Genomic DNA, 144,179 nt, shown 5'->3' with positions numbered 1-144,179 from the left:
CCCCCCAGTCTCATGTCCCCCCCATCTCTGCCCCCCAGTCTCATGTCCCCCATCTCTGCCCCCAGGCTCATGTCCCCCCATCTCTGCCCCCAGTCTCATGTCCCCCCAATCTCATGTCCCTCCCATCTCTGCCCCCCAGTCTCATGTCCACCAATTTCTGCCCCCAGATTCTCCCCTCATCTCTGCCCCCAGTCTCATGTCCCCCTATCTCTGCCACCAGTTTCTCCCCTCATCTCTGCCCCCAGGTTCTCCCCCCATCTCTGCCCCCCAGTCTCATGCCCCCCATCTTTGCCCCCTGTTTCTCCCCCCATCTCTGCCCCCAGTTTCTTCCCCCCATCTCTGCCTTCCTGTCTAATGTCCCTCCATCTCTGCCCCCAGTTTCTCCCCCCCCATCTCTGCCTCCCAGGCTCATGTCCCCCCATCGCTGCCCCCAGTTTCTTCCCCCCCAAATCTGCCCCCCAGTCTCATGTCCCCTCATCTCTGCCCCCCAGTCTCATGTCCCCCTCTATCTCTGCCCCCAGATTCTCCCCCCAGTCTCATGTCCCCCTCCATCTCCGCCCCCAGTTTCTCCGCCACATCTCTGCCCCAACACTCATGTCCCCCCATCTCTGCCCCCAGGTTCTCCCCCATCTCTGCCCCCCAGTCTCATGTCCCCCCATCTCTGCCCCCCAGTCTCATGTCCCCCATCTCTGCCCCCCCAGTCTCATGTCCCCCCATCTCTGCCCCTCCATCTCATGTCCCCCATCTCTGCCCCCCAGTCTCATGTCCCCCCATCTTTGCCCCCCAGTATCATGTCCCCCATCTCTGCCCCCTTGTCTCATGTCCCCCCATCTCTTCCCCCCAGTCTCATGTCCCCCCATCTCTGCCCCCCAGTCTCATATCCACCCATCTCTGCCCCCAGTTTCTCCCCCCCATCTCTGACCCCAGTTTCTCCCCCCATCTCTGCCCCCCAGTCTCATGTCCACCCATCTCTGCCCCTAGTTCCCCCCCCCTTTCTGCCCCCCAGTCTCATTTTCCTCCATCTCTGCCCCCCAGTCTCATGTCCCCCTCCATCTCTGCCTCCAGTTTCTCTCCCCCAGTCTCATGTCCTCCTCCATCTCTGCCCACAGTTTCTCCCCCCCCATCTCTGCCTCCAGTCTCATGTCCCCCCATCTCTGCCCCCAGTTTCTCCCCCCATCTCTGCCCCCCAGTCTCACGTCCCCCCATCTCTGCCCCCCAGTCTCCTGTCCCCCATCTATTCCCCCAGTTTCTCCCCCCATCTCTGCCCCCAGTTTCTCCCCCCATCTCTGCCCCTCAGTCTCATTCCCGCCCATCTTTGCCCCTAGTTTCTCCCCCCGATCTCTGCCCCCAGTTTCATCCCCCCATCTCTTCCCCCAGTTTCTTCCCCCATCTCTGCTCCCCCAGTCTCATGTCCCTCCATCTCTGCCCCCAGTTTCTCCGCCCCATCTCTGCCCCCAGTTTCTTCCCCCATCTCTGCCTTCCAGTCTAATATCCCCCCATCTCTGCCCCCAGTTTCATCCCCCATCTCTTCCCCCAGGTTTTCCCCCCCATCTCTGCCCCCCAGTCTCATGCCCCCCATCTTTGCCCCCAGTTTCTCCCCCCATCTCTGCCCCCAGTTTATTCCCCCCATCTTGCCTTCCAGTCTAATATCCCCCCATCTCTGCCCCCAGTTTCTCCCCCCATCTCTGCCTCCCAGTCTCATGTCCCCCCATCTCTGCCCCCAGTTTCTTCCCCCCCAAATCTGCCCCCCAGTCTCATGTCCCCATCTCTGCCCCCCAGTCTCTTGTCCCCCTTTATCTCTACCCCCAGATTCTCCCCCCATTCTCATGACCCCCTCCATCTCTGCCCCCAGTTTCTCCGCCACATCTCTCCCCCAAGTGTCATGTCCCCCCATCTCTGCCCCCAGTTTCTCCCCCATCTCTTCCCCCCAGTCTCATGTCCAACCATCTCTGCCCCCCAGTCTCATGTCCCCCATCTCTGCCCCCCCAGTCTCATGTCCCCCCATCTCTGCCCCCCCATCTCATGTCCCCCATCTCTGCCCCCCAGTCTCATGTCCCCCCATCTCTGCCCCCCAGTCTCATGTCTCCCATCTCTGCCCCCTTGTGTCATGTTCCCCCATCTCTGCCCTCCAGTCTCATGTCCCCCCATCTCTGCCCCCAGTCTCCTGTCCACCCATCTGTGCCCCCAGTTTCTCCCCCCATCTCTGCCCCCCAGTCTCATGTCCACCCATCTCTGCCCCTAGTTTCTCCCCCCCATCTCTGCCCCCAGTCTCAATTTCCCCCATCTCTTCCCCCCAGTCTCATGTCCCTCTCCATCTCTGCCTCCAGTTTCTCTCCCCCAGTCTCATGTCCTCCTCCATCTCTGCCCACAGTTTCTCCCCCCATCTCTGCCTCCAGTCTCATGTCCCCCCATCTCTGCCCCAGTTTCTCCCCCCATCTCTGCCCCCCAGTCTCATGTCCCCCCATCTCTGCCGCCCAGTCTCCTGTCCCCCATCTCTTCCCCCAGTTTCTCCCCCCATCTCTGCCCCCAGTTTCTCCCCCCATCTCTGCCCCTCAGTCTCATGCCCCCCCATCTTTGCCCCAGTTTCTCCCTCCGATCTCTGCCCCCAGTTTCATCCCCGCATCTCTGCCCCCAGTTTCTCCGCCCCATCTCTGCCTCACAGTCTCATGTCCCCCCATCTCTGCCCCAATTTCTCCCCCCCAACTCTGCCCCCGAGTCTCTTGTCCCCCTCCATCTCTGCCCCCCAGTTTCTTCCCCCAGTCTCATGTCCCCCTCCATCTCTGCCCCAGTTTCTCCCCCCATCTCTTCCCCCAGGCTCATGTCTCCCCATCTCTTCCCCCAGTTTCTCCCCCATCCCTTCCCCCCATTCTCATGTCCCCCCCATCTCTGTCCCCCAGTCTCATTTCCCCCCATCTCTGCCCCCCAGTCTCATGTCCCCCCCATCTCTGCCCCTCAGTCTCATGTCCACCCATCTCTGCCCACAGTTTCTCCCCCCCATATCTTTGCTCCCAGTCTCATGTCCCCCCATCTCTGCCCCCCAGTTTCATGTACCCCCTTCTCTGCCCCCCAGTCTCATGCCCCGCATCTTTGCCCCCAGTTTTTTTCCCCATCTCTGCCTCCAGTTTTTTCCCCTTATCTCTGCCTCCAGTTTCTCTCTCCCCCTCCTCCCCCGTGGGGATCTCTGCCCCCAGTTTCTCCCCCCATCTCTGCCCCCCAGTCTTATGTCCCCCCATCTCTGCCCCCAAGTCTCATGTCCCCCCATCTTTGCCCCCCCAGTCTCATGTCCCCCCCATCTCTGCCCCCCAGTCTCATGTCCACCCATCTCTGCCCCCAGTTTCCCCCCCCCTCTCTGCCCCCCAGTCTCATGTCCCCCCATCTTTGCCCCCAATTTCTCCCCCCCAACTCTGCCCCCGAGTCTCATGTCCCCCTCCATCTCTGCCCCCCAGTTTCTTCCCCCAGTCTCATGTCCCCCTCCATCTCTGCCCCAGTTTCTCCCCCCATCTCTTTCCCCAGGCTCATGTCTCCCCATCTCTGCCCCCAGTTTCTCCCCCATCCCTGCCCCCCAGACTCATGTCCCCCGTCTCTGCCCCCCAGTCTCATGTCTTCCCATCTCTGTCCCACAGTCTCATTTCCCACCCATCTCTGCCCCCCAGTCTCATGTCCCCCCCATCTTTGCCCCCCCAGTCTCATGTCCCCCCCATGTCTGCCCCCCAGTCTCATGTCCACCCATCTCTGCCCCCAGTTTCCCCCCCCTCTCTGCCCCCCAGTCTCATGTCCAACCATCTCTGCCCCAAATTTCTCCCCCTTCTCTGCCCCCCAGTCTCATGTCCCCCTCCATCTCTTCCCCCAGTTTCTCCCCCCAGTCTCATGTCCCCCTCCATCTCTGCCCCCAGTTTCTCCCCCCCCATCTCTGCCCCCAGTCTCATGTCCCCTCCATCTCTTCCCCCAGTTTCTCCCCCCAGTCTCATGTCCGCCTCCATCTCTGCCCCCTTTTTCTCCCCCCATCTCTGCCCCCAGTCTCATGTCCCCCCATATCTGCCCCCCAGTCTCATGTCCCCCTCCATCTCTGCCCCCAGTTTCTCCCCCCCCAGTTCCCCCCCATCACTGACACCCAGGCTCATGTCCCACATCTCTGCCCCCCAGTCTCATGTCCCCCCATATCTGCCCCCTAAGTCTCATGTCCCCCCCACCTCTGCCCCCCAGTCTCATGTCCCCCCATCTCTGCCCCCCAGTCAAATGTCCCCCCCATCTCTGCCCCCCAGTCTCATGTCCCCCTCCATCTCTGCCCCCAGACTCATGTACCCCCATATCTTCCCCCAGTTTCTCCCCCCCATCACTGCCCCCAGTCTCATGTCCCCCCATCTCTGCTCCCAGTGTCATGTCCCCCATCTCTGCCCCCCAGTCTCATGTTCCCCCCATCTCTGCCCCCCAGTCTCATGTCCCCCCATCTCTGCCCCCCAGTCTCATGTCCCCTACATCTCTACCCCCCAGTCTCATGTCCCCCCATCTCTGCCCCCAGTCTCATGTCCCCCATCTCTGCTGCCCAGTCTCATGTCCCCCCATTTCTGCCCCTAGTCTCATGTCCCCCCATCTCTGCCCCCCAGTCTCATGTCCCCCCAGTCTCATGTCCTCCCATGTCTGCCCCCAGTTTCTCCCCCCATCTCTGCCCCCAGTTTCTCCCCACCATCTCTGACCCCAGTCTCATGTCCACCCATCTCTGCCCCTACATTCTCCCCCATCTCTGCCCCCAACTTTCATGTCCCCCCATCTCTGCCCTCCAGTCTCATGTCCCCCCCATCTCTGCCCCCCAGTTTCATGTCCCCCATCTCTGCCCCCCAGTCTCATGTCCCCCCATCTCTGCCCCCAGTCTCATGTCCCCCCAATCTCATGTTCCTCCCATCTCTGCCCCCCAGTCTCATGTCCACCAATTTCTGCCCCCAGATTCTCCCCTCATCTCTGCCCCCAGTCTCATGTCCCCCTATCTCTGCCCCCAGTTTCTCCCCTCATCTCTGCCCCCAGTCTCATGTCCCCCCATCTCTGCCCCCCAGTCTCATGCCCCCCCATCTTTGCCCCCTGTTTCTCCCCCAATCTCTGCCCCCAGTTTCTTCCCCCCTTCTCTGCCTTCCTGTCTAATGTCCCCCCATCTCTGCCCCCAGTTTCTCCCCCCCCATCTCTGCCTCCCAGTCTTATGTCCCCCCATCGCTGCCCCCAGTTTCTTCCCCCCCAAATCTGCCCCCCAGTCTCATGTCCCCTCATCTCTGCCCCCCAGTCTCATGTCCCCCATCTCTGCCCCCCAGTCTCATGTCCCCCCATCTCTGCCCCCAGTCTCATGTCCCCCCAATCTCATGTTCCTCCCATCTCTGCCCCCCAGTCTCATGTCCACCAATTTCTGCCCCCAGATTCTCCCCTCATCTCTGCCCCCAGTCTCATGTCCCCCTATCTCTGCCCCCAGTTTCTCCCCTCATCTCTGCCCCCAGTCTCATGTCCCCCCATCTCTGCCCCCCAGTCTCATGCCCCCCCATCTTTGCCCCCTGTTTCTCCCCCAATCTCTGCCCCCAGTTTCTTCCCCCCTTCTCTGCCTTCCTGTCTAATGTCCCCCCATCTCTGCCCCCAGTTTCTCCCCCCCATCTCTGCCCCCCAGTCTCATGTCCCCCCATCGCTGCCCCCAGTTTCTTCCCCCCCAAATCTGCCCCCCAGTCTCATGTCCCCTCATCTCTGCCCCCCAGTCTCATGTCCCCCTCTATCTCTGCCCCCAGATTCTCCCCCCAGTCTCATGTCCCCCTCCATCTCCGCCCCCAGTTTCTCCGCCACATCTCTGCCCCAACACTCGTGTCCCCCCATCTCTGCCCCCAGGTTCTCCCCCATCTCTGCCCCCCAGTCTCATGTTCCCCCATCTCTGCCCCCCAGTCTCATGTCCCCCATCTCTGCCCCCCCAGTCTCATGTCCCCCCATCTCTGCCCCCCCATCTCATGTCCCCCATCTCTGCCCCCCAGTCTCATGTTCCCCCATCTTTGCCCCCCAGTATCATGTCCCCCATCTCTGCCCCCTTGTCTCATGTCCCCCCATCTCTGCCCCCCAGTCTCATGTCCCCCCATCTCTGCCCCCCAGTCTCATATCCACCCATCTCTGCCCCCAGTTTCTCCCCCCCATCTCTGACCCCAGTTTCTTCCCCCATCTCTGCCCCCCAGTCTCATGTCCACCCATCTCTGCCCCTAGTTCCCCCCCCTTTCTGCCCCCCAGTCTCATTTTCCTCCATCTCTGCCCCCCAGTCTCATGTCCCCCCTCCATCTCTGCCTCCAGTTTCTCTCCCCCAGTCTCATGTCCTCCTCCATCTCTGCCCACAGTTTCTCCCCCCCATCTCTGCCTCCAGTCTCATGTCCCCCCATCTCTGCCCCCAGTTTCTCCCCCCAGTCTCATGTCCCCCCATCTCTGCCCCCCAGTCTCCTGTCCCCCATCTATTCCCCCAGTTTCTCCCCCCATCTCTGCCCCCAGTTTCTCCCCCCATCTCTGCCCCTCAGTCTCATTCCCCCCTATCTTTGCCCCCAGTTTCTCCCCCCGATCTCTGCCCCCAGTTTCATCCCCCCATCTCTGCCCCCAGTTTCTTCCCCCATCTCTGCTCCCCCAGTCTCATGTCCCTCCGTCTCTGCCCCCAGTTTCTCCGCCCCATCTCTGCCCCCAGTTTCTTCCCCCCATCTCTGCCTTCCAGTCTAATATCCCCCCATCTCTGCCCCCAGTTTCATCCCCCATCTCTTCCCCCAGGTTTTCCCCACATCTCTGCCCCCCAGTCTCATGCCCCCCATCTTTGCCCCCAGTTTCTCCCCCATCTCTGCCCCCAGTTTCTTCCCCCCATCTCTGCCTTCCAGTCTAATATCCCCCCATCTCTGCCCCCAGTTTCTCCCCCATCTCTGCCTCCCAGTCTCATGTCCCCCCATCTCTGCCCCCAGTTTCTTCCCCCCCAAATCTGCCCCCCAGTCTCATGTCCCCCATCTCTGCCCCCCAGTCTCATGTCCCCCTTTATCTCTACCCCCAGATTCTCCCCCATTCTCATGTCCCCCTCCATCTCTGCCCCCAGTTTCTCCGCCACATCTCTCCCCCAAGTGTCATGTCCCCCCATCTCTGCCCCCAGTTTCTCCCCATCTCTTCCCCCCAGTCTCATGTCCAACCATCTCTGCCCCCCAGTCTCATGTCCCCCATCTCTGCCCCCCCAGTCTCATGTCCCCCCATCTCTGCCCCCCCATCTCATGTCCCCCATCTCTGCCCCCCAGTCTCATGTCCCCCCATCTCTGCCCCCCAGTCTCATGTCTCCCATCTCTGCCCCCTTGTCTCATGTTCCCCCATCTCTGCCCTCCAGTCTCATGTCCCCCCATCTCTGCCCCCCAGTCTCCTGTCCACCCATCTGTGCCCCCAGTTTCTCCCCCCCATCTCTGCCCCCCAGTCTCATGTCCACCCATCTCTGCCCCTAGTTTCTCCCCCCCATCTCTGCCCCCAGTCTCAATTTCCCCCATCTCTGCCCCCCAGTCTCATGTCCCCCTCCATCTCTGCCTCCAGTTTCTCTCCCCCAGTCTCATGTCCTCCTCCATCTCTGCCCACAGTTTCTCCCCCCATCTCTGCCTCCAGTCTCATGTCCCCCCATCTCTGCCCCAGTTTCTTCCCCCATCTCTGCCCCCCAGTCTCATGTCCCCCCATCTCTGCCGCCCAGTCTCCTGTCCCCCATCTCTTCCCCCAGTTTCTCCCCCCATCTCTGCCCCCAGTTTCTCCCCCCATATCTGCCCCTCAGTCTCATGCCCCCCCATCTTTGCCCCAGTTTCTCCCCCCGATCTCTGCCCCCAGTTTCATCCCCCCATCTCTGCCCCCAGTTTCTTCCCCCCATCTCTGCTCCCCCAGTCTCATGTCCCCCCATCTCTGCCCCCAGTTTCTCCGCCCCATCTCTTCCTCCCAGTCTCATGTCCCCCCATGTCTGCCCCCAATTTCTCCCCCCAACTCTGCCCCCGAGTCTCATGTCCCCCTCCATCTCTGCCCCCCAGTTTCTTCCCCCAGTCTCATGTCCCCCTCCATCTCTGCCCCAGTTTCTCCCCCCATCTCTTCCCCCAGGCTCATGTCTCCCCATCTCTGCCCCCCAGTCTCATGTCCCCCCATCTCTGCCCCCCATTCTCATGTCCCCCCCATCTCTGTCCCCCAGTCTCATGTCCCCCCCATCTCTGCCCTCAGTCTCATGTCCACCCATCTCTGCCCACAGTTTCTCCCCCCCATATCTTTGCTCCCAGTCTCATGTCCCCCCATCTCTGCCCCCCAGTTTCATGTACCCCCTTCTCTGCCCCCCAGTCTCATGCCCTGCATCTTTGCCCCCAGTTTTTTTTTCCCCATCTCTGCCTCCAGTATTTTCCCCTTATCTCTGCCTCCAGTTTCTCTCTCCCCCTCCTCCCCCGTGGGGATCTCTGCCCCCAGTTTCTCCCCCCATCTCTGCCCCCCCCCCGTCTTATGTCCCCCCATCTCTGCCCCCAAGTCTCATGTCCCCCCATCTTTGCCCCCCAGTCTCATGTCCCCCCCATCTCTGCCCCCCAGTCTCATGTCCACCCATCTCTGCCCCCAGTTTCCCCCCCCTCTCTGCCCCCCAGTCTCATGTCCCCCCATCTTTGCCCCCAATTTCTCCCCCCCAACTCTGCCCCCGAGTCTCATGTCCCCCTCCATCTCTGCCCCCCAGTTTCTTCCCCCAGTCTCATGTCCCCCTCCATCTCTGCCCCAGTTTCTCCCCTTATCTCTTTCCCCAGGCTCATGTCTCCCCATCTCTGCCCCCAGTTTCTCCCCCATCCCTGCCCCCCAGTCTCATGTCCCCCGTCTCTGCCCCCCAGTCTCATGTCCCCCATCTCTGTCCCACAGTCTCATTTCCCACCCATCTCTGCCCCCCAGTCTCATGTCCCCCCCATCTTTGCCCCCCCAGTCTCATGTTCCCCCCATCTCTGCCCCCCAGTCTCATGTCCACCCATCTCTGCCCCCAGTTTCCCCCCCTCTCTGCCCCCCAGTCTCATGTCCAACCATCTCTGCCCCCAATTTCTCCCCCTTCTCTGCCCCCCAGTCTCATGTCACCCCATCTCTGCCCCCCAGTCTCATGTCCCCCTCCATCTCTTCCCCCAGTTTCTCCCCCCAGTCTCATGTCCCCCTCCATCTCTGCCCCCAGTTTCTCCCCCATCTCTTCCCCCCAGTCTCATGTCCAACCATCTCTGCCCCCCAGTCTCATGTCCCCCATCTCTGCCCCCCAGTCTCATGTCCCCCCATCTCTGCCCCCCCATCTCATGTCCCCCATCTCTGCCCCCCAGTCTCATGTCCCCCCATCTCTGCCCCCCAGTCTCATGTCTCCCATCTCTGCCCCCTTGTCTCATGTTCCCCCATCTCTGCCCTCCAGTCTCATGTCCCCCCATCTCTGCCCCCCAGTCTCCTGTCCACCCATCTGTGCCCCCAGTTTCTCCCCCCCATCTCTGCCCCCCAGTCTCATGTCCACCCATCTCTGCCCCTAGTTTCTCCCCCCCATCTCTGCCCCCAGTCTCAATTTCCCCCATCTCTGCCCCCCAGTCTCATGTCCCCCTCCATCTCTGCCTCCAGTTTCTCTCCCCCAGTCTCATGTCCTCCTCCATCTCTGCCCACAGTTTCTCCCCCCATCTCTGCCTCCAGTCTCATGTCCCCCCATCTCTGCCCCAGTTTCTCCCCCCATCTCTGCCCCCCAGTCTCATGTCCCCCCATCTCTGCCGCCCAGTCTCCTGTCCCCCATCTCTTCCCCCAGTTTCTCCCCCCATCTCTGCCCCCAGTTTCTTTCCCCATCTCTGCCCCTCAGTCTCATGCCCCCTCATCTTTGCCCCAGTTTCTCCCCCCGATCTCTGCCCCCAGTTTCATCCCCCCATCTCTGCCCCCAGTTTCTTCCCCCATCTCTGCTCCCCCAGTCTCATGTCCCCCCATCTCTGCCCCCAGTTTCTCCGCCCCATCTCTGCCTCCCAGTCTCATGTCCCCCCATCTCTGCCCCCAATTTCTCCCCCCCAACTCTGCCCCCGAGTCTCATGTCCCCCTCCATCTCTGCCCCCCAGTTTCTTCCCCCAGTCTCATGTCCCCCTCCATCTCTGCCCCAGTTTCTCCCCCCATCTCTTCCCCCAGGCTCATGTCTCCCCATCTCTGCCCCCAGTTTCTCCCCCATCCCTGCCCCCCATTCTCATGTCCCCCCCATCTCTGTCCCCCAGTCTCATTTCCCCCCATCTTTGCCCCCCAGTCTCATGTCCCCCCCATCTCTGCCCCTCAGTCTCATGTCCACCCATCTCTGCCCACAGTTTCTCCCCCCCATATCTTTGCTCCCAGTCTCATGTCCCCCCATCTCTGCCCCCCAGTTTCATGTACCCCCTTCTCTGCCCCCCAGTCTCATGCCCCGCATCTTTGCCCCCAGTTTTTTTTCCCCATCTCTGCCTCCAGTTTTTTCCCCTTATCTCTGCCTCCAGTTTCTCTCTCCCCCTCCTCCCCCGTGGGGATCTCTGCCCCCAGTTTCTCCCCCCATCTCTGCCCCCCAGTCTTATGTCCCCCCATCTCTGCCCCAGTTTCTCCCCCCATCTCTTTCCCCAGGCTCATGTCTCCCCATCTCTGCCCCCAGTTTCTCCCCCATCCCTGCCCCCCAGTCTCATGTCCCCCGTCTCTGCCCCCCAGTCTCATGTCCCCCCATCTCTGTCCCACAGTCTTATTTCCCACCCATCTCTGCCCCCCAGTCTCATGTCCCCCCCATCTTTGCCCCCCCAGTCTCATGTCCCCCCCATCTCTGCCCCCCAGTCTCATGTCCACCCATCTCTGCCCCCAGTTCCCCCCCCTCTCTGCCCCCCAGTCTCATGTCCAACCATCTCTGCCCCCAATTTCTCCCCCTTCTCTGCCCCCCAGTCTCATGTCACCCCATCTCTGCCCCCCAGTCTCATGTCCCCCTCCATCTCTTCCCCCAGTTTCTCCCCCCAGTCTCATGTCCCCCTCCATCTCTGCCCCCAGTTTCTCCCCCCCATCTCTGCCCCCAGTCTCATGTCCCCCTATCTCTGCCCCCAGTTTCTCACCCCCATCTCTGCCCCCCAGTCTCATGTCCCCTCCATCTCTTCCCCCAGTTTCTCCCCCCAGTCTCATGTCCGCCTCCATCTCTGCCCCCAGTTTCTCCCCCCATCTCTGCCCCCAGTCTCATGTCCCCCTATCTCTGCCCCCAGTTTCTCACCCCCATCTCTGCCCCCCAGTCTCATGTCCCCCCATCTCTGCCCCCCATTCTCATGTCCCCCCATCTCTGCCGCCCAGTCTCATGTCCCCCCATCTCTGCCCCCCAGTCTCATGTCCCCCCATCTCTGCCCCCCATTCTCATGTCCCCCCCATCTCTGCCCCCCAGTCTCATGTCCCTCCATCTCTGTCCCCAGTTTCTTCCCCCCATCGCTGCCCCCCAGTCTCATGTCCCCCCATCTCTGCCCCCAGTTTCTCCCCCATCTCTTCCTCCCAGTTTTATGTCCTCCCATCTCTGCCCCCAGTTCCCCCCCCAACTCTGCCCCCCAGTCTTATGTCCCCCCATCTCTGCCCCCCAGTCTCATGTCCCCCTCCATCTCTGCCCCCAGTTTCTCCCCTCCAGTTCCCCCCCATCACTGACACCCAGTCTCATGTCCCCTCATCTCTGTCCTCAGTCTCATGTCCCCCCCATCTCTTCCCCCCAGTCTCATGTCCCCCCATATCTGCCCCCAGTCTCATGTCCCCCCACCTCTGCCCCCCAGTCTCATGTCCCCCCATCTCTACCCCCCAGTCTCATGTCCCTCCCATCTCTGCCCCCCAGTCTCATGTCCCCCATCTCTGCCCCCAGTCTCATGTTCCCCCATCTCTTCCCCCCAGTCTCATGTCCCCCCATATCTGCTCCCCAGTCTCATGTGTTATGTCAGTCCAGGTAGCTGCAACGGGGCTAAGGGATAGCAGTAGGAAATCTCGCCCTGCACTACTCCCACTAGCTAACCCGGTCCCTGCCTCACGGGTGTAGGTCGGCTGTTCTCAGGCTAAGCCTGACCCCGACAGCTCCTCTCTCACTGACACCGTAGGCCTAGAGGGAAGTGGGAGAAGGAATGCCCTATAAGATCTCTAGGGACTGGAGATTAAAGGGGGTCACCCCTAACGAACAAGTGAAGCTGCTACTGACAGGGACTGACAAGGGTGTGCGCTGACTAACAACACAAGCAGCACACAGGAAACATGTAGGAAAGAATTCCCCAAACCAATATGGGAAGGAACCATACACTAGGAAACAAACACAGGGAAACTGAGTAGAAATCAAAGGATAAGGCAATTCACTCACACAGTCAATTATACACAGAGGGAGGATTGGTGAACACAGAAGGGAAAACACACACACCAACTTGTTCACCCAAAACCTCCCAAAAACCAACCAAGGAACTTCCTCTATCCAAGATAACCACCTACTCCTCCTGCTAAGGCCTAGCTCTGTAAAAGCGACACTCAGCACAGAACCATGGGAGGCATGGGTTTAAATACAGAGTAGAGACCACTCCTCCCAGGTGCAAATGGGAAGACAGACTAATTAACCAGGAAATCAAGCTGCCTACCAACAGTGCTTGCGAGCAAGTCAGAAGGTGTGCACCAATACCCACGACACAAAATACTCCTAACAGGATCCTCCCCTCAAGGAGAAGACTCCGGATTCTCTAGGAGCATCCTTCTTCGGGAACTCCTTGTGGAATTTCTCCACGAGTCTGGGGGCTGACATATCCGACTCCAGAACCCAAGAATTATCTTCAGGACCGTATCCCTTCCATGCCACCAGATACCGTAGCTTCCCCCGAACATATTTGCTATCCAGAACTCGGGATATCTCATACTCCCCGGACTCAGAAACTGGTGGAACTTTAACTGGAGACGTTCCCTTCTTGGCCTTCTTTAACAAGGAGACATGGAACACCCGGTTTATCTTCCACCTTTTAGGTAGTTGCAGCTGCGCCGCCACTTCATTTACCATCTTGATGATCTTAAAAGGACCCACAAACCTGGGACTCAGCTTCTTGCTAGGAACCTTCAACCTGATATTCTTGGTGGACAACCAAACCATCTCACCAGGGAAGAACTGCAACTCTCCTCTCCTCCTATCCGCCTGGACCTTAGCCTGGTGCGACGCCCGCACCAGATTCTCTCGGATACGGGACCATACCCCTTGCAGCTTTTTAGAAAATAGCTCCTCCTCCGGAACTGGGGATGAAATGGAAGAAAATACTCCGAAAACAGGATGTCTACCACTGGAGCAAAAAAAAGGTGTGGTACCTGTGGCGTTGGAATCATGGTTGTTTAAGGAAAATTCTGCCAGGGGAAGAAAGTCAGCCCAATTATTCTGATTCTCTCGAACAAAACACCTCAAAAACTGTTCCACATCCTGATTCTTCCTCTCTGTTTGCCCGTTAGACTCCGGGTGAAACCCGGAGGAAAACGACAGTGTAACTCCCAACCTGCTGCAAAAAGCCCGCCAGAATTTAGCCACAAATTGCGGACCCCTGTCCGAAACGATCTCCTCAGGAAGACCATGCAACCTTACAATTTCTTTAATAAATGCCCCTGATAGTGTCTTGGCACATGGCAGCCTGGAAAACGGGATCAAATGGCACATTTTCGTGAAGCGGTCAACGACTACCCAAATGACCGTGAAACCCTTAGACACTGGAAGGCCCGTGATGAAATCCATAGACAGATGAGTCCAAGGTGCCTTAGGAGGTTCTAACGGATGTAGAAGACCGTGGGGACGGGTATGCGACGCCTTGGCTCTTGCACAGACCGAACAATTTTGAACAAACTGCAAGACCTCCTTACTCCACCCTGGCCACCAAAAATTCCTAGACACCAATCTCATGGTCTCTGAAACCCCCGGGTGACCAGCAAGAACCGACTCGTGACACTCCCTCAGGAGACTTTGTCGGAGAGTAGTTGGGACAAACAGCTTGTTTCTAGGTATCTTGGAAGGTGCAGCGTGTTGCGCTTCGATCAAGGCCTTCTCCAATTTCGTGCCCAATACTGCTACCACCACTCCATCCCCAAGAATAGTGGCAGGCGCCTCTCGTTCCTCCTCGGTCGACATATACCGGGATAAAGTATCAGCCTTAACATTCTTTGAACCCGGCACATAAGTCACGGTAAAATGGAACCGCGCAAAAAATAGAGCCCATCTGGCCTGCCGTGCATTTAATCTCTTCGCCGACCCAAGATAAACCAAATTCTTGTGATCGGTAAATACCTGGACTGGCCTTCTGGCCCCCTCCAGGAAATGACGCCAATGTTCGAACGCTAGTTTTATTGCCAGTAGTTCCCTATCTCCGATGTCATAATTCCGTTCAGAGGCAGAGAATTTCTTAGAAAAGAAGGCACAGGGATGCGTACCCTCCTCGAACTCCTGAGAAAGTACTGCACCCACCCCCACCGAGGAGGCATCCACCTCCACTCGGAAGGCCAACCTCTCATCCGGCTGTCTCAAAATGGGAGTGGAGGAGAATCGCTTCTTCAATTCTTCAAACGCGGCTAGCGCCTCTGGCGACCACTTAGCACAGTCAGCCCCCTTCTTAGTCAAGTCCGAGATAGGTTTCACAACCTCAGAAAATCCCTTAATAAACTGGCGATAATAGTTGGAGAATCCCAAGAACCGTTGGACCGCCTTTAGGTTCTCAGGTCGCGGCCACTCCAAGACTGCCCTGACCTTCTCAGGGTCCATCTCGAACCCCTTGTCCGATAGGATATAGCCAAGGAAACATAATTTATTGACCGCGAACACACATTTCTCCAGCTTAGCACTTAATTGGTTAACCCTCAGGAGATTTAAAACCTCTCTCACTCTCTCCCAATGAGTCTCCAAATCCGGGGTGTAAATGAGTATATCGTCCAGATAGACCACAACCCCCCTCCCTATGACGGCACTTAGTACATCATTAATAAAATTCTGAAAAAACGCGGGCGCATTGGTTAGACCGAAAGGCATCACCAGATTCTCAAAGTGTCCTAGGGGTGTGTTAAACGCTGTTTTCCACTCATCCCCCTTCTTGATTCTCAGCAAGTTATACGCCCCACGTAAATCTATTTTACTAAACCAGCGAGCTCCCGTAATCTGGCTGAAAAGATCCGAGATCAACGGGATGGGATAGGGATTCCGCACCGTGATTTTATTAATCTCCCTAAAATCCAAACAAGGGCGCAACCCTCCATCTTTCTTCTTTACAAAGAAAAACCCCACTGCTACTGGGGACTTAGATGGGCGAATATGCCCCACCTCTAGACTCCCCTCAATATACTCTTTGAGCGCCTCCCTCTCCGGAATAGTGAGATTGTACAACCTTGTCTTGGGTAACACTGCATTTGGTATAAATTTAATTGAGCAATCATAGGTGCGATGTGGTGGTAATGTCTTGGCTGCCCTTTCCTCAAAGACCTCCCTGAACTCACATATTTCTTGAGGCAAATTGTCTATAGACAAAGACATAACGGATATGGGCAGACATCGACCATTACACCCATGCCCCCAAGAAACTACTGTCTCGGTCTCCCAGTTGATAATTGGGTTATGCTGCTTCAGCCAGGGCCACCCCAACACTACTTGTGCTGGTAATTTAGATAACAAGAACAAGTCAATCTCTTCCCTGTGGCCACCCACAATAAACTCCAGACCCTCCACCTGTTTGGAGATAACAGATTGCTGTAGAGGGGTCTTATCAATAGCCCACACCGGTATCTGAGACTTCAAGACCAAAGGACTTACCCTTAGTTGCTCGCAAAACTCTGAGTCAATAAGGTTGACTGCCGAACCACAATCAACCAAAATCCGGCACTTCTGCCCATTTACCCATCCATCAAGGGTCAACCCGGCAGTCTGAGTACAGGAAATATGCACACCTCCCTCCTTAGTAGGTTTTCTCCCTTTACTCTCAATAGACCTGGGGTTATTACCCTCCTTGGCGAACCATTCTCTGGAGGGGCATACCCTAGCTAAATGTCCCATCCCTCCACACACAAAACAGCGTACTGTGCGGGACCCTTCACTCTTGGGTCTAGCACTTCGCACAGTGGCCCCAATCTGCATGGGTTGGTCCCCCGGGTCCTCTCCAAAAACAGAGAATTGAGGAGGGCTAACCCCCCCAGGACTCTTGTCTCCACGCTCCCGGAGGCGCCGTCCAACTCTAATTGCCAGCTGCATGGCCTCATCTAGATCTCCCGGAACAGGGTGAGAAACTAGATGGTCTTTAACCTGGCCTGAGAGCCCTGTCTCAAACTGACTAAGTAGAGCGGGGTCATTCCAGTGTACTTCTGCTGCCCACCTACGAAACTCTGTGCAATACTTCTCTATAGCGTGATCCCCTTGCACCAAACGTCGTAGGTTATACTCAGCCGTGCGTACCCTGTCTGGGTCGTCATACAGTAACCCCATTGTGGAGAAAAACGCCTCTACAGTTAGTAAGCAAGCTGAGTCGGCTGGTAACGAATGTGCCCAGATGAGGGGATCATCTCTCAATAAAGTAATAATAATCCCAACTCTCTGTACCTCAGAACCGGAGGAAAACGGCCGTAGCCGGAAATACAAAAGACAGTCCTTTTGAAATCGGAAAAAATCTGACCTCTTACCTCGGAAGGGTTCAGGTAAGCTGACTTTTGGCTCCAGAGGCCGACCCACAGGGGCGCTACTCACCTGCCTCTGTATGCCCTCCACCTGAGAGGCTGTGTGTTGAGCCAACTGCTGTACTTGAGATACGCCAGAAGCTTGGATGGCATCCATTCGTAGCTTGATCCCCTCCATCTCAGTGGAGATCTGCTGCACCGCCTGGTACAACTGTTTCAGGTCCGTCATAATACAAACAAACCTTTTTTTTTTTTTTACCGGCTGAGTGTACTGTTATGTCAGTCCAGATAGCTGCAACGGGGCTAAGGAATACCAGTAGGAAATCTCGCCCTGCACTACTCCCACTAGCTAACCCGGTCCCTGCCTCACGGGTGTAGGTCGGCTGTTCTCAGGCTAAGCCTGACCCCGACAGCTCCTCTCTCACTGACACCGTAGGCCTAGAGGGAAGTGGGAGAAGGAATGCCCTATAAGATCTCTAGGGACTGGAGACTAAAGGGGGTCACCCCTAACGAACAAGTGAAGCTGCTACTGACAGGGACTGACAAGGGTGTGCGCTGACTAACAACACAAGCAGCACACAGGAAACATGTAGGAAAGAATTCCCCAAACCAATATGGGAAGGAACCATACACTAGGAAACAAACACAGGGAAACTGAGTAGAAATCAAAGGATAAGGCAATTCACTCACACAGTCAATTATACACAGAGGGAGGATTGGTGAACACAGAAGGGAAAACACACACACCAACTTGTTCACCCAAAACCTCCCAAAAACCAACCAAGGAACTTCCTCTATCCAAGATAACCACCTACTCCTCCTGCTAAGGCCTAGCTCTGTAAAAGCGACACTCAGCACAGAACCATGGGAGGCATGGGTTTAAATACAGAGTAGAGACCACTCCTCCCAGGTGCAAATGGGAGGACAGACTAATGAACCAGGAAATCAAGCTGCCTACCAACAGTGCGTGCGAGCAAGTCAGAAGGTGTGCACCAATACCCACGACACAAAATACTCCTAACATCATGTCCCCCCATCTCTGCCCCCCAGTCTCATGTCCCCCCATCTCTGCCCCCAGTTTCTCCCCCATCTCTGCCTCCCAGTCTTATGTCCTCCCATCTCTGCCCCCAGTTTCCCCCCCAACTCTGCCCCCCAGTCTAATGTCCCCCCATCTCTGCCCCCCAGTCTCATGTCCCCCTCCATCTCTGCCCACAGTTTCTCCCCCCCAGTTTCCCCCCCCCATCACTGACACCCAGTCTCATGTCCCCTCATCTCTGTCCTCAGTCTCATGTCCCCCCCATCTCTTCCCCCCAGTCTCATGTCCCCCCATATCTGCCCCCAGTCTCATGTCCCCCACCTCTGCCCCCCAGTCTCATGTCCCCCCATCTCTACCCCCCAGTCTCATGTCCCTCCCATCTCTGCCCCCCAGTCTCATGTCCCCCATCTCTGCCCCCAGTCTCATGTCCCCCCATCTCTGCCTCCCAGTCTCATGTCCCCCCATATCTGCTCCCCAGTCTCATGTCCCCCCATCTCTGCCCCCTAGTCTCATGTCCCCCATCTCTGCCCCCAGTTTCTCCCCATCTCTGCCTCCCAGTCTCATGTCCTCCCATCTCTGCCCCCAGTTTCCCCCCCAACTCTGCCCCCCAGTCTAATGTCCCCCATCTCTGCCCCCAAGTCTCATGTCCCCCTCCAACTCTGCCCCCAGTTTCTCCCCCCCAGTTCCCCCATCACTGACACCCAGTCTTATGTCCCCCCATCTCTGTCCCCAGTTTTATGTAGCCCCCATTTCTGCCCCCCAGTCTCATGTCCCCCCATATCTGCCCCCCAGTCTCATGTCCCCCCATCTCTACCCCCCAGTCTCATGTCCCTCCCATTTCTGCCCCCTAGTCTCATGTCCCGCATCTCTGCCCCCAGTCTCATGTCCCCCCATCTCTGCCCCCCAGTCTCATGTCCCCCCATATCTGCCCCCCAGTCTCATGTCCTCCCATCTCTGCCCCCCAGTCTCATGTCCCCCCATCTCTGCCCCCCAGTCGCATGTCCCCCCCATCTCTGCCCCCCAGTCTCATGTCCCCCCATCTCTGCCCCCAGTCGCATGTCCCCCCACCTCTGCCCCCCCATCTCATGTCCCCCATCTCTTCCCCCCAGTCTCATGTCCCTCCGTCTCTTCCCCCCAGTCTCATGTCCCCATCTCTGCCCCCTTGTCTCATGTCCCCCCATCTCTGCCCCCCCGTCTCATGTCCCCCCATCTCTGCCCCCCAGTCTCATGTCCACCCATCTCTGCCCCCAGTTTCTCCCCCCCCATCTCTGCCCCCAGTTTCTCCCCCCCATCTCTTCCCCCCAGTCTCATGTCCACCCATCTCTGCCCCCTGTCTCCTATCCCCATCTCTTTCTCCAGATTCTCCCCCATCTCTGCGCCCAGTTTCTCCCCCCATCTCTGCCCCTCAGTCTCATGCCCCCCATCTTTGCCCCCAGTTTCTCCCCCCGATCTCTGCCCCCAGTTTCATCCCCCCATCTCTGCCCCCAGTTTCTTCCCCCCATCTCTGCTCCCCCAGTCTCATGTCCCCCCATCTCTGCCCCCAGTCTCATGTCCCCCCAGTCTCATGTCCCCCCATCTCTTCCCCCCAGTCTCATGTCCCCCCATCTCTTCCCCCAGTCTCATGTCCCCCCAGTCTCATGTCCCCCCAATCTCATGTCCCCCCATCTCTGCCCCCCAGTCTCATGTCCCCCCATCTCTTCCCCCAGTCTCATGTCCCCCCCAGTCTCATGTCCCCCCATCTCTTCCCCCCAGTCTCATGTCCCCTTAGTCTCATGTCCCCCCCTCTGCCCCCCAGTCTCATGTCCCCCCCATCTCTGCTCCCCAGTCTCATGTCCCCCCCATCTCTGCTCCCCAGTCTCATGTCCCCCCATCTCTGCCCCCAGTCTCATGTCCCCCCAGTCTCATGTCCCCCCATCTCTGCCCCCCAGTTTCATGTCCCCTTAGTCTCATGTCCCCCCCATCTCTGCCCCCCAGTCTCATGTCCCCTTAGTCTCATGTCCCCCCATCTCTGCCCCCCAGTCTCATATTCCCTTAGTCTCATGTCCCCCCCTCTGCCCCCCAGTCTCATGTCCCCCCATCTCTGCCCCCCAGTCTCATGTCCCCCATCTCTGCTCCCCAGTCTCATGTCCCCCCATCTCTGCTTCCCAGTCTCATGTCCCCCATCTCTGCTCCCCAGTCTCATGTCCCCCCCATCTCTGCTCCCCAGTCTCATGTCCCCCATCTCTGCTCCCCAGTCTCATGTCCCCCCCATCTCTGCTCCCCAGTCTCATGTCCCCCCATCTCTGCCTCCCAGACTCATGTCCCTCCATCTCTGCCCCCAGTCTCATTTCCCCCCATCTCTCCCCCCATTCTCATGTCCCCCAGTCTCATTTCCCCCCCAGTCTCATGTCCCCCCATCTCTGCCCCCCAGTCTCATGTCCCCACCATCTCTGCCCCCAGTCTCATGTCCACCCATCTCTGCCCCCAGTTTCTCCCCCCCAGTCTCATGTCCCCCCATCTGTGCCCCCAGCTTCATAGCCCCCCCTACCCTCCCCCACCTGCATTGGCCCCCGTATAGCAGCACTCACCTTGGCCCATATCCTCCACTGCTCTCGCTGCTGGCTGAGTGCAGACAGTTCTGTGTCGTTTATGTAGCAGAGCAAGCCTGGCTTCATAGCAACCAGACGCCGGAGCTTGCTGTACTTCATATAGGGCACAGGCAGCCGGCCGAGAAGTGTATGCAGCGAGGAGACACAGGAGAGAAGGAGATAGGCCGAGGTGAGTGCTACTACATGGGGGCCGATGTATGGGGGGAACTGAAGCTGGGGATACCGATCTGGGGACACCCCCTCCTCCCCCCCCCGGGACACAAATCAAATCAAAATCAAATAAAGCTTTATTGGCACGTCCGAATAGGTATTTGGCATTGCCAAAGCTAGTAAAGTGTGTGTGTGTGGGGGGGGGGGGTTGGATTCGGGTGGGTGAGTGGTGGGTATGGGGGGGGGGGGTTTGGGGTATAACGGTCCATGGAGTCTCGTCTTCCTCTTAGTTGGTGACCGCTATATGGGGAGGTGGGGTGGGGCGGGGCGGTTGGTTTGGGATAAATATAACAGTCCGTGGAGTCTCATCTTCCTCTTCGTTGGTGACCGCTATATGGAGGGGTGGGGTGGGGCGGGTGTATTGGGATAAATATAGCAGTCCGTGGGGTCTCATCTTCCTCTTGTTTGGTGACAGCTGGACATGTATTGGGCAGCGATCTCCACAGTGGCCTCTTCTTCTCCCAGTAGGATGTAGAGTTTCCTCTTCTCGTCTGCAGATATGAAGTCTGGGATGTGGGCAGAGAGTCTTTGGTAGTAGACGGCCCTCACAGCTGAGTATTTGGTGCAGTGTAGCAGGAAGTGGGTCTCGTCTTCTAGGGCCCCCTGGTCACAGTGCTGGCACAGTCTGTTCTCCCGTGGCTTGTACGTCTGCCTGTATCGCCCCGTCTCTATCTCCAGGTTGTGGGTGCTCAGTCTGTACCGGCTCAGGATCTGTCTGTGCTTGGGGTGGCGTATTCTCTCCAGGTAGGTGGCCATGGTGTAGTCCCTTTGTAGGGATTGGTACACGGTGAGTTTCTTGGAGTTATTTATTTCGTTTCTCCATTCTTCAATGTACCCCCCCCCCCCCCCGGGACACCCCTCCCTCGGGGCACTTCCTCCCCCAGCTGCACTCACCTGTATGTGTGGAGTGTCGGGTGCAGCAGCCTCCTCTGCAATGTGTGTAGGCAGCCTGGCATAGCTGCAATTCCGGGACTCTGTGGGCGACCGCCATCTTCCTCACTGTGTTCTCCATTGTATGAAAAAATCACTTCTACTTTATTTACAAAAATGCTTCTTTAAAAAGTATACATAAATGCACATGCATGCATTGTCTGTAGAAGTTTCCTCTTTGAATTTCCAAAATAATTTGAATCCCATAGAAAGAGCAAGTCTACATAAATTGTGCAATAATTCGTCCATTACAATCAGGTTGGCTGACAAAGGCGGTAAGCTTGTTATATTGAACTCTCATGACTATGTTAAGTCTGTATATGATATTGTTAATGATCCGTGTACTTATAGGCGTTTATCTACAGATCCAACAAAAGTTTTTTCTGCAACATTAGACAGAATTTTGGCAGAAGGGGTTTTTCTGGGCATATTTTCGAGTGATGAGGCTAAATTTTTGAAACCAATCGATCCGGTATTGCCTGTTTTCCACGGCTTGCCGAAAGTTCACAAAAACTTGCTCCCCCCTCCACTGAGACCCAGCATCTCAGGAATAGGCTCTCTTAATGAGCGATTATGCCAGTGGGTGGACAAGGTACTCCAACCTCTTGTCACCCGAGTTCATGGATATATACAGGACTCTAAGGATATATTAAAACATCTTGATGGGTTTCAGTGGAGGGGGGACCATGTCTGGGTAGCATGCGATGTAATATCGCTTTACTCATCTATTCCTCATGAGATTGCTCTAGAGGCAGTGGCTTATCACCTGAAAAGATACTCTAATCATTCGGACATTTTTTGTGAGTTTTTATTGTCAGTAATACAATATCTCCTTAGTCACAATTTTTTCTTTTTTAATGGTGAATTTTTTCTCCAAATACGGGGAGCACCCATGGGGGCAAAAGTGTCCCCATCGATAACCAATTTGGTAATGTCGTATTGGGAGGAGAAATTCATCTATAACAAAAATCCATACAAGGAATCAATAAGTTGGTACACACGTTTTATTGACGATATTTTGTTAATATGGCAAGGTAAACCTCAAGACATTCCACATTTCATTGAATATATCAATTCGAACCACTTTAATCTTAAATTTACTTTCCATCAAGATAAACATAACATCAGTTTTTTAGATATTAATCTAACGGGAGATATGGAAAAGGGCATGGTTAACACTAGTCTTTATCAAAAGCCACAAGCTGGCAATTCATATCTACATGCAAGTTCTCTCCATCCCAAGCATACTATTAGATCCTTGCCCATTGGTGAGTTTATCAGAGCAAAAAGATCTTGCACTGATATTGATACCTGCAATAAAACTTTTGAGAACATGAAAGAAAAATTTTTAGCTCGCGGACACCCACGTTGGATGATTCAAAGAGCTATAAATATAGTATCTAAACGTAGTAGAGACTCACTCTTGTTTGGAACGACAAATGACAACCAAAAAGAAAAAACATAAATAAAAAACATGGAGACAAACATAAATCTATTTATTTTGTTACCAATTATAGCAATAATTATAACAAAGTAATACAAGTCATTAAAAAAAATCTTCATATTTTGACTCAGGACACAATATTGGCACAAATTTTGTCACAAGGATGTAACTTCGTATCACGACGAGGGAAAACTTTAGGAAATTATCTGTCACCTAGTTTATATATTGACAAAACTAAACAGACATCACAAACCTGGCTGAAGCTAAAAGATTTTTTCAAATGTGGCTTACCGAGATGCAGTACATGTAGATTTGTGGATAAAAGTTCATTTTCCACAATTATGATAACACTCGTAACTTTGCTATTAAGAGTTTTTTAAATTGCAATTCGAATTTTGTAATATATGTGATATCTTGTAATTTATGCAATTTGAAATATGTAGGCTCCACCGTCCGTCCCTTAAAAGTTCGCATAGCAGAGCACATCAGTAGTATTGTTAATAGGAATAGCACCAAAACAACAGGTGCATCTCAACATTTTATATCGTGCCATGATGGTGATATTTCTCTTTCAAAGCGATTGAATATGTCCGTAAATCGATAAGAGGTGGTAACCGAACACATACTTTAAGAGTAAAGGAGGCGGAATGGATCTTAAAGCTTGATACCAGATAACCCAAGGGTCTCAACAAGAGAAATGATCTGGCGTATATATATTAAGGGATTGGAGGATGTGTTTGTTTGGAAACGACTAAAATTTCTTATTTAGTGCATATGTATTTATCTGATTTATTTCTCCTGTTTTTACATTTGGGGGGTTTCTTTATTTTGTTATGTCTTACAAACTCATTGCTACTCTCAATTTATAGTGGAAGTAGAATATACAACAAACATTAATTTGTAGAGGAAGAGAAATATAATTATTCCTACAAACACATTGTATAAGTATATATATACAGCATACCTCCATAAATAGTATCGTTGTCCGTACTGTAATGTATACAGGTGCTTTGAGCGCAACATATATATGATTGTTCTGTACATCAAGTACCAGGTGTTTTCATTCCACGCATGCGCGTTCGCTGAAATGCGCATGCGCATTCCAAATAAGAGAGATAGGTTGTAGTGGTTATGATAGTATTGCAGTCCTGGATGATGTGGAGGCGCTATGTCTGCAGTGCGCATGCGCGTTGGCCGTGGCACGCATGCGCGTCCAGCGAAGGTAATTTAGGTTGGATATTCTAGTAGGAACTTATATCCGCTTCCAGTAAGAGACAATAGTCTCCATTCTTATTAAGGGCAACTTATCTTAGTAAATGAGAAGGAACTATGAGAGTAGTATGAGTTTGTATAGACATCCGAATTTTCCTTCTGTAGTTTACATTTGTATGACATTCACTGGGTCGGGCTTAATGTCTATTTCAAAACTTGTTCCATAAATCCATTGTGAAAGTATATAACATCATGAGAAACTCAATCATGAAAAGGAAACCCTCATTGTTCCAATAAATAAATAAATATTTATTTACTTACCTATTTAAGTATAACACATATAGAGCGTTATTGTTTTTTAAAACATTTTTTATGTGTGTATATATCATTGTTTTTTCTGTGTAAGTGTGGATATCTTTCTGTGGGAAGGATTGGGTTAACTTTTCTAATTGGCCCAATCTATCACACATGACACTGAAAGGTTACTTGCCTTTATATACTGTGTGTATGTTAGACAGCGCTAGGCTACGACTAAGGTACACTTGATACCGAAACGCGTCAGTCTGAACGCTCCTCCACACCATGTGAGTTAATTGTTTGTTCATAGCATATTTCTTTGGAATCTGAAAATGTGCATTTATGTATACTTTTTAAAGAAGCATTTTTGTAAATAAAGTAGAAGTGATTTTTTCATATAATGGAGATTGCTGGTCCTCTTCTTGGAAGAATTGTTTTGTGTTTATTGTTCCTGGCCGTGGAGCCTTGACCGCTGCAAATCCTTTTCACTGTGGGGTGTAATACATACAACTGCAGGATTTTCTCTGTCATTGAGAGATATAGTGGGCTTTGTTTCCCTTACCCCCCCCTTTTCCTTATTTTGAGTTCCTCACTGTGTCCCTGGTGAATCGGCACGCCCACATGCAGCCCTCAACCTATGGTGCCACAGCCCTGGCTCTATAGCCCGCCCAGAGCCTGTCATGCACCAATAGGAGGAGCGTGGACAGACCAGCGCTGGCAGAATGCCAGCTTCTATAGCCGAGGCGGAGGGGTGTTTGGAGGGTGACAGTGGCGATTTGGGGTGAGTGACCCACATTTAAAGTAGTCTATTCGCCTTTCGTGGGAAATATGTAGGTGTGTGAAATTTCACCCAAATCCATTCAGCAGTTTGGCTGTGATTGAGGAACAAACATCCGAACATCCAAACACACAAACATTCACCTTTATAATATTAATAGGATACACGATGGTAATTTTCATGGCAGTGCACTCCAATACAGACATCTTGGGATCTGTGAAGGGGCTGTGTATCCTGAAGCACATAAATGTACATCCAGCAATGGGATTACACAGATCTTGTGTATAAAAGTTTTATTGGTATTAATGACAAAACACGACAACTTTGTACACCAGGACCAGTCATCCCCCCTCATGTGGCTTGTTCTCCTCATGCTTGGATGTTGCTCTTTGCAGTATATGCTGTGTAATATACTAAAATACCAATCAGAGCCGCCAACACTTCTGTGGACACCCAAGGACCATTCCATGCACCCTGAAAGTGGAAGGATACAGGTTAGTAACCTTCAGTATATGCAGCAGTGAAGAAGTACACCATGAAAACAATTGGATTCTGGTACCCTCCTATGAGGCTGGTCTCACACATTGCTCCAGCACTACAGCAGAGATACCATCCCCAAATGACCACAGCTAAATATGCTTATGGCTCTACATAGCGGGACATCACGTGGCCATTAACATTAGGCTGTAGTCACTAACAACTCAGACCAACATGTAAGTCATCTGGCAACACTTAAGCCGCTATGGGAGGATCTGGCGTAAATGATGCAGGAAATCTATGCCACCTACAAGCTGGTATAGATTTCCCTCCTGGTGCCAGGCCCGGTGGAGGGCACATCTCATTTAACGTATGAGGTGCACCCTCAGTCGGCTATAGGAGTACACAACCCTATTCCTGGTCCTTCATTCAGGCATCCATCTCCCATTCTTCCAGTGCTAGGCCAGAAGGGTTGAGGCTCCCATGATACCGGCCAATCACTGGCCTTAGTGGTCACATGTGGTGCCAGTGACATCACCGATGATATGTCACCGATTCCTCACTGCTAAGACCATTAGTCATGGGAGCCTCAATAGTTCTCAGCACTGGAGAGAACGGGAGGTGAGCTGCCCAAATGGAGGACTGTGGGTTGGAGAGTATAGCTTTATTTTACACCTCCCCCGGCCACCAGTGGGCTCTCAGTTTTTCATGGAACATCCCTTTAAGCTGAAATGCTGCAAAACAAAACACACATGTACAATGTTTTACCACCCCAGCAAAACAAATGAGATTTTAATTAAGCCCATCGTCTTGCAATAAAAAAAAAAAAAAAAATGCAGAACACACATTAAATTTTACCTGCAAAAACACTGAGATTTCCCCCATATGGTGGGAGGTAAAAATACAAAGGATGAGCAGTGAAAACGCAAGTGGTCTGAGCCTAAGCCTTAAAGAAGACTGAACATGCATGCATAACACAAGCATTGCTTACAATGGGCACTGTGCTTCATGTGCCCTCTGGAGGTGCTGCATGGAAACTGTACACCCTGTAGAGTTGGGGGACCTCCTGGGAAATATTGTCCATAGCGGACCACTTTTATGGTATGCCCTTTAAAATAGATGATAGGTCCAGTACACCAATGGTTAATCTTACCCTGTGATCTACATCTACGGTGAAGAGAGGCTTGATGGCAGAGATGTCTTCATTGTTCCTCTGGGCCTAGAGAAGAAGAGATTCATGAGTACATGTAACACATTACTCACAGGCAGAAGCTAGAACACTGCCCCCTGCTGACCTTTCTCAGGAGACTGTAAGACTCTTCATCAAAGAACTTCACTTCATAGGTGCCGGAGTGAGCGTTCTTGTGCTCCAGGCTCCAGGAGACCTAATGGGACAGCAGGGAAAAGACTATAACATATTACAGTCTCTGCCATGATTATCTATGAGTATAAGAATTGATCCTCATCGTATCACAGACGCCAACTTATTTTTAAAAGCGGGGTTTCTGGACCAAGGTTTCGATAATCTATCCCAAGAATAGATTATCAGTATCAGATCAGTTATAGCCTGATACCCAGAACTCCCACAGATCAATTATTCGAGTGAGTGCTATAGCCTCTTCGCTGCTTCGGGGGAGTTCACACTACCATTGTTATTGTCCGTTGCTGTCTTCCGTCATAGGATGACAGCAACGGACATTAAACAGTCACAGAGAACTGGCACAGACTCACTCATCAGAGTCAATGGGAAGGGACATGGAATCAGTTTGTGACCGTTCTCTGTGACAAGTTTAATATCCGTTGCTGTCTTCTTATGACAGAGGCAGCAGTGGACATTAACAACGGTAGTGTGAACCCAGCCTTACCAAGCATATTGCTGTACACTGTATACTGGCTAAGGCTCCATGCATACGACCACGTGTGCAATCTGATTATTCTCCAAGGGAGCGTCCGATGGTCTGTTCTATTCAAAATAGAGGCAAAGTACATCACAGAACACAATCGGACGACATGTGGATGTCACTCCAAGTGTCACCTGCATGCATTCTTCTGCAAACTTGGCTATGTGCATGTGGCCTAAACTCAGGCTCATTCAAAACTCAGGCTGCTGCTTCAAAGAGACAAATCAAGGGAAGCTGGATGACAACCCGCACTAATCTGATATTGAGGACCTAAAAACCCTTTAAGGACTAGTCTCCCGTGGGGCAAGTTGTGCATTTTTAAACATCATTTTTGGATTTTTGGATTTTGGGTTAATTTTTAGGATTTTTTTTTTTTTTTATAATGGCAGATTACATAAAAAGGCAGTGGGACATTGATACAGTTATTGCACAATGTTCTATCCATAAATGATGTTACTAGAGATGAGTGAGTACTGTTTGGATCAGCCGATCCGAACAGCACGCTCCATAGAAATGAATGGATGCACCTGGTACTTCCGCTTTGACGGTGGCCGGCCGCTTAACCCCCCACGTGCCGGCTACGTCCATTCATTTCTATGTGAGCGTGCTGTTCAGATCGGCTGATCCAAACAGTACTCGCTCATCTCTAGATGTTACATTACTACAGGCTTACCTGAGCCAAGGTAAGCCATGGAGCTGGAAATAGACGGCTCTGTTCTCTGTGTAATGGCCAGATAAGACACTGTGGAGCAGCATCTACTAGGGTGACGGTCACCTGCTGATCTGACCCCAAGGACTGGTCGTCAACATATTAGAACCCCCCCTCACACAATCACAATATTTTTTTGTTTTCTCCCTTTCTGTATGCCTTTGGAGTGTGGGAAGAAACCTACGTAAATACAGGGAGAGCATACAAACTCCTTGCAGATGTTGCCCCAGGCAGGATTTGAACCCAGGATTCCAATGCTATAAGGCTGCAGTGCTAACCACTGAGCCACCGTGCTGCCCACACAAAACCAAAATATTGGTTCTGGCAATTCTGACAATGCTTTGAAAAGCCAAGAACTTGGCCCAGTAAGATCCTACCTGATATTTTCCAACATCTTGTCCTCTGGTGACTGGGAATTGTTTTCCATTAACATCCGCATACAAGGCAACGTTCTACAGAGAGGGAGAGAAGAGTCAGAGGAGGGTCAGAATGTGGTGTTACCGTCCACCTGGACATCATATGTGTATACACAGGACCACGGTTAGCCGGGGGCGTTCCTGTGTCTACACATTCTACATGGGTAAGCAGTTGTGATTCATTATTATCACATGTCGTTCTCTTGTTGTCCACCAATATGTTTCATTTACATTACAACATATGTAACATGATTCGAAGTGGATGCCTTTTGCAATAATGTAACAACAATATACTCCATTTAATATGACGTTATGTCAGTGCACTTCTATGATAGAGTTTTCTGAGTGCGCTGCTTCTACGATTATATGTACTGGTATACGCTAGCTTGAATTCATTGTAGGGAGTACTGATATTGATTACCACTTAGTGTTCGGACATATATCCATACGTTGTGTGACAACAATTGATATATACGCTGCTTTAATTTGATGTATTCACACATCCCATGTATGGCTATAATGCATTATGTATTTTATTAATAGAAGATGCCATTGCATCCCATTGTGCTGCCCTCTTGTGGGCACATTCCTGTACTGCCATCTGTCAATCTTTTTATCTGTCTATATATGTAATATTTATTCTAATAAAATTTGTTTCTATATTTTTTCTAATTGTGATGAGTGTTTTGTTTACCTCACATGTTCTGTTTCCTATTTGTGAGTGTTTCTAGAAGTAACGGCAGCCATTAGAAGGGGTAAAGTACATTAGGGAGATTTCCCACTTGGCTTGTGTAAGTTATTTCAATTTCTCCCAATTGTGCTAGGTTTTTTTTCTTTAACATATACTGTAGTCATAGGTGTGAAACCAATTTAGGTCACTCTGCCATGACCAATATATTCCACAAGGTACAGGGCATAACCTTCTAGGCTTTGAATGCAAGTCCATAGACTCTTGAAGGCACGCTGCGATATGTGCTGCAGCTACTACTGGGTCCACTCTGATTTATGGGCATTCATTGGACATCCTGCAATCCTTTTTTGATCTATAGGGGTGCTGCAGGGGAGTAGGCTCCTGCAAAGTGGGTGTCAGTAGTCACTGTGGAGGTAGAAGCGGTGGCTCTGTCATTCTAAGAGAGACTGGGTGACCTGGTAAGTGGACCCTTAATAAGTGAGTCAATGTAACCAGAGCAGATACAAGCCTGGGTTATAGAGTGACAGGAGGAGCAGTCATAGTAGTCAGTGAGAGACCACAAGATGTAGAAGAGCCTGTGTGCTATACAGTCCTTCATACCAGTAAGTGGAGTGTATATCAGTGTACAGCTCACTTCAGTGGTCACGGCTTATGGGCACAGGCCTGCCAATGGTTCGGAGCAGCACTTCCCTCTTGCATGGCGTACACTATGGGAAGGTCACGAGCAGGACCCCACCATAAATCCATTGCCATGCTGGTATAAGGAGATATATGTGCGGTATAGTTACCTGTGCACCATTAGTGCAAGTCAGAGAAATCTCTACAATGAAGACGACTTCAGAGGAGATGACAGCGTCTGAGGTAGTGTAGTAGGACGGCACGATGCGCGGATCTGTGCAGGTCTCAGCTGAAAGGGAAAACATGGTGAACAATGCAAAGAGCCTTAATGCCTAGCTGCCACCTATCTCTCTCTAGTACCCTGGACTAGGACTGCAGATGGCACTGCCAAGGGACTCTGGAATGACTCTTTACTTATTCTAATAAGAAATATCCTCTATCCACAGGACACAGACGTAGACTGCATGCGCAGTGTACATCTATGTGCTGCCCGGCCCTCCACAGACCCATTCATTTCAGTGGGCTGCATAACAGATGACCTGTCCTCATAACCCCAACACCAGATTGTGATAATACACGGACATGAGTATGAAGCCACATTCATGTGCAGGGAGCACCGGTGACCCCTCCGCTCACAAGAATCGGGGCCCCGAGTTCCCTTATCTGACTGTTGTACCCATGTGCTGCCACTACAGTCATTTCTAATGGACTGATAAAGATAGTGAAGCGCCATACATGCTTCTCTTCAGCAGTCCCTGCCACCATAGAGATAGGTGGGGTCATTTCAATTACTGGAAAAGCTCTTTTTAGGAGTTACACTTAATATGGATGACCTTTTATTAATATCCAGGACATCCACTGATCAGTTGTTGGAAGAAGCTGGGGTTGATGTGATTGGAGTTGAGCTGCAATACCAAGCACAGCCACAATACAATGTGTGGCGCCGTTCTTGGTAAGTAGCAAAGCCTCAGGCTATGAACATGTAATCTCACATAATGGGATCTCAACACAGAATATATTCTGACATGTTTTAATGCAAATCACAGGGTAGTATTTCCTGATAGGCCCATATGATATGCCATATAGGATTATTAAGTGGTGGAACCTGCATCTGCTGTAACACAATGAAATTTCCCCATGGTGGGACTATTATAAGATTATCTTATCTTGAGGGTCCTCCAAACCTTGTCTCAGGGATGCTGCGAAGAGATTTCACTTCTACTGCTGAAGATTGATGTATGACCATCACAGCAGCCATGACAATGGAGGACCCTCACCGAGTCATCAATGTCCAAAATGGGGATATCCCTTTAATGGCAATCCCATAGGATAACCCACAGATGTTTTAGCTGGGGGAGAACAGGGCATGTGCCAAATTCTGTAATCCCCATTTGTGTCCATAGAGAGCGCTGCACACCAGCCTTGTTACCTCTCCATAGATAACATAGTGAATGGGGATAATAAGCCCCTCATTCTCCCCATAGGTGGGGTCCGAATAATGCGGACAATGGGAATACTTCCTGGCCATACTGTCTGCCGAGTGACGGGCCAACACTAAGCCCCAGTGACTACCTCATATGACCTGGTAGATGAGAATGGCAACCAAGGAATGATCTAACAGAAAGGGCACAGCCTGAGCATGCATCAAGGTGGTTAACTAGTGTGAACAGCACCCTAATAAATAAAATGTTGTCAGCACAAATGTACAGCTCACTTCAGTGGTCAGACTCACTGGGCAGAGACTGCCAATGGTTCGGAGCAGCAGGTCTATATGGCATGGAGTACACTATGAGGGGACCACTTATCACATCCCCCCATAAATCTGCCCATGCTGATATTTACTAGTTGAGGCGCTATTGGCTCTGACTGGGATTCGAACCCAAGACCTCGGCGCTCCCAGTCAGAGCAGTAACCACTGAGCCACCCCCAAACCTTCTACGATTGTCAAGCTGTTGACTGGTAACTGCCATGACTAGGGGGCGCAACACACTTGGTACAGTCCACACAATCTTCCAGAGCTTCTGTCACTCACCTGTACAACCTGCCACCGCCAGCAGCAGAGCAACCAGCACACGTACCAATCCTGCCATGGCTCCAGCTAAGACACGACACAGCTCCGCCACAGGAAACCTTCAAAAAGGAAGGAGGAGTCCAATTGGGCCACCTCAGCTTGACACGCTATGCACACCGGGATAGGTTTTAGAAGGCGCCATCTTTACTGTGGGAAATGCCTTGGCTGCACTACAACTAATAGCATATAGGGAAACCATGTTCAACAGATTGCCTTACAAATGTAGCTTTATACATAAAACAATATTACAACAGAGAGAATTCCTGTTATTCTTAGTATATATAGCTGAAACGTATTCATACCAGTATTAAACATGGCGTCTACATACTTCCGGTCCTCACAAAGAGGGGGAAGTGTAACTACTAGGTAAAGTTTGATACACGTCAGGGTTGACGCATGCGTAGTAGATCTGGGACGACATTCTGGCGCACGCGTAGTATATTCAGAGAGGTTTTGCTTCATTTATTTTTGAGCATGCGCAAATCCACTAGTTGTCAGGCTGCGACATTCACGCCTCCAAAATGGCAGCTCGCACGGTGTCCGCAGCCTACAGAGTTCTGTCGTCTCCTCTCCCTGTGAAGTTCGGCCTCAGGCAGCAGGTATAGGCAGGGCTCAGTCTAATTGCTGTAACCTTTATTTTATTAGCTGTCAGCCCCGCTTTCAGTATGGAGGACGTGGAGCCCGTGCGTGTTTTCAATGCCCGGGTGTTTTCAATGTCAGAGCCATGGAGTTGGCTGCTTAGATGGTTTGGGAGGGGTTAAAAGATTTAGGGCAACGACAGTGATCAGCAACTAATGCAAATCTATAACACAGTGTGGGAGAGCATGCTGGGAGAGTTGTAGTACTGCTGAGCAAGCATGGCAACATAGTATAGCCCTATGTCATTGGACGTGGGATGTGAGCCCCTAGTGCAGAGATGGCGGCCCTTATAGAGACCAAGTGCCCAAGCTGCAACCCAATACCGGTATACGGAAACACTGCCGGCTTTCCCATAAACCAGTGGTTCTCAACCTTTCTAATGCCGTGACCCCGCAATACAGTTCCTCATGTTGTGGTGACACCATTCAGTTTGGAATGTGCGTCCATAATGGCGTGCGTTCCAGCTGAATAGCGCTGCTGCAGACAGTAGCACGGCTTCTCAGTGGCTAAAGCCATCGGAAATATGTATTTTCTGATGGCTTTAGGCATACCTCCCAACTTTTGAAGATTAGCGAGAGGGACAAAATATGCGGTGCACGCCGCTGCGAATTTAGCTCTGCCCACTTTTATGTTGACTCCGCCCATTCTCATTTATTTTTCATGTGCTCCCACACAGTATAATCCTCCTACAGTCACCCGTACATTATATGTCCCCCCGCCATCTCTCTCCCAGTTTCATATAACCCCTTCATCTGCCCCTGGTTTCATGTCCCCCCCATCTCTTCCCCCAGTTTCATGTCCCCATCTGTTCCCCCATCTCTGCCCACAGTTTCATGTCCCTCCATCTCTGCCCCCAGTGTCATGCCGCCGCCCCCCCCCCCTTCATCTGCCCCTTCATTATGTTCCACTTTAATGTTTAAAACAAAAAAAAAAACAAAAACACTTACACTCACCTTCCAACGCTCCACGCTCCCCCTCTCACTCATATAGTTGTAAGCGCGATGTGACGTCATCACATCGCGGCTACACATACAGAAGCCGCAGCACAGCGTTAAAACAGGAGCTGGCTATGACAGCTCCTGCTTTAATCGCCTGTGTTTTCAACTCATCGGTGTCCTCCGGGCGCCGATCAGTTGAAACTGGGACATACCTCCCACTGACTGGGACGGTTGGCAGGTATGTGGCGACCCCTGTGTTTTGGTCGTTCGACTCCCAGGTTGAGAACTGCTGCCATAGATATAATTGTAACAGAAAGTCCATGGAGGAAAACGCTGTGAATTTTGTGTTCAAATCACTGCGGGAAAAACCGCGATGCGTTCACGTCGCGGTTGTTCCCACAGCGCTTTAGCGCAGCGTTTCCGGCCCGTGGGGCCTTAGCCTCAACCAAGCAAAGCAGTAAGTTTTTGTCTGCCGGATTTTGATGCTTTTCCGTGGCGTTTCTACGGAGTTTCTGCAACACATTTATCATGCTGCGGTTTTCACACTCACCATAGAAATCTATGGAGGGAAAAACTCAGCGTTTCCGCAACTATCATTGACATGCTGCGTTTTTTCAAAAAACGCTAATGTTTTTGAAAAACGCAGCTTTTTGATTCCGCAGTGTGGGGCTAGGAATAGATGAAACTGCATTCACTATGCTGGTACTGTAAAATGCAGTGGTTTTTTCGGCTGCGTTTCTGCAATGTGGGGCCTCAGCCTAAAGGGGAAAAAGAGAGCAGCACCAAGCCGTATCTAGTGTAGTAATTTTGGTGAGAGACAGCACAAGGAAAGTACATTAAAACTCTCACCTGGATGGGTTGTGGAATATTCACATCTACTTTTAGCGCTTAGGAACCAATCATAGGGGGTTCCCTCCCTGGGTGGATTGGAGCAGCAGATATCTCGTCACCGGTGGTGAGGACAAACAATGCAAGGACCAAAGAACAATCTGCGCTTCACCCGTTGGACAAATTCAATCTTTTACTAGTTCGGACACACAACGCGTTTCGAGCACGGAATTGCCCTTTTTCAAGTGCAATGAACTGAAGTCCCTTAGGGGATTTTTGACTATTATTACCCTACACCCGAATTCTTATCCACTTTAGCTGCTATTTTTACTATGCATGAAATCCACTAATTACGTATTGATTATATTCTGAAAATGTTTTGTATTATCATGTCACCAGTATATGGACTTTTTTTTTTATCCTACATTGATCATGAAATCTCAGTATTTCCATCCTGCACTGACCATGAATTTCCGTATTTATCTATTTAATATTCTTATTAGAAATGACATTTTTATGTAGCTTATGAATTACAGTGTACTAATTTGCTATTACTTTTTATACTTTTTAATGTGTTAAGATGTTATTATGAAATATGTTTTTCCGCTGTGTTATTTATTTGAAGAGACTTCAGTTCATTGCACTTGAAATTGGCAAATCCTTGCCCGAAACGCGTTGTGTGTCCGAACTATTAAAAGATTGAATTTGTCCAACGGGTGAAGCGCAGATTGTTCTTTGGTCCTTGCATTGTTCAGCCTAAAGGGGGGTTCCAGAAGTTTAAAATTGATGACCTATCCTTAAGATAAGCATCAGATGAGTGAGGTCTGACACCCGGGACTATTAATGAACCACTGTCCCACTATTTGAAGGGACTGTGACAATTGTGTGAGCTCTCTTGTAGCCTCTTCAATACCAGGTATCTGAGGGGCCACACGGTGGCTCAGTGGTTAGCACTGCAGCCTTGCAGCACTGGGTCCTGGTGTTCAAATCCTGCCAAGGGCAAAAAACCATCTGCAAGGAGTTTGTATGTTCTCCCCGTGTTTGCATGGATTTCCATCCCATATTCCAAAAAAAAAAAAAAAAAGACATACTGATAGGGAAAAAAATGTACATTGTGAGCTCTATGTGGGGCTCACAATCTACATTAATAAAAAAAAAAAAAAAAACAGGTATCAGACTCCCACCAATCTGATATTGATGGGCTCACCTTAGGATAGGTCATCAGTATCTTAGTGTTGGAAAAGTCATGAAGCTTCTTGCTGTATTTGTAGCTGTGCAGCTAGTTCTGCCTTATTTCACCATAGTTTAGAAGATGCCCCATGTATGGCCACATTTCTGGTCACTAGATACCATTAATATGTATCTTCTTTGTCTGCACTATTTCACGTTTGCCCCAGTACTTCTAAGTCTCCGTACTGTCCTAATAGACTGGCCTAACATCTGAACCTCTTGCTCCCATCACTTTTAGGTGTTGCCTGCAGCATGGACTCAGCACCGGGACTACTCATCGGTAAGTAAATGGTTTTCATGGTCCTTTCCAAAAAACTCCACAGCTGGGACTCATCCAATATGTGTGCCGAAAATAAGACCTAAAATCAAAGCCTTTAGGATCACTTTAGACCAGTGGTTCTCAACCTTTCTAATGCCGTTACCCCGCAATACAGTTCCTCATGTTGTGGTGACCCCATTCAGTTTGGAACACGTGTCCATAATGGTGTGCGTTCCAGCTGAATAGCGCTGCTGCAGACAGTAGCACGGCTTCTCAGTGGCTAAAGCCATCAGAAATATGTACTTTCTGATGGCTTTAGGCATACCTCACAACTTTTGAAGATTAGAAAGAGGGAGAAAATTTAGCTCTGCCCACTTTTATGTTGACTCCGCCCATTCTCATTCATTTTTCGTGTGCTCCCACACAGTATAATCCTCCTACAGTCACCCGTACATTATATGACCCCCCAGTTTCATATAACCCCTTCATCTGCCCCCAGTTTCATGTCCCCCCTCCATCTCTGCCCCCAGTTTCATGTCCCCCCATCTCTGCCCACAGTGTCATGCTGTACCCCCTTCATCTGCCCACAGTTTCATGTCCCCCATCTCTGCCCCGTTTCATGTCCCCCATCTCTTCCCCAGTTTCATGTTCCTCCATCTCTGCCCCCAGTGTCATGCCGTCCCCCCCTTCTTCTGCCCCTTCATTATGTTCCACCTAAAAAAAAAAAAAAAAAAAAACACTTACACTCACCTTCCAACGATCCCCCGCTGCCCGCTCAGTCTCGCTCACTCATATAGTTGTAGCCATGATGTGACGTCATCACATTGCGGCTACACATACAGAAGCTGCAGCACAGCGTTAAAGCAGGAGCTGGCTGTGCCAGCTCCTGCTTTAATCGCCTGTGTTTTTAACTCCTCCGGGCGCCGATCAGTTGAGACCGGGACATACCTCCCACTGACCGGGACGGTTGGGAGGTATGTGGCGACCCCTATGGTTTGGTCGTTCGACCCCCAGGTTGAGAACCGCTGCTTTAGAAGATGCAGATAAACCTTGAGCAGTAGTTGTACCTACTAGTATCACTACATTCAGCAGGGAGACTTGGTGCCTACCCTAAGGAGAGATGTTACAAGGAGGTATGGGGAAGGTATCTTGGTAGAAGCAGTCCCAACCAGTCAGAGACAGGGACACAAGTCATGCAGCAAAGCAGATTATTTAAGAAAAATAAATAAACCTTTACTTCAGGCACAACTGAATAAAATAATATTTGAAACAAAAATGAATAAAAAAAAAATACAGTCTTAACTTCAGGCAAAATAATGTCGAACCAAAATTCTGCTCGTCTGAGCGCTAAATTAACAGAAAATACTAACTGTACGTGTGGCTTACTATCAGCCACACAAATTAGCCAAAACACCACTGTATCATACACAAACCTCTCAATGTGAGGACAGACCCAACCACTATCTCTCCTCCCAGGATCTGTCCTGAAGTGCAGGCTCTGCAGCCTTTTATGGCCCAGTAACAAGTCTATGACCAACACCTGGGCTGCAGCTTATTCAAGATCTGCCCTGGACCACACATATGTCAGGAATCTGGGGGAGATATAACGTTACTCTGCCTGTCACCTTCTCACAGAGGTTATCTTCAAGTTCCATCTATGACCAGAAGATGCCATCATGAAAATGGGCAGGAGCCATGTCTGTCAGGGTCAGGGCTACTTGTTGGGTGCACTACAGTAGGATTGGACACCTATCCATCCCAGGCAACTATCATGTAGGATCGGGAACTTGATGATGGTGCTTACGTCAACCCATATGGCTCTTCTGTTGGTATCAGAACAATTTTAGATTGGAATTTAACTCTGGAACCTGAATCAGATATTGTATGTTAAACATATCTTTAGGATGGACCATGAAAGGTGCAGATTCTGTAGGAAGAACATTGAGATTGTCTTTCTTCAGTACTCCCATTGACTTCATGGAGACACCCCGTTTAGAGTTTGATGTCGTACCCATCACCTGTCAGGCTGTTATGGCACATCCTGTGGTTTTCCTAAGTTCTACGTTTTATAGTGCCCGAGATATAAAAGCTGTGTGGGCTGAGGGTGCAGTGGAATACGTTCCAGCCTCCGCTTCCTTGCATTACACAAGAGCCCATCCACCCTTAGTGACAGCAGTGTACAGTGATCAGTCAGCAACAGAGAAACCAGAGAGAATATGGAGAAAACAAAAACTCTCCTCTCCCCAAGACTCCGCATCCAGCGGCAGCAGCTCTAGTCTTGTATATACAGGTCCCCTGCCTGACATGACCAGTAACATCCCATTCGTGCCGGGTGACCGCTGTAACCCATCACAGGCCTCAGCAGTGACCTATTCAAAAACCGCATGTCATGGTGGATTAAATTTGGTTTGAATTTGGATGCAGCAGTCACATGGCACATATAACCAGGGGACTTGTAAACTGAAGACCCACTGGGAACAGAGGCCCAGCGAGAGGGGAGTAATGTGGGGTTTTTTTTTGTTTGTTTGTTTTTTTAAAAATAATAACAACACCTGGAACATCCCTTTAAGAACAAATGAATTGGACATGTTGAAATCCAACAGCACGATCTTCTTTTCCCCAAAGGCTGCCATCGGGGAAGATTCAGCAAAGCCTCATAAGCATTACACATACACGTTGGCCAGTCCCACCAAAGTGAGTGGGTTTGGTCTACGTTCATCTAATGTGTATCGTCAGCTAGTACCAGTAACAACCAGGTTATAGATGGTACATGGACCTTCATGGTATCTATGGCACATCTATGGACCTTCATGGTATCTATGGCACATCACAAGGTGGTTCAGTCCCCTTTATATTGTATAGGTTTTTGGGCTTTTATGAAGTAGGTCAGCACATAGGGTTTATGTCTCACAAACCTTTTGTTCCTTTGGCACCGACAAGTAAATCCAGTGAGCGCTTCCCATTCTCTATGTCTCTGACTGTGCCTTTTTTCTGTCTCTTAACAGCAACACATGATAGTAAGTACTGTATGTGTCTCTGAGCATTTGTGTCTCTGAGCCTTGTCTGTGTTTTCCTGTGCTTTTTATGTCTTTTGCGCTCCCGTTGTCCTATAACATTATGATGTGATCCCCGCTAGGCATGTTTCTTTCCTTTTCTAACACTATTACCTTAGCTCTGACCAATCACAACAATCGTTGGTAGCGTTAACACTGATTGGAGATGGTGAATAGAGACAAGTAATCTATTTAAAGGGATTGTGCAGAATTAGAAACAAGGGTTTGCATTATTAAAGCGGTTGTCTGGCCCCAATAGGTCATCAGTCTGGGCCATCAGTGATCTGGGCGGTCTGACAGCAGCCTCCGGATACTGTGCATTACAGCAGTGGACAGGGAGCGCGTACAACACCTTTCCTATTCAAGTAATAGGGGTAGCAGAGAAGCCCCATCCACTATATTGTGGGGAAAGTGCAGCGCCTATCCTATTATTTGTATAGGGACAGCCTGTATGCCCTTCTCATTCATTGTAGCTTCTTCTGGAGACTGTCAGAGCAGCTGATCTGTGTGGGATCCAGTTGCCGACCCCCGTAGATCATATAACCTATCATCCAGACAACCCCTTTTCACAGAAACTATGCTGCTCTTGTTCATAGGCTATGTCTGTGGTATTGCAGCTCAGCTCCACTCACTCAAAGTTGCAATACCAGAAGCAGCCCATGGACAAGAGAGGCGCTGTTTCCAGGACTGAAACAGACCCTTATTTCCAATTACGGAAACCCTTTAAATTCTTAGTGTAGATTTAATGGATGTCTATGGAGATTTGGCACTAATAGTGTAGGCTGGTGAGCTGAATGTTCAATGCCACCATTTCACTTAGTAACATCTTGTCTGTTTGTCTGGTTCTAGCCTCCCCCTGCAAAGTATGGAGGAAGACACACCGTGACTATGATCCCTGGAGATGGCATTGGCCCGGAGCTTGCCCTACACGTTAAGGAGGTGTTCAGGTGAGGTCCCGTCAATGTTGTCCCACAGCTGTCTTTCTAGAAAGGGGGGGAGGGGTCCTCGCTTGGTGAGGTGGTGCCGCATTGAGGTGGACCGTTAATCCAGAGATAGCCATGTATGAGCATGACACTCTGTCACCTATATAGGAGTCATGACATTAGCCAAGCAATGGCTCTTACAGAAGGACATCTCAGCAATGACTCCCTGCCCGCATGTGCTAGGTCGGTGCTCCTTGCCAGTCAGGGTGAGGGAACGGTACTGGAGATAGGTTTAAGTCCCAGAGGTGCCACAGTCATGTCCTATGGATATGCCATGACTATCTGAGATGGGAATACCCCATTCATACATGTTATATGGTATTCCCTTACAGACATGCCTGTGTGCCAGTGGATTTCGAAGTAGTGAATGTGAACTCCACTTCTACAGATGAAGAAGACATCCAGAACGCCATCACTGCCATCAGGAGGAACAGGGTGGCACTTAAAGGTACTCGGCTGTCTTATATTATAATATAGCTTTAACCATTACTGAAAATAATTCTCTGTTTCTTTTCATCAGGTAACATTGAGACAAACCATAACATGCCGCCATCCCATCGGTCCCGGAATAACCTGCTGCGGTAAGTTGCCCTGTACAGGTTCTCATGGATGAGTGTGGAGATAGGGAAGACATTCAAGTTTTTAGGGAAGACAAACTGTAGTTAACAGGGAGTGAGGGAAAATCCCATAGCTTGTGTATGAGTGTACAGAAAAAAGGAACCCAGGGCAGACTCTGGGGGGAGGGGAGGGGGTATCACACTCTTCAGCATCAGTGTCTTTCATGGGCCACAGAAAGGAAAATGAAGCTGTGCTGATGCCTGGCCTCACATCCGGCATGTATTACTGGGAAGGAAAAGTCTGAAGCAAGTTGTAAACTTCATATGAGGGGGGTCTGAATGAAGTGGTGAAGACTGCTGGCTGAAATGTAGTACAGCTTGTGAAGGAGAAGCCGCTCTTCAGATATTATACCGTCACCCGTTATGATTTCTTTTTATAATCTTTTTGTCATTTGATCTTTCAGTACCAGCTTAGACCTTTACGCCAATGTTATCCACTGTCAGAGCTTGCCCGGTGTGCAGACCCGCCAGAAGGACATTGACATCCTGATAGTGCGGGAGAATACAGAGGGGGAGTACAGCAGTCTGGAACATGAGGTGAGACGGTGACGGGATTCAAGGAGAGGGAACACTTACACTTTTTGTTTTGGACTTATCAAAGCCAGGTCATTCAGCTTGCCTCTTACTCATTCCTCAAAACAAAGGGGTTGTGCCGTTAAGGACACTTATCTTCTGTCCTGTGGACCAAGGATAAGTTTCCAATTATCAGGGCCTAACAGCCTTGATTCCTAGTGATCAGGAGAACAGGGGATCAAAAGTTCCCCCAAAGCCTGCTATTGATTAGGCCACTAATGCACTTGCGGGACTGGTGCTCTATTCACTTCTATGGGTCTACCGGAAGTGTCATCTCCAACAGCACCACAACCCCATAGAAGTGAACAGAGAGCCTGTCGAGCAAGTGCACTAGTACTCCATTCACAAGGGGACTTTAGGAGGACTTTTGGTCCCCTGTTCTCCTGATCACTGGGGGGACCTAGTGAACGGACACTTATTGGACCCACAAGACAGGGAATAAGTGTCCTTAATGGCACAACCCCTTTAAGTACCCAGAAGAAGCAGTATATCCTGTATGGAAGCCATTGAACATGATTTTGTATCTGTATTGTAGAGCGTGTCTGGAGTGGTGGAGAGCCTGAAGATCATCACTCGGGTGAACTCCCTGCGCATCGCAGATTACGCTTTCAAGCTGGCACGAGAGAAAGGAAGGAAGAAGGTCACGGCTGTACACAAGGCCAACATCATGTAGGTTGTAGTATTCCTAGCGGGCATGGCTGCAGTCTGCATGGTAGTTCTCCCTGACATCTTAAATGTCTTTACAGGAAATTGGGGGACGGTCTGTTCCTGCAGTGCTGCAGAGAGGTCGCATCTGGTTACCCAGATATCACTTTTGAGAGTATGATCGTTGATAACACCACAATGCAGGTAAATATGGAGTAACAATGTGTCCTCTTGGAAACTACTGGGAGCTTTGTACTAGGGCAAGCACGATTTAGGCTGGGGCATCTGTACAGAGCACTTTCAGTGGGTTAAATGACACCAGATAGATACCCTGCAAATGCCAGTCATTGCCAGAGAGATCCTACAACGGCACCCCCTGACTCCCGAGTAGCTGCAGGATGGATGGAAGGTGGCACCATCTGTTCTTGCACATTGTTAGTAAGGTTTATATACCAAGCTCTACCCTCTGATCAGTCTTTTTGCAGGGTACAGTTTAGTGGGCGCTTGCCACTTGGTATATTAAACAAAAGAATTTTGTGACCTGCTAAAAACGTTAGGCTTTATTTAGGGTACATAGCCCTCTATTCAAATAGTGATGATAAAAATATAGCGCTTTGCTAAAAGTTAGAATAAGTCTGGCTTTATACAAGAAGCTTTGGAGGGATACAATTTAGTTCACTCCTCCAATCTTCAATTGATATTGTGTAGCCATTATTCAATAGAAATAAATATACACAGATTGTTGGGAGAAACAAGGGGTATTAGTGTTGCCTCCCTCTATACTTTTCCCCAATATCTTACTGCCAAAATGTGTATACTGCGCTGCTATTGTAGCGTCCGCAGTATCAATAAAACCTATTCACAGCAGCATTCAATAGACCGATTGCATAGACAGGACGCTAAACATTGGCGGAGGGGCTATAAGATGATCGTGTGGGATGGAGTGTAGTAAACAAGTCCTCGTCCCCACGATATACTTTGTACAAGGTCCCGCATGTACAGCGGTGTCTATGAAATCTTTGATCTATGCTGCTGTGAATAGGTTTTATTGATAACAATTCTTTTGTTTAATATAACGGTTGTGATTTAACACCACTAATATACAACTAGAGTGGTATTTGTTTATACGCTTGCCACTTGGGCATGACTAGCAGTCTTTACCTAATAACATGGCCACTAGGCAGTATGATGAGAGGTGGCCATGCATTTGTGCGGTCCTCTCCATTTATTTCTCTATCACCCCATAGGACGCCTTCATCTTGATGGTAGTATCCATGTATCTTTTTGTTTTTGCAGCTTGTGTCCTACCCCCAGCAGTTTGATGTTATGGTGATGCCTAACCTATATGGGAACATAGTTAATAATGTCTGCGCTGGGCTTGTCGGTGGCCCCGGCCTCGTACCTGGAGCCAACTATGGCAAAGTGTATGCCGTATTTGAAACGGTAAGTTGGGTTTCCTGTTGTATCGTACCTGGACGGTAGTGGTATTTTAAAGGGATATTCTGACCATTAATGTATGGCACATTCATGGGACACCTGTTATAGGTGCATGTCCTGTCTTGGATATTTTCACCTTTCAGTACAGAAGAGGTTCCCATGACCACTTTGTGTCATTGCAGAGGGACCACCCCTGCAAACAGCCCTACCTCTGGGATGTGTGGGAGCCATGCCAGGGTTTCTACTGGATACTGATGGCATTGGTGCCCAAACCTTAAGCTCCCATGCATGCTAGGAATGTGAAAAAAGGGCGTACTGTCCTCCTAAGTTCTCTGCTGGTCTCTGCTTATTTTCTGTATTGGTGATGTGTTGTACATGTGTGAGTGCTCGGCCACTAAATAAATCCCGACAAACTCCCTTTTAATGTGTTTTCAACTATTTTCATGGAACATAGCGGATATTTTCCTCATCTTACAGGCAACCAGGAATACTGGGAAAAGTATAGCCAATAAGAACATTGCGAACCCCACGGCGATGCTACTGGCCAGCTGCATGATGTTAGACCATCTAAAGTAAGGCGGTTATTCATTATACATTCCTTCTTCCCTTCCTGTCTATATACTGTATATACGGCTCTTTGCTGTGCCCAGCATATATTGTGTAACGAAGCCTCTCTTGTTTTGGCAGGTTGCACAGTTACGCCAACTCCATCCGCAAGGCTATTCTGGGCAGTATGAATGAACACCGGGTAAGTATGGACAGCTTGATTTATGGTTCTGTAGTGGCAGCTGGATCTGTTCCAGGCCGAATATCACATGCTAGGGATATCACTGAACCTTACACCTGACCACCAGTGATAATCCAGTCATCCCCATGGACAGACATGAACACGTGAGCACATATAGATGTAATAGTTGTGGATGAGCCCCCCCCTAAGACATATCACCAGGACATACAAGATCATCAGTTCTTTATCTCACCCCCTGAAGGGGGGGGGGGGGGCGCAAACACCTGACACATGTCTGGTTTGGTTTACAGTGTAGTGACAATGCAAAGCCTGTTAAAGGGGCAGTCATTGACTTATAGGATAGCTTCTTTCCAATAGGTGTTACTAGAGGCACTTTCTTCAGCTATTTTTCAACCTTTGCCTAGAGGATTATTTCATGGCCCATAAGACTGCTTACACCTACATAGTGTTCTCTCCAAGGAGAACCATACCCTCCCTAAATCCCTGTCATAGGCCCATAGGTCATTTCCCCCAACCAACCAGTTCTGCATTCAGCGCTGATGAGGGATAAGCCCCCAAATCAGCTTTGTGCAGATGAGTGTTTGGTTTGGCTTACATCTAAGACGTGTTGCAGGGCCTATTAAAGGGGTTATGCCACAAAAACCGGATAGGGAATACATTGCTCATTGGTTGGGGTACAACCATTGTCATGCCCACCAATCTTGAAAACGGGTGTTTACCTCAGGTTTGCGATGAAGCAGTGGATGTACAATGTGCCCCCTGTGCTATCCATTACAATGAGATTGCTGAAGATAGCCAAGTGCTGTACTCTAGCCATTTCTGCTGCTCTCATTAAGATGAATGGTGCAGGATCCTGCATTATAATCAGGGCTAAAACACAGACGTTCTTGGAAAATGTAGGAGGTCCCAGCCATCAAGTCCCCACTGATCAGCAATTTATCCTCCTATCCTGTTATCATGTGGCTGAATTTCCTGTGTGATTGAACGCAAATACGTGAATGGAACCAATTTCCACAGAATTAGAGGGGTTGTCCAACAATTACAAGTTGTTACCTTTCCATAGACTAGATGAGAAGAGTCTGACTGCCAGGACTCCCACTGATCATAAGAATAGGGAACTCATGTCCCCTGTTTCAATAGAGTGAAGGCTGGGCATGTGTGCTGATGCTCCATTATCTGTGGGAATGGTAGAGGTGGCTGAGTACATTGCTTGGCTATCCTCATCAGGCCCATAGATAAGTACAGTGCTTGGCTATCCTCATCAGTCCTATAGATAAGTACATTGCTTGGCTATCCTCATCAGGCCCATAGATAAGTACAGTGCTTGGCTATCCTCATCAGGCCCATAGATAAGTACAGTGCTTGGCTATCTGCATCAGTCCTATAGACAAGTACATTGCTTGGCTATCTGCATCAGTCCTATAGACAAGTACATTGCTTGGCTATCTGCATCAGTCCTATAGACAAGTACATTGCTTGGCTATCCTCATCAGGCCCATAGATAAGTACAGTGCTTGGCTATCCGCATCAGTCCTATAGACAAGTACAGTGCTTGGCTTTCCTCATCAGTCTTATGGACAAGTACAGTGCTTGGCTATCTGCATCAGTCCCATAGACTAGTACAGTGCTTGGCTATCCTCATCAGTCTTATAGACAAGTACAGTGCTTGGCTATCTGCATCAGTCCCATAGACTAGTACAGTGCTTGACTATCCTCATCAGTCTTATAGACAAGTACAGTGCTTGGCTATCTGCATCAGTCCCATAGACTAGTACAGTGCTTGGCTATCCTCATCAGTCTTATAGACAAGTACAGTGCTTGGATATCCTCATCAGTCTTATAGACAAGTACATTGCTTGGCTACCCGCATCAGTTCCATAGTCATGTACAGTGCTTAGCTATCCTCATCAGTCCTATAGACAAGTACAGTGCTTGGCTATCCTCATCAGTCTTATAGACAAGTACAGTGCTTGGCTATCTGCATCAGTCCCATAGACTAGTACAGTGCTTGGATATCCTCATCAGTCCCATAGACTAGTACATTGCTTGGCTATCCTCATCAGGCCCATAGATAAGTACAGTGCTTGGCTTTCCTCATCAGTCTTATGGACAAGTATAGTGCTTGGCTATCTTCATCAGTCCCATAGACTAGTACAGTGCTTGGCTATCCGCATCAGTCCCATAGACTAGTACAGTGCTTGGCTATCCGCATCAGTCCTATAGACAAGTACATTGCTTGGCTATCCTCATCAGTCCCATAGACTAGTACAGTGCTTGGCTATCTGCATCAGTCCCATAGACTAGTACAGTGCTTGACTATCCTCATCAGTCTTATAGACAAGTACAGTGCTTGGCTATCTGCATCAGTCCCATAGACTAGTACAGTGCTTGACTATCCTCATCAGTCTTATAGACAAGTACAGTGCTTGGCTATCTGCATCAGTCCCATAGACTAGTACAGTGCTTGGATATCCTCATCAGTCCTATAGACAAGTACATTGCTTGGCTATCCTCATCAGTCTTATAGACAAGTACATTGCTTGGCTACCCGCATCAGTTCCATAGTCAAGTACATTGCTTGGCTACCCGCATCAGTTCCATAGTCATGTACAGTGTTTAGCTATCCTCATCAGTCCTATAGACAAGTACAGTGCTTGGCTATCCTCATCAGTCTTATAGACAAGTACAGTGCTTGGCTATCTGCATCAGTCCCATAGACTAGTACAGTGCTTGGATATCCTCATCAGTCCTATAGACAAGTACATTGCTTGGCTATCCTCATCAGTCTTATAGACAAGTACATTGCTTGGCTACCCGCATCAGTTCCGTAGTCATGTACAGTGCTTAGCTATCCTCATCAGTCCTATAGACAAGTACAGTGCTTGGCTATCCTCATCAGTCCTATGGACTTTGGATAAAGCAGCTGTACGCATGTGCGGCCATTACTCCATTTGAGCAGAGATAGGGGAGCCACATTCTCATGATTGGCGGGGGTTCCAGTAGTGGAAATCCATTGGTTACTGGATCTGTCTTGTTTGAGTATTATGTTGTTATTGTGGGACATTGCCTTTAACAGATGGTGGACCACATTCCTATTGTGAGGCAACTGCATTACCCGTGAGCCCCTGGCACATCTGATGTGGTCAGAGCAGATAGCACATGGCCATGGTCTTTACTTACTCTGTGATGTGACGGCCATGCTCCTGCACTGTACTCATATGTAGTTCACCAGAGGTAGAACCTCTACAACATGGACCTTCACTTCTGTGCCATCCTAGTGACTGCTGACATGATGTTTTCTTCTCTGCAGATGCACACTCCAGATATAGGGGGGCAGGGCACTACCTCCGAAGTGGTACAGTCCATATGCAGGCAGATCATTGTGAAGAATGGCCGCGCAGTCACCATTTGAGAGGTAACATAACATTTTGAGATTGCATTGAAAATTCGAATAATGAATTTATATGGCGTAAGGTTTACACTCCGTTCACATTATCGCTGGGTGTCTGTTGGAGGACCAGACAAACGGACTGCTGTAATAGTGGACACCGATCTCAAGGAACCCCATGGACTATAATATGGTCTGTTGGGTGTCCTCTGATCTATGCAGGGTACAGAATCCTCACATATGAAGTTGTTGTCCATGGTTAGAAGAAAAAGCTGCTTGCGCGTAGAAAATAGTGCCACACCTGTCCACAGGATACCACTGGTATTGCAACCCATCCCTATTCACTTCAATGGAGCCGAGTTGCAATACCAGGCGTAACCTATGGACAAATGTGGTGCTGATTTCGGGAAAAAAAGTAGTCATGTATTTCTAATTCTGGACAAGCTCTTAGTTCATAGGTGAATATATATATTGATTTAATATTGATTTTTTTTTCCCCCCCAAGATATTGTCTTTACATGAGAAATTAACCCTGTGTGTTCTGCGCTCCATGACTCCTCCACCATTTGTGATGCCTGCTACTATTCCCAGCCCTTCTACAGTACATAGGTGTGACCCCCCCCCCTCCTGATCTATTCATTGCACTAGGACGCTGGAGCTCTGTCCTTGACCTGCTGCTGTTATACGTGATGCTTTACATGGAGGCGCAGTATGTGTACCATAAGATCTGATGTAAGGTTTCTCTTGTGTGTCATCTTAAATAAAGAGATTAAGAACCAGATTCCATTTGCTGTGGTCTCTCCTTCCATATGGATCCATGTAAAATGTGTCTACATTTGTTCAAATTTGTTGCAGTCTCTGTGCTGGACACAATACCCCCTTACATACTGTTTCAGTAGCATGATGACCGGTCAGAGGTACCCACCTACCCATCCTTCAGCAGGGCTCTGTATCGCTGCACCCACGTCCTGTGACCAGCCTCAGCGATATTAACCACCACACAATGAACATTTTGTATCAATTTAATGACAACATACACACAATGCAAAACCAGAGTCATAAACAGGTTTGTGAACCACGCAGACACTCAAACACAATGCAACCACCCTGGAAGTAAAGGATTTCTAGGTAAGTCTCCAGACACACACAGATCCATAGAAACAGGGCGATCACTGATCGGATATGAATAAGGAGCTACATGTGTACTATGTGGTCACAATGTAACGTCAACCGAGCCGGCGCTCTGCCCTGGGAGCCCAATGTCCTTTAGTTCACAGTTTATCCATGAGGTCTGCTCATATTGCTTCTAGTGATTATCAAGCGCTTGCTGTAAGCCCCTCCAGAAGTGGGGTGGGGGAGGGGATAGAAAAAAATAAGAGATTTCACAGACTTGCATTCTGTAATTCAGGACTTTAAAGGGTTGTCTAGCAGGTATGTGATAAACAAGCTTAGGGACACCAGCGAGGGACTGATGAGGCTTCCTATATTTTTAACCCATTTTGTGCCTGTTTAAAAAAAAAAAAAACCACATCAGACAACCCCTTTAAAGAGGACCTTTCATGGGTTTGGGGCACAGGCAGTTCTATATACTGCTAGAAAGCAGACAATGCACTGAATTCAGCACACTTTTGGCTTTCCAGCAGTATATAGAACTGCCTGTGCCCTGGACCATGAAAGGTCCTCTTTAATCTTACAAGCCAATGGTAGCATACATATACTGTAAAATATGTATAGCTCTATGTAGTCCTGTCTCTCCCCCAAATCACTAATTGGCCATACTAACATTTGTTCCCGTTCCCCTGAAATATGCCCAAATCGTACCGACAAACAATAGTTAAAGGGGTTTTCTGGGCCTCAATGACAAACTATTGTAATACACTTTTTTTTTTTTTTTCATAGAGACTCAAAGTGCATGGAGAGTTAATGGAGTGGGGGAGTTAGTGGCTGCTATACAGGCGCTCACCCCAACATCCACAAGGGTCAGTTGTTTTTGGCATGTGGGAGGAATTACACACAGAGAACATACCAAGTCCTTGCAGATGTTGCCCTTGGTCAGTATCGAAACCCAAGACAGCAGTGCTAACCACCGAGCCAGGTCATCAAAATGTGATCGCAAGGGTTCTGACAACTGGGTCCTCCGCCAATCATCTAGAAAGGCTGTGGTGATCCCCCTGCTAATAATCTCATATTTATCACTTGCATGACACAGCAGCAGCTCAGTCCCATTCAAATGAATGGGGCTGAGCTGCAATACCAAGCATAGCCACTATACAATGTGTGGTGCTGTGCTTTGTATTCACTGAATGCTGGATCCTTTCCAACCATTGAGTCGCAGTAAGGAGAAATTCATGTGGCAGATTTGTTGTTGAAATTTCTGCCACTGAAAATCCGTTTCATTCATCTGAACGAGGCCGTATTTGCAGCAAGCACAGGAGTATTCTGTAATCAATATTCTTTAGATGAATGGGGCAGCTGTAGAAACGTCTGCTACATGTGAATTCACCCTACAAACAGATCCCAAATCTACGTCATGGCCCAGCTCTCTGCCTCTTATTTGCTACATGGTGGAAGAGGGCAAAGTAGAGAACCTGCTACACGTCACTGTCCATACATGTGCTGCTGTTTATAATACATTGCTCAGAGACTTCTATACGTGACCCCTTACTTCCTCGGATCTCAGGGTCACCACAGTATAGACAGTCAGATACATTTGTCCCTATATAAAATATACCAGTGCCTGTAGAAATGGCTGAACCTATGTCCAAGTCCAGCTTGATGTGCTGACATCACTCGTATAGCAGTAGATCATGTATACAATACATTGCTAGGAGAGATGTCTATACATGACCCAGCATAGACAAACATACGGTCTCTATATAATATACCAGTCTCTGTCCAGTGCAATGTGCTGACGACTGCCGCTGACATCACTCGTGAGAAATAGTGACTGGATATAGTTACATAAATCCCTAGGATCTGTTTTAGGAAAACAGCTTATTCCAGCCCCTGCGTCAGTCACAGATCCGCCCCATAAGTATTACTGACACACAGGCTTCAGAACGCTAGTCCCTATAAACATACATGACATGTCTGTGCCACCCACTTTGCAGACTTGAGGCAGCTCATGGGTTAAGCTTTGTGCCAGCAGGGTCACCATAGGTTGTAGATCAATGGATTATAAAGAAAAATACCACCTCCACCTAAATCACACACCTGTCACATCACTCCCGTAAAAGTAATGACTCAGCTTTTCCAGGCACCTGAAAAGCACATCTGCCTAGTGCTGCAGCTACACATCCCCGCTCCCCCTTTATAACATACCGTACTTACAACCTCTAAATGCATTGCAGGTTTTTCCTACTCCTAAATCCTTTCTAAAAATACAAGCCATGCCCCCATAATGTCAGCCAGTGCCCTTTACAGCCGGGGTACCCTCAGTAAACAACACAACCCACAGACTGCCCCCTACTATCACGCAGCTGTAGAGTGGCATTAAATTACCACTAGGTGGCGCTCCCTGTTTACATATATGTGAGATGACCACTCAAAATAGTAGTGAAATGTGTATGTATAGTATAGGCTGGGACTGTATGTATTCTGTATGTATAGTATACAATGGGACTGTAGGTAATCAGTATATATACGTTGGGACTGTTTGTATTCAGTATGTATAATATAGGGTGGAACTGTATGCATTTCACATTTATGTGTTGAGACTGTATGTATTCAGTATGTATGTATAATACAGGCTGGGACTGTATGTATTCTGTATGTATAGTATAGGCTGAGACTGTATGTATTAAGTATGTATGTATAATATAGGCTGAGACTGTATGTATTAAGTATGTATGTATAATATAGGCTGAGACTGTATGTATTCAGTATGTATGTATGATATAGGCTGAGACTGTATGTATAGTAGGCTGGGACTGTATGTATTCAGTATGTATAGTATAGGCTGAGACTGTATGTATTAAGTATGTATGTATAATACAGGCTGGGACTGTATGTATTCTGTATGTATAGTATAGGCTGAGACTGTATGTATTAAGTATGTATGTATAATATAGGCTGAGACTGTATGTATTCAGTATGTATGTATGTATGATATAGGCTGAGACTGTATCTATTCAGTATGTATGTATAATATAGGCTGAGACTGTATCTATTCAGTATGTATGTATAATGTAGGCTGAGACTGTATGTATTCTGTATGTATAGTAGGCTGGGACTGTATGTATTCAGTATGTATGTATAATATAGGCTGAGACTGTATCTATTCAGTATGTATGTATAGTATAGGCTGGGACTGTATGTATTCTGTATGTATAGTATACAATGGGACTGTAGGTAATCAGTATATATACGTTGGGACTGTTTGTATTCAGTATGTATAATATAGGGTGGAACTGTATGCATTTCACATTTATGTGTTGAGACTGTATGTATTCAGTATGTATGTATAATACAGGCTGGGACTGTATGTATTCTGTATGTATAGTATAGGCTGAGACTGTATGTATTAAGTATGTATGTATAATATAGGCTGAGACTGTATGTATTAAGTATGTATGTATAATATAGGCTGAGACTGTATGTATTCAGTATGTATGTATAGTATAGGCTGAGACTGTATCTATTCAGTATGTATGTATAATATAGGCTGGGACTGTATGTATTCAGTATGTATGTATGATATAGGCTGAGACTGTATCTATTCAGTATGTATGTATAATATAGGCTGAGACTGTATCTATTCAGTATGTATGTATAATGTAGGCTGAGACTGTATGTATTCTGTATGTATAGTAGGCCGGGACTGTATGTATTCAGTATGTATGTATAGTATAGGCTGGGACTGTATGTATTCTGTATGTATGTATAATATAGGCTGAGACTGTATCTATTCAGTATGTATGTATAATATAGGTGGAGACTAAGTATTCAGTATGTATGTATAATGTAGGCTGAGACTGTATGTATTCAGTATGTATGTATAATGTAGGCTGAGACTGTATCTATTCAGTATGTATGTATAATATAGGCTGAGACTGTATGTATTCTGTATGTATGTATAATATAGGTGGAGACTAAGTATTCAGTATGTATGTATAATGTAGGCTGAGACTGTATGTATTCAGTATGTATGTATAATGTAGGCTGAGACTGTATCTATTCAGTATGTATGTATAATATAGGCTGAGACTGTATGTATTCTGTATGTATGTATGTATGATATAGGCTGAGACTGTATCTATTCAGTATGTATGTATAATATAGGCTGAGACTGTATCTATTCAGTATGTATGTATAATGTAGGCTGAGACTATGTATTCTGTATGTATAGTAGGCTGGGACTGTATGTATTCAGTATGTATGTATAGTATAGGCTGGGACTGTATGTATTCTGTATGTATGTATAATATAGGCTGAGACTGTATCTATTCAGTATGTATGTATAGTATAGGCTGGGACTGTATCTATTCAGTATGTATGTATAATGTAGGATGAGACTGTATCTATTCAGTATGCATGTATAGTATAGGCTGAGACTAAGTATTCAGTATGTATGTATAGTATAGGCTGAGACTGTATCTATTCAGTATGTATGTATAGTATAGGCTGAGACTGTATCTATTCAGTATGTATGTATAGTATAGGCTGAGACTGTATCTATTCAGTATGTATGTATAGTATAGGCTGAGACTGTATGTATTCAGTATGTATGTATAGTATAGGCTGGGACTGTATCTATTCAGTATGTATGTATAATGTAGGCTGAGACTGTATGTATTCAGTATGTATGTATAATGTAGGCTGAGACTGTATGTATTCTGTATGTATAGTAGGCTGGGACTGTATGTATTCAGTATGTATGTATAGTATAGGCTGGGACTGTATCTATTCAGTATGTATGTATAATGTAGGATGAGACTGTATCTATTCAGTATGCATGTATAGTATAGGCTGAGACTAAGTATTCAGTATGTATGTATAGTATAGGCTGAGACTGTATCTATTCAGTATGTATGTATAGTATAGGCTGAGACTGTATCTATTCAGTATGTATGTATAGTATAGGCTGAGACTATCTATTCAGTATGTATGTATAGTATAGGCTGAGACTGTATGTATTCAGTATGTATGTATAGTATAGGCTGGGACTGTATCTATTCAGTATGTATGTATAATGTAGGCTGAGACTGTATCTATTCAGTATGCATGTATAATATAGGCTGAGACTAAGTATTCAGTATGTATGTATAATATAGGCTGGGACTGTATCTATTCAGTATGCATGTATAGTATAGGCTGAGACTGTATCTATTCAGTATGTATGTATAGTATAGGCTGAGACTGTATGTATTCAGTATGTATGTATAGTATAGGCTGGGACTGTATCTATTCAGTATGTATGTATAATGTAGGCTGAGACTGTATGTATTCAGTATGTATAATATAGGCTGAGACTGTATCTATTCAGTATGTATGTATAATATAGGCTGGGACTGTATCTATTCAGTATGTATGTATAATGTAGGCTGAGACTGTATCTATTCAGTATGCATGTATAGTATAGGCTGAGACTAAGTATTCAGTATGCATGTATAGTATAGGCTGAGACTGTATCTATTCAGTATGTATGTATAGTATAGGCTGAGACTGTATCTATTCAGTATGTATGTATAGTATAGGCTGAGACTGTATGTATTCAGTATGTATGTATAGTATAGGCTGGGACTGTATCTATTCAGTATGTATGTATAATGTAGGCTGAGACTGTATGTATTCAGTATGTATGTATAATGTAGGCTGAGACTGTATCTATTCAGTATGCATGTATAGTATAGGCTGAGACTAAGTATTCAGTATGTATGTATAATATAGGCTGGGACTGTATCTATTCAGTATGTATGTATAGTATAGGCTGAGACTGTATCTATTCAGTATGTATGTATAATGTAGGCTGAGACTATGTATTCTGTATGTATGTATAGTATAGGCTGAGACTGTATCTATTCAGTATGTATGTATAGTATAGGCTGAGACTGTATGTATTCAGTATGTATGTATAGTATAGGCTGGGACTGTATCTATTCAGTATGTATGTATAATATAGGCTGGGACTGTATGTATTCAGTATGTATGTATAGTATAGGCTGGGACTGTATCTATTCAGTATGTATATATAATGTAGGCTGAGACTGTATGTATTCAGTATGTATAATATAGGCTGAGACTGTATCTATTCAGTATGTATGTATAATACAGGCTGGGACTGTATCTATTCAGTATGTATGTATAATATAGGCTGGGACTGTATGTATTCATTATGTATGTATAATACAGGCTGAGACTGTATGTATTCAGTATGTATGTATAGTATAGGCTGAACTGTATGTATTCAGTATGTATGTATAGTATAGGCTGAGACTGTATCTATTCAGTATGTATGTATAATACAGGCCGGGACTGTATCTATTCAGTATGCATGTATAATACAGGCTGGGACCGTATGTATTCAGTATGTATGTATAGTATAGGCTGGGACTGTATCTATTCAGTATGTATATATAATGTAGGCTGAGACTGTATGTATTCAGTATGTATAATATAGGCTGAGACTGTATCTATTCAGTATGTATGTATAATACAGGCTGAGACTGTATGTATTCAGTATGTATGTATAGTATAGGCTGAACTGTATGTATTCAGTATGTATGTATAGTATAGGCTGAGACTGTATCTATTCAGTATGTATGTATAATACAGGCCGGGACTGTGTCTATTCAGTATGCATGTATAATACAGGCTGGGACCGTATGTATTCAGTATGTATGTATAGTATAGGCTGGGACTGTATCTATTCAGAACGTCTGTCACAGTACAAGGTAGACTGCATAATGCCGGGGCCTTTTGGAAAGGTGTCTCTGTAAATGCATGAGCAGTCAGCTCCACCTACTGGCGACATTTTGCAGAAGATTTACCTGCTCTAGTAGGAGACTTCCCCGCTTTGATACACCCAACTACCATGTCATTCAGGTGCCTAGAAAAGCAGAGTGAGGGTAAGTTCACATATCTGAAAGTACAGAGGAATTTGAGGCAGACTTCTCCACGTTCCAGCCCTTCAGATTTCATGGATTACACTCGGATGAATATATGAGAGACGTTCTATGGAGCAGGATTGATTCAGCACCCTGCTCCTCTCTCTTTCCCCCATTGTATTCAGATTCAGGACGGAATTTGGTGCCGAATTGGAGGTGGAATCTTCCTTATAAACAAAACCAAATTCCATTGTGTGAACTTACCCTTATGGTCCTAGAGGAGCTGCCTGTGTGGTCAGCCTCAGCGAGGGCATGTATAATACTTATGGGTGCGTATCTGGATTACATGATAAAGATGAAAAGCTTTCCAACCATTACCATAAGGATTGCACAATATAAACCTATGTATCATTCAAGCAAAGAATGGGGAAAAATAGAAAATCTGCCATAGATCTTTCTAAACCAAAATAGAACTGTCCGAATATCACATTACAGCTGGAAGACATCTTTCCTGAAAAGCCACCTCAGTGCATGAACATCAGGGGACAACCCAAAGGCTCGCTCATTTCCAGTCCTGTATTCATGCATGAAGTTGCTCTAATATAGTAGCCTTTTAGCCTAAATATCAACATGGCTATTGCCATTTGTTCTCCAGCCGGTGCCTAACGTGCCCGGATAGCCACATGCCAGGAGGTGCAGAATCTCAATAGTTGGAGAGCTCTTATTTGGCATCATAATGAAAAATAAACATTGTAACTTATATAGATATTAGTGTGTATGGTAAACTACAGCACTCCAACAGGTTGGAGGTAGTACTGCAATTGCAATAAGAGTTTTCCAGATCAAGCCAGACCATGACTCCTATTTCTCAATACAATGTCGGCCAAGTTTTCTGTGCTGATCTCATGGGTGGCTGCACAAGTGGGAGGTATTGTTTTATTATGCCTTGTCCTTAGAGGGATATTTCTGTGCATCCTCTTGTATATAATGGAGATGAGCGAGTACTGTTCGGATCAGCCGATCCGAACAGCACGCTCCATAGAAATGAATGGATGCACCTGGTACTTCCGCTTTGACGGCGGCCAGCCGCTTAACCCCCCGCGTGCCGGCTACATCCATTCATTTCTATGCGAGCGTGCTGTTCGGATCGGCTGATCCGAACAGTACTCGCTCATCTCTAATAATGAACATTATACACAGACACTATGTTAGACCAGTATTATACCACATACACTCGCAACCGTGATCCTATTACATCTTCTGTAATAGATGTAATTTTAGGAAATTAGTCCACACCTTATTATTAGTATACCTGAACTCCATTTCAGTTCTATTTATGGAAGGTAATGTACTCCAACTAAACTGCAGTACCACAAACCACCATTTGGAGTGCTATGTTCTATCAGTCTTATTCATTTGCCATTCTTTACAAATTCTGGTGTTTTTCTAGGAAGTTAACAAAGCCTCTGTAGAGAACATATCACAGCAAAGTTACAACATCCCTCACCAGGAGTGTACATAATATGCAGGAAGGAATTGCAGCTGCTATGGAGCCCCTGGAGAAGGGTAGTCTAGGTTTGTAACCTTCTGGTTCCCAATCAGTGATATGAACTTAAAGTGAACATGTCAAGAGATTCATACTGTCCGATATGACGGCAGGATGATAAAGAGAAGCTGAGCCCTGTCATATGTAGGTTTATATTATAGATACAGAGAAACTGAGCTCTGTCATAGGTGTATATAACTGCCGAGTTCTGTGATATATAGGATTATATGATAGAAGAGAGAACCTGAGCTGTCATATATAGGGTTAAATTATAGAGCTGATCTCTTCTATCATATAATCATATATAGATCTCAGCTTCCCTCCTCTACCATATACCCCATATATCACACAGCTCAGTTTCTCTCCCATCCTCATATAAACCTAATCTCTATAGGTTCAGCTTCTCTCCTCTATTTATATACCCCATATATCACAGAGCTCAGCTTCTTTCCGTCTATCTTATAAACCTATAGCTCAGTTTCGCTCCCTCGATCATATACTGTTATGCGATAGAAAAGCCGGAATTTCCTGGCAGGGTCACTTTAAGCAACACTCCATCTCTTCATGGACACTGGAAGGAGAAGAACCATGCTAATCCTTCTTCCAAGAAAAAATGGGGGTAAACAAGCAACGGTTCTGATCTTCCTGCAAAAAGGAGTAGGACAAAACCCTGAAGCATGTACACAGACTGTAAGCTGGCTACACGATATGTTTGGGTGCTGTGCTAAATTCTGACTAGAGTGCCAATACCTGTCCACATGGTAAACAGCATATCTACAATAATGGTGAATAGCTTTGTTTTACTTAGAACATATTATCTGACAAGGAGTGCCCAAATTTTAGCATATGACTTCTGTAGTGTTACAGTCTGCCCATGTATTTGCAATCAATGACATCACTGTTGCAGAGTGATGTCATCAATGGTTCACGTTACTTATTTGCAATGAACACTTAGGCTACAGTTCAGTTTACCTTGTGACTGAGATCTAAGGATGTAACTGAGGCATAAGGCACCGAGTGTCTTACTCCACAGCGAGGTCATACTTATCAATATAGCTTCATGTAATCTATCAGAGACAACAAATTATGATCCGCTCCACAACTCCGGAAAGTAAAAGAACCCTTAATACCAGGCATTTCTGGTCTCCAGGATGATAGATTGGTGGCAAATTCACGGTTTAGGCTTGTACTGCTTGACCTGTACCCACTAACCATTAGTCATATCAAAATCCCATCTGTAGAATCAGGTCCTTTATATGACAGATGTCCACCGAACGTGCCAAGGCCTCCCAAACAGCAGACGTGTAGCCAGGGTTAGGAGTTAAGCCATGGGTGCTGCAGGCACTGTGCGGCTGTGGCCCTCTTCTCTGGAATAAACTCCAACATGGGCAGCAGAAAGTCTGAAAACTGAGTGGCTTCTTCTAGTGACCACTCATACTTCTCCACCAGGACCTCAAACAGGCCCCAGTGCTTTAGGTTTTGTATGTGCCGAAGTTCCCCTGTAGAGAAGAATGAAAGGAGAGTCAGCGATCAGCCTAAAATAACTGCTTTTACCCTCAACACAAGAGATGAGCAAACTGCTTTGGATCCAATCACAGATTCAACCTGAATTTTCCAAATGTTTATACTCTGGGGGGTCTCCTCAGACCTCAGGAAATAAGAAGACATGGAAACATAATAAACAGTTCTGGTAACCTTCTCCTGGGCTTCTTCTCTGCATTTTATGGTCACTTGGGGCCTTACTTTATCCTCCTGAGTGATATCAGGCACCTCGGGTGGAATGCTGAGGTCTGTCACATGCGGCTGTAATGCATGTGTCATGACGCTGGTGTGCCCTATGCGTCTAATGAGGCCCAATTACAGGTCTTAACAGTTCCCCCGGGGCGTGTGACCCAGGAAGCTGCAAGAGACAGTGACAATGACAAACATTTGTAATGCACTTCTCTCATGGAGCACTGTGGATTTGGGAAGTTCATGGTTATCATACAGGCACTCATCCCCAACACCCACAAGGATCACTTTGTACAGGGAGCCTATTTACCCATCTGTGTATTTTTTCGCATGTGGGAAGGAACCGACGCAAACATGGAGAGTACGTATCAAATCCAAGAGGCCAGGAGAGAGCACAAGGGAGCGACGAATGCCATAAGGATGCCGAGGAGAGTTAAGAAGGAGTATAACTGGTTATTATATTCACACCTGCACTTATTAGACTCTATAGCAGGGATAGGCAACCTTCAGTAAAACTACAACTCCCAGCATGCATTCTTGCTCTGCTGTTCTTGGAACTCCTATGGAAGTGAATGGAGCATGTCGGGGGTTGTAGTGTGAAGAGACCCCCACAGCACAGCAATAGCACTTCCAATTCACAATGAACAAGTCCGGATAAAAACAAATCACCGGAATCCAAAACAAAATGAATCTTCAGAGATCCACTCGTCTCTACTCAGAACAGTGCCACTCTTGTTTACTGGCCGTGTCATGTATTTCAGCTCATTCCTTCTGATAGGGCTGAGCTGCAGCAACAGACATGGGCTATAGATAATAGTGTTGCTTTTCTGGAAAGATTAAAATAAAGTAGTCCCTTTCTTTCAAAACTCAGACAATGTAGAAGTTTAGGAGCAAGATAGAACGTGAGAGGGTGCAGAAGAAGCAGTCGCAGTGGGGCCCGGGAGCCTTAGGGAGCCCATAAGCACTGCCAAGGAGACCCACAGAGTATCCTAACCACACTAAGGTGGATTCAACTCCTTATCACCCGTAACCATCACTATCAAGAATTCACTGTAGGGATGAGGTAGGGGGCCCCGGACAAAAGACTGCACCGGGGCCCACAAGACTTTAGTAATGCGGCTGCCTTTATTTATGTATATGATAAAAACTAAGAGAACCCTGAAAACAGAAGTATAAACATAAACTTGCAACAACTAGTACCAGGGAGAAATTTTGCATACTGACATCCATGGATAGCAAAAAATATGGGACAGATAAACCAGAACTGCGTTAGATGATTCCTATACATCTGATAACCAGTATGGGCAAAGATACAGAAATATTCCAATAGTCCAATATAGCAATGGTCTCTTAATTCAGAGTGTATAAATGGTTAACACTGGTAGAGACTATATGTAGTGATGAAACCCGTCATTTGTTGGTAGATGAAGTAGCGGAGCTGGCAGATATGTAATAGCCGGTCAGAGTAGGATTTGTATAGCGGCTGTTTCAGTAGTCTCTCTGTTTGTTATGTAGAAGAGGGTTCAGATACACCTATGTCGGTCATATAAGTCTTAACCATTCCCATACGGTCCTCATATAGTTCAGAGACAGTTCCTGAGATGTATAAGCTCTCCCTCACAAACAGCAGTGTTGGTGCACATATAAAGACTGCACTAACTACAAGGAAGATGTATCACGCTCCTCACCTTGTTTTACCACTAGAAAGGATCATCAGGAAGAAATATCAAACAGAAAAGCCCCAGAGACACAAATCCTTAATAGGAAAGTGCAGTGAAAACTTCCCGCCTTCTACTTCATCGTGTGATATCTTCTTCTGATGATCTTTTTTAGAGGAAAAAGTTTTACTGTATTTTCCGGCATATAAGACGACTTTTTAACCCCCAAAACTTTTCTGAAAAGTTGGGGGTCGTCTTATACGCCGGGTATGCGGTGGTGCAGGGGGCAGAGGAGCGGTATCGCAACGCTCTTGCCGTTGCTGGCTTCCTGCAGCAGCAGGAGCAGTGCTATTACAGCGGATGCCGGGTATGTAAAGTTAATGGCAACCGCTCTGCTGCAGAGTGCTCGCCATAGTAACCGGGTCTCCGCTATATGCACAGGCCCGAAGCTAATGCCCGCAATCAGAATGCATTCTAATTGCGGGCATTAAAACTTAACCCCTCCCAAGTGCAAAAACACCCCCAAGGCTGGGGTTGTAGGGACCGCCAGCAAGCTGTCGCCTGTCCATTTCTTTGGGGTTTAGGACGGAAACCCCGGCCGGACAGCAGCGGTAGTGTGAAAAGATTGTTCAGGACTGCAAAGCAAATAAAAAAGCATTAAAGAGTATGCTAAGGGGTAAGTGTGCATTAAGAAGAGGTACCCCACAGAAGAGGTAGTCTTATATGGCGAGTATATCCCAAACTCTATATTTTAACTGGAAAAGTTGGGGGTCGTCTTATACACCCAGTCGTCTTATACGCCGGAAGATACAGTAGTTTATCCTTTTTCAGTGAAAATACTAGCTTTTTCTTTTCTTCCCTCAGTGATTTACTCCGTTCACATGGGGCACAGCAGGTCACGGTTTTCATGGTTGTTCAGGTAGAAGTAAGTACATTTTCACCTCGATTATCTAGTTGCCTCCTGGGATGATGTTCAGCCCTGGCCTTACATCATGAGCCCCGTATCACTGTCTTGTTTCATAAAAGCCTATGACATGTCAGAAGTTGTAATTGGTGGTGGTCTAGGTGCAATGATCAGCACTGACCACTGGAACAAAGAGGCAGAAATTCACAGCTAAATAGTACGCCCCGTCATCTGTGTGATCTTAGTGTCTGCACACCCTACACCTGGATCTTTAAGGAGGCCTGAACAAGCCAAATTACAGCTGAAGGGGCGCAATGCTCAGTTGAATGCATCCGTTTCTATGATTCAGCTGTCTACGGGGGTCTTGAACCTGGACCCACCAATTATCATTATGTAATAGTAGCAATATGGAAGTAGTGGAAGTGGCGCTCACAGGTCAGAAAAGCACATGTTGGTTCATTGAGGAGTAAGCACTTACTTCTCAATAAACATCAATGAACCAACATGTGCTTTTCTGACCTGTGAGCGCCACTTCCACTACTTCCCTATTGCTGCTGTCTACTCCCGGTTCCCTTGGAATTTGGTGTCTGTGAGGTGTGCTGCCCCCTCTGCCTGGTCATCCAACCCTAATACGTAGTTGTGAACGGTTCACAACTGGTACAGGTGAGAGGCCATTTGGTCTTATCCATTCCAAACTGGTTTTCACGGTAATACTACAGTATAAGGTTGCTCGGTGTCTATGTTCATCTTTTAATTATGTAACAGTAGGTACTCTTTAGCCACACTTATACGACCCATATAAAGTCCAGGGGCCACTCAGATGACATCCAAGTACCTTCCATCCCCAGCGGATTTCAATGGAGGGGGTTTGTGTTTCATTCTGATGTCACAGAACAGGATAAGATGTGCTCTATAATCATCGAAACTGAGCATCGAAAGTCCCATTGGACGGCACACTTGGTCATGAGTATGGGGTCTAATAATCGCTTGCTGGGAGACCCAACAATAATGGGGAACCACAAATTAAAGCTCAATGTCCTGCAAGGCTCACAGTAGTAAAAAGACACAAATGGGACCCCATTCTCACGATTAGCGGATGTCTCATCAATCATACACTTATCCCCTATCCTCTGGTGTCCCTTTAATTGGGTGTCTGTCACTTACCTCTTCTTGTGAAGTACTCTCGGGAGTAACGGCCTGACAGTGCAAAATGTGGGGGGATATCTCCTAGAAGCTCTATGATATGTGCTATGTGATCTGGAACAGGACAGAGTTCATAGTTAGATAAGAATGCTCAGATTTTCTGAAGCACTTTATATGTAACTTTACAAGATATAGAAAGATTTATGGCAGTAACAGTAGAGCCGTTCTATGCTCTAGCCATAGTATAGCCACAATAGGGGCCTCGAAATACAAGAGGTATAACATACAATAGGACGTCAGCAGTGACCTGCCTCCAAACATTGTAATAGTCCACAGCTTATCCCTTCGTGGACACATTTTGGGTAGTAGCATACCTTCATCACGTGTATAATCTTCTCCTGAATGAGGCTCGAAGAGGTAATCTCCTGTCGCCAGCTCAAAGGCCTATGGGAGAAACACACAAGAGTGGCTGAGGAGAAAGATTTAAGTCATTTACTACGTCTTTGAGTCTAAGATCTGCAGAGTGTGCGTCATCTGAAGGGGTGTAGAACACGATTTTAATTAAAAAAAAAAAAAAAGGACAGCAAAAAAACGAAACAGATACCAAAGATACATGTGTGATACCGGTGATGTCACTGCCACCCTACATGTTACTGCTGATGCCAGTGATTCGCCGTAGCCTTCACATGCACCTCTGCACTTCAGGCTGGACAAGAGGGAACAGGGGGACACACTGACTGAACAGTGGAGGGTAGGTGACTATATAGGAGTTTTATTTATTTTACACCTCTGATCACCACCCCTGGGTTGTATCCAGTTTATTGTGGAAAATCCCTTTAAGTGAGCTCCTATTATGCAGCTAGACATTTAAAGGGTCCTAGTTTAGAAAACAAATTGGGCCACAAGTCTTATTGGTGGACTCTAAGCTAACATGGAAGGGTCCTCTCTTCAAGATCCTCATCTCTTGGCCAGAATTAGCAAGCAGCTACAAAGATCCCCTCACTCTGGAGGAACTAACCTCAGACCACCTATTGATATGAATGGACAGTGTCTAATGCTTAGCTTTAAAATCCACCTTAAACCATTTCAGCCAGAGGAGTTCCAGCTGCATCGCCCTTCACCTACCATACAAGCAGTGCTCCAAATATCAGCAGGGGTTCCATATCCGGCACCGATTAAAACTTCCAAGGCACGATACTGCCGCGTCTGAATGTCATCAGTGAAGTGTTTGTGCTGCAAAAAGGCAATGAACACCGTCCTAGTCACCTCCACATATAGTCACTGTGACCGACTGACTCTATAGACATGACAGGTATACTCACCACCCAGCATGCATTGCCCAAATCTGCAATTTTCACTGAGATTTTATCTGCATTCTGTGGGTCCAAAGGGTTAATGAGGAAATCAGCAGCTTTGATGGACACTGTGGATGTAGGAAGGGAAAAGATTTAGTCCTATTTCTCTCATTTTTGCAATATCTCCAGTCACGTCTTGGCAGGACTTACAGTTTGGGGACAGAAGGCCTCCTCTTTCCCGTCCTCCAGATAACCCAGATATGGCAGAGCTTGAGGTGACGGAGAAGGCAGAGCTGGAGAAACCAGACGTGTGTGTATCTGGACTGATGCCCCGAGGACCAGTGTTGTAGCCATTGCAGTTCTCGTATATGCTGGAGGACTGAGGACTCTGAGCGAGATACGTGGTTCCACCACTTCCTAAGGAGGAGTCCGCACCTTCATTGTCCGCAGGGACGGATGGGATAGGATCTGATTGGGTTGTGGAATGAACATCTTACCTATGTTTGTCAGAATCCCCATACATACTACAGAGCAAGCCATACACGTTAGATTTTGTATAAAGCAGAATATATGCAGCTCTGACCACCATGGAATGACCTGTATATGTATTGCTGGATCTATTGTACGAGTAAATGGGCTGCACGGAGAAACCCCCGGACTGTTTCACGAGGTAGGCAATAGTCAAAAAAACAAAAAATTACTCCAGCATGCCCAATTATATATAAAATATAACTTTTACTTCAAAAATTTAAAAACATAGTACAGACATGGATCCAGACACGTACAAAATACGTGTACAAAATGTACGTGCCTGGATCCATGTCTGTACTATGTTTTTAAATTTTTGAAGTAAAAGTTATATTTTATATATAATTGGGCATGCTGGAGTAATTTTTTGTTTTTTTTGACTATACACGTTAGATACCTGCCAGCCCACATCCACAGATGGTTGCCCAGTCGGGTTCAGCCAACATTCAGCCATTGTGGGCTCACACTGTATAGTACAGGCTGAACAAGCCCAAGCCCCTCCTAGCTAAGGAGGATACGCCTGTTTAGATTTGGTCACTATATACCCCTGCACATAGGGTGTCAGCAGCAGATACTCACTCTCCCTGTTGTCAGCAACTTCATGGTTTCCTTGAGAGCCCCACAACTGTCCATTGTGTCCCTCTTGACACTGGTCTGGGATGGGAGAGCCTAGACAGCCATTGCCAGACCCCAGCTCCTCCATGCTGTGGATGTCCCTCAGTCTCTCTTCCAGAAGTTTCTGCTGACGCTTTTGTTGCCTTTTTAACTTCTTCTTTTTGTTTTTAGAGACTTTCCCATTCTAAAGGAAACGAAGGATCAAATTAATCAGAGAAATCTCCTTGGTGGCCTCTTATGTCCCTGGGATATTCGTGTGGAAATGGCTGTGTCACCCATTGCAATCAATTTAGGTCATAACTTCCGTAAAGCGTACCCAAACTTCCGATTTCCGGGCAGTATATGTGTCATTCAGAGATTTTGTTACTTTATTATCACATTTTAGAACTTTAATCCCTACTTTATTCTTCTCTGCTTTACTCTCGTGCTTGTCAACATTTGGGTGAGGGTCTCAAGGAGTGGTCACACTCCTTCTGGACATCGCCTTACCCACTTTGGGCCATAATGCGGTCACAATATCTGTTTGCAGGGTTTATCCTAATCCCTTCTACATCAGCCATTTTCATACATGTCCTCAGTACTAGGAGGGAGATTGACATTAGCCAAATAATACAGGAAAGGAGACAGAGAATGATACAAAGCAGAGATATAAAAGGAGAAACTCCTTTAATCCGGCACCTTGTGGTCCAAATTTGACAACTGAATACATCATTATGGTTTCATGTGGCTATTGTCAATGGCAGATCTTGTTATAAGGTGGCACAGGAGTGAGATGATATTTAAAGGGGTTGTACCAAGATAGGTAATGGCCCCTACCAATCCAAAGGAGGGTCTTCTTGAATGGAAAGGTGGCCACACATGAACTCTGCATCTCCATTTCTTTCTATGGGACTGCAGAACAAAAGCGGAGTACAGTGCTTGCCATAGAAATGAATGGAGCGGTAGTGCACATACTCAGGTGGACTCAGGACCCTTGGTGTCAAGACAGGTAGGGGTCTCTATAGATGGGACTAAAACTTGGAACATCCACTTTGGCTAAGCAAATCTGTTCAGGTCAGGATTCTGGGAAGAACTGTAATGGCCACCATGGAGGATGTCAGCGATCTCTCCTAGAAACTAAGAGTAGCCAGCGTGAATGTCCAGCACTATGACAGTATGGGATAACTACCGTATATTAATAATGTATATCTCTTTATTACTGTCTGATGATCCAGAACATTGTGATGCCGGATTAAAAGAATTTCACAGTACGGAACATGCAACATAGCCACGCACAGCAACCAATAACTCACAGACTGAAGATCCTTTTTATGGACATTTTACAATGGGACAGGTCTAGTAATCCTGCGTAGTAGTTAGACAGTGTGAACTTAGACTAGACCATCTTAAAATACATCAAATTTAACTTGATCTGTTGCCAATATCTAAGACCACGAATACAGGAACTTTCTATGGTCTGGGGCTTGTCAAAAACCCAGCCATGATATTCTTATTGTGGACTGGTTATACGAGGAGGACACTACATGTATGAGAAGATATCCCGGACACAAGGACATCATGGCTGGTTATCAGGAGGACACTACATGTATGAGAAGATAACCTGACCACAATAAGGACATCATGGCTGGTTATCAGGAGGACACTACATGTATGAGAAGGTAACCCGGACACAATGAGGACATCATGGCTGGTTATCAGGAGGGGACACTACATGTATGAGAAGATAACCCGGACACAATAAGGACATCATGGCTGGTTATCAGGACACTACATGTATGAGAAGATAACCCGGACACAATGAGGACATCATGGCTAGTTATCATTGGATATCATGGATGAAACACGGTATTTAGTCTCCATTTTGTATATTTTTCTCAGTTTTAGGCTGATGGTGTGATGACCCCAAATTTATGACGTTCCAAAAAGCTACCTACAATGTTCCTAGAAAAACGCTATCCAATCACAGCACTGACCAGGCAGCGTTGTCATGTGGACACCATATAGACATCTGTAAATTCCCATGCAGTTCCTCAGTCCATAAAAAAGTCGCCCAGTCTGTGATATACGCAAGAAACCTGATATTAGGAACTTACCAAATTGTGATGTGTAGGGGGCGCAGAGCTGACTGGTTATACCCAGCGGATAGGACAGGAGAGCAGAAAGGAGCAGGATTTAAGAAAACAGAGAGAAAGTCACCCTTAGCCTACAGTGTTCAGGAGAATAACCATTAATACCGTTACCAGTGAAAATGAGGAAGAACATGGCGGTCTAGTCTGTGAGCGCTATACAGGCCGTGTGCAGTTAGTATTAGGGTGCAGATGGTGATACGTGTTACTGCGGTCACAGGAATGGGATGCCTCTGGAGCCAGTGTAGAAAAATAGGGAATTCCTTAAATAGAAAGTTCCTAATATTTCTCATTCCCTTCACAATTAAAGGGGTGTTTCCCATTTTAGCAACGTATCCCCAGGGAATAATCTACAGTTCGGTGAAGGCCTGCACGCTAATTGACAGCTGATCACAAAAATAGGGGTATTTTGCACCCAAGCATTGTACTTGTAACCATCCCTGGTGGCCCCACTGAACTGAATGGAACTGGGTGAGCATGTCCAACCAGGTGGCTGCTTTCTTCAAGAAAGAGCTCCAGTTTGTCTTCTCAGGAAGTGACATCACATCCATTAGTCACATACTCCGGCTCAGTCCCATTTATTAAGCATGGCATGACCATGTGACCAATAGATGGGATGTGACTTCCTGAGAAGACAAAATGGAGCCATGTTTTCTAATCCTGGATAACGCCATTCACAATGTTGTACAAATAACCCCCCATTCTCATGATTGGTGGAGGTCCCAGGAGGCAAGGGTACCCACAAATATGCAACTTTGGATAGGGGATGAGTTGAAAAGATGGGTAAAAACACTTAAAGGGATTTTCCATCCCCAAATGGACAATCTACAGGATTACTCACCACTATGTGATCTGTGGTCCGGCACCCAGATCCCGCACTGATCAGCTGCTCAGGCAATCTGTAGGCCCTGTATGCTGGTGTATTCGATGGGGTGGCAGAACTGCACTTATTACTTGAATAGGAGCAACCTGCACTCACTCCCCCACTAATCCACTAGTTTCCAGCACCTAGAAGCTTCCGCCACAGTAGATGTTTGCAGGGTTGGGTTATTGGACCCCACAGATCACATATTGATAACCTACTTGGTGGATAAGTCATTAGTACGAAAACTCCATTTAGAGCTGGAAAACCCCTTTAAGCCATTTACGGCAGCATCCTGTGAATGGACCCCAGACTATAGGCTGCCATTAAACTCCGCACTAGGGAGAGAAATTTCCCAGCACCTCTACTTTAACTTTCTGGAAGACTTTCAGAGCCCAAGGGAGAAATTTCTACAATAATATCTAAAGCGATTGCTATTTAAGAAACTTCACTGCATTTTTCTAAAGAGTCTCCAAAGTCTTCAGTGTAATAGAAGGACAGCACAGATGAAGATGAAATACTCACCAGCTGAGCCAGAAGGTGGAGGTTCTCCTGACTGCTGCCATATGGTGGCCTCAGCAGCAAGGCGCCTGATGTACCCCTCCCCCACACACATCAGTATGTTCTCTGGCTTAATATCTGTATGGATGATTTTGCATTTGGTATGGAGATAATCCAAGCCTTGTAATACCTGAATGAGTGACCGAAACATAAGAACTAAAGTTATTGGAGCCACACACAGACATAGTGCAGATGTCATATAGTACACCGTGAAGTACAATGACAGTACATGAAGCAAGCATTAAAGAAGCGCCTTGGCAGAAAGTTAAAAACTGGGCTAGTAAACTAATTCCAGATATATCCGCCCTGTCATGTCTGCCGTTATATCACATGACCCTCGGGCATCTTGCATCGGTCACTATGCAAATCTATGAGAGCCTAGATGGGAGTCTCATAGTGTTTCACTTTCTGCAATAAGAAAACTGCTAGTTTATCTGAAGTAGTGTGTGAACAGGTACAATGCAATAGGAGTGCTTGGTTACACTTCAGACAGATGTTGGCCAAACATTACCAACACCCCCCTTGACCAGTGCAAGATTCTGCTACACTTTCTGGCCTTGTACATCCAGCAGTGGAAAGACAAAACTGAGCTTTCTGCCACAGGGTTACTCAGGTCTCAGCAGCTTGCATTCATCTCTTCTTTTAAAAACAATGGGACGGAATTTGGAGCTGATTTTGAAGTGGAATCTGGTTAAAAAATCAGTGTAAAATTCTTCCGTATGAACATAACCTTAAGGGGCCGTGTTCCTTAGGTAAGCACTGTGGTCTCTTCATAGGATATCAGGTACAAGACCATACATTGTATAGTGGTCAAGCTCAATATTTCAGCTCAGCTTCATTCATCTGAACAAGAGTAAGGAGGCTGACAGGAATGACAGAGGTAACATCAGCCACTAAAAAGAGGGTACAGTATCACTGGAGCACCAATACTCCTTAAAAAACTGACTAGTTGGGCGGCTGCAAGTTGAACCCCCATTGGTTTGATATTGGCGAGCTATCCTAAAGACAGTTCATCAATATAAAGGTCCTAGAGGACTTTCCCTCTCCCTGTTGATATTTTTCCCTTAGCTTCTCTGCCCTTGTGTTTTCCTAAGATAAAAACAAACCTAGCACATAAGAGGGAAAAACTAAATATAGTTTTGAGACACATAGTATGTTCCCAAAGTAGGGTCCTACATCCAAAATCGTGTCTATACCACAAACTAAGAGAAAAAACAAAGAAATAGGTATACAGACACTCAAAATAGTGAGGTCAAAAACAGACCAAAACTCGTAATAGGAATATACAAACTTTAATAGTATCACATTAAAAAGTTATCCTATTAAGTTTGTGAGTTTGGATGTTTGTTCCTCAATCACGCAAAACCCGCTCCACCGATTTGGCTGAAATTTTCCACAAACATAGTTACTACATAGGATTGCGCAATAGGCTACTTTTCGTCACAATAGCGCACATACGTTTTTCCCAGGACCCCCACAAAACCCAAACTCACATCACTATTTCTGCAATCTCACACACTTAGCCATAGCAAGCCACAAAATTCATATTACCCCCTACAGCAGAGGTCAGCAACCCCTGGCACACATGCCAAGAGTGGCACTCCTGCCATACTTCACTGGCACACCAGCAGCACAGGACCTGCAAGAGTTAAACGAAGTCCGAGTCTCTTCAGTGCTCTGCTAGAGCTGAGGCATAAGGACACTCCCCTTTGAGAGGGGTGCAGGAAACCCAGGGGGTGGAGCTTAATCGCTCAGGTCTGTGCCTGCTATAGTGGTCTGCATCCTGCAAAGATTCCCGAGGAGGAAAGGAAGCTGCTAGCAAAGTGAAACTGAAAAACACACAGGAACATAGGATTACTGTTCTCATTAATGTCAGGCATTTGGGGTTATTAGTTTAGTCTTAGTAACTCCCTGTGCCTCACATTAATAGGAATAAACCCCATCATGTCCCTCATATTAACCCCTGTGTGCCTCACATTAATAGGAATAAACCCCATCATGTCCCTCATATTAACCCCTGTGTGCCTCATATAAAGGTTACTAATATGTGAGACATGGAGGTACTAATAAAAGACCTCAATAATGAAGATACTTAATTATTACCTCCAAGTACTCACATATCAGTAACTCTTACACAAGGGTTAATGTGAGGGACATGATGGGGTTAATTGCTATTAATAAGAGGCACATGGAGTTACTGAACTGTCATACACAGGGCCAGACTTTATGTTGCTTGCTCAAGAGTATCCTGTGCCCAAAACTTACATGTCGTATATCGAAGTATATTCACTTGTAATACCTCTGTCCCAAAGACACTATGTACAGTTTCTCAGAGCACCGTATAGCAGCTGAAATAATAATTACATTCAACACAAAAGTCTCATGTGTTCTCAGAATTACAGCAAAAACAAGATACACAGTTACATTTCATATCCCATACCTTATACACAGTACGAAAACCTTACCCGCGCCTGTATATACCCACTTCTACAATCACCGCAGACGAAGTCGCGGGTACCAGCTAGTACAAAATATATGATGCGAGTAACACACAGATAAATGTACAAAAAAGAGCACAGCAAAGAGTCCAATACTGCCCAGGATAGTTATTAGATGTAGTTACACGTGAGTGGTAAACACCACCACATGAACCAGCAAGGTAAGCTAAAGTATAAGGCCAGATTATACAAATGCTACCAGAAGGAGCCAAATTTATCCTATAGTATATATAGTGCAAAGTGCAATAAGGTAAGAGCGCAATTAAGCTAAAAGTAAAATAATATAACAACATGTAAGCACCCGGGGTGCGAGTCTGCGTTTCCTATTATTGCCCTCCTACTTCTATTTACGTGGTTTATATCATGGGTAAGCTGTACTTCCATTTATTAATATGATAGACCTGCTGTGTAACCTCTGCTGCCGCTGATTAAGTCTTTTACAATCTACTTTGTGGCCATTTTTTCTTGTCTAAAAGTACTCAATGCTGTGCTCTTTTTTGTACATTTATCTGTGTGTTACTCGCATCATATATTTTGTATAACTTTTTAATGTGATACTATTAAAGTTTGTATATTCCTTTTACGAGTTTTGGTCTATTTTTGACCTACTATTTTGTGTGTCTGTATACCTATTTCTTTGTTTTTTCTTTTTTTTCTCCTTGTGTTTTCCTGTCTAGTCTTACCCTTCCTTGTCGTTGTCTCTTTACTTTGTCTGGATCGTTTTCCTTGTGCTTTTTATTACTTGCTATTGTTTTATTGGTGTATTGTACTGCTATCTTAGGGCTCGTTGACATCTGCGCCCCGGTCTCTGTTCTGCAGGTTTCCGTTTCCTGCACAAAACAGAGGCAGGAGACGGAAACCTGCAGGACTCTTTCATACACATTCATTTGAATAGGTTTGAAAGATGTCCAGCTGTGAGCGCCGGTGAGCGTTTTATGCTCTCCACCACAAAACCGTTTTTTTTTAAATCAGACACAGAGTCGGACATGCAGTACTCTGTTTCCGGTTTTAAAAAAACGGTTTTGTGATGGAGAGCATAAAACGCTCACCGCCGCTCCCGCTCTGACAGCTTTCCGTCTTCTGCCTGCAGAAGACGGAAAGCTGAGAACGGAGACCCGAACGCTAGTGTGAACCTAGCGTCATTTGCATTTTTTCTTGGAACGATACAGGTTTATTGTCCTTGTTGTTCTTCTTTATTGACAAAATCCTTTAAATAAACAGTTTAAAAAAAAAAAAAAAAAAAAGGTCCTGGAATATCCCTTGAAGCGAATGTGTATGGCCAGCTTTAGAGTGGATAAGAACGTACCTGACGTATGATGCTCTTCACACACGGTAAGGGGAGTCCTTCATAGTTAGACTTGATGATCCACTTCAGTAGCTGGTGTCCGAGCACCTCCAGCACCATGCAGACATCTGGCATAGTTAAGGAAGTACATCCATAGAAACCCACCCCCCTATCGTGTGTTTTACCATCCACCCAAATTGCTACGCAGATTCTCCACATCTCTCAGCACTGCTCTGAAGGATACGTACACCATTCACACCGGATATCTTGAAGTCATCAATAAGCTGCACAATCATCTCTCGCTTGGGGTCACTCGGGTCACTGTCTCTAACCTGAGAAGACAGCGGAGAAGGTGGCACAAGTGACTTACTGCTGCGTCATGAGGTGAGAGCTGAGACTGCAGGGAGCAAGTCAGGACTGAAGTAGAGGAGGGCACATCAGGTCAGCAGTGTATCAATGACAGTCCTCGCAGCCTGATTGGATAGTGATACCTACACATTTCAGCAGTTTGATCTCATCTATGGCTGTCTCTGTATAATGTACAGCGCTCTTCACCACTTTAAGGGCTCCAAAACGCTTCCTCCTGCACTCAGAAACACCAAGAGATTAATATAGAACATGGGTAACTTAATACAGGTCATCACAATGTATAAGTAATACTACACATAGACGTGCACAAAAAATTAAAGAAATACCCCAACATTCCCTCCCTTAATGTCTTCTCCTATGATCCTATTTTATTTATTTTTCATACTCTCTCTGTGTCCCAGTGATCAGCCATGTCCCCCCTTCCCCTCCTCATTACTCGGTGTCTGGCTGCAGCAGGAGCTTCTCCCCTCTGAACTGTCTGCAGAAGAACATCAATTTTTTAAGCTAAAGCCCCATATAACGGGCCGCAGCAAAACAGAACTGCAGGAAAATCGTGGCAGCAACGCATCGCGTTTTTTACGCAGCGCTTTTCATAGAAAATCCCTGGAGTTTTCCTCTGCAGACTTCCTGCTTCCATTATACCTATAGAGAAAGCGCTGGCATTTCCGTAGGTATAATTGACATGCTGCAGTTTCCAAAACCGCAATGCTTTTAGAAATCACAGCATGCCCGCTCTGCATAATTTTCCACAATGTGTAGATGGGATTTTATAAAATGCTACATTTACACCACGTCAGGCCCAGCCTTAAAGGGGTTTTCTAGAAAGCATTCCAAACTCAGGGGTGGCCATAAAACAAAAAACATTATACTCAACTATCCCTGGCACTCTGTTGGTATCCTTTTCCTCCACTTTGGTTGCAGGCCAGTCCAGAAGTGAAGAGTCTCACATGACCATTGGCCTCACCTGTTGCTGGTGAGGGACCGGTGACAAACTTGAGTGACATGACTGGTCCCTCTCTAGCATCAACTAAAACCAGGGCTTAGCCTCAGCAGTCATGTGAGCCTCTTCATGTTTACTAAGGCCAGTTGGCACCATAGAGAAGAGGGATGGGTGCTGAACAAAAGAGTGCTGGGGAGAAATAAGTATGATTTGGTTTTTAGCTTTAAGCTCTGCCCGGCTGCCTCTGTGTTTGGAATGATATCTGGAGAATCCCTTTAAGTTCCACCCCACTGGCTAAACCCTACGCTATCGTCCCTCTCCTGGCAGAAAATGGAGCAGATGAGTAGGAGGGAATCCTCTGTGTCTTCTGCAGGATTTTCTGTCTACCCCTGAAACATACAATGGGCTCCGGATTATCACAGGCTTATTTGTATCATCCATTTCTCATTTTCGGATTGCCTTAAAAGGACGACCCCTTTCCATAGGTTCTAATAGAAAGTAACACAATGTATAATATGAAGCAGAAACATCTACGAATCCTGAAAGTCTAGAGATAGAAGATATAAGTTATGTATCAGGATAAGGAAATTTCTATCATACACTTACTGGAGGTCCCAGCACAGCCATACGGTGGAGAAGTGGCCCCAGCCAAGTTTTCGCACTACATGGTATCTCCCATTAAAAAGGTCTCCAATTTTAACTGGGTAGTAGCCTCCTAGAAGAGGGAAATAAACACAAAAGCATGTAACATTTTAAATGCTAAAACTGGTATATAAGGCTCTGATCACACTGGCATCACGGCTTCTATTCCCATGAAAGCCGTGACGAGGGGTCAGAATCATTACACAATGCATCCAAATGGCAACAGATGGATCCCACTGCATTAGGCTAGATTCACAATAGCATCGGCTGTCTGTTAAAGGAGCAGAACAACGGACAGGCAGATGGCATAAGGAGCTAGACGGATCCCATTCACTGCAATGGAGCTCTTCAAGTCTGCGTTGCTTATAAAATGAAAGCAGCAGATGTGTGTGCAGGACTCCAACGTCAATGTGAACGTAGCCTTATAATGGTGCTTGTTGAGCTCCATCAGAATTTCTGTGATGTGGTGCAAGAACTATATTGTTTATTGCTATTCTGATAAATCTTACAGACCCCCTAATGGAAGATCCTACCTCCAAATTGACACAGAGCCTAAGACTGTCCATAAACATGGGCTATCTTTTAGCCTCAATACCAAACACAGCCACTAAACAATATATGGTGCTGTGCCTGGAAAGTAGTGAAGAGGCCACAGCAGTCAATACCAAGTCAATAGTCCTGGAAAACTCCTTTAAGAGGCTCCCTGAACATAAAATGGTTCACAATGTATATACATAGCAGTATTTTATCTTCTCACCTCTACAATAATCTCCAGGATCTTCCTGCTCCTCATTGTCCGAGCCCAGGGGCCCTGGAGGAGGCAGCACTGGCGTGGGTGGTGTAGGAGGGGGTCCTGGGGACATGGGCACATCCTGTAGACTGGTGTCAGTGATACTGCAAGAAAACATAAGAAAAATATTCTAGAAATTGGTAAGAAAGAATAAGACATAAGCGGTCACTAGCCTCGAGTCACAATAACTCAGCTCGGAGGAACGATCCTGACAGGGTGAAAAGGCAGAAGAAACTTTGAGTGCAAGTCCCTTGAATACAACCAGATTTACATTTCAGACGATTAGAAGTTAATAAATTTAGCAGCAGCGTGCACTCGTGTGATAGTCAGAAGGACATCTCCGTGTCATCCCAGTGCATGGAGCTCTATAGGGGCTTCCGACTCATTCCGTTCCAGATGATTATAGGGCAGGTTCTATTCTACTCCGTGTCATCGCAACAGAATGAATCGGAAGACCCCATAGATGTGAATACACTAAGATGTCATTCCAAGTATCATCCGAATGCATCAGTCCGTGCAAAGTTGCCCTTAATATTAAAGTTTTTCTTAAAGGGGTTTTCTTTGACCTAACAATGAGTGATCGGTAGAAGTCCAGCAACCGGGTCCCTCACAGATCAACTGAGTGAAGTGGCGCAGTACTCACATGCACTGCAGCCTCTTCCCTGAGCCGATGACAACATGTTCATTGGTCACATGGTACAGCAGCAGCTCAGTCCCATTCAAGTGAATGAAGAGGCTGAGCTGCAATACCAAGCCCAACCACTACACAGCGTACGACGCTGTGATTGGTATTCGGTGAAGAGGCTGCAGCACTCACCCAAAAGCTGTGGCCTCTTCAGCCAACTGAGCGTCAGGGGTCCCAAGTGTTGGAGCCCACCGAGTGTATACTGATGACCTGTCCAAAAGATATCAGTATAGGAGTCATGAACAACCCTGTGGATAAGGAATCATGTGTAAACTTGGCTCAACCTCTGTAGCAGCTCATTGACGTGTATGAAGCCTGTCAGCTGTCAGATCCCAGACGAGCCAAGAGAAATGCGGGGATTATGCTGGATGGTTTATCGACGAGAGGTGTCTGCCAGCAACTCCATCAAAAAATTCCTTAAACTATATATGAAATTTTCAAAACCATTGTGAAATTCTGCTATGTGAACACACCCTTACTGTCATAACTGCAAACATGGAAAGGTGGCCATGCAACGAACACCACAGCCCCCCATTACTTACTACACACAGATGTTTACGGTAGGTATAGAAGAACAGTCCCATTACCTTGAAAGGGACTGAGCTGCTCTAAGATGCAATATCAGGCATAGCCACTACTAAAAGTATGGCGCTGTACACGATCAACAATGAAGGCGGACATGGCACCTGCTGCAACATTACAGCCTGTAGTTTTATTATTGCACCCAATTTACCCCCCGCAGTATAAAGGGTTATATGGCGGCAGTTTTATCCTATGCTTTTATACAGTGAGGAAGAAACCTGCTGGTGTCTATTATTATATATATATATTCTGGATGCTACGAGAGTCTTGATCAGCGGCCAATTTGGCTGCAGTTAGTGAAGAAGATGGAACGTATCCAGATTTATAAGAACCAGACCAAACAACTGAATACTAGAGCGAGTGGCGCTGTCAGACGGCCGCGTGCACACCCGGCAGTGATTGGCTGATGGGATTTACCAACACGTCCAATTACAGAGCCTAATAAGATTCCCCCCGGATTAGCTGGTTATTTTGGTTCGACCATCGCAACGTCCCGGCAATGGCTTGTAATCAAACGTAACATACCACCCAATAATACCATACATATACTACTGTAGCGCCAACACCATCTGCAGCGTAGTACAGAGAATAATGCAGGTCCTGTTACAATTCAATCTTCCTTTATCAGACACATAGAAAGCCGACATGTTGTGCAGAAGGAAGTAAAGCACACAAGTGAAACCTAAACCCAGGTCCCCAATATTCACCCCCCATTCCAGCCTCAAATCGAGCTTTCGTATTCATGACCTATCCCCAGGATGGGTCATTGGTATGTCATCTGTGAGGGTCATCATGTTCTAGCAGGCTCTGGGCAGTTCACCGGGACCACCACTATGCAGTGGATGGCGCTACTGCACCATTCCTACTTATACAGCAGTGATGCTGGACATGCTGCTCGTCTACTAGTCAGCGTCCGAGCGTCAGACCCCGACAGATCACATATTGATGACCTATCATGTGGATAGATCCGGGTCCATAATTGTCCGCCATTGTGGATACACATATTATTAAGGATATATTGCCGTGTTGGCACTTTGCTATAATTTAGAGGGTTTTGGGTTACAGTTTGGGCACTCGGTCCCTAAAAGATTCATCATCACTGCCCTATTATATTACAATTCTGAAGCATCTTTTTATTAGAACGTTTTCTTGTGCTGTTCCTCAGTTATTCCTCATGGAAATGTATGCAGAAACTGATAAGAGGGTATTAGCATCCCCCTTACTATTACTGACGTGTTCATTCACAGGCTGGCAGCACGGACTGGACAATGTCAGACCGCATAGGGATACACCCCCACGTGGTAACGCCAACCTGTACATTTCTTCATAACTGGCCTGTAGGAATAACAGAGGAAAGGCACCACACCCTGTAAGATGCTGTGGAATTGTTATATCACAGGTATACAAGTATTTAGTAATACAGGCAAGTCATGAAAGTTGACAAGTTCTCTTGAAAGGGGATTTGCAAGACATACACATGGACGTATCCTAAGATGGGTCATTAATGTGTCATTGGGGACCTGACAACTGGGACCCCCATTATCAGTTGTTTGAAAAGGCCACAGTGTCCTTTTTTATGTTTCTCAATCACATGGTACAGCAGCAGCTCAGTCCCATTCAAGTGAAGGGGCTGAGCTGCAATATTAAGTATAGCCACTATACAATGTACGGCGCTGTGCTTAGTATTCAGTAAAGAGGACGCGGAAGAAACTCATCTGGGGGTCCTGGGTGTCAGATCCTCATCAATCACATAGTCATGACCTATATTAAAGATCATTAGATAAACCTCTTTAAGTTTTCCCATGTCCTCCTACTAGGCAGGGGAGACAATTTCTCTCCAGATAGTCGTCTTCCTTGCTAAACATCCGCAACACATTTTACAACTGTGGGTGGATATCGCCCTTGTCCCAATCCTCTTCCCGGATCCCATTTTTGTGATTTTGCTGTGTTCTCCATTACATCCTTTGCCCCTTGGTCTCCTCTCTCATCCTTTGGCTCTATTCACATCTCCATTGTAACTGAAGCCATGTCACTGTAAGTATACAGGGCCCCTACAGATTTCTAATGGTATCCGTCACCAATAATAGCGGTGCATGCGTCATCTGAACACAGTCTTATTATAGACCTCTGTAGCCAGACTAGTAGAAGTCCTCCTCCACTCAGCCAGAAGGGGTCTGCGTCACGGTTGCAAACTTCAGCCTGAAAGTGGGTCAAATGATCTGATCCGTGGGATCCATGATGCTATAACTTGGGGTCATTAGACTCAAGATGGGAATGGGATCTGCAGCCGGAATATTCAGACACACTATGACCATGTGCAGAACACCTGAGGTTACATACATAGTTACATAGTAGATGAGTGTATAGTCTGTGCAGGTACTGTCATGTGGAAGTCACTGAAATGGTTGCCCCTTAATGGTCCTATACATGCTACTCACACCAGTTATATGGAAAGCGTTATGTAGAAGCGGACTAGCCCTTTAATTCATGTGTGGGTGCTATAGCGCACGTCTATTCCAGGAGGTCAGGCTATTTTAATAAGATAAGGGCTGAGAACTAGGACGGATGTTACAGGCTTTCCTCACTTTGCTTACGGTGTGATGCCCATTTGCATTTACCAGGACACCAAGACTATATTTGTAGGGAGCTTCAGTCTGTATAGGTACTTATATGAGACAGGGGAAGCCATGACAAATAATAAAACTACATGTAACCCAGCACATAACCTTTCTCATCCTCCTCTGCTAATATTAAAGAGACACTCCGCTCAGAAATGACAGGTTTACCACCTCCATGGAGACTGCTGGGTCCAGACATTGACTGGTCAGATTCTGCCGCCTGCAGTCAGATACCAGTCACCCGTACCATACAGCGCCAACTGTACTCAGGGCATGTGTATAGACTGCAGGGCAAGGGCTACATGTGGCATATTGCATAGAATGAAGGGGTTACCACATCCTCAATATTGTCTAGTGGTTGGTGCTGTCAAGGTCGTAGTGACCTTCATTCTCTTAACTAAGCAGTTCTGGAAGTTTGGGGCATATTCGCATCTATGCGTGCCATCTTCATTGGGAAAGCCCAAAGTCCAACATGTCCATAGGTCTCCACTCACACAGAGAAGGTCTAGAGGGTCCTTTTAACCTCCATCGGGTAACAATACATTGACTTTTTTTTTTACTGAACAGAAAAGCGCATGATGTAGCAGTATAAACCTACTCTTCATGGTATATATGAAGGCATATGGGCAAGCTATACTGAAGTAGGCCTACACACCAACATGCATCAGAGGCATCTACCAGAAATCCCACTCCATACATTGCAGTGTAAATGCATCATTTTATATCAACCGGTGTGTGTGGGGGGGTTCTGATCGCAGGGGTCGCTAGTAATCAATGAAGGGGCCCCGGGGCCCCAGTGCAGTACCAGACACAGCAATTGCTAACAATGGTGGGGAAGCGATGCCCTGCCATCCCGTCGCTGTGCTGATTTGTGGGGATCCCAAGGTAAGACTCCTACCAAACATGGATATCCTATCCTAAAGACAGGTAATCTGTGTTTAAAGGGTAGGTGATAAATGTCTGATCACTGGCACCCCACTGATCACTAAAACAGGTGTCCTGAACCCTCCGTTCCCTCATACTTCACCAGAGAGGCTTTTGGTCGCACACGCTCCTTGACACCCCATTCAGTGACTATACAGGAAATGGAAACAGTTAAATGCCGCACTTGGCTGCTCCCATCACCCACATTGACAGTAAATGGTGCGGCAGGGCACATGTTCCACCTCCAAACCATTCAAACACCTCTATACTATGAGAAGTGGGGAACTTGGACCCCTCTCTTCAAGTGATTGATGAAGCCTGCAGAAATCAGAAATAAACAGACTGAACCCCTGCACATTCTCTCCAAGCCATATATGTCATATAACATTCAATGATGTCTATGAAAGCGACTGCTATTTATGCAATTCCCCCAAGTCACTGAATCCTGTGATTTGCAAACTCTGTAGGAATATGACTGTGCAGCTGCCCTATACATCCAGCAGTCTGTGCCCCCGGCTTCCATCCCCTATACAACTCCTCTCCCCAGCATGTCATCCAGCTGCAGGGTCTATATCCACCCACAATGCTGTGCTGACAAGCCCATGATATTGCAGACCTACTGTATACACAATTCTGTAAGCCAGCCGGGCAGGCAGAAATCACTGCAATGTATTTCCTGGCTTTCAATGGGGCCGTGATGATTTCACAGCTCACAGATAGATTGGCAGCAGCATCAGGGTTATAAATACACAGCAGCTGCCGTGGGCCGGTGGGGGTTGGGATCCAGTGCAGAGCTCCAGCGCGCAAAGCCTGGATAAGCAACAAACCACCTTCCAGGCACTGAGTAAAAGGAACACTGCAAGCAATAGCACCGCTATATACCGCCTGGATGTACAAGAGTCTGCCATATACAATCTAACCATATTAATCCCACATTAAAGTGCCACCTGTACCAGCTGGGGGTACAACGTGACCTTCAGAATCCTTCTTTAGCAATCATGTAAGTTTCTTGAAGACATCCCATACATTGTCCCATTACTAGACTACAGGCGGTTAAAGGAAACATGTCACCAAGAATAGACATCAGCGAACCATATATAGCTTTACTAAAATGTACACAACAGTACCCTGATGTGCCTGTCAGTGTGTGCCACGTATACCCTGGACCTATAGCAGAGGGGACATATGAAACGCTTCCTACTAACCATGTTAGGGAAGAGGAGGCCTTAGTGACAAATTCAGGGGCCATTTTATGGCGTGACAGGATCCCTTACAGTGACAGTTGTTCGGAGGTAGAGGGTTAATCATATCTATACCTATCCTATCGATCTATATACACAAGCTGACCTAAGAACCTCACCAAGTGACGCTATCATGTGCGAAAAAGTAAGCCAATGGGAAAAGCAAACGCACAAAGATACTGCCCAGGCTAAGATCAGTAGGGTCTGAACTAACCAGGACCCCCTTTCAGATAGCTTTGGGGGGCTCACTATGTAGGTACAGAAGGCACAACACAACTGTATGGGAGTTTCTTTTTTTTTTTTTTTTTTTATGTAGATTGTGAGCCCCACATAGAGCTCACAATGTACATTTTTCCCTATCAGTATGTCTTTTTTTTTTTTTGGAATATGGGATGGAAATCCATGCAAACACGGGGAGAACATACAAACTCCTTGCAGATGGTTTTTTGCCCATGGCGGGATTTGAACACCAGGACTCCAGCGCTGCAAGGCTGCAGTGCTAACCACTGAGCCACCGTGTGGCCCCAACTGTATGGGAGTTTCTATGTTGAAAAGTGTCAGGAATCTGTAGGCTAAGGCCCCGCAGCTTTTTTAGTTGCAGATTTTGTAGCGTTTTCTTAAGCCAAAGCCAAGAATGGCTACATAAGGAACGTGGAATATAGAAGAAATTCTTATACTTCTCCCTGACGCCCAATCCACTCCTGGCTTCGGCTCAAAAAAACTGCAACAAAAACAGCGTTTCCACAATGTGGGGCTTCAGCCTCAAGCTGCATTCATGCGCAATTTACCAAGCCCAACTTAGCCAAGATGAACTGAACCCGGTGCCCCTTGTGTGACACATCGCCAAGTCCATATATACATACAAACAGAGGCATACATGCGCACGTAAATGCCCTATCCCACTTGTGATTGTATATACCATTTACTGTATGTGCATGCATATAAATGTAGCTTACATGTAAATAAGCACTCATAGGCATGTAGCGTGCACACGTATACATAAGAGCACGGAAATGTGTAAATTCAGTATTAAGGGAAGGAGCACAGGTACACTGTACATGTATATTACCTATATAAATGAACAAACACTATATATAGACAAGCACTCATATGCACATACATTATTGTACATGCACACGTTGTACACACAGGTATATTGCATATAAATGAGCACATGTATGTAGTAAACCCTACATATATGAACACGTCTGCACATGAGCACACATATACATGTGAAACCTATGTACATGCATACATGTAAATCCTACACACATATACACCCACACATAAGCACAAGTATTTCTATATATGTGCATTCATATGAAATGAGGTCAGTGCTGCTCTAAGACCTGACATCAGCTCACATGCCACACGAGATAGCAATATGCCAAGTGACTGGTCAGATGGCCTGGGCATACGTACCCAGTCTGACTATCTAGACTGGGGCTGCGCGCCTCCGGTAGCCCCGGTATCTCCCGTTCTGATGCCTTCTTGTGCTTTCTTTGCTTCTTCTTGCTCTTCTTTCCAGAACTGTTACCTGAAACTAAAGCAGGCAATGGTAAATGAGCGGGCACAGACGCCAGTCACATGGTCACCATTCAATGAAAGTATTAAAATCCCATTATTAGGACATAAGAAGATGGCTGACACAGACACTACAGCCACTGAAGGCAATATAGCCTAATATTATAGTGAGTGTGAACCTGTATACTACAGACTGGAGCATATGGCAATGCCCACACACTATATACATAGTATATATACCCTCACCTCCCCAGGTCAGGGCTGACTGTGCCCCCTTACTGACTGTGTCATATCCAGGGGTCCCCACTCTGTGGATGGCTCATTTCCAGGGGTTCCCCTTTCTGGCTGTCTCCTATCTTGTCCTCCCCCTCCCTTTTTAGCTTGAGGTCCCCCCTCTCTGCAAGCTCATGTCCTGAGGTCCCCTATCTCTGCGTCGCTCATGTCTTGGGGTCCCCCCTTTCTGACTGTGTCCTGTCTTGGAGTCCCCTATCTTTGGCAGGGTCATGTTTTGGGGCCCCCCTCTCTAGCTGGCCATGCCCTTGGGGTCCCCTCTCTCTGGCTCATGTCCTGAGGTCCCCCACTCTCTGGCTGTGTCCCGGGGTCCCCCCTCTCTGGCTGTGTCCTTTCCTGACGTCCCCCCTCTCTGGCTCATGTTCTGTCTTGGGGTCCCCCCTCTCTGGCTGTGTCCTGTCTTGGGGTCCCCCCTCTCTCTGGCTGTGTCCTGTCTTGGGGTCCCCCCTCTCTGGCTGTGTCCTGTCCTGGGGTCCCCCCTCTCTGGCTGCGTCCTGTCCTGGGGTCCCCCCTCTCTGGCTGCGTCCTGTCCTGGGGTCCCCCCTCTCTGGCTGTGTCCTATCTTGGGGTCCCCTCTCTGGCTGTGTCCTGTCTTGGGGTCCCCTCTCTCTGGTTCATGTCCTGGGGTCCCCCTCCTCTGGCTGTATCCTGTCTTGGGGTCCCCCCTCTCTGGCTGTGTCCTGTCCTGGGGTCCCCCCTCTCTGGCTGTGTCCTGTCTTGGGGTCCCCTCTCTCTGGTTCATGTCCTGGGGTCCCCCTCCTCTGGCTGTATCCTGTCTTGGGGTCCCCCTCTCTGGCTGTGTCCTGTCTTGGGGTCCCCCCTCTCTCTGGCTGTGTCCTGGGGTCCCCCCTCTCTGGCTGTGTCCTGTCTTGGGGTCCCCCCTCTCTCTGGCTGTGTCCCTTACTGATGTCCCCCCTCTCTCTGGCTGTGTCCTGTCTTGGGGTCCCCCCTCTCTCTGGCTGTGTCCTGTCTTGGGGTCCCCCCTCTCTGGCTGTGTCCTGTCCTGGGGTCCCCCCTCTCTGGCTATGTCCTGTCTTGGGGTCCCCTCTCTCTGGCTATGTCCTGTCCTGGGGTCCCCCCTCTCTGGCTGTGTCCTGTCCTGGGGTCCCCCCTCTCTGGCTATGTCCTGTCTTGGGGTCCCCCCTCTCTGGTTTATGTCCTGGGGTCCTCACCTTTCTTGGAGCTCATGTCAGCAGAGTTGGAGAGGCAGTGGGGAGGAGAGGAGACATAATGAGCGAGGAGAGACAGGGGGACGGAGGAGAGGGGAGGAGGGGGGCAGACAGCTGGCAGCAGGGTGGGAGATGGCCGGGAGACAGCTGCGGCGGCACGAGGTGACACACACCCGGGGAGAGACCCCAGCAATGGACGAGACGCCGATGTCAGGGCAGAGATGCGGGCTGAGAGACAAGCAGAAGCGGCCGGGGAGGAGCGGCCATGTCACCACAGCGTCACCGGGCGGGAGGGAGGAGAGATGACAGCTGTGAGCAGCGCCCCCTCCCGCCCGGGACTCTGTATAGTCAGGTTATTATTCTCTGGTGTCAGCCAGACTCTTCCCTCTATAGGTGTATTCACATGGTGCAGTTGGGGCCAGGCAATACTACATGCAGACTGGTGAAGTTTTTTTTTTATTCTATTTTGCAGGCGAAATAAATAGTTTTCGTGTTAAATAAATGAGTTTCACGTGTAAAATGAGGCAGCTGCATCAAAGATGGCATCAAAAACTGCACCATGTGAACGCAACCTTAGGGCTTATTCACACGTCCTCATGCCCACACATTGACTTTACAAATACAGATGGGAATAAACCTTTAGAGTAAGTTGAAATGGAGGAATTGGCATCAGAAACTCATTGGGGGAAAAAAAACTGTATGCGGTTTTTGGTAATCGAGGGCACAGTTTAAAAAAAATTGCAAAATGACAAGTGACTGACCAGCCATAACATAGCCAAGTGAAGGTTACAAATTGCCACCTTGAGTCAATAGTCTGCCCCCTGCAGGATGGGGCAGGTATCTCATGAGAAGGTGCGGATCGCCAACGTCATAGATAGCCATGGTACCATGGTACTTGGAATCACTGTATAGCATTCGGCCAATCAATGCTGGTTCTGCATCGAACTTTTACATTCAAACAGCGAGTGGTAGTCGATCGAGTACGAGTATTTCGAATACCGTAGTATTCGATCGAATACCTACTCGATCGAGTACTACTCGCTCATCTCTAGTAATGATGTATACAGTAGGTGTGTACAAGGCATATATCAAATCAATCAAATGAAATAGGCTTTATTGGCGCGTCCGAAAAGACATTTGGCATTGCCAAAGCTAGTAAAGTGTGTGTGTGGGGGGGGGGGGGGGGGAGTTGGAGTCGGGGCGGGGAGATAGGAGTGAGGGGGTTGATTTGGGGTATAACAGTCCGTGGAGTCTCATCTTCCTCTTAGTTGGTGACCTCTATATGGGGGGGTGGGGTGGGTGGTTTGGGGTATAACAGTCCGTGGGGGTCTCATCTTCCTCTTGTTTGGTGACAGCTATCTGAGTATAACCTATTCGGGGTGCTGTGTATTTAATATTACCAGAAATATATTTGTATTTAGAATCCCTATTAACCCATGCATGGCCTATTCCAGCTTATTGTGCTTGTAAAGAAGGCAATATGTTGTTATTCAAGTTAATATATGTAAGCTGCAATACCAGACATAGCCTATGGACAAAAGGGGCGCTGTCTAAGTTGCTTATAATGGATACCTTTAATGAAGGCACGTACAAGACCTGAAAGTGCTGATTTCACAGGATATGGGATTACTCTCTGATTGCTGGGTTGCCAATCCTGGGTTCCCCAGTGTTCATTGGATTGGGGGTGCTTTGCACCCCAGTTTTAATAGAGCATATGGTCAAAAAATATGTGACCCCTCTCCATTCATTTGAAATGACCACAGGAGACAGCTGAGGTACAGTGCTCAAATGGAGCAGGTAGGGTGGCCATTTACAACCACCTACTCCCTTAAAACTGGGGTTCAAAAAACCTTTATCCTCGTGATTAATGGGGGTTCAGCAGTTGGAACCCCACCAGTCAGGAAGTTATCGCCTATTCTGTGGATAGGACTAACTTTGTTGTGGCCAGAATACCCCTTTAAGAATTTGAAGGCGCACAAAACTCATGTACATCATTACCAGGACGCCTGCAGCCAACAGCTGTCCATATGTTGAGCATGCTGCTGTACTGCATATGGCTGCTGAGGCTGCAGCGATCACATGGCTCATGTATGCGATGTCACTGGTGCAGGACCAGTGGGTATCATCAGCGGTTGCATTAAAGGCTATGTATAAGTTATTTCTTTCTTTTTTACTAATTCCTTCTTAGTCAGCTCCATTTATATGATCCTTACCCTGGACTCAAGAATGTCTTAAAGTTGTCAATGCCAGTTGGCGTGTGATATCACTGTGCCCAATTCTGCAGTGTCATAATATCGTTGGCTCAGGTGTCTGGTATCAAATAAAAAAATTCTGGCACACGTCCCACCCATCTAGAGTATTTACCAGGGTTGGCACTGAACTTATTACACTGTATCCTTGTACTAGTGGGACAGGGTTATAAATCTTACAGCAGATCTGAACGTACCCTTAAAGGGGTTTTCCAGGACTTACATATTGATAATCTATTCTTATTATAGGTCATCAGTATGTGATCGGCAGGGATCTGACACCTGGAACCCCCACAGATCAGTTAGTTGAAGAGGCCGCAGCATTTGGGTGAGCTCTGCAGCCTCTTAACTGAATACCAAGCATTACCCCATATCCACTGAGAAACAAGACATTACCCCATATCCACAGAGAAACAAGACATTACCCCATATCCACAGAGTAACTAGAAATTACCTCATATCCACAGAGTAACAAGACATTATCCCATATCCACAAAGTAACAAGACATTACCCCATATCCACAAAGTAACAAGACATTACCCCATATCCACAGAGTAACAAGACATTATCCCATATCCACAGAGTAACAAGACATTACCCCATATCCACAGAGTAACAAGACATTACCCCATATCCACAGAGTAACAAAACATTACACCATATCCACAAAATAACAGGACATTACCCTATATCCACAGAGTAACAAGACATTACCCCATATCCACAGAGTAACAAGACATTACCCCATATCCACAGAGTAACAAGACATTACCCCATATCCACAGAGTAACAAGACATTACCCCATATCCACAGAGTAACAAGACATTACCCCATATCCACAGAGTAACAAAACATTACACCATATCCACAAAATAACAGGACATTACCCTATATCCACAGAGTAACAAGACATTACCCCATATCCACAGAGTAACAAGACATTACCCCATATCCACAGAGTAACAAGACATTACCCCATATCCACAAAGTAACAGGACATTACCCTATATCCACAGAGTAACAAGACATTACCCCATATCCACAGAGTAACAAGACATTACCCCATATCCACAGAGTAACAAGACATTACCCCATATCCACAGAGTAACAAGACATTATCCCATATCTACAGAGTAATTAGACATTACCTCATATCCACAGAGTAACAAGACATTACCCCATATCCACAAAGTAACAGGACATTACCCCATATCCACAGAGTAACAAGACATTACCCCATATCCACAAAGTATCAAGACAATACCCCATATCCACAGAATAACAAGACATTATCCCATATCTACAGAATAACTAGAAATTACCCCATATCCACAAAGTATCAAGACATTAACCCATATCCACAGAGTAACAAGACATTGCCCAATAGCCACAGAGTAACAAGACATTATCCCATATCCACAGAGTAATAACACAATACCCCATATCCACTCTTCCACATAATGTATACCGCTATTTTAAATGGCACAAGGTAGGAAGGGGCCCATTACAGATTTTACTGTACATCAGGGGCTCAGGAGGTTCATGTTACGCCACTGGATGTGAACACACCACCACTCCATTAATTTCAGGGCTCTATAGATCATGGCCGAGCATTGTGTTTCTCCTCTCTCCAGTGGTCCCATTGGAATGAATGGAGTGGTGTGGGCATGGCACTAACAGCCTCTCAATTCAAATTGAGGTACAAGACACCCCAAATCTCATGATCGGTGAACAATGGCATAACTAGGAAAGACTAGGCCCCCAGCAAACTTTTGACTTGGGGCCCCCCACAGAATAGAGCCCCCTTTCTTGGCCCTGACATAGTATAAAGCCCCATTTACACTACCCTGTTCTAAAGGGGCCTCCAGACAGTATAATGTCCCATAGCAGCCCCTCCACATGATGTAATGTCTCATAGCGCTCCCTCCAACCATTATAATGTCCCATATCGGCCCATCCACACTATTTAATGTCCCACAGTGACCCCTGCACACAGTATTCTACCCAATAATGAACCACCCATGAACAATTATTATACTCTGGGGTCTTTTCAGACTGCAGAATATATTGATTGTAGATCCAGGCTCTGGCCTACTCTTCGCTGCTTTCGGCCCACTTCAATGTTGGTACAGACATCACGCGAGCCAGGCTGGCGTCGCGACGCATAATGACGTTGGCTTAGCCCACGTGACCTCTGAGGCGTCACCAAATAGGCTCAAAGACGCCTGGAGAATGCCAGAGCTGGGATAGGTAATACTGATTTTAATGTTCCCTCACCTCCCCGAGCCTCCGATCATTATACTCTCAGGAGCTGTTTTCGGGTCCTTTTGCCATCTTGCACTCTGTTAAACCAATTCCTGAATCCCAGGAGGTAACAGACAACTTTGTGTGTCCTGATGCCCAAACACTGGAGCATCCGCCATCTCCTGGCGATTTAGTGGTTGTGGCCCTGCAACCCGTGATGATGACGAGACACAGTTGTCATCAGTGCAGGTTGTTGTCATGTGCGGTGTGCAGGAGGAGGAGCAGATTGAGGAATTGGAAGAGGAGGTGGTGGACGACGAGGCCACCGACCAGACCTGGGCAGGGGTGATGTGTAGCAGGGAAAGCAGCATAGATCTGGAGGCAAGTGCAGCACTGAAAAAGGTGTCTACAGGCAGAGGCATGTCCAGAGGCAGAGGACAGCTGCTTCACAGAAGCCAGGGCAGACCCAGCAAGGCCCAAGATGTTCCCTGTCCTAGCAACTCAAGAAAAACTCCCCCATCCAGGCCTCGATGGTGTGAAGATGTTTCAATGTATGCGCGGAGGACAAATTGAGTGCGGTTTGCACACTGTGCAACTCCAAACTGAGTAGCGGCTCTGAAAAAAGTAACCTTACCACCTCAGGCATGCGCCGTCATTTGAAAGGCAAGCACTGGGCTCAGTGGGAGAGAGTAAGCGCTGGACAATCGTCGTTCGGCGTTGCCGACACTGCCTCTTCCACTGTGTCCAGTGCTGTCGCTGCAGTCCAGACTACCAGCCAGGACACCTCCACATCTGCCTCTGCCTCTTTGGGGACTTTTCCCTCATCCTCCCCTTTTCCTGCCTCTGCTCCTTCTCCTACACCATCATGCGCCTCTTCCCAGCAACCCACCATCTCCCAAGCATTTGAGCGCAGGCAAAAATATAGCGCAACCCACCCATATGCCCAAGCCTTAAAGGGATTCTACCATTAAACTACCTTTTTTTCTAATGAACACGTAGGAATAGCCTTAAGAAAGGCTATTCGTCTCCTACCTTTAGACGTGGTCTCCGTTCCGTAGAAATACCGGTTTTAACCGGTATGCAAATGAGCTCTCCGCAGCAATGAGGGCGGGTCCCAGCGCTGAAAGGCCAATGAGCGCATTGGCCCGCCCTCATTGCTGCGGAAAGCTCATTTGCATATCAGTTAAAACAGGTATTTCTACAGAATGGTGCGGCGGAGACCACGTCTAAAGGTAGGAGACAAATAGCCTTTCTTAAGCTTAAGGCTATTCCGACGTGTTCATTAGAAAAAAAGGTAGTTTAATGGTAGAATCCCTTTAAACGGGCACATCTCCAAACTGCTGGCCCTGGAGATGTTGCCGTTCAGCCTTGTTGAGACTCAGGCCTTCCGTGACCTGATGGCAGCTGCAGCACCTCGCTATGCCGTCCCTAGCCGTCACTACTTTTCCCAGTGTGCCATCCCCGCCTTGCACCAGCATGTGTCGCAGAACATCAGGGGTGCCCTTAGTTCCGCACTTTGCACTAAAGTCCACTTGACCACTGACACGTGGACAAGTGCATGCAGACAGGGACGCTACATATCACTCACGGCACACTGGGTGAATGTAGTGGATGCTGGGACCGGGTCGCAAAGTGAGGCGGCCTACCTCCTCTCGCCGCCCAAGATTCCTGGCAGGGGTTCAGAACCACCCTCCCCTCCTCCTCCTCGGCTGTAACATCAACCCCAGCTACGAGCTGGAAACGCTTCAGCACTGGCGTGGGGAGACATCAGCAGGCCGTGCTAAAGCTTATCAGCTTGGGGGACAGACAGCAAACTGCCTCCGAGGTGAGGGATGCTATCCTCCATGATATGGCAATGTGGTTTGCGCCGCTGCACCTGAGCCCAGGTATGGTCGTGTGCGATAACGGCCGGAACCTGGTAGCAGCTCTGAAGCTTTCCAGCCTCCAACACTTTCCATGCCTGGCCCACATTTTCAACTTTGTGGTGCAACAGTTTTTAAAAACGTACCCCAACGTTCCTGAGCTACTGGTGAAAGTGCAGCGCTTGTGCGCCCACTTTCGTAAGTCGACAGTAGCCGCTGCTAGCCTCTGAACCCTCCAACAACGCCTACATCTGCCCAAACACCGGCTGTTGTGCGACGTTCCCACATGCTGGAACTCGACGTACCACATGTTGAACAGGGTGTGTGAGCAGCAGAGACCCTTGATGGAGTGCCATCTCCAAAACCCAAGGGTTCCTGAAAGTCAACTCCTGCAATTTCTGCACCATGAGTGGCCATGGATGGCAGAATTATGCGAGATCCTACGTGTCTTTGAGGAGTCCACCAAGAGCTTCAGCTGTGACGACGCACTAGTGAGTGTAACCAGTGAGCATGTGTGATGCGAGAATCCCTCATCGCCATCAGGGATAATGCATTGCACGCTGAGGAGTCGGGGATAGGAGCAGACCCATCCCAGCAGGATAGTCAGTGCACACTCCTGCTCAGTCGCAGCTCCAGAACATGCCTTGGAAGGCAAGGTTTCCTTTAGTGGCTCCATCTCAGCAGGATGATGATGGTGAAGCTTGGTTAAATCTGGTGTCGGAAGGGAAAGTGGTTTCTGACCTACATCTAAAGTACTGGAGCATGTTGTTTGGACTATTAACACCTGATCAGAACCCTGTATAGGTAGAGTCCCATATTAGAGGACCATTACCGCTAGTAGTGGTTGCAGCCAATTCTCCACCTTTGCGGTCCTCTAAATAAAAGTTACCCCCAGGACTTGATGCCAAAATGTTATCAATTTCCCAATCAAAATCAAGGTCAATGTCTGGGTCCTCAGTCCAATCCACTGCATCAATCTCACACAATGACTTGGTGACTTTCCTTAGTCGAATAGTGGTTTCCCCTGAAACGAGCATTTTTTCTCCATAGACTATAATGGGATTTGATATTCGGTCGAATAGTGGAATATTGAGGGTCTACTCGAAACGAATATCGAATATTTCACTACTCGCTCATCTCTAGTATTTACGCCACTGTAGGTGGGAATCCTGGGGGTCAGACCTTCAATGATCAGCAAACGACACCATCCTATGGACAGATGGTAATGTCTTGTTACTAACATGCCCTTTGGTGTTTACACCTCTTACATCTTCTGTGCATTCCAAATAAATACAGACTCCAGACTAGACCACTGAAACTAAAACAGGCCCCAATCTAGTCACCCCAGACATTTCGGGAGAGTTGGCATACTGGCATACAAAATATCTTTATCAACGGTATCTTAATTTGCACACAAAAAAAACTGCTAAAGCTTTCCAAAAAAGGCCACAGTCCAATAAAAACCTGTTTGTTCAGGTTGACTAGGATGGAGTGTAATGTAAAGGCTTCCATCTCTAATAGCTGGGATATGCTGCCTCCTAGTGGACAATATAAGCACTGAAGATGAACATTCTTGACTTTGCTCATCCATTTAAATATCTTCTCTTGGTAATATGGAAATCAGCATATTCTATCCATACGATCAGTCTCCAGCTCAAGTACAGTGTCTGCTGACAGGCAAGGTCAGATCCAGGACTGGACAAGGTAAAGGAAGTCATCTCCAAGAGTTACAGGTCCTTTACAATAAAGAAATTATATTAAAGGGGGTTTCTGTCCCCAAATTGATTTTTCATAATGATGATCAAATGGGTAGATCATATGTATGTAATGTGAGGGAGACCGGCACCCAGATACCGCACAGGTACAGTTCAGCTGTTGCAGCAACCCCCGGGTTCCCAGGCAATGCAAGCAGCAATTTTCTCTCCACATGTTTCATGCGGAAACCACACGGACCCCATTATAATCTATGGGGTCCTCCGGTTTTCCTAAAGTAACCGTTTTTTATGCGTATAGGTTCCCGTTCATGGGGTCCCCAAGCAGACTCCCCAAACGGAATACCGAACACATGTGAACTAGCCATAGTGTTATACAAGGTGATAGTTGTTGCACTGGGGGCAGGCTATAAGCAATGAGAGCACTGTTTTTGCCATGCAGACCCCTACCATCTCCTGCCTGACAACCTTACATCACCCATCCTATTTGAGCAGCCAGACCGGTGCTCCCAGGCCTGCCTTCAGTGCACCAATTGCCTCATTGTGTAAGATTTCAAAGTTGTTTTTCTCCAAATCTACAATTTACAAAAAAGTTATGTTTATCATGGTACATGACCGAGTGTGCTTCCGATGTGGGGCCGAATTTGTAGCAGAATGTACTTGGAGTGACAGCTCTGCGTGATATGAGTGCATTCTGTGATGTACTTACCTCTATGGCGGCTTTGGATTCACTGTGTTCTGATGACACGGAGATGTCACCTGCTCTATAATCATCTGCTGTATCGGAACAGAATGAATCCGAAGAGACCCCAGAGTATAATAATTTACCACATGCATGTCACAGTGGCCATTTTAGTCTGTCCGAGACAAATCCCAAATTGTTCAGTTTTGTTAAAAATCGAACAATTTCGTGAATCCGGGTGGAATCCGGTTCCTGCCGAAGTAATTTGCCAATCCCTACCCTTGACATTATTTGCCTGTTATACCATTGTATCCAGATGTTTGTACATCTCTTACCTTCATTGTACTACAATAAGGACCTGTCTTTAAGATGCACTGACTTTCTTCAGTTGTTCACCCAATCCTCATCAGATCGCTGATAGTAAGTAACCATAAAAGTGTCCCTCATGCCATGACTACTGTGACATGTGCATCTATTGGGCCCCCTACATGTACTGTATCAGCTCTTTATGCAACTCTGCACCAGTAGCACCAAGAATTTCTTAGTATTACTAAAACTTAGCATTAAGGTCACATATACAGGTATATGACCGAAAAGTGGTTCTATTGACTAGATCACTGGATGCCGCTTGGCACCACATCCCTATACGACTAAACTATGCTCCAGCACATTAGCAAATTTCTGCATAAGAGAAGAGGGAGGAGCACGGGGTATACATGTATGTTAAGAAGTTACACAGGCCATACAACAACTTCTGGGCCTCAATGTAAAATGTGTACCTGCCTTGTTTCAATGAGAATAGTAAAATATTTTATGGAGTAGAGGGACATTTAGGCCCTTTGAGGCTCCAGGGCCCAGTAGGAATTGGTAGCACTGCATCCTAATAACTAGACACTTCATTTCAGGGTCCCAGGAAAGCTAGGCAACATTCAAGTTAGTACTGGAATAGTGACTGCAAAAGCAAAATCTACTGTCATAAACCCTTTTGTTTGTTTCCAAATTACGACACAGGAATCTGGGAAAGCTGGGTGATTTGCACGTACAGTAGTAGATGAAAAGAACAAGCAAGTAATCCTCACCTCTCCTTGGTGTAATTCATGCCCTGGAGCCACACTGTTTCCATTACAATCAATCCTGTCCCCTTCCTCCTCCAGAAGAGATGTCATGCTGGTGCTCCTAACTGGTCTGTGGCTGAAGATGGAGCTGAAGAAGGCAGGAAGCTATGTCTGCACACTTGATGCCTGCATGACAATGGCACTGAGGATGTCCGCTCTCACTCCTGATCTTCATACTTACCACTGCTGCAACCCCGACCCCATCCCTCTCATCCCCACCTTCCCCCTGCTTTTTACCTAAATAAAAACAAACAAGAGAGGTTGGATAAATTGGCCACAGCAGCCGTTTTATTACATAAAATACAAACATCAAATTTCAACATTTCTTTATTAAAAACATCCTTTCTGAGTAACTAACTAACCATACCCCACTTTTCTTACCTAAATAAATATAAATAACAGTGCAATAACAGTAACAAAGAGGGGGGAAAGCCCTTGGAGCTAAACGATCTGACCGCCAGACTGACCATCATAAACAAGTTACCCCCAGCCGCAACCACAGGCACGGGGGCACCATAAACTGATGGCAGTACCAAGCGCAAATCACTCCCCGGGACGCCACCCAGCAGGAGTCCAAAGGCAGCCAGACCACTCATACACAGTAATTACATAATTGGGGAAAATACACCCCATGTGTTTTTTTCCCCACCCCCAAGGTTTTTGCAACTCCAAGGACCTCCCAACCCGCCAACTGCTGCGACGATCAAGAAACCCCACCCTACAAACCCTAACTAAAGGGCGGGCGGGTGGGACCGTTGCTCCACTGCTACGCGACTGACCACCGGCGGAAGCCGCAGGGGGCTTTATCACCTCCCCCTAGAGACTCCCGCCGTTGGCCAGCCGCTCCCCCTCCCTTCCCTGGCAACCACCTCCCGCTGACCCCTCTGCCCTGTCATGTCGGCCTCCCCCTATGCGGTGCCCCGGGTCCGGCCTTTCTAGATTTCTGTTGCAATGCTCAGAGCTGTTGTTTAGCAGTTAATAGGAGATATGTGTAGATGAAGTATATGCATTTATTTTGTTAGTTTTCAGGTTTTAGTTAAAATATATTGCACTGTGATATATCTAGTTGGAATGTATTTTTTACATTATTCTACCACAATTCACACTAAAATTTAATTGCCTTTTCCTGATCCTCAGACAGTAAATAAAATATGTGCATGCCCATGCATAAGCATTATGTACATATATGTGTTCACACCCATATATAAGACACACACATACACATTCTACAGGTATTTATACATTTTCACACAAATATGCCGCAAATCAGATGGAGGAGACTGGGGGATGGGAGTAGTAATAGCGGATGATGTGCCACCTGCTAGGCCAAACACTCTCAACCAAGCACCCCAGCCCCGATCCTGGCCAGACACCAGGATCGGGGCTGGGGTGCTTGGTTGAGAGTGTTTGGCCTAGCAGGTGGCACATCATCCGCTACTACTACTCCCATCCCCCAGTCTCCTCCATCTGATTTGCGGCATATTTGTGTGAAAATGTATAAATGCCTGTAGAATGTGTATGTGTGTGTCTTATACAGTCCTATGAAAAAGTTTGGGCACCCCTATTAATCTTAAGCATTTTTAGTTGTAAATATTTTGGTGTTTGCAGCAGCCATTTCAGTTTGATATATCTAATAACTGATGGACACAGTAATATTTCAGGATTGAAATGAGGTTTATTGTACTAACAGAAAATGCGCAATATGCATTAAACCAAAATTTGACCGGTGCAAAAATATGGGCACCTCAACAGAAAAGTGACATTAATATTTAGTACATCCTCCTTTTGCAAAGATAACAGCCTCTAGTCGCTTCCTGTAGCTTTTAATCAGTTCCTGGATCCTGGATGAAGGTATTTTGGACCATTTCTTTCTACAAAACAATTCAAGTTCAGTTAAGTTTGATGGTCGCCGAACATGGACAGCCCGCTCTCAAATGATCTGAAAACAAAGATTGTTCAACATAGTTGTTCAGGGGAAGGATACAAAACGTTGTCTCAGAGATTTAACCTGTCAGTTTCCACTGTGAGGAACATAGTAAGGAAATGGAAGACCACAGGGACAGTTCTTGTTAAGCCCAGAAGTGGCAGGCCAAGAAAAATATCAGAAAGGCAGAGAAGAAGAATGGTGAGAACAGTCAAGGACAATCCACAGACCACCTCCAAAGAGCTGCAGCATCATCTTGCTGCAGATGGTGTCACTGTGCATCGGTAACAATACTTTGCACAAGGAGAAGCTGTATGGGAGAGTGATGAGAAAGAAGCCGTTTCTGCAAGCACGCCACAAACAGAGTCGCCTGAGGTATGCAAAAGCACATTTGGAGAAGCCAGCTTCATTTTGGAAACAAAGATTGAGTTGTTTGGTTATAAAAAAAGGCGTTATGCATGGCGTCCAAAAAGAAACAGCATTCCAAGAAAAACACTTGCTACCCACTGTAAAATTTGGTGGAGGTTCCATCATGCTTTGGGGCTGTGTAGCCAATGCCGGCATCGGGAATCTTGTTAAAGTTGAGGGTCGCATGGATTCCACTCAGTATCAGCAGATTCTTGAGAATAATGTTCAAGAATCAGTGACGAAGTTGAAGTTACGCCGGGGATGGATATTTCAGCAAGACAATGATCCAAAACACTGCTCCAAATCAACTCAGGCATTCATGCAGAGGAACAATTACAATGTTCTGGAATGGCCATCCCAGTCCCCAGACCTGAATATCATTGAACATCTGTGGGATGATTTGAAGCGGGCTGTCCATGCTCGGCGACCATCTAACTTAACTGAACTTGAATTGTTTGTCCAAAATACCTTTATCCAGGATCCAGGAACTGATTAAAAGCTACAGGAAGCGACTAGAGGCTGTTATCTTTGCAAAAGGAGGATCTACTAAATATTAATGTCACTTTTCTGTTGAGGTGCCCATACTTTTGCACCGGTCAAATTTTGGTTTAATGCATATTGCACATTTTCTGTTAGTACAATAAACCTCATTTCAATCCTGAAATATTACTGTGTTCATCAGTTATTAGATATATCAAACTGAAATGGCTGTTGCAAATACCAAAATATTTAGAACTAAAAATGATTAAGATTAATAGGGGTGCCCAAACTTTTTCATAGGACTGTATATGGGTGTGAACACATATACTGTATATGTACATAATGTGTATATACTGAGGAGGTGGGGGGGGGGGGGGGGTCCTGCAGCACCACCTGATGGTGGTGGTAGCAGATTTTCCTGGGGCGCTTCCAGTTGGAGAGGGGACCTCTCCTCTCTGAGCCGGTGTGATGTTGTTCTGAAGGGCCCTGATGGTAAGGCAGGCACGACTCAGGACACCAAAAGTGCAAAGAACAGTTTTTATTGCAGCAACTGGGAAAGGTGCAAACTTCCAAATGGGGGTAGTAGTATCTCAATATCCAATCCCCCCAGCTTTGGTTATAGGAGGGTGCCCAGGAATAATTCAGGCTCTGCACCAAATTCTCCAACTACTCCTCCTCTCGTGTCACTCCCAGATAAGGATACTGGAGATAGTGGTGCAGGAAGTCCTGACAGGGTACTGTTTACCTGCTGGTTAGGCCCAAATGAGTTCCTCCTGTCAGGGTCCTCCACTGTTCCTCCTGGCACTGTGTCCAATAATCCAAACTGCAATACTCTCTTCTCTAGATGGGCCTGGGGCAATGTTGAGTATGGGTAGCTGTTGAGGTCCAGAGCTGGTGTCCTTTCTGTACAGTCCAGCATAGGTCACTGCTACTACTCAACTAGACTGGCACCAGACTGAGGCCTCACTGTACACCCTGAAGACCTAGGTCTCCTACAAACCAGCCCAGTGCCTGTGATTGGCCAGGACTGAACCAAGGGAAAGGTTTGAACTAAGAGGGGGAAAATAACAAGGGAAAACTGTATAACAATGTCATATAACATAGATTATAGAAGACAGGACATACCAACATAACCCAGAGGGCACCAAAGACAAACACAGCAGTAGCACTCGGGGATGCTGCAAATACACATCACATGTGCATAGATACACATACACATGCATATGCTATACGCATACATTTACATGTCATGCACACATTTACTCATCATGCATCTATATAGACAAATAATATAAAATATGCGCATATCAATTCAGATACATGACACATTTATTTACACATTAAGCACAAATATTCAAGCACATTTAATATATGCGCATACAATATACAAAAGACATGTATGCAGACATTATGCCCACAACATATACACGCACATCTATATACATTACTGTATATACTCGAGTATAAGCCGACCCGAATATAAGCGAGGCCCCTAATTTTACCACAAAAAACTGGGAAAACTTATTGACTCGAGTATAAGCCGAGGGGGGGGAAAGCAGCAGCTACTGGAAAATTTAAAAAATTAAAATGGTCGAGTTTTTGGGCGCAGTAGTTGCTGGGGAAGGGGAGGGGGTGTTTTGGTTGTTTCTCTGCCCCTTCCCTGAGCTTGAGGACTGAGTTCTTTTTCCCCCCACTTGGAATTCAGCCTGGCTGAATATAGGGGATCTGCAGATCCCCTATATTCAGTAGACTGAGCACTTTCAGACACAGGGATACCTAATGTGTATGTGTTTCACAGTCATTTTCTACTTTTATATGTATTCTAGGGAAAGGAGGGATTTACAACTTTTATTTACTATATTTTTTTATTATATTTTTTAAAAACCTCTTTTTTTCACTATTTTATGGGAGATTCTATACATTACTATTGCGGCTGGTCATAGACCCCCCCCCCCCCCCCTCCCAAAAAAAAAAAAAAAATTTTTTTTTTGCTTGACTTGAGTATAAGCCGAGGGGGACTTTTTCAGCACAAAAGCTGTGCTGAAAAATTCGGCTTATATATATTATATATGTATGTACAGTGGCGTAAGTAGGAATGACGGGGCCCCGTGGTGAACTTTTGACATGGTTCCCCCCGACCAACGCCAAAGACCCCAACCGTCCGAGAGTATAATAATCAGAAACCCAGGGGAGAATACAAACATAATAAACACTGTTACTTACCTATCCCTGTGCTCCCTGCTGATCTCGGCTATCGGCAATGATGTACGGGACATCACATGACTCAGCCAAAAAAAAAAAAAAATGCAGTGGTAGCGGTATGTATTTATACCAAACAAACATGTATATACATATTAAGCACCTGTGTACAAGCATGTATAAAATACAGTATTCAGGACACACACATTAAATAAATATATATATATATATATATATATATATATATATATATATATATATAGAGCGCAAAAGTGTACATGCACACACATACAAAATTACAAACACATTTCATGCACACAGTTACACTTACAGTCAGAAACATCATTTATATCTCCTGGGCTCCAATGCAAAATATGGAATGGAGTTCCCATTTACACTAATGTATTTTATACTTATGTTGTACAGAGGCTTTTTGTCCCTCTGAGGCTTCAGTGCCTGGTAGCAATTCCTACCTCTATTTTCTCTATAGCTACACCCCTAGCTCAGACCCAGGGGCGGATCCAGGGCCGGGCGAGCCGGGCAACCGCCCGGGGCCCCACGCCCAGCGGGGCCCCGCGGCAGGGCCCGTACCTAACAAAACTCGGGTCGGTCGGCAGGGCAATTGTCGAGGGCCCCAGCACTTGCAGGGGCCCCCTGTCGGTCCTCTATCAGTAGCTGCAGCTCCCTGCACACAGTGTGCTTCACACATATACTTTCCCTATTAGGAAGTATATGTCGGAAGCACACTCTGTGTGCCTGCAGCATCGGCTGATAGCCAGCAGCCAGCCAGGGAGCTGCAGCTATGGATAGAGGATGCTCCCTCCTCACCCCCCTTCTCTGGCTGCCCTCTGTCAACCAATGAGAGGGTGAGGAGAGCCGAGGAGGCGGAGCTTATCGCTCTACAGAAGATCCCTGCCATCCTGCATCCTGCACATGAGAGGGAGAAGTTCAGCAAAGTGAAAGTAAAGTAAGAACACGCAGGTACAGGCTGGAGGGGGGAGGGGGGTTACTATACCTATTACTGTCAGGCATTTGGAGTTATTCATTTAGTTTTGGTAATTAATTGCTATTAATATGAGGCACATGGAGTATCTTAGGGGGCGTTCACACTACCGTCAGTGTCCGCTGCTAATGTCTTTCACGGACATTAGCAGCAGACACTAGCTGTGTCCGTGACATTCTGCATTCATTTAAAGGGGCTCTATCAGCAAAATTATGCTAATAGAGCCCCACATATGTGTGAATAGCCTTTATTCAGGCCCCGTAAATGTTATATTAACCCCCAGTTCCATTTTTAAATAAAAGCATTAAAACATATATGCTAATCGTACCTGAACGTGCATCATGGGTGGGGATGCACGATGCTACGTCATCTTCGGGCACACCTGCCTCTTCTGTCTTCTTGTAGTTACGCCCTCTGGTTCCTCGTCTTCTTCTGTCTTCTTGTCTTCAAATCCCACGCCTGCGTAGTAGCGCTTCCCTCCGGAGCACTACTGCGTAGGCTCACTTGCCAGTGCCCGTAGAACTACACGAGCGTACTGCACACTTGCGAACTGCCATTAAGTAAAATGGCGAGTGAGCCTGCGCAGTAGCGATCCGGAGGGAAGCACTACTAGGCAGGCGCGAGATTTGAAGACCTCAAGCCGGAAAAAGACCAATAGGAAGCCGGCAGAAGAGACGGGACCAGAGGGCGTCGCTCCAAGAAGACAGAAGAGGCAGGCGTGCCCGAAGATGACGCAGCATCGTGCATCACCGCCCCCGGTGCATGTTCAGTAAGATTTGCATATAAGTTTTTATGCTTTTGTTTAAAAATGGAACCGTTGTTTAATAGAACATTTATGGTGCCTGAATAGCCTTTTAAAGGCTATTCACGCATATGTGGGGCTCTATTAGCATAATTTTGCTGATAGAGCCCCTTTAAATGGACATCGGGTGCATTGTTTTACACTCCGTGCCTGTCCTAAAGATGTCCGACTTTTCAAGCGGACAGAAAAAACCTACATGTCGGGTTTTTGTAAGTAGGGCCCCGCCACTGTCAGTTGCCCAGGGCCCCGCAGAGCCTGGATCCGCCACTGCTCAGTCCCATTCAAATGAGTCTAGGGCTGTCACTATTGTTTTGGCATTGATATGGCGGGTATGGCCACAACTCCACAGCAGCTAGAATGGATAACTTTTGTACAGGTCTTTCCATTTTGTGGCAGGGTGTAATAGAAGATCTGTGATGATGGCCTGGAAATTAAAATACAGATAATAATCTATAATAATAATAATAATAATTATTATTATTATTATAAATCTACATTAAAAGATTGTCTTTATAGCATGTCACAAAGTGCTCATTACATTATTTCTTATCTATAGGTCTATATACAGTGGTGTAACTAGGAAAGGCAGGGCCCTGTGGCGAACTTTTGACATGGGGCCCCCCTGACCGATGCCCGCTGAAGACCCCGACTGACCTCCCCCCCTTGCATTCCTGCGCACTCTATTATGCCCAATAGTGGCCCCTGCACACAGTATTATGCCTCATAGTGGCCCCTGCACACAGTATTATGCCCAATAGTGGCCCTTGCACACAGTATTATGCCCCATAGTGGCCCTGTACAAAGTATTATGCCCAATAGTGGCCCCTGCACACAGTATTATGCCCCATAGTGGCGCCTGCACACAGTATTATGCCTCATAGTGGCCCCTGTGCACAGTATTATGCCCCATAGTGGCCCCTGCACACAGTATTATCCCCCATAGTGGCCCCTGCACACAGTATTATGCCTCATAGTGGCCCCTGTACACAGTATTATGCCCCATAGTTGCCCCTGCACATAGTATTATAACCCATAGTGGCCGTTGCACACAGTATTATGTCCCATAGTGGCCCCTGCACATAATATTATGCCCCATAGAGGCCCCTGCACACACTATTATGTCCCATAGTGGCCTCTGCACACACTATTATGTCCCATAGTGGCCCCTGCACACACTATTATGTCCCATAGTGGCCCCTGCACACAGTATCATGCCCCATATTTGCCCCTGCACACAGTACTATGCCCCATAGTGGCCCCTGCACACAGTATTATGTCCCATAGTGGCCCCTATACACACTATTATCCCCCAGAGTGGCCCTGCACACAGTATTATCCCCCATAGTGGCCCTGCACACAGTATTATGTCCCATAGCGGCCCCTGCACACAGTATTATGCCCCATAGCGGCCCCTGCACACAGTATTATGCCCCATAGTGGCCCCTGCACACAGTATTATGCCCCATAGCGGCCCCTGCACACAGTATTATGCCCCATAGCGGCCCCTGCACACAGTATTATGCCCCATAGTAGCCCCTGCACACAGTATTTTGCCACACTGTGGACACCCATGAACAATTCTTTTCAGACCCCAGGGTATAATAATCGGAGACTGAGAGGGGATACAACATGAAAAACAGTGTTACTTACTTATCTCTGGCTCCCCTGCAGTCCTCGGTGGTGTTGGCTTTCTTTAATGACGTCCGGGACATCACATGACCCGGGACGTCACATGACTGGCACGTGGCGTCACTTACCAATCTAGGCTACTGCCAGGATCGGTAAGTAAATAGGACCCGTTACTGGCTGGAGTAACTCCAGCCGGTAACGGGGTAAAAAAATGCAACAGTAGCGGCTGTTGCCGGACCCCTAATGTCCCGGGCCCTGTGGCAGCCGCTACCCCTGCTACCCCGATAGTTACGCCACTGTCTATATAATATCACTTGTCAAAACTATAAAAAAGCATTTTGACCAATTTCTCTGCATCCTCGGCCATCATGCAGTCTACAAGGTCTTCAGCAGGTGGTGCTGTAGGACCTTATAAGGAGAGTCCCGTCTCGGAGGTTGCAGATCTGATGCTGCCAATGAGGTCACCCTCATAGCTCCATATATTTTCTTTATTTTAACCTGCTCTTGTGGAAATGTTCCACAGGATATAGGCCGGAGCGAGGAATTACTGCACGTTTAACGGGTGTGTTTATAAGGTGGCAGGGGATTTTAAGGCAAATGACTACCTTTTGATGTTTTGTTACGTCAGACACAAAATCCTAAATCACACTCTTTGCCTTAGCAAATGCAGAGTGACCTGGTCTTTTTAGAAGGACTGAAGGCTTATTTGGTTCTCTAATGGGGACTATTAGTAATACAATGAAATGTTGCTACCTCTAATGGCCATATTATTTGTTGGATTCCTCATGTTGTGCCACCTTCCAAAAAAAGTCTCAATTCCTGGTACAGGAGAAATCCAACAATAGCAGATTTTTGCTTTCTTAAAATTTAGAAAAGGGTTCTCTGGGATGTTCAATTGATGGCCATCAAAGGTGCCATGATGTGGAGATCTCTGAGGTTCTCATGGACCTTCTTCCAGTATAGGAAAGGGGAACTTCACTAAGTAGCAGGCTCCCATGCTATTTCGGGAGTAGGCATATACCACCTACAATGATGCTTTATTGTATTACTGTGCATGCGCGAGTAGCATTCATCTCTTGATAAGTATATGCTATTTTTTTTAAAAAAATCTCTGACATGATGGGCTTACTATAGGGATATTTGGGCACCAAAACATGTAATCTCATCTTTGACTACTGGGGAGGCAGCCCCATGTGTCTAGTCAGGAGACAAGCTTCAGAGAGGGGAGGCCATCAATCCTTAAGCAATGTTTTACAGAGTTGCAAAAGGTTTGTAGGGACCCTTCTCTTTTTATAGACTGCCTTTTGTGCACTTGTTTTGGGGTACACTGCACTTTTTTATGTGCTAACGTTGGCCATGTACGTGAGATTTATATCATTAGTAGATCCAGTTAGTTGCATCTGCTATCAATCCTGTATGTATGACCACCAGACATCACACACAGATTGCACCAAATATAGCGGGGTCTGCCAAGGTCTGCAGATAAATATCTTATGTATATGGTCTGAAGGTGAAAGAGAGTTTTAACAAAAAAAGAGTTTGTGCTCTGGAGATTCAGAGGTTGAAGCCTCGCGCTGCCCACTAATAGTATTATATCCAGCATATTAAACCAATAGAAGTTAGACGTGCCAGGGGCCGCTTCATTACCTTATTAGACTACGAAAATCTGCAGGTTGAGAATATCTTCAGTTTTTTAATTTCCTCCTAGCCCTGCTGTTGTCAGATAAGAGATGACACTGGTGCTTGTGAGTCACTCACTTATGTGTCTCCTAGTGACATCAATGTCAGATAGGCGGCAGCAAAATTCAGATTATTGTTATGTCCTGTATACTCATTCATGTCAGGCAGTCATTACTATTCTGTATGTGGGGTCTGTATCAAAAACTGGCTTTGTCAATGGGGATCAGGCAGTAGAAAAATGGCTGTGCACCACTAAAAACTAGCCCCTACTGCAGGGGTCTGACTGGCCCACCAGAGGAACAGAAGATCCTCTGATGGGCTCAAGTTGTATAACACAACAATGGGCTCCAGTGGTCCATCAGAAGACAACTCAATTTGGTGGTTAGTAGGGTCTATTTCCCAGGGGTTGATGGAGGGTGGTACCCAGAATCGATTATCTGGTTTACCCAAAAAACTGCACTCATGTTTTTGATGGGATGTAGTTTTCGAACCTGAAATAAACAGGTTGGTCCCACTTAGTATAGGGGCGGCTCAGTCACTCTGGGGTGGGACATAGATGTTCCTATTTTGACAACTTTGGATAGGTTGTCTGACAAGTGCAGAATGTAAGGGGTAATGTAGGTCACAATGGAGGATACTAATCCGCTCCATTAGTTAAGGATGTCAGGCTATTGCTGTTTTTATGAGACAATGTAATTTCTGTGTTTGTTGGGTTGGGTGAAGCAATTTCATGCCATTTATATGAGAATATTGAGCGGAGCAAGCAATTTGTATCAGGGTTTCTAATCCAATATAGAATTCATAGCATTTATAGCATGTCAATAGGCGGCAACTTTGGTGCACAACAGCTTCACTACTGAGCATTCATGGGACGTGAGTGTGCATTGGATGTGCCCCGGGTTTCTTGTTTTGCATCACTATTATTGTTATCATGTGGAGTGTATTTGTGCATCTGGTTTTCCCATTGGTTGCCTGAAGCTTACGCTGGCTACACTTGGCCAGGTTCACGGGTCAACTTGTTTAATATTATGGGGCACGCCGTAGGCTTCTCCTACTACTTGCAGGAACTGCATACACATTTAGTGAGCACTGTCACTGTCACCAGCGCCATGGAGCCCAATAACATACATTATCTGAACAGAGCTGTCACCCTTAGCGTTTTATTTATACAAATCCATTCAGCCATTCCAAAGATAAAAGCCCTGACAACATTAGTGTAAAATATGGTCTATTAGCCAAGAGGGTGGTAACACTGCATCACATACAGCACACAGAGACCCTACCCCAGAGTGACCACAGTGTTACCGCCCAATTGGCTAGTATACACTCCTTTGCAGCAACACTAAAAGGGCTTATATCTTTGGAATGGCTGGACAGACCTAGATCAATGAAACACCAAAACACTCAGAGGACCTGGAGAGAGGTCCTCTTTATATTGATACCACCACCATGCACATTAGATGGTTTACTGGTCCAGTCAAATTAGTGGAGGTGACCGACATTCATCCAATGTGCATGGACCCCTAGTCGTCCAGCGGCTTATTGAGGTGGTCCTTATAGGGCAGCTCCCTTATTGCTGTCTAGACAATCCCTTCTTGTCTTGTCAATCTAAACCAGTAATGTTGAGATGTAGGAATCAGTAGTGGAGCCCCCTGTACTCAATCCCATAGACAGTGGACGCACTATGATATTTTAAGGTGGCGGTAGGCCCTTACCTACATGTTCCCTGCGTAAGTGTACAGTTTACTTTTATGGTGTCCATCCAGATTCCAGACTCCAATATGACAACTTAACAGGCCCAGGTTGCTCAAATATAAGGTACAGAGGTATAACTTGATGGGGTGCAGAGGATTTTTATAACTCTGTATCCTCAGAAACAAGAATTACCGTATGTTAAAATACCACCCAAAGATCTATTCCGACCTTATGGGAGGCACAATCTTAAATAATAATAAAAAAAAAAGATATAAAAAACAAAGTAATAAAAACATATAAGCCACTATACGCACCCACAACACAGGTTCTAGGCCAGCAACACAACAATATGTGTCACCTATGTAAAAATTCATGTAAGGAAACTGGAAAAATATTGTAAAAATTCTCCAAGTAGAACTTTGTGCTATTAAAAAACAAAAAACCATGAAAAATGTGAAAAATGGACGTTTCCTCTCCTTTCTTCCAGAATATTAAAATAAACAAAAATATGCAAAAAAAAAAAAAAACATAAAAAAGAAATCCTATTTATCACCAAAAAAATGGAAAAAAATATTTAAATAATTCAATAGAAAATATATATATATCCTTTAAAACTTTATATATAAAAAATCCCAAAAATGTGTCCAGTCCTGAATCAGGGAAAATGGCCCGGTCCTGAAATGTTTAAGGGATTTTTGTTTCCTTCCTCTATGATGAAGCAGAAAATGGAAATAACTAACGATGATATGAATAGAGGCTAATACAGACATGTCAGGAGTAGAGATGAGCGAACAGTAAAATGTTTGAGGTTCGATATTCGTTTCGAGTAGCCCCTCAATATTCGACTACTCGAATCAAATATCGAACCCTATTATAGTCTATGGGGAGAAAATGCTCGTTTCAGGGGTAGGCAACGTTCGATCAAATTATACTTACCAAGTCCACGAGTGAGGGTCGGGCTGGATCCTCTTTGCAGTCTTCTCCTTGCAGCGTCCCCGCGGCGTCTTCCGGCTCTTCATTCACTCTGTCAGGCATCGGGCCTGGGCAGAGCCGACTGCGCATGCCCACACTACAAGCGGACATGCGCAGTCGGCTCTGCCCAGGCCCGATGCCTGACAGAATGAATGAAGAGCCGGAAGACGCTGCGGGGAAGCTGCACGGAGAAGACTTCTAAAGGTAGGAGAAGAACCAGCGTTGATTGGCCGACTGTATAGCATTCGGCCAATCAATGCTGGTTCTGCATCGAACTTTTACATTCAAGCGAGTGGTACTCGATCGAGTACGAGTATTTCGAATACCGTAGTATTCGATCGAATACCTACTCGATCGAGTACTACTCGCTCATCTCTAGTCAGGAGTGCTGATAGCCCCTCATTAAAGGGGTAGTATAGGATTGGTAAAACAACTGTGCCATATCTGTCCATGGATTATGTCTGATACTGTGACTTAGCTCCATTGAAGTGAGCTGCGTGCTCCCCATTTCATTCAAGATAGCACCCTCATTGAAATTATTGGAGTGGGGAACTCATTTCCCAACCATCGCCCTATACAGAACGGGAAGATAGAAGGACCTCATTCTCCTGATCAGTGGGCATCTGAGTGGTTGGACCCCGCTGATCTGCAACTTCCTTACCTTTGTAGGGAAACACTGGTGACATAAATCAAATCAAATTTGCAAAAATCAAGGGTCTGTTTTTTTTTTTTTCTCTACAAATAGCGCCACTATTATGTATGGGTTCTGTCTGGTATTACAGCTCATTACAAATCAAATGAATGGGTATCAATAGCCATTGAAGACACAGACAATGGACAAGAGTGGTACAATAGTTGATGTTTTTTTTTTTTCCAATCCTGGGCAACCCCTTGAAGGGGTTAAGTAAGTCCGGCAGATCGGTCCCATCAATGTGACAAGTGGAGAATGTTATTTGAGGAGTGGGGATCGGTCAGTGTGTTAATGGTGTCTTTGGGCATTACTTCTCACTAGCTTAATTGCAATGCTGATATTGATAAATAAAAATAAGATTAGCGCCGGACAGTGTCGGGGCTGTGTCTGGCCTCGCCTGGAAGAGATCAAGTCACTGTCAATTATCTTTTCTGTGGCAGCAATTTACGGGGTCGCAACGCAGCAAATTAAAGCCATTAATTGGCCGAGAGGGAATGTTGAAAAGTAAATCGCTTTAAATTGAGTGAGATGCAATTTGTCTGTCACTGGATACGCAGCAGAGAGGAGGCCGGAATACCAGGGGCCCACTGTGTACATGGCTGGAAGCAGGACTATGCACTAGACAATACTGCGCAGTCTGTATGGTGGCCTTTATAGACCCATGGAACGTCCCAAGACATAATCATATCCAAAGAGCTATGAACAACCCCAGTGGAAATTTGCATTTATGTTTTTAAGAGTTTTTGTTTAATTATTAGTGTAATGAACTCAATAACAATATATTATATAACTGCAAGGGTGTGTTCACACTACTGTTATTTAACCACTTCTTTACCGGACTCATTTTCAGATTTCTTTGTACATGCGGTTTTGAGGGTTTTATGTTTTTTTTTTTCCTTTGGCTTATTCAAGCAACCTTGTAGTATTTTTTTTTTTTTTGCCGATAAATATTATTATTTTTTATTTAATTTACAGTAATATGTATTAAAATATAAAGAAATAAGAGGAGAAATGTGTCTGTTTTTCACTTCTTTTTTTTTTTTAACGGTACAATCTACTACTAAGAAAAATTTTAACAGTTTTCCCTTTCCCTTGGCAATTTTTACATACGGTATATAAAAAATACTGTTGTGTTGCAGGACAGGGCTAGAATCTGTGACATGTGAGTGGCATTTTTTTCCACTTTGTTTGTTTGTTTTTTATTTAATTTGTATTTTTTACTCATTTTTGCTGATTTTTCCTATAACTGGTGCTGATACACAGGAGTGAACCTAGGATTTGTGCCGCCTGAGGCGGACGTCAGAAAGCCGCCCACCCCCCACCCCCTCCAGGAGGGGGCGGGGCCGAGTGGAGGGGACGGGGCGGAGAGAGCAGGCAGGGAGAGGACCTGCTCTCTGCTAAGCATGAGGGAGCAGCGCTGCGTCCACAGGGCCGCCCCAATCCACTGCTCGCTTCCCGTGCCGGGCTGCCGAGACGGTGACGCTAAGCCAGTCCAAGCTGTCCTGGGTCTGGCTTAGGTCAGCAAAAATGCCGCCCTCCCCTGGGGCCCCGGCACTGGGGAGGGGGGCGGAGGAGCGGAATAACAGCATCGCTCCTGCCGCTGCTGGCTTCATGCAGGGCAGGAGCATAGCGATGTTGCAGGCACCTGTGCCGGCGCCTAACCCTCCCCGGCATCCGCCTCTCTATTACAGTGGATGCCAGGTCTGTATTCGCATTGTGAAGGCTAGACTGGTCTCACTATCTATGAGCGTGCACGCAGGGCCAGTGGCATCTCACCGCTGGCTTTGCATATGTAACCCCACCCACCAATGACGCAACAAAGCAGGAGGAAAGAAGATTTTACAGCAACGAAGACTGGTGAGTATGCGACGTGGGAATACTCCTTTAATATCTATGTTTCTGGAATTGGATATTGAACTAAGGATTAGAGATGAGCGAACAGTGTTCGATCAAGTACATGTTCGATCGGATATCAGGCTGTTCGAGATGTTCGATTCCAGTCGAACACCAGGTGGCAAACTCGCTAAAAATTTGATTCCCCTCCCACCTTCCCTGGCGCTTTTTTGCACCAATAACTGCGCAGGAGAGGTGGGACAGGAACTACGACAACGGAGGCATCGGAAAAAAAATCGGAAAAAGTAATTGGCTGGCTAATTCAGGTGACCTCCAATTTATACGAACAGTGGATTTAATATCCGGTTCATATGAGACTGTGAACTATGTGATTGTGAGACAGGGATAGATGTACAGGCAGGGTTAGCTAGGGATTACCTTTATTTAGGGGGGAATGTTACTCACCAAGCTCTTTGGGGCTCTATCTGGTCAGGATCCCTGTAAGCTTGCGATATGCGCGAGCTGACTTTTTCCCATAGGAATGCATTGACCAGCGTTGATTGGCTGAATGCCACACAGAGTACAGCATTCAGCCAATCAACGCTGGTTTTGCCAGAGGCTCGTCTGTGAGGAGGCAGAGTCTAAGATCGGACCAGAATGGAGACTGCTGTGGACCTATCTTAGACTCTGCTTCCTCTAGCAGAACCGACGTTGATTGGCCGAATGCTGTACTCTGTATGGCATTCGCCCAATCAACGCTGGTCAAAGCATTCCTATGCCGAGATGTAGCAGTGCAGGCCGTGCACTCAGCTCATCTACACTGGAGATGCAGCCGAGCTGAGCGCACGGCCAGCACTGCTACACCGGAGATGTGAACCCTGCTGTACACTTAGCTCTGCTGCATCAGAGATGTGCTGAACCCTGCTGCACACTCAGCTCTGCTGCATCAGTGATGCAGCAGAGCTGAGTGTACAGCAGGGTTTAGCGCATCTCTGATGCAGCAGAGCTGCGTGTGCAGCAGAGTTCAGCGCATCTCTGATGCAGCAGAACTGAGTGTGCAGCAGGGTTCCCATCTCCGGTGTAGCAGTGCTGGCCGTGCACTCAGCTCGGCTGCATCTCGGCATAGGAATGCATTGACCAGCGTTGATTAGTAGAATGCCATACAGAGTACAGCATTCCGCCTATCAACGCTGGTTCTGCTGGAGGAGGCGGAGTCAAAGATCAGTCCACAGCAGTCTCCATTCTGGTCCGATATTAGACTCCGCCTCCTCACAGACGAGCCTCCAGCAGAACCAGCGTTGATTAGCCGAATGCTGTACTCTGTGTGGCATTCGGCCAATCAACGCTGGTCAATGCATTCCTATGGGAACAGTCAGCTCCCGCATATCGCAAGCTGACAGGGATCCCGACGTAATACAGTGACTTGGGCATGTTAAATGCCCCCAGACCTGCTTCCCCTGCTGTCCCAGTTGCATTCCAGGGTGTTGGCATCATTTCCTGGGGTGTCATAGTGGACTTGGTGACCCTCCTGAGTCGAATAGTGGTTTCCCCTAAACGAGTATTTATTCCCCATAGACTATAATGGAGTTCAATGTTCGATCGAACCGTCGAGTATTGAGCGGCTACTCAAATCGAACTTCGAACATTTCACTGTTCGCTCATCTCTACTGAGGATATGAACATCAAATTCCATTTGCTGTCCATGGTACTGATCATGGGATCATGGTGAGAATGATACTTCTAGACGAATCTTTGGTATAAAGCTAAAGTTAAGCCTTAGACTTCATTACTGTCACACTCCACCTGGGATAAAATTAAAGGATATTTGAGAAAATTACTTACATGGAATTGCCATTGAAAGTACTGAAATATTCCATTTAGTGGAAGAAAAATTTTGGTAATAACATTTAGAGTAGTACGAGCTGAGCAAAAATGTGAATATTTTTTTTTGCTCCTATCCAGTTAGTTTATCTTGAAGTTTATAAGTTTATGCCAGCCTTTCAACCAATTTTTTTTTTTTTTTTTTTTTTTATCAAAAAAATGAAGCAACTTTGCAAATGGTTTTCATTAAAAATTTCCTATAATTTTGTGTCATCAGCTCGTATGCAGCCTTAGGCATCTCCATGGAAACAGTCAACAAACAAAACCAGTGTATTCTATTCCTAGTGTCACACGCTCATCAATCATTTGGTAGGTTATTGAGACATAGGAAACATAAGGAAGTCATTTTGACTCTAGAAACAGACTACATAGAATTAGCTTGTTGTCTGTTGTCATGGAGATGCATTGACCTGCACAGGAGTTGTGGTCACAAAATCATTTTAGGATTAAAAAAAAAAAAAAAACTACAGTATTGGCAAAATAGAGAATTGGAATTTAAAGAGAGTTAGAATGATAAAAATGTTGCAAAGGCGGATATATACTTTAAACTAGATTATAATACATATATATATATATATATATATATATATATATATATATATATATATATCTGAAACCACTAGTATGCGTTGATAGAAGATTTGTTGGATTCTCCCTAGTAAGTGAGTTATATGAATTACTAAAGGAGTAAAGGAGCTGTCAGGGTCTGGGGCTGCTAGGTGGGGTGGCATAGACACACAAGTCCAGTTTCTTTAGTCCAAAACAAAGGTAGAGTTTATTTTCACTCAAAAAGGTAGTGCAGCAACAAAAGGAAACAATACAAAAATAAATACCTGCCCGGCTAGGCTCTAACTAAACATGCTTCACATATGGAGAAAAAATAGAGGAAATAGGTGGCACTGCAACAAGCCTTTTGATGTCTCTAATATTATATAGAAACTTAATTTTTTTCTGAGAACTTATAGATAGACTCACAAATGCTCAACAATGTATGTGTATTCAACTACAGGGTTAACCTGTTTTTGCCCTTATCTTTTTGGTAGTGCTCGCACCCAGAAAAAACACTTTTCAAGACAAAAAATCATATGAAGAAAGAAGAAATGGGGGCACTCATCAAGGCACATTTTTCTTAAAACGATTCTTTTATTCCATCATTCTTTAAAAACATGTAGGGAGAGAATGACATTGCACCAGGGTGTTGAAAAAGGCAACAGCCGTTTCGCGCACAAACGCGCCTTTTCAAGCCATATAGGTGTTCACTATGACCCTGTAGTTGTAGTCACTATGAACACCTATATGGCTTGAAAAAGCGCGTTTGTGCGTGAAACGGCTGTTGCCTTTTTCAACACCCTGGTGCAATGTCATTCTCTCCCTACATGTTTTTAAAGAATGATGGAATAAAAAAATCGTTTTAAGAAAAATGTGCCTTGATGAGTGCCCTCATTTCTTCTTTCTTCATATGATTTTTTGTCTAACTAAACATGGAATAGCATTATGATGGCCGTGAGAAGCCATTTCCGGGCACCTGACTAACCACCGAGTGACAGTTCATTATTTACAAGCTAAACATAGAATAGGTTACCACACCTAGAGTAACAGAAATCCAAAAGTCAGTAGAATCATTCAGGACACAGCTCCAAAAATATGACCACTCTGTTGGCTCTCCAGCCAAGCTCTGCCCAAAGTCTGCTGCTGGAGCTGGCTTCTTAAGCTCCCTTGATGAGCAGACTCTCTACAGCTGAGTTGCTGCCGGAACATCCCCAAAGTGTGGACTGGAGGGGGTGGAATGAAAGGTCCCACTGCCAACCTACCTGCCAATCCTAAAAATCAGCCCAAAATTTACCAAAATGCTCAGCAGACGAAAGTTATCTGCTGAGAACAAACATTCCTTCTGGAGTTTTCTCATCTCACCCACCTTAGTAGTCTGGGTGAGATGTACATCTCCTCCATTACCTGACCAGCCATCGGCTTACAGAGTCTACAGATTATTTTTTTGATTCAACAGAACTTTATTAAAGGTTCAAAGAAAGGACATAAGACATAAAAAATAGGAGGCCTCGCAGGGCCCCAAATAGACAAGATCTTGCCCAATACAGCACAGATTGGAAACTGATACAAAAGCCAGACCCCAGGAGAGACCGGTGTCGACTGTCCGTAAATAATAGATCTGGGCTAAAGTCCAAAGGCTACATGAAGAGAAGGATAAAAAAAAAGGGAAACACAAGAGAAAGTAACAAGAAATGGACAATACAAGCCCAGGCAATGCCCAAATTCTAAATTAAGATCATATAAGAATTCTTCTTGTAAAAGAAAAAAAATTATACCAAAAAATTGAAAAATAGTACACAGTAAACCATAAACAACCGGCACCCCAACCCCCCCACCCCCGTCCCACAGGACCACCCCCCGGAAACTGACATACTCTTACACTCATACCCATCCAAACAGGACCATGGGACAAACAAAGTATTTAATCATAGGCTAAGCTGAGACAGGGTATGGGAGGATGCTATCCATTTGTCCCAGGCATCCTGGAATTTAGTCTCCTTATCCCTATGCTTAAATATCCATTTTTTAAGAGTCAGAGAGACATTCACATATTTGATCCAATCATGCAGTACTGGATGGCAGGTGGACATCCACCGGCGGGCCACAGTCTTATGAGCACAATTCAGGGATTCATTAAGAAACATTCTCTCTGTGGTAGAACCAAAACGTTCTGGATCCACATAGAGGAGGCACATTTTGGGGTCATCTGGGACAGTCACCCCCATCTGGTCGTGCAAGCACTTACTGACTTGCTCCCAGAAACCCTGTATCACAGAGCAGGACCAAAGAAGGTGATAGAGCGTACCTGGGGACGCCTCACATTTGGGGCAAATGTCCCAAAAACCAGGCCGGAAGTTGCTGACCTGAGCAGTGCTCATATAAGCACGTTGCAGAATATACAGTGCCTACAAGTAGTATTCAACCCCCTGCAGATTTAGCAGGTTTGATAAGATGCAAATAAGTTAGAGCCTTCAAACAAGAGCAGGATTTATTAACAGATGCATAAATCTTACAAACCAAAAAGTTATGTTGCTCAGTTAAATTTGAATAAATTTTAAACATAAAAGTGTGGGTCAATTATTATTCAACCCCTAGGTTTAATATTTTGTGGAATAACCCTTGTTTGCAATTACAGCTAATAATCGTCTTTTATAAGACCTGATCAGGCCGGCACAGGTCTCTGGAGTTATCTTGGCCCACTCTTCCATGCAGATCTTCTCCAAGTTATCTAGGTTCTTTGGGTGTCTCATGTGGACTTTAATCTTGAGCTCCTTCCACAAGTTTTCAATTGGGTTAAGGTCAGGAGACTGACTAGGCCACTGCAACACCTTGATTTTTTCCCTCTTGAACCAGGCCTTGGTTTTCTTGGCTGTGTGCTTTGGGTCGTTGTCTTGTTGGAAGATGAAATGACGACCCATCTTAAGATCCTTGATGGAGGAGCGGAGGTTCTTGGCCAAAATCTCCATGTAGGCCGTGCTATCCATCTTCCCATAGATGCGGACCAGATGGCCAGGCCCCTTGGCTGAGAAGCAGCCCCACAGCATGATGCTGCCACCACCATGCTAGACTGTAGGGATGGTATTCTTAGGGTCGTATGCAGTGCCATCCAGTCTCCAAACGTCATGTGTGTGGTTGGCACCAAAGATCTCGATCTTGGTCTCATCAGACCAGAGAACCTTGAACCAGTCTGTCTCAGAGTCCTCCAAGTGATCATGAGCAAACTGTAGACGAGCCTAGACATGACACTTTGAAAGTAAAGGTACCTTACGGGCTCGTCTGGAACGGAGACCATTGCGGTGGAGTACGTTACTTATGGTATTGACTGAAACCAATGTCCCCACTGCTATGAGATCTTCCCGGAGCTCCTTCCTTGTTGTCCTTGGGTTAGCCTTGACTCTTCGGACAAGCCTGGCCTCGGCACGGGAGGAAACTTTCAAAGGCTGTCCAGGCCGTGGAAGGCTAACAGTAGTTCCATAAGCCTTCCACTTCCGGATGATGCTCCCAACAGTGGAGACAGGTAGGCCCAACTCCTTGGAAAGGGTTTTGTACCCCTTGCCAGCCTTGTGACCCTCCACGATCTTGTCTCTGATGGCCTTGGAATGCTCCTTTGTCTTTCCCATGTTGACCATGTATGAGTGCTGTTCACAAGTTTGGGGAGGGTCTTAAATAGTCAGAAAAGGCTAGAAAAAGAGATAATTAATCCAAACATGTGAAGCTCATTGTTCTTTGTGCCTGAACTACTTCTTAATACTTTAGTGGAACCAAACAGAATTCTGGTGGTTTGAGGGGTTGAATAATAAATGACCCTCTGAATAAACTTTTCACAATTTAAAAAAAACAAAAAAACAAAGAAATAACATTCTTTTTTGCTGCAGTGCATTTCACACTTCCAGGCTGATCTACAGTCCAAATGTCACAATGGCAAGTTAATTCCGAATGTGTAAATCTGCAGGGGGTTGAATACTACTTGTAGGCACTGTATATCTAGGACATCCGGTCCGCCAGGTTAGGAGATACGAGCTTTGGAGTCTCAACTTCTAAGAGCCTACAGATTCTTGCATGGAATCAAGTTAATCATTTTATTTTGCAGTTCACTTTACCCATGTCACAGATGGAAAAAGAACCGGTATCCATTTTTGTATAGGGGAGTAAACAAGGTATGATATATGACTGGCCTGGAATCTTGCTGGTGCTTATGTTGATTACCAAGTAAAGGGTTAATTCATGAATACCTGTCCTTATAATCCCCTCCACAGGTGGGTCTGACCCACACAATGGGGTTGTGGTTACGCGTGCTTCAGTAAAACAATCTCTTTCTGTTTCCCTATCCCCAGTCCAGCCCCATAACATCGAGCGATTACACACAGTGTTTTATCCAGACCCGGGGCAGCCGTTCCAGACTCTGATAACCAGTCAGACAACTCGTCTCTCAAAGGGTCCGCTGTCCCCAAACTAATCCCCTCTCACATGTGTCTTTGTCACATAGGCCGCTGCACATTAGCCAGTGAATTCCTTACTTCTTAACCCCTAACCCCTCCGTCATCCCATTCTGTATAAGAATATGAACCTCTGTGAGCATAATATTAAAGGGACCACTCTGGAAATATATTAAACAAGGAGCAGGCATGTTGGGTTCTTAGGCTGGGTGTTCACATCTGCTTTGCGGTCTCATTTTGGAGCCTCTGGCACAGACTGTCTAAAGTCACACACAAAAAAGTCCTGAAAGTGCAACTTTTTGGTCCGACAATGTCAGGGAGAAAATAATGGATACCTGACACACCCCATTACAGTCAATGGAGTCCCCCGGGATCAATTGTTGTCTGTCCTTAAACAAAGTATATTTAGACGATTCTTTCGGTCCTAGAACAGATAAAAAAAACACAAATGTAAACTCATCCTTACACTGTTTGGTAAGTACTGAAGAGACCGCAGCGCTCACGTGAACACTGATGACTTATCGTATCCTTCTAAGTTGATATCTAGCTCCAACATATATAGGAAGTTTTACGTAAAATATTTGGCATTGTCTACACTTGTCAAGATAAAGGTTGGTACTGAGCCCACCAAGTGTCAACATATCATACAGGAGTCCTGCCTGTAACCAAATGCTTTGCATAATATTCAAGCACATTCATCTCTACATAAAAATTGAAATGTCTTAACATGCATATTTTGGGTTTTCTCCATCTTTCTGTTAGATTTTTTTAGATTTCTGCCAAAGTGACTCTTCCTGGTGTAATAAGACAATTTCCAACGTTGGCTCCTTCTCCCCTCTCACAGCATACAGTCATACAGAGGCAATAGAGGAACTGCAGCAGCACTCACCTCCTTCCCCTCTTCCTTGCTTTTGGTTTATTGTTTTATACAAGACAGAATTTTCTTTTTCTGAATATTTCACATATTCCCATATACTACTGATGACAACGAATACTTAAAAATATCTCTGTATTGGAAAAAAGCCTATAAGGTAGATTACAGCAGAGAAATAATTCTGTTAGTAGAGGTTTTAGACATTTATAGATAGAGAGTTACAACTGACAAGGAGAATTTAGCACTGGGTATTGTTGATCTTGAGTAATCCAGTTGGCATTGTGTTTTTTTCCTATTTGAGACAAAATTAGAATTGACTTATAGGAGATTTTCTTCTCCTTGTATGTGGAGGAGGTCTTAGATATTATCTCTGTGAGTTATTTCAGAAGCGAACAGATAAAATAGTCTCGAATAGTTAATAATATATTGGCAGCTGGATGTAAAAGTAAGAGCAGCTCAATAGTCTAGATGCCTTTACTGGGCTGTTATGTGGAGATCCTGTATTTTAACCACTTCATGACCAGGCCATTTTCTCTGGTTTATAACCTGAAATACATTTTCCATTTTTCTTCGGATTGAGGCAGGAGCCTGACCGCTCACAATACCAGCTCCCACCCAAATTTCCTCATTGCTACTTGCCTGCCTACCAGAGGAAGCAGCGGATGTCTCCTCCAGATCTGGGCACTAGCTGCTAACTGTCCTGTAGTAGGTCTTCCTCCCTGTATAGTGGCTCTGAGCCCACAGTATAGAGTATTTCCCTAGCTGAGGCAACCTAAAAGGACAGAGGCCTGCTCCCAGGCCTTGCCAACTAAGGGTTGTGTCTGACGAACCCAACAACTTCTGGCTGGGGGTGCCTGATGTGACGTTGGAGGAAGTGCATGACCGAGTCAACCAGTCTACAACCGTTGGGTTGCTTGTCAAGACATCGGGAGCTCAGGCCTCTGTGAGTGACCCCTGCTGCCAAGGCCCCTTACGCTGCTGTGACCTGTGCCTGCACCAGAAACATTTAGGCTTGTGGCCCTCCCCTGTGCATGGCCTGCTGCTTCTCTGTCTGACATACTGTTAATTAATACAGGAAATTTTTACAGGGCAAAAAGCCCTGTAGTTTTCTGCTTTGAAGAGAATGGCAAATAAGCCCCTTATTTTTTCCTCAATAATGAACACCTTTAAAAAAAAGTGTGATAAAGGCAAAGAGAACTGGACTTTTTTGGCAGTACTGCACTGCAAAATGGCCTGTAATTTTAGACTTGGAAAAGAATATGTCCCTTGTCTGTTTTCCCACTAATAAACACTTTTAAATAAGTATTAGAATAGCCGCTAACTGCGGAGATTAGTGGCTACGAATTATTAATTTTTGCCACAACTGTATTGAGAAATCGCCTGTATTTGTAAACTCAGAACACAATGACTAATGAGCCCCTAATTTCTTTCCCATTAATAAAAGCCTTTAAAAAGGCATGAGAACAGATGAGTGCAGGTATGAGTGGATAATAAGTCACCGTTTTTTCTGTATTACCCTGTAAAAGGCTTGCTGTGTTTCACCTTGAACACACAGATATGAGTAATGAGCAGCAGTATACTCTGAATACAATAGCTAATAAGCCCCTAATTTCTTTCCCCACTATTCAACTTCTTTAAAAAGGGGTGAGAACAGCTGAGTGCAGGTATTAGTGGATGATAATTCACTGTTTTGGGCTGTAAAAGACTTGTTGTGTTCCACCTTGACCACACAGGTATGAGTAATGAGCAGCAGTACAGAGGCAGTGAGCGCTGCAATGTGTATTAAGTTTCTTTCTGTTAACAACGCTGCAACCACCCCAAATTCTTCTTTGATTTTCTCCCTATACTTTCCCTTCACTTGAAATCCTCTTTCCCTGAACTTCTCTCCATTTTCTATCACTGTCCCTAGATCCTGCTGATGTCTGTCCTTGCAGTAAGAGCGATGTGAAATGACTGTACCTAAAATGGCCACTGGTTTTTATAGGGCTTTGACATCACAAGGGTGGCTGGTTGATGATTAGCTGCACGCTTGGCATTGTGGGTGATCTCGCATTCCCAGAGTTCCCTACCCCTTGTCTTATCATGTGCAGCGGCCATTAAAAATTCAATTCGATGTATCAAAGCGTGAAGAAATCCGGATTCTAGGCAAATCGAAGATTTCCTGAAATCCAGATCGAATTCCACTTCTGCAGAATCAATTCGCTCATCCCTAATGATTACAGTACAAGACAGAAGTCGCCCACTGATGACTATGAGACACACGGAGTCTTGGTCCAGGCTCAATGTTCTTCTAGGAAATACAAATTATAGCTGGTCTGTATTTCATGGACCAAACACTCCAATGTGAAGCTGGACTTAGGTAAAAAAAAAAATTCTAGACTTCAAATTTGTCAAGCAGAAGAAATCAACACCCCAACCCTAGAAAATAGTGACACTCCTGAATTCACCTACGTACTTTTTGATATTTTTTACTAACTCTCCTGCAGATTAAGATATAAGCCTCGTATGGCAATTATTCCTGCCAACTGTTTGCCACTGGCTTCAATCCTGATCTTGACCGTTGAGTCATTTCTAGATTACGCTTTTGTTTTGCCCCATATATTTGTTGCCTGGTACCTGTTGTACTACGCCTGGTTCTTCCTTCGATTATGTAGCCATATTTCCCTCTGACTTGTCCCATCTAGGTTACTTCCATGGTGAGGGTCAGATAGGTTTAGGTCTTTCCTGTAAATGCCCTTTCATACAGTCTGGGGTATGTATAGAACATAGGAAATCTATCTCTCCATATATATATGAAAAAACTATCTTGACCTGCGTTCCACCCTGTGTGCCAATGAAGTGATTTCATGGCTATTTGCCCCTGAGTGTGTTTTTCCGAGGGGTCGGATGGGTTAAACCTTAGAGGAATGTTCTTTCTTTCTCTAGCAGAGCTAAATGAGTTTTTTCTGTTGTTGTTAAATTAAACATGGTTGGAGGAGGCGCAGGATAGCAGACAGTGTGTTATCTGTGAGGGTGATAGGCATCTGAGATCCAGCTCAATGCCCCTTTGTTCTAACATATTAATATCTCCACTCTCTATAGTCGTGGTAGTTTCACAGCCACTAAGGCAGAACCCTCTATTTATCATCTGGTTTCTGCCAAGGGATTGAAAGTGTATTGTGCATGCCTTTTCACCAGCAAAATTACTACAAACTGCTAGAAAACAGATAAGCCGTAGAAAGCGCACATTAACCCCTCTGTGACCAAAGAGAAGCCGCACATGATCATGCTTCTGGATGTATGCTGCAAAAACATTACCCACTGTAATGCCTCCCTAGACCTAGTCTTGTGAACCGGGATATGTTTAGTGGATTCACCTACAGTATATCATCCCTATGTCTCTTCCCAGGCAACTCAGCTCGCCGTGAGATGAAGACATGTAGCTAGACTAGGGACATTGAGTCCTTACAAGTCAAATACCATACTAGAAATGCTATGGGTGACAGGGAAATAGTTGCAGAGAAATTGCGAAGGCACCTCAAGGGCGTCCCCCCCCAACTCCTTCATCATCTTAACATAGTATTTCAATGATACTTTGGGGGGGGGGGGCACTTTTTTTTTTTAGCAGTACAGGCTTGCGCAGTGCTATCCATGCCATTATTCACATCATCCTGACCCAGTGCTGGTTTTCCACTAGTGGTTATGGCTCTGGTATATGGCCACACCTGGTTTTGGGGCTACCAGACTTTCCTCACCAAGTGACTAGTCCTGCTATAGGCTTCAGGTCCTCAAGTCCTGACCAAGCTTCTCCTATTGTTCGCTACTGGCTGTATGAACCAACCCATAGATACGTTAGGGTCACCTGAATGAAGCAGTGTTTCACCTTGTGACTGGCTGCCTCTATTGCTGAGATACCTCTGTTTTTGTCAATATGTAAATGAGCTCTTTGGAGCAGCGAGGGCAGTGCCATTGCTCCAAAGAGGTAAGTGAAAATGACTTACCCTAACTAGAGATGAGCGAGTAGTGAAATATTCGAGATTCGATATTCATTTCGAGAAGAGCCTCAAAATTCGACTACTCGATTGAATATCGAATCCCAATATAGTCTATTTGGAAAAAATTGCTCGTTACAGGGGAAACCACTATTCAACTAAAGAAGAGTCACCAAGTCCACGAGTAGCAGGAGGAGAGTGTTTAGTAGGAGCACTGTGCAGTTAAAGCGCATGGACCCCATTATAGTCTATGGGGTCCGTGCGCTTTAACTGCACAGTGCTTGCAGTTGCGCTGATATTCCGTTCGGGGGGTCCTCCTGCGGACTCCTTCTGGACGGGAGACAAGCGCTAATGTGAACCATCCCTTACTGTCATTTCTGCTAGTTTGTGGTCTAGGAGACCAGTGGGTGGTTCTACTCAATGATAGACAGCTATACCAATATGTAGACTAGTAAAGGCAAAAGATGAGCAGAAATGAATTTATCAATCTATTCAGAGTCAAACAAAGCATATACCTTAATCTTCAGGTGAGGTGTTACTGCTGGTATAGGTCAGTGTATACAGTGTATAGCATTCGGCATATCAACGCTGGTTCTGCAGCAGGCTCGTCCTTGCTAGTCAGGAGAGCTGGCAGCTTGCATTTATGCGGGAGCTGACTTTTTCTTATAGGAATGCATTGTCCAGCGTTGATTGACCGAATGCTCGTCTGTGAAGAGGCGGAGTCTAAGATCGGACCACAGCAGTCTCCAATGTGGTCTTAGACTCTGCCTCCTCACAGATGAGCCTCCGGCAGAACCAGCGTTGATTGGCCGAATGCTGTACACTGTATAGCATTCAGCCAATCAACGCTGGACAATGCATTCTTATGAGAAAAATTCAGCTCCCGCATAAATGCAAGCTGCCAGCTCTCCCGGCTAGCAAGAACAAGCCTGCTGCAGAACCAGCGTTGATTTGTCGAATGCTATACAGTGTATAACATTCGGCAAATCAACGCTTAGTTCTCCAAGATGGCAAGAACAACCTCCCTGCCGAGTTCCTTAAAAAACTGTCATCAAGTGTACTGAAGAGAAGTGATAGAAGGCAAAGGACAAAGGTCACACCAAATATTGATGGGATTTACACGTTTTTACTTCATTTTGTTAATTGACAGCAATAAACTATTATGAAACCATTCCGACTTTGCAGCAGTTTTGACAGCTGCATAAACCTTGTGTCTATACTCTATACATCTTATATCTATCTCTCTATGTATCATAACAGATATGTTTTGTGCTAGACACATGGATAATTCACTTGTATCTTGCTTTTTCTATGATAACATTTATTTGTTGACCCCTCCATATACCATGTTGAAGGCTCCTCTACACATTGCATTGCTTTAGGAGTTAATGTTTACTACAAATCCACATATATTGAGGTTTAAAGAGCAGCTATTGACTTGTGGAAGGCTCACAGGTTCTCCACGCGCTGCCCCTCTTGCCTTTATTGAACTTATAAAATAAACATTGTTTTTATTGAATTTACCGGGTGATGAAATCTGCAAAACTCTTATTGCTTTTTTTCCACTCTCTCCAGGAGAAAGAAGTCTCCTGATGGAGGATATTGTGCGGAGAAAGATCGATTGTAGAAATCATTCGTTGAAGGCTGAGATTTACCATGTTTATTTATACTATACAAGATATGTATTAATGTGTAGAATGAATACATTCACCATCCTGACATAGAAGCTCCACATAGAAAGCTATACGCTCAGTCGTCTCTTGGAGAAAGATCTGTCTTGTCCTCAAGTATAAATGGGGTTTTTATTCTGAGTCTTATGGATTCAACCATAAATGAGGGTCCTCAAACTTATCAGAGTTATTTCATATGTTGCTTTAGTTGGTGAGATTGGCATCAACACGTCCTTCTAAGGGTCCAGGATCATACACAATAATAGGCTCCAAATCTCCAGCAGAAGACGACCCCCTTCTGACCAAGACACCCTACTCCGACATCATATTCTGCGAAGACTACATTTGCAGCTTTATGAATGGTCTTTGGTTTCTGTAGATTATCTTCTATCATTCAATGGTCCAACAATGCCAATCCTATATAGCCACATGGGGATAATGGGGTCCACCACGGCTATATTGTTGTGCTCAGTATTCCTGAGGCTCGGATACATATGTGACTGTTTCTCTGTGAAAAACATATTAGTGATTTTAAAGTGTTACTCCCATTTATTGACTATTTTTTATGCTATTATGTCGGGGGAAGGGGGGGTGAACAGTTTTGAAATATTCTTTATTAATATATCAAAACTTCCTTTGAATAGAAGACAGACTGTAACATTCCATTAGCAATTCTGCAATTCTCTTATTAAGCATTGACAATGTAGTACATAGAGCTGTAGCATTTACCAAAGGGGATTTCATCCGACTGTATCTCTGGTTTTATACCACCTAGAAAAATGGTTCTCAGCTTTCATATGATGCCAGGATTTAAGAACTAGCTATAACAGAACATGAGATATCGCCAGTGCCGCACCTCCCATGAGGCGACTTGAAGCGACCGCTTCAGGCGGCGCTATGCCAGGGGCCCAGGGAGGACGGCATTTTTGCTTACCTAAGCCAGTCCAGGACAAGCTGTCCTGGACTGGCTTAGCGTCACTGTCTCGCAGCCCGACACAGGAAGCGAGCGGTGGATTGGAGAGACCCTGTGGACACAGCGGCCTCCCCTCACGCTCAGGCAGAGAGCAGGTCCTCTCCCTGCCTGCTCTGTGCCTGCTAATGCCGCTCGACCACGCCCCCTTTGGCTTTCTGTTGTCCGCCTCGGGCGGCAAAAAAGGTAGGTTCACCCCTGGATATCGCTAGTTAAAAACACAGAATTTCTGGTGATACAATGTTGATTCAGGAATTTATTCTGACTGCCACATATGGAAATGGGAACATTTTCCACCTCATTGGAATGATCCTCACTAAATCACCACCATAAGAATGTAGGTTGGATTTGATAGACTTGTGTATTTTTTCAACTGTATCAGGTGTAACTGCAGTATATACAGAACCCGACAAAAGTTTTAGGACTTCCCTTTAATGGTATTTTGATAATATCTTTGGATAGTCTTGACATTCTCTTAACTGGTGTCAGACTGAAGTAATTGGGACCAAATAAAATGGTTTTACTGTAGGTGCTCATTCTTCATCAACTCCTAGGATATAGGCCATAGTACTCATAGTGTCTTCTGCTGGAACCAATATTATCGTGGAGCCTGGATCCTATGGTACTTTGGTGGGCCAGTCCAACATTGCTCTCATCCAACCTCATAGGGAACCTTTCCAGAAGCTTTGAAGGAATACTCATATGAGTTGAGCATTTGCTGCTACAGCCACTAGTTAAACTCAGACTAGTCCATCTCTACTAGGTTTAGATCAGACAACTGATAAGTCTTCAGCAGTGTCACCTGTAAAGCACCTCCACACCATCACCATCACGCCCTTTACTTTTATTCATGTCAAGAACCAAACTTCTAGACATAATCTGCTCACCTCCATGTATTGGTATTAACAATATCAAATTTGGCCTTTCTCCTGCATGGTTTCCACTGGCTATGTTCCTTGAGCCAAGCAAGTCTCTTTTTCGTCTTATGTCTCAAAGAGTAGAGGAATTACAGACTACCTAGAGGTGATTCCTCATGGGGTCAGGTGCCAGAACTACAGGCTGATCTATACATGGTGAAAAAGTTGTTACCTTACCTGTACTGAATTTTGAGAAGGTCCAACAGGTCTTATAAGTAACTCTCCATAATTGGAATCCCTGTTAAATATTTTGTATTGAAGCCCAAGTATCTCATGTGACCCCTTTGTCCAGAAAACATTCCATTAAAACCTAATTGTTGCTATTCTTATACATTTTATGAACACGTTATAAACAAAATGAACAATATAATAACAAAATCCTCTTCATTACCATCATACAACTGATATTTCCAGGAGTTTCGAGACATCCAGAGAGGTAAAGACTGTAGATGTTATCAGATTAAAAGTAGAAAAATAATCCTTGTATTAGACAGTAATGAAATATTCTTAAACCCCGAATAGTTTCCATGTCCCTCACTGTCCTCTTGTTAACTCTCCATATACAGGAAAATTCCATATTCCATTTACTCAAGACAAAGATCAGGATGAGCCACATAACGCGCTTTTCAAGGTCTTTCCCAAGTCATGAAGGGCTTGTAGTTTTCTTTTTGCTACAGTATTCCCCCATGTTTGCTCTAAAGCTCTTCATGTCTTATACCACCTACTTATTCCTTCTGTAGGTTACAGCTACCTGGGTCCTTTCAATATATATTGCTTATTGTAGCTGCTAAAGTGTATATATATATATATATATATATATATATATATATATATATATATATATATATTTGTCAGGGTCTGGGGTTGCTAGGTGGGGTGGCATAGACACACATGTTCAGTTTCTTTAGTCCAAAACCAAGGTAGAGTTTATTTTCACTCAAAAAAGTAGTGCAGCAACAAAAGGAAACAATACAAAAATAAATACCTGCACGGTTAGGCTCTAACTAAACATAAGAATAGGTTACCTCACCTAGAATAACAGAAATCCAAAAGCCAATAGAATCACTCAGGACACAGCTCCAAAAATATGACCTCTCTCTGTTGGCTCTCCAGCCAAACTCTGCCCAGAGTCTGCTGCTGGAGCTGGCTTCTTAAGCCTCCTTGATGAGCAGACTCTCTGCAGCTGAGTCACTGCCAGAACATCCCCAAAGTGTGGACTGGAGGGGGGTGGAATGACAGGTCCCACTACCAACCTACCTGTCATTCCTAAAATTCCGGCCCAATACTGAGCATTTACCAAAATGCTCAGCAGACGAAAGTTGTCTGCTGAGAACAAACATTCCTTCTGGAGTTTTCTCATATCACCACCTTTAGTAGTCTGGGTGAGATGTACACCCCCTCCATTACCAGACCAGCCATCGGCTTACAATATATATATACAGTGGGGCAAAAAAGTATTTAGTCAGTCACCAATAGTGCAAGTTCCACCACTTAAAAAGATGAGAGGCGTCTGTAATTTACATCATAGGTAGACCTCAACTATGAGAGACAAAATGAGAAAACAAATCCAGAAAATCACATTGTCTGATTTTGCAAGAATTTATTTGCAAATTATGGTGGAAAATAAGTATTTGGTCAGTAACAAAATTTCATCTCAATACCTTTGTTATATATCCTTTGTTGGCAATGACAGAGGTCAAACGTTTTCTGTAAGTCTTCACAAGGTTGGCACACACTGTTGTTGGTATGTTGGCCCATTCCTCCATGCAGATCTCCTCTAGAGCAGTGATGTTTTGGGGCTGTCACTTGGCAACACGGACTTTCAACTCCCTCCAAAGGTTTTCTATAGGGTTGAGATCTGGAGACTGGCTAGGCCACTCCAGGACCTTGAAATGCTTCTTACAAAGCCACTCCTTCATTGCCCTGGCGGTGTGCTTTGGATCATTGTCATGTTGAAAGACCCAGCCACGTTTCATCTTCAATGCCCTTGCTGATGGAAGGAGGTTTGCACTCAAAATCTCACGATACATGGCCCCATTCATTCTTTCATGTACCCAGATCAGTCGTCCTGGCCCCTTTGCAGAGAAACAGCCCCAAAGCATGATGTTTCCACCCCCATGCTTTACAATAGGTATGGTGTTTGATGGATGCAACTCAGTATTCTTTTTCCTCCAAACACGAAAAGTTGTGTTTCTACCAAACAGTTCCAGTTTGGTTTCATCAGACCATAGGACATTCTTCCAATACTCTTCTGGATCATCCAAATGCTCTCTAGCAAACTTCAGACGGGCCCGGACATGTACTGGCTTAAGCAGTGGGACACGTCTGGCACTGCAGGATCTGAGTCCCTGGCGGCGTAGTGTGTTACTGATGGTAGGCTTTGTTACATTGGTCCCAGCTCTCTGCAGTTCATTCACTAGGTCCCCCCGTGTGGTTCTGGGATTTTTGCTCACCGTTCTTGTGATCATTTTGACCCCACAGGGTGAGATTTTGCATGGAGCCCCAGAGCGAGGGAGATTATCAGTGGTCTTGTATGTCTTCCATTTTCTAATTATTGCTCCCACAGTTGATTTCTTCAATCCAAGCTGGTTGCCTATTGCAGATTCAGTCTTCCCAGCCTGGTGCAGGGCTACAATTTTGTTTCTGGTGTCCTTTGACAGCTCTTTGGTCTTCACCATAGTGGAGTTTGGAGTCTGACTGTTTGAGGGTGTGCACAGGTGTCTTTTTATACTGATAAGTTTAAACAGGTGCCATTACTACAGGTAATGAGTGGAGGAAAGAGGAGACTCTTAAAGAAGAAGTTACAGGTCTGTGAGAGCCAGAAATCTTGATTGTTTGTAGGTGACCAAATACTTATTTTCCACCATAATTTGCAAATAAATTCTTACAAAATCAGACTGTGATTTTCTGGATTTGTTTTCTCATTTTGTCTCTCATAGTTGAGGTCTACCTATGATGTAAATTACAGACGCCTCTCATCTTTTTAAGTGGTGGAACTTGCACTATTGGTGACTGACCAAATACTTTTTTGCCCCACTGTAGAAATGATGGACGTAGCCGGCACGCGGGGGGGTTAAGCGGCCGGCCGACATCAAAATGGAAGTACCAGGTGCATCCATTCATTTCTATGGAGAGTGCTGTTCGGATCGGCTGATCCGAACAGTACTCGCTCATCTCTACTCATTACATAATCAGATATATTTGTTATTCTGGAGCCTAGGAAAGCTGGGTGCTTTCAACCATTGGCTAGTGAGGAAAGGCACAACAATAACTAGTAAATGCTAAGTTGCTAATGAATTATCTTGTAGCTAAATATTAATTTGGGATTAGACTGCGCTTCTCTACTAAAACCCATACGTTGTTATAATAAAAATGCGTAGGTTTCTGAAAAATCTGAATATGTTTATTATAAAAAAACCAAAAACAAATGCAAAAACCCGTGTTTGGAGAGAAAAAGCCTGGTGTGTTCCCAGCCCCATCATTACATATTTTATATACAGGTCATTTTTAAGTGAAATTTTAACCCCGTAAACATTGGATATTGCAGAATGTACGGGATAAGAGAATGTTTATATTACATGCGCCGCCGTCTGACATTGGCCGGGGCAGAGCGAAGGGCAAGAACTTGACTTTGATTTTTTTTTTTTTTACTTGGCAATGTAAGAAGTTGGCTATTCAGGGCCCGGTATTTTAGGGCAATGAAGGAATGTTAGAGAAGAATACGGTTTGATGGTTACATAAACGCAGGTGCTTGCAGGGACTGTCAACACCTCGGATTTACAATTGTTACAATGTAACGTAATCCTCCTCCTCCTCTTGCAGGTGTCTGCTACTTATCGGCCTATCTTGCAAGGATATAATGTATGTAGTGTTTTTCTGCGTTCAATAAATTCAGAAGAGCTTTTGTATCTCAATGAAGCAAAATAAGTGCCCCTCTTCATTCTCGCATAACCTCACCCCATAATACAGCACTATAGAGAAGAGCAAAAACTATTGGATTAAAGAGCACCCCTCACCTCTCCTGACAGGTCTGCATTAGTAAATATTTGTATTCCCCAAAAAGTAACAACTCTGGAGCAGCTTTTTCTTAGAAGTCTATGTAACATCCCTCTGTTACTCCTCCTGGTAATGTATAAATAAATTGACAACTGGCTGTTACCATTCCCCTAGTATTGTGGAGTGTCTCTACACAATCTGACATGACCCGATCAGTGAAGGGGATACATCCTATTGGAAAGGTGATGGTAACGCCCAGTTGTCTCTTTCTTGATAGATCCCAGGAGGAATAACTGAGGAACCTCATAATGTAGAGCTCTTAGAAAATATGCTCCAGAATTGTGACATAATGGGGAATACAAGTAATTAATAAAAAAAAATAGACATCAGGAGAGATAGCAGGTTCTCCCACTATATTGCTAGACACCACTACACTCATACTGGTGCAGTTAGCATTTTTTCTCTATCCCCTTCCTTTCTCAAGCAATCATTTCAGTTAGTTTCAGCACCCAGTATGCTAATTAGGTTCTCTATTGTCAGGTGGGCGGTCCCAGGCAGTCTGAGAATGCCCATCTGAATTAGCCTATTGAGTGCTGAAACTAACTGCACTGATTGCTCAGGAATGGTGGGGGCTAGAGAAAAAAAATTCCAGTGGATCGCCACCTATTGAAGGAAGCAACGGAGAGGAGTTGGTGGACATAGGCTGTGACATGCTTATAGTTTGGGCTCCTATATGCAAGATATGATTTGCAGTAGCAGGCACATAATTCACCATTACAACCATTATTTTTAGTAATTTGTAAAGAGTTTTTGTTATCCTGGTTGTCAGATAGGTAAAACAGTTCAGGATACATCTAGGACAAGGCGACATCCATCTAATTAGATCTGTGTATTGTTGTCTATGGACAGAGATGCACATGGTCTTATTATGGCGTTGCATCTAGGTCAGATGGTGTCATAATGAAACATCATAGGTAATAGTGTCTAACGGTCTGTAATTTGGTCCCTCGGGGACTCTGTGCATTGCCATCCAGGATCTATGCACATAAGGCCTGTGTGTATGAGGCCTCATAACAAGGTTCTTGTGCAATGGTTATGACTTGCCTAATGCTCTTTCACCCCTATATTAGACAATTCTGAGTAAATGGTAAAGCCAGTGCCCGAAGGAATTGCAGAAAAATAATACCGTCATTCTTGCCTACTCTCAGCTCTCCTAGGCTCTCTTGTAGTGGCCAGCGTTACGTGCCATCTTTTGCCCTCCTGGACGACGTCAATGGCTCCCATGGACAACTGAGGCCCAAATGCTCAGTGATCATGTGGGGCACATCATGAAATTGAAGTCCCCCATTGACCACTGAGGTACAATCACAGACCTCAGTGGGTCTCTGCGGCTGCTGACATCACCCAGGAGGCCAGAAGAGGCTGCACTCACACAATGTTGCAGGTGAGCCCAGGAGTGGAGAGGGAAGGTAAGTGTCACTACTTATTATTTTCTGCACTTTCCCTGGACATCTGCTTATTATACTCTGGGGTCTAAAAAGACCCTAGAAAGTAACAAGGCTTCATAGGTGTCAACCCCGAAAACATAAATTTTTGGAAAATTCATAACAATCCTGGCTTGTAGTAAAGAGACTAAATTATTGGCAAACAAGGGGGCAATGGCCCAAAACCCTTCCATTCTGGTTAGCAAAATGTGGTCATGTACAGGGGGCTCCTTTTGATCCCACTACGGGGCCCTATTATGTACATCATATGAACACAGAAGAACATTGTCTTATCCAGCTTTGTACACACCACTAATTTAGTCCTTGACAGACAGAAAATTAGACTTTTTATTGAATAGTGTAGACTCCATAGACCTCTAACCTCGGCCGCGTACGACAACTGCTTTATTATGGGCCCGGCAGCTTTGAGGGATTATTAAAGATGACAGATCCACTTTAATATCCATCTCATTTTCACTCATCCGCCGTTTCTCACCCTTGTCTTAGATAACCATAAAAACTCCATAGTATGAATGACACCTAAATGAGGGCATTGAGAACTTTTTTTTATTTTTTTTTTTAATTTTTGGAGAAATGGGTTTAAAGACGGCTCTAATACAGTAGGATACAGTTGTCGAAGACTGTGAAAATAAACTGATGCCAGATTCCTGGCTTGCGCTTGCCGTTATCTTTCATCAGATACAGCTTCTTCCAGCCACTTTCATCCAGAAAAAAAAATGCAATAATATTCCTCTGGTTGCAGACTGAATGTAATTTTCTTGGGGATGTAGGCTTGAGATGTTCGGAGGGTGTTTATCAGTAGATGTGATCATATCAGCATGTGGGGGAAAACACAATCCACCCGCAGAATGAATGATGGGTCGCCCTGGTGCTCACTATAGGCTTGTTATATAGTGTAGTGATCGTTCATCAATGTCCAGGAGTTATAGAGCGCTCTGCTTTATATTAATCTTAGTTTTATTGGCGAACATCTTGTCTGGAATAAAAAGCGCACAAAATATCAGATGATCAGACAAAGCAGAAAATACAAAAAAGTATCATTCTTAATATGTTGCATAGGGTTTTACTGTTCCTTTAAGGATATTGTGTTCAGTGGCTGCTCATATAGCTAGCTGCGGGAATGTGATAGCAGGATTTCATGTGTTATATAATGCGTCTACAGGGCACCTTCCTCCCACAGCCCAAAAATATACAAGATGGTCATTGCCTTCACTCAAAACTGGAGTGTACACTACCAATGTATGTATATGTAATCCTAGTGAGGGCAGGGCCGCCATCAGGAATTTTGGGGCCTCATACAGCCTAAATATCTGCCCCCCCCCCCCTCCGCCATTTTAAAACTACTTTATTTTGCGACATACCAATTCTGTATTACACTTACCTTTATTTAGCAGCATTACAAGGCTTAATCAGATTCTATTTGCAGGTAAAATCTGCTACGTGTGACAGCGTCTATAGAGAGCCAACACCATCTATAAGAGCCCTCCTAACAAATCCTCAGGGCTTTTTCACATTTTTGGCCTCCCTTGCCGGGATATGTTGGTAACTAGTCAGAATCAGCTGTCAACTTATCCCTGCACGAAGAACTGGCCATTAAAAAAAAAGGGGGCCTGCAGTTCTCCGTGCAGGGATAAGTGGGTAGCTGATTGTGACTGGTTACCAACGTATCCCGGCAAGGGAGGCCAAAAACGCAATGTGAACACTCCTTTAAAGTGAACACTCCTTTAAAGTGAAAGTCCCACCCCCAAACAGGCTGCTATGCTAGTAGTATAGCAGCCTACATCATTATTAATACAAAGCACACATAGCTTTGGAGGTATTGTGTGCTTTGTAGTTCTCCAGCTAAAAACTTATATATTATATATTATTGCCCCAGTTCCCTCTCCGCAGTGCCGCACACCTGATGCCCCAACAATCCCCCCCGTCCACCTTCTAACATCTTTCCATTGCCCCCTGTACCCATACCTCCCAACTTTTGAAGAACTAAAAGAGGGACAAAATGTGTGGCAAATTTAGCACCGCCGACTTTTATGTTGACTCCGCCCATTCTCATTAATTTTTCATGTGCCCGCACACAGTATAATCCTCCTACAGTCACCCGTAAATGATATGTCCCCCCTCTATCTCTCCCCCAGCTTCATATACACCCTTCATCTGCCCCCGATTTCATGTCCCTCCCTCCATCTCTGCCCCCAATTTCATGTACCCTCCATTTCTGTCCCCAGATTCATGTCCCCCATCTCTACCCCCAGATTCATGTCCCCTCCATCTCTGCCCCCAGATTCATGTCTCCACATCTCTGCCCCCAGATTTATGTCCCCACATCCCTGCCCCCAGTGTCATGCCGTCCTCTCCTTCATCTGCAACCAGTTTCACGTTAAACTTACCTTCTCCTCGTTCCCCCGCTGCTGTCTGCGCACCTCTCTCTCTCACTCGCACACAGTTGTAGACGCGATGTGACGTCATCACATCGCGTCTACACAACCGGCGTGCAGCGGCGGCAGCAGTAGGCGGCATGCAGTGGCAAAGCAAGTTTGCTTGCTCAGCTCCTTGCTGTAACTGCGTATGTGTTCCAGAGGACGCAGATCTGAGTTGAAATCGGACATACAATGACTGCTGCGGGCGCCAGGGGGCCGGCACACGGTGGCGGGCCAAAACCGGGCCCCCCCTCATTTTTCAATTTGGCCGGGCCCCTGATGCCAGTAGCAGTAATACTGGCCTATTGGCGGCCCTGAGTGAGAGGCTCAAAAGTTACCTTGCCACATTAGGAAATACTAGTGTATGATCTTTTACTGTGTAGAGATGGTGAAGCTTGAAGATTCATTTTCTTTCTGGTTCGGATGAGTCGAACCTCCGCTTCAGCTCAAACTTTTTCAAATAGGCTCAGGGGAGGTGACATCACTGTATTTGTTATCCCTGTACTGTGACATCACTGTATTTATTATCCCTGTATTATGACATCACTGTGTGTATTATCTATGTACTATGACATCACTGTGCTGTGTGCATTATCTATGTACTATGATATCAATGGATTTTTTATCTATGTTCTGTGACATCACTGTGTGTATTATCCCTGTACTGTGACATCACTGTGTGTATTATCCCTGTACTGTGACATCACTGTGTGTATTATCCCTGTACTGTGACATCACTGTGTGTATTATCCCTGTACTGTGACATCACTGTGTGTGTATTATCCCTGTACTGTGACATCACTGTATTTATTATCCCTGTACTGTGACATCACTGTATTTATTATCCCTGTACTGTGACATCACTGTATTTATTATCCCTGTATTATGACATCACTGTGTGTATTATCTATGTACTATGACATCACTGTGCTGTGTGCATTATCTATGTACTATGATATCAATGGATTTTTTTATCTATGTTCTGTGAGATCATTGTATATATTTTCTCTGTACTGTGACATCACTGTGTGTGTATTATCCCTGTACTGTGACATCACTGTGTGTGTATTATCCCTGTACTGTGACATCACTGTGTGTGTATTATCCCTGTACTGTGACATCACTGTGTGTGTATTATCCCTGTACTGTGACATCACTGTGTGTGTATTATCCCTGTACTGTGACATCACTGTGTGTATTATCCCTGTACTGTGACATCACTGTGTGTATTATTCCTGTACTGTAACATCACTGTGTGTATTACCTCTGTACTGTGACATCACTGTGTGTATTATCCCTGTACTGTGACATCACTGTGTGTATTACCTCTGTACTGTGACATCACTGCAGTGAGCCAGTGCCCAACGCTAATGCTCCGCCAACTTGTACTATAGTGAACTGTACAATGATTTGGTCAATCTAAATAGCTGTTCACATATAACATTTATATTTAGATGCCATGTACATGGAGGTTGTATGGATTCACTCAGAGTCCATGTGGCAAGGTGCTAGAGGACTGTAGACACTCCATGGGCCAATGTATGGTGCTCCATAAAATGCCGTATGACTATGAATATAGTATGTAATCCAGTGGAGAAGTATTTTCTTTATTACATTGAATACATTAGGGCTCCATGTTATTAGGGCCCACACGCTTATTGATGCCCTATCACAGGTTATTTGAGCTGTAATTCACTTGTGTACATGAGGTCTTATACTTTGACACTTGATATCATCAGATCACGTTTCGCCTTTAGTCTACAATGATTTTATAGCGCGTATTATCATTATTATATACTCTGTGTCCTGACGTTACATTGCCCAGTGCATTGTGCCCTAATCCGCTGCTTCCCTGTAATGTATGCCATTAATCTTACAGTATGCTTCTGCTAGCAATCAATAGCATCTTAATATCCAGTCCGTACTGATATAGGAAGAATACAGCGAGAGGTACAAGAATTTACTGCGTAACTAACCTTCTGAAAGGTTACATCTAAACACAGCTCTCTGGCTGCTCAATGACTTCAATACATCATTCCCAGCTGTCCCACAGACAGTCTACTATAGACAAAGGTCAGGACATCTTGGTGGCCCTTTAATGAGGCAATAAGCAAGCTGCCACTCTGTTGTTTAGTGTGTATGGACTGGAGATATTGATTGAACAGCACAGCCCCGATCCTGGATGTACACGTGCCACGTTACACAGTCAGTCCCTATTATCGCATCTCCAAGCTGACATGTGGCTGGGTTGTCACCGCAGAGATCAGTCCAACTAAATACCTTAAAAGATGTAATCAGGTTCTTACACATTTTAATTAATTTCCTTGGCATACTTTAGATTATTTTAAGCCAAAGGCTCCAATTTGGCAGTTGTATTTCAACATGTCCAATCCCTTTGTTCTCAGGAGAGATAAGCCACCTCCAGTGGTATCTAGTAGAGATGGGCTAACCTTGGTGGCTAGGGTCCCTGGTTCGTTTTGGGTCGAACAAGTTCAGTATGAACTGTATCTTAAATTGGTGCAGAGTACTGTCAGGACTCCTAGGAATCAATCTATAAATCATAGTGTATAACACTGTCAGGGCTCCTAGGAACCTATCTATAAAACACAGTGTAGAACACTGTCAGGGCTCCTAGGAACCTCTCTATAAAACATAGTGTATGACACTGTCAGGGCTTCTAGGAACCCATCTATAAAACATAGTGTATGACACTGTCAGGGCTCCTAGGAACCTATCAATAAAACAGAGTAGATTACGGTCAGGGCTCCTAGGAACCTATCAAATTTCTATCTCTTGAAGGCAAACACAACTCCACATCTCAAGTTATGTCAAAGTGAAAACTGACATTATTACACTCTGGGGTCTCTTCAGACCCCAGAGTATAATAAGTGAAGGTCCAGTTGATGTGGAAAAAAAAAACAAAAAAAAAAAAAACTTTCACTCATCTTCTGTTACCTCTTTTGGACCTTCAGGTGGCATCTGGCGCTATCCGGGTGATGTCCGCTCTTCTATGACATCTGTGGACAAGGGTCAACATTGAGGCCTGTGATTGGGCCACCAGCAGTCGCATGGGAAAATCATGATGCTCGGCTACAGACCAAGGTGTCCCCGAGATGAATCTACATTTGTTCAGTTTGTCCAAAAGTTGATATGAACCGATTCACCCATCTATAGCATCTAGCATTGTTTAGCTCCCCTCTCTCCAAGCATGCATGTATATGGAAAATCATGGGGGGCTAGCTGTCCTCCCAATGATGTATTGCCAGATTTGGATTGGTAATCTGTCCTGTTTTTGCAACTGTTGGCAAAATTTCTGAAATTTCCCCAAGGTGGGACTATTAAAGGATTATCTTATCTTATCTAAAATCTACACATGCATGGTAAATATAAAAGTTCTCCGAAATAAACTCCTGTTTGGGGGACAGAACTAGGGAGGCCATGCAGTGTTGTGAGTTTTTTTTTTTTTTTTGTATTCAATCTACACTCACTTTGGGCCAAATTTATTAAAATGGTCTAAACTCAAAACTGTCTTAGTTGCCCATAGCAACCAATCACAGTGTATCTTTTATTTTTCAAGAGAAAAATACAAAATGAAAGCTGCATTGTGATTGGTTACTATGGTCAACTAACACAGTTTTGGACCTATGAAATGATTGTAGGTGTGGTCTGGGTGTTGCCACAAGAGGATATAAAAGTATTTCTCCCACTGTCATATAAAAAGGCTCTCTGAGGCTACTTTTGGGTAGTGTACTTCTTAGTTGGAAATCACTGACTGCTAAACAATTCCTTTATGACACACTCAAAGACATTTTGCCCAGTTGACAGACTTTGAGAGGGGGCATATCAGTGAACTGAGAAAAGTAGGAAGATGGCTGCTAGGAGGTATTGGGTATAGTGGGTACATGACGGCATGCACACCCAATAAACTGACTTCGGATGGCCCAGGCAGACCACCAGTACAGAGGATCAACTAACAAGCATGAGTTGTACCCACAATTCCTTGCCCACCATCCAGACCCAGGTGGCATCTTCATTACACACCCTTGTCTATGCCCGAACCATTTCCTGGCACTCACGACTTGTCTTGCCATTGACAGCCAGACTCTATCACTTTCAATGCAGTGGTGTCATGAACACGAGTGCTACGGAATGGAAGTGTATTGTTATGATGATGAATTTGTGGATTTGGGATTGAATGATAAAGTTGTCCATACACACATAGCACTTTGCCGAATGCCTGCTCTACACCAACTGCCTTCCCCATCAAGTGCTCATGTGTTCTCGATGGGTAGAAGGTTATACAAGTTGTCGATGTTGAGAACAAGCTTACATTTTAGTCTAATGGGCACCATCTTAAGGCACATCATGGGTGATAATTCCATTTCCCTTGCCCTAAAGGCAGGGGGTGCAGAACAATTTTGGATGTGACAGGATCCCTGGAGTCATATTTCAACCCCAAGTTTTCTGCTATCATTTATTTGTGTCTTTGCATTGTAGTTGCAGAAACCTTGAGGGCACAATGTAACTACATTTATTTTCATTGGTTCATGTGTTGTAGGGTAATTGTCAGTCACATGACTGGAGTCATGGTCGCAGTCCTAGTCTTGAAGGGGATTACCAGTCTGAAAAACCTAGGGGAGACACTCAGCTACTCCTGATTCTCTGTTGCAACGTTAGGTATCCCGTTCCATCCCGTGCCCACACTGTTTGCAGGTCACCCCTGTGGATAACTACTGGCATCGGCAGTCACATGTTGGGTATTGGTGACATCATTGCTAATACATCAGTAATTGGCTGCAATGATCACCTGAGACCCTTCACTTCTGGAAAACCCCTTTAAATTCTGTGCTGACATATTTAGTATACAATGATGATTGAATAAAGAAAGACGAATTGTAAGGCCTTATCCAGACAGATATGTTGTACCCGTGTGTCTTGTAAGGCCTTATCCAGACTGATACTTTGTACCCGTGTGTCTATATACCGCATATACTCTAAATAAGCTCCTTTAGGCTGTGCTTGCTACACTTAGTCTGTTACCTCATTTGGCTTACCCACAAGCCAGTCCTGCAGTCAGATCGGTTTCCGTGTGTCCCTCACCCGTGTGACCCACATCTCATTTTTTATTTAACATACATTTAGCGAGTTCTATTTGCAAAGATTGTTGCAATCTGATCTTACATTTTCTGATCAGATATATCCTGAGGATACTAAGGCTTATATTTCCAAATTCTTTCCACACTTGGATGCGACATACCTGACACTGATACGCCAGAACTCTCTAGAATAGTAATGGGGCTGCTACTACAGACACCGATGCTGTAAATACTACGGCCAATCAGATTAACTAGCATTGAAGAAATTAGTAAAGGACACCAGTAATTGCAAGACGCTACAAGCTGCTATCGTTTCTCCCAGACTGTCTTACCTACATGAATGGGTTCCGTGTGTTTTCCACGCAGTGTCTGCACGGTACATGAGGGGAGAAAAGTACTTTATGAACTACTTTCCTCTCTATATGACTCATGCGGACACCGCACGGAAAACACACGGACCCCATTAAAATCTATGGGGTCCGTGTGCTTTCATAAGCTCACTGCTTGTCAATGCGTTCGGTATTCCGTTCGGGCGGTCCCCAAGCAGACTCCCTGAAAGGGATACCAAATGCAGATGTGAACCAGGCCTACCTCATGTAGCTTCCATTGTAGTCATCTTGACGTCAAAGCCATATGATTGGCCCTGATTGGTTCCATGACATCACCCAGGAGGCCAAGATACGACTGTGGAGACCCCAGTCTCCAAACCCAGCTTGTTCCTGATTATATCGATCATCTCTAATAAATAACTTCCAATGACATTTGCCCTATCATAGGTGTATATACTTACTGTCAGGGTCTGGGGTTGCTAGGTGGGGTGGCACAGACACAAAAATCCAGTTTCTTTAGTCCAAAACAAAGGTAGAGTTTATTTTCACTCAAAAAGGTAGTGCAGCAACAAAAGGAAACAATACAAAATAAATCCCTGCCCGGCTAGGCTCTAACTAAACATAGAATAGGTTACCTCACCTAGAATAACAGAAATCCAAAAGCCAGTAGAATCATTCAGGACACAGCTCCAAAAATATGACCTCTCTGTTGGCTCTGCCCCCAGTCTGCTGCTGGAGCTGACTTCTTAAGCCTCCTTGACGAGGAGACTCTCTGCAGCTGAGTCACTCCTGGAACATCCCCAAAGTGTGGACTGGAGGGGGGTGCAATGACAGGTCCCACTACCAATCCTACCTGCCATTCCTAAAAATCCAGTCCAGCAACTGGAACTTTGAAATAACCCCCAGCAGACAATAGTTATCTGCTGAGAAATGTTCTTTCTTGAGTTTTCTCATCTCACCCACCTTAGTAGTCTGCGTGAGATGTACGCCCCCTCCATTACCTGACCAGCCATTGGCTTACATTACGATGATATAATATATATATATATATATATATATATATATATATATATATATATATATATATTATAAAAATAGACATATTCATGTGAAAAGTTGAAAAAGTAATCTTCATACAATAACCAAAAAATACTTTTTTTCTGAGATAAGCCTTTACTATTTCACAGAAACATCGCCATCCTCCTAGAAAGGCTGTGTCTGGTACTGCAGTTCCTTCTTATTAGCTTGAATCGGACTGAGCTGCAATACCAGAACAGCCAATGTACAAGAGGGGTGCTGTATCCTGGGAAAAAATGTTTTCTAATGTGGGCCGCTATAAGATTCAAATGATATTGGGTTTCAATCCAATACAGGTAGTAGTGCATCAAACAACATGGTGCGCCCCTAGTAAGCAGAAAGGTATAAATCATCGCTCATAGCAGGTCAAACAGTTCTTACAAATCTTAATGTTCAACTAGTTGCAAAGCTTGTAAATACTTCCTGGAAACAGAAGATAAGCCCCATCATTTTTGGTCCTGGCACGGGTATTTGATAGCAGCAATGAGACAAGGCTAGCTTTGTTATTGAATGAATTAGTAAAGCTACTAAAATGTGCCTGATATTTTATCAAGTGTAATCTGGGAAATGAATAGGAGAGCGACATAACGCACAAGAATTAGGTATTGTTATACAAGAGGAACATGCCTTTAATATCAGGGCGAGGAAAATCGCGTGGTGGATCTGTATCATAGATAGATTGATTTTTCACAAGTGCTACCAATATACAACAGGGGATACATGAATATGTATATGACACATGCTGCATTTCCTATAATACAAAGGCACATATACTGGTCACTGGCCCTAATGTTTACAGTGCTGGGAGCTGAATGTGGGTGGGACTGCAAAGTGATTGACAGGTCTGCTCCTAATGTACTGCATGTATAGACATAAACAAATGATCACTAGTATTGTCTGTCACTATCAGTTATGTCTATCACAATGCCTCCATTATGACCACAATGTCCTCCTGCTACCCACCATGTAATGCCAGCCATACTGACTCCCATGCCATACCTGCTTCACCTGGGCTTCTCTTTAAGGGAGCCTTCACACGGAGTTTACGCTCCACTCATTCTGAACGTAAACTCGTTTAGAGTGAGCGGCGTTAAAAACAGATCCCATTGACTTCTGTGGGTGCCGGCATATGCGCGCTACCCATTGAAATCAATGGGAGGCTTTTTTACCTATTGCTTTCAATGTGATACGCGCGGGTACCCTGCACAACGTCAAGAAGGGTGCAGGGTACCCCGCTGACAAGGCCCGAGCACCAGGAACCGATGTTACAGTGGATAGCAAATAATGCTTCCAGCGGCATTTGCACCAGTCAGTCAGCCACTACCTCCAGGCGTGTAGTAACACAACAGTCTTCCTCTCCTGACGATGTAGTGGCTGTGGACCGGCAACCAGCATGTCCCGTCAACAGTACTAATGACGAAACACAGTTCCATGTTTCTGTGCCAGCTCACAAGTTCCTCGTCCTCCTCCAACACCACCACCATTATCGTTAAAAACTCATTAAAATAACCCCATTAAGGCTCACCCCAAGGGCCTTACAAATAATGTTTTAGGGCTCACCCCAAGGGCCTGAAAATTAATGTTTTAGGGCTCACCCCAAGGGCCAATAACTAAAACTCTGCTGTTTAAAGACTCAATTCACCCCAAGGGCCAAAAACACTGCTCCAAGGGCCAAAAACTAAAACTCTGCTGGTGCAAGGCTCTACTCACCTTTTTGATGATACAAGCACTATATGACCACTCCACCAAGGCTCAACTTACTTTAAGGGCCTAAAACTCTGGTGCAAGGGTCAACTGACTTCAAGAGCCTGAAGCGAAGTTTGGGAGGACTCACCCCAAGGGCCTGAAAATTAATGTTTTAGGGCTCACCGCAAGGGCCTGAAAAATAATGTTTTAGGGCTCACCCCAAGTGCATGAAAAATAATGTTTTAGGGCTCACCCCAAGGGCCAAAAACTAAAACTCTGCTGGTTAAAGGCTCAATTCACCCAAAGGGCCCCAAACACTGCTGGTTAAAAGCTCAATTCACCCCAAGGGCCAATAACTAAAACCCTGCTGTTTAAAGGCTCAACTCACCCCAAGGGACAAAAACACTGCTGGTTAATGGCTCAACTCACTCCAAGGGCCAAAAACTAAAACACTGCTGGTGCAAGGCTCAACTCACCCAAAGGGCCTAAAACTCTGCTGGTGCAAGGCTCAACCCACTTTTTTGATGATACAAGCACTATATGACCGCTCCACCAAGGCTCAACGCACTTTAAAGGCCTAAAACTCTGCTTGTACAAAGCTCAACTCACTTTAAGGGCCTAATACTCTTATGGTACAAGGCTCAACTCACCCCAAGGGCCTGAAGCTAAGTTTGTGAGGGCTCACCCCATGGGCCTGAAAAGTAAATTTTTGTATGGCTCAGCTTAAGGGCCTCTAACATAATTTGGAAGGGCTCATGTGAAGGGCCAGAAAAGTAATTTTTAGAGGTCTCACCACATCACATACACATAAACAATGACAGTTAAGGGTGGGGGCTGTTGGATTTCCCTTTGCCTATGCCATCTGTGGTTGGCATGGGCAACGTGATTTAAAGGGGTGCATGCTCATGTTTCTTTAGCTTAAACTTTTTTGTTTCTGTCCATACTAATGTGGAGGAAAGAAGGTTTCCAAGTATTTCTCCACTTTCATAGAGGTTCTATTGAGTGTGGAAAGTGTCTAGTAGATAGGCTGTGGTAGTGGGGTTGTAGGGGAAGAAGCAAAGGGTAAAGGGGGGAAATTCAGAAGGTAAGGCTGAAGTGTATCTAGACTATCTTTCAAGTCATGGCTTCCGGAGGTTCGGCAGGTGATATTGCCAATAGAAAATGTCTTATTACATGAGGCCAACCAAACCTAAAGGTTCAAAGTCAAACGGACCATGAACTGAGCAAGGAATCTCATAATAGATTAGCCATGTATTATATTATATGTTATATACTGTATATTAAACTAGCATTACATACAGTTTAGGAATAAAATATGGAAGATTTATAAGTAACATGACAAATAGCTACAAAATTGTTATATACATTGATTGGTTTATGTAGTAAATAAATCAGAATTTGCCCTCCGGGGTGATGTCGCTGCGCATGTTGCTGTAGGTTTCACATTGCTGTAATTCTCCACTTGCTAGCCTTAAAACTATTACATATTGATATAGAAGTGGGGACACTGTATACTCTATATACTGCAGATAAAGGGGTAGACACAGCTAAGCTGGTATAGCTCAGGGACGCTTTAACACATTTGTGGGCCCTGTGCAAAGATTTCATAAGTGGCCAACCATCACCACCACCCAGAAATACCTGACCTGAACAAAATTATAATGCTCCCTCAATGGCCCCCACATAGTGACTCTCACACAGTATAATGACTCCCTAGTGGCCCCATACAGTATGCCCCTTATAATGTCCCCCTCCAGGTTGCCAACCACACATTCATGTCCCCCCACCCACTGGCTGCCCCCACCATGTCATGCCCACCTCAGGTTGCCCACACTGTATCATGTCCCTGTACATTGACATGTCCCATTCAGATTGCCCTCACAGTATCATGTCCTCACCTCAGGTTGCCCCCACAGTATCATATCCCCCCACCTCCCAGGTTGCCCCCATAGTCTCATGTCCTGTTCCCTTCCCCTAGGTTTCCCCCACAGTTTCTAATTGCCCCCCCCTCCCAAGTTACCTCCACAGTTTGTGTCGCCCACTGTATATATCAACGTAAAAAATTACAAACTCACCTTTCCTTTTTCCCCCGGTCACTCATGACTCTGGTTCCGGAGTCTTCTATGAGTAACAGTTGCGATGTAAATGACGTCACTACATTGCGCCACTTGCTCCCAGGACACTGGGAGCAAAGACAGTGGCCAGGTGGTGAAGCAGGGAGCGGACAGCTCCCTACTTCATTGTTGGCGTCCACTCATCGATGTCCAGAGGACACCAATGAGTTGAGGCTGCACAGACCCACTGTCCTGGAAAGCAGGACAGCAAATGTAGGACTGACCCGCTGTCAAAACAGGGCCCCTACTACCATAGTTCCCGGTGCAAGTACACCATTGGCCCTATGGTTAAAGCGGCCCTGGTTGAGCTGGAAAGTTGCCTTTTGCCCACAAATGGAAGCCAAATTGCTCTTCTTTCCTATAGAATTTTACTTTACAAGTATTTTATTAAAAATTATGTTTTTTGTTCTTAAAGGAATATTCAAGAAAGAAGAGCAAAGAAGTTTATCCAGCCCTAGTGTGTTGAGGGTGATATGTTGGCCTCCTGGCTTCTAGGCCTTGTCATAGCTGTGACCACTGAGACCCCTATAGTTACATCAGTGCTGCTGCCATTTTGTAAGTCCACTTTGCTGCAAATTTTATCAAGGTATCTATATTTTTCAATAATGCTCTCACACATTCATACCACCATTTACTTGCCCTACTTGTCAAGACAAAAAATATTGGCACCCACTATTGGCCCATTCTTAAGTTACACGCACTGTTGGCCCATTCTCACATTACGCCCACTATTGGCTCATTCTTAAGTTACACGCACTGTTGGCCCATTCTTACATTATGTCCACCATTGGCCCATTGTTAAGATACACGCATTGTTGGCCCATTCTTATGTTACGACCACTATTGGCCCATTCTTAAGTTACATGCACTGTTGGCTCATTCTTATGTTCCACCCACATGTAGCGGAAATTTTCTCCATTGACTTTGTTGCACATCACGCATGTAGATTTATTGCAGATTTTGCTACAGATTTGCCACATATCATTCTATACAATTACTACTTAATATTGTTAATCATCTGTATAAAAAAGTTATGTAAATGTGCATTGACTAGGATACTGCATAATAGACATCTTAAGACTATTACAGCCACTCCTTTCACCTATAGGCTGTTTTTTGCTTTTTATTGAATTTTCTGAGAAATTCAATAGTCATAACAACAAATAACATTATCTGTGTAGATATAACCAGGTCAAGGTTCAGAGGTCGCAGATGCTATGCTCTGGCAGAAGAGAAAACCATAAGCTTTGCCGGTGAAAGATGCGGACAATCAAGATGGCAGTAAATGGTTGATTTGTCATCGGGTCATTGACAGATTTTGGGAGGAGGTAATGGGATCAGGTTCGAAAGAGTTGAAGAAGACTCAGTGTCTGGAAATAGCCATTCGGTTCTGTAAAAAGTGACGTTTCCTTTCATCTCTGTAAATTATTGTTAAGTGATTCTAAGTTCTATGGTGAGCATTAGCATTAGAAAGTAAGTAGTGGCATCTTAAGCAGGTGAGACACTTGAAGTGAAGTCTATTCGTAGCAGCGACATTGTCACCTATAAAATGGCCCTGTCCACATGGAGACGTATATACATGCAGGCTAAAAAGT

At 45.9% G+C, this 144,179-nt stretch overlaps 3 protein-coding genes and 1 non-coding gene across 5 annotated transcripts; 1 reads left to right on the top strand and 3 right to left on the bottom strand.

Annotated features, from left to right (window-relative positions):
• Positions 1-25,399: 25,399 nt before the first annotated feature.
• Positions 25,400-32,074, bottom strand: SSR4 (signal sequence receptor subunit 4). Its single transcript, XM_075259658.1, has 6 exons — positions 31,966-32,074; positions 30,104-30,222; positions 28,586-28,660; positions 26,894-26,983; positions 26,752-26,817; positions 25,400-25,595 (listed from the first exon to the last, which is right to left on the bottom strand). Exons 1-6 carry the CDS (start codon positions 32,021-32,023, stop codon positions 25,491-25,493), a joined length of 513 nt encoding a protein of 170 aa, XP_075115759.1. The 5' UTR covers positions 32,024-32,074; the 3' UTR covers positions 25,400-25,490.
• Positions 29,935-30,070, bottom strand: LOC142185794 (small nucleolar RNA SNORA42/SNORA80 family). The gene has a single exon (XR_012711968.1). It is a non-coding gene; the product is annotated as a small nucleolar RNA SNORA42/SNORA80 family (small nucleolar RNA).
• A 425-nt stretch (positions 32,075-32,499) lies between the features above and the next one.
• IDH3G (isocitrate dehydrogenase (NAD(+)) 3 non-catalytic subunit gamma) lies at positions 32,500-48,123 on the top strand. Of its 2 annotated transcripts, XM_075259655.1 has the most exons (14): positions 32,500-32,603; positions 35,878-35,919; positions 38,904-38,915; positions 39,801-39,898; positions 40,267-40,382; positions 40,455-40,515; positions 40,956-41,088; positions 41,660-41,793; positions 41,871-41,973; positions 43,066-43,212; positions 43,684-43,778; positions 43,894-43,954; positions 47,265-47,369; positions 47,848-48,123. In XM_075259655.1, the coding sequence occupies exons 1-13, from the start codon at positions 32,526-32,528 to the stop codon at positions 47,364-47,366; spliced, it is 1,182 nt and encodes a 393-aa protein (XP_075115756.1). In that variant the 5' UTR covers positions 32,500-32,525; the 3' UTR covers positions 47,367-47,369; positions 47,848-48,123. The 2 variants fall into 2 exon arrangements, with proteins under 2 accessions (XP_075115756.1, XP_075115757.1); XM_075259656.1 differs by lacking the exon at positions 38,904-38,915.
• A 225-nt stretch (positions 48,124-48,348) lies between these two features.
• On the bottom strand, positions 48,349-84,186 carry SRPK3 (SRSF protein kinase 3). The gene is made up of 16 exons (XM_075259622.1): positions 83,918-84,186; positions 82,353-82,473; positions 74,848-74,984; positions 74,055-74,163; positions 72,635-72,722; positions 72,384-72,471; positions 72,161-72,267; positions 68,321-68,486; positions 66,901-66,932; positions 64,772-64,991; positions 63,875-64,132; positions 63,692-63,792; positions 63,495-63,602; positions 62,744-62,813; positions 62,391-62,483; positions 48,349-58,432 (listed from the first exon to the last, which is right to left on the bottom strand). The coding sequence occupies exons 1-16, from the start codon at positions 83,931-83,933 to the stop codon at positions 58,248-58,250; spliced, it is 1,899 nt and encodes a 632-aa protein (XP_075115723.1). The 5' UTR covers positions 83,934-84,186; the 3' UTR covers positions 48,349-58,247.
• Between the last annotated feature and the right edge of the window lie 59,993 nt (positions 84,187-144,179).

This window comes from Leptodactylus fuscus, chromosome 11, assembly GCF_031893055.1.
Source record: "Leptodactylus fuscus isolate aLepFus1 chromosome 11, aLepFus1.hap2, whole genome shotgun sequence".
Taxonomy (NCBI): Eukaryota; Metazoa; Chordata; class Amphibia; order Anura; family Leptodactylidae; genus Leptodactylus; species Leptodactylus fuscus.
This window is presented reverse-complemented; position numbering and strand designations above follow the sequence as displayed.

Coding starts and splice junctions, on each gene's coding strand:
- SSR4 (XM_075259658.1), bottom strand. CDS start 32,023: ATGGCAGGATTGGTACGTGTGCTGGTTGCTCTGCTGCTGGCGGTGGCA. Junction 26,984..28,585: donor AAGATGTTGGAAAATATCAG/GTAGGATCTTAC, acceptor CTGTCCCATTAG/GTCTCCTGGAGCCTGGAGCA. Junction 25,596..26,751: donor CCGTAGATGTAGATCACAGG/GTAAGATTAACC, acceptor TTCCACTTTCAG/GGTGCATGGAATGGTCCTTG.
- IDH3G (XM_075259655.1), top strand. CDS start 32,526: ATGGCAGCTCGCACGGTGTCCGCAGCCTACAGAGTTCTGTCGTCTCCT. Junction 41,974..43,065: donor TTGATAACACCACAATGCAG/GTAAATATGGAG, acceptor TTGTTTTTGCAG/CTTGTGTCCTACCCCCAGCA. Junction 43,955..47,264: donor GCAGTATGAATGAACACCGG/GTAAGTATGGAC, acceptor TCTTCTCTGCAG/ATGCACACTCCAGATATAGG.
- SRPK3 (XM_075259622.1), bottom strand. Junction 72,723..74,054: donor TGGCTGTGCTGGGACCTCCA/GTAAGTGTATGA, acceptor TTCTGAGTGCAG/GAGGAAGCGTTTTGGAGCCC. Junction 72,472..72,634: donor AGATCAAACTGCTGAAATGT/GTAGGTATCACT, acceptor CTGTCTTCTCAG/GTTAGAGACAGTGACCCGAG.